Here is a 144,179-nt window from a genome sequence, read left to right as displayed (position 1 = left end):
TCAATTACAATTTTTCTCTTCATTAGAAATTCAATGTTATGAAAAATCATTTAACAATTGATATAATTAGGCAATTAATGTATGGATCCTTTAACTAAATAAAATAATTCATTTGTTGGTATTGTTGTATTTCATTAATACACATACTGTCCAGGAAACTTCATAATATAGCTTTCTTCAACAGGATTTGAAGACAAGCTCTGTGTTGATATACTAAGAGCTCTACTTTGAAGTGGAGTGCTAAGTGAATCCAGTACAGTTAGTACTTTGGAATTGAATTCTAGTGTTCTGGCACTTGCATCATCAGCAATTTCACTAAAACTTGAAACAAAATAATTGGCATCTTTACCTCTCTCCTTTACAACTCTTGATGATTTTTCTGACACAACATCTTTCAGCATTTGAAATGTTATCCTCTCCTTTGGTGTTAATGGTTGAATTCCAGGAGGGTTTGCATCAAGTTCACTGTTGATATTGGATACCACCGATTCATTTTCAAACTGATCATTTAAAACCCCTTTTAGGGGTTGGTGTTTGTACGGTGTCTTCAGTAATCTACCATTATCTGCCATCACAGGAAAAGCCTCTGTAATGTTTGAAATATCAAACAGAAGATGTTTAGGAATGCTGTTGGCTGAAATCACAAGGGAATTGGCTGCAGGTTTCAAAGCTCTTTCTGGAGTCAAAAAGTCAGCTTCCTTCTCTCTCAGATGGATGATGAGTGAAATATAATCTTTGAGAACCTGATTTCCTGTCAGCTGAGCAACCACACTGAGATAACCTGCCACAAGTGCATGAAGTGCACAACGTATCATACTTGGTAACACCAAGTCATCATCTAATGCAACTTTCTGCAATCCAAATGTCATCTGTACCACACTGGAAATCAGTTCAAGGTCATCTGCAACCTCTGTAGTAATAACACCCATGGTTAAATAGATGGCTAGAATATTATCTACTGAATTTGAAAGCATGCAGGCACTTTCAAACAAATACCACAGTATTTCATCCTTGTTCTTTCTGAAGAAAAGGAGTTCCTGTTTTGAGCACTGTTCAGTGGTTAAGTCAATCTTCTTGCTTCTTTTCAGGATGCCATTTGCACCAAGTTTGTGAATGTTTTCATGACGATCAAACAGTGTGTAAAGAATCTCATGAGCCAGTCTTCTCACAGTTGGGTCTTCAACAATGGTTGCTTGAAGTAGAGATTCCAGAAATGTTGGAGAAAAGGTAGTTGCCAGGGAGATGGAGTTGAAGCTCTGTGCAACACTAAGAAGACATTGGAGAAGCATTTTCTGTAGCGCACTATCCCCTTCTGCAATATTGGCATGCTTGTGATTTTCTCTTTTGACATACTGCTTACTTTCATGTCTTCTATCTGGCAAGGGAAATTTTCCCATTATGAACATCATTATATCGGTTTTCTGAAAGTCAGGCAGGACTGCAGCAAATGCTCCAACAGTACTGACCAAAGACTCTTCAAATTCTCTCTCATCATCATCATCATCATCACCATGGCTGTGAGAGTCAACAGAGGACCGTAAGTGACGAAGAAGGGTGTTGAAAACTTCCAGCACTGCTGGACCTATGGAACTGTTGCTTGCAATTTTAACACAAGCTGCTAAAACTTGCACAATACTGGCTTTCACTTTTGCCTTGTCTCTAATGTGATTATCCAGATGTGACAGAAGATTCTCAATGACGATGTAGTTAAACTGATTTTGTACTGAGTACAAAATGATCTTGAAAACTTTGAGTGCAAACTCATTGGGTACCCAAAGCTCGCTCTTATCAAAGTGAGTTAACACTGGATTCACAATTGATTTAATATTTCCATAACTTGCTCTGTTAATTAATTCTCTGAGGCATGATTCTGCTAAAGAAGCTGGATCCTCTTCAGTGGTGGAGGCCTGAAACTGTTGCTCACTTGAACTTTTGCCCTTACTGCTCTCTTCCATCACGAACAACAAAGACGGAACAATCTTAGTCATATGAGTATCATCCATGATGTTGGCTTGAAGGTCATCCGACACAGTTTTCCGTACAACGCCTTGTAATCCCTTTAACCCAGCCAAACGAATCCTGAAGCAATCTCGTTCATTTCCAGAGCTAAACCAGCACATCGAACTAAATTTAGAGACGAAAAAATCGTAGCGTCGATGATAGGATGGGGTGTCTTCCTCAATATTTGCAAACTTTACGAAGGAGGTGCTACCAAGAACTTGTAGTTGGGCCTCTGGGCTCTCAAGTAGTTTCTGTACCATTTTCAGAAAACTTTCTACGAATAAGTTTAAATTAGGGGCATGACAAGCCAATAGAAGTTGATCAAGGGCTTCCACGGTGATAAAAACGAACCCCAACCTTCTACGTTCCACGTCATTGTTTAATTTCTTGGCCAAATAGGAACCAATTCTATCCAATTTTTCAGGCGAAGAAAGGGCGTAAAATATTAGCTTGTCCATGTTTGCTTTCACTAAGCCTTGACGTGGGTCAGCTGGATATATATTATCAACTAATCGCTTATACCGTGGTCGTAAATTACCAACACAGGAACAAATGTGAGAGCTCGCCATTCTCGTATCTTTTTACTTAAAGTGTCCCTCAAGTACCCTTAATACGCAGGCGCTACAACAGAGGCACCCGTTTCTCCTTGCGGGGAAAGTGGGGGAGGGTTCGGCTAAACGTGACGTAGGCCAATACTTGAACAATGTCCCGTCGTTCAAAGGGTCGCTGATATGGGGTGACAAAGTGAGTCACAAAAGGCTTGGGATCGAGAAGTTTACATGGCGGAAGATGACAGTAATGGACTACTTTTGCAGCGAAAGCGATTAGATTTCTTCACAAGCGAGATGAATCTACAAATAGCATTTTTTTCCATTTAAGGTGCCTAAAGTGACTCACGTTGCTAACAGTTTGATGAGTAAGTGTCAAACAAGGAAGATGAACGCTGAAAAAGGGGACAATGAGGAGTCCAGGTAAGGCTATTAAAATGTTCCTGGATCGAGGGGGCAATTTTGTAATGAGGGAAACACTCTGGATTTTGATAGATGTTCAACTTTTTTATATGTTTGCATGATGATTAAATTTGCGATTAGTTCAATACTATACTCTTTTGATTGCAAAATGCAACTGAATTGACTGATGTACATCTTTACGATGCCATGTCGAACAATATTAGTAAGAGAACTCGTCACTATTGATTGCCTCAGCCCAACATACTGACGGTGAAACTGATAACAAATTGTAAAATGTGGTAGCATTTAAAAACGACCAAATAAAGACATAATTCCAAAAAATTGAACCTAGTATGCATATTGAAAGTATCTTGTTGAAGTTTTTTTACAGGAAAAATATCTAGAGGCCCGGGTATTTTATCCACTCAATGTGTTAAATTTCATACATTATTAGGCTGATACGTTGGTGTACTGCAATTCAATTTCTACATGATATGCGTTCAGAGTGCCTGTCATTAAATAGAAATCTTAAAAACCGATGAAGTTTGCCAACTAGATTGATAGATCACTGAAATTTAAATGGTGGATTTAGCTAAAGCTTGCTGTTGCAGAGGTCCTTGCAACTGACTCCCAGTTAACCTTGCACTCCACATAATACTAAAGAGAAGAGTTATTATTGGTGTTGCAAAATACAGTTGAAACTCTGAAATATATACAAGGATGATCAGAAAACATTCACAAAAATAGTAACACCTTAAATTGATATTCTGATTTAAATTGTCAAGAAAACAAAACAGGTATGTGCATTGTGTGCTTCAATTTATAAGAGGCTGGCTATTATTTTTTAGTTTAAGTTTTCAGAAAATAAATCAATCATGGAAGTCACCTGCTTAAACAAAATGGCTGTTAGTAGAGCTTGAATACAGACACATTTCTATACAGATTGTGTACTTAACCTTGCAAAAGGCAATAGTAGGGTTAATATTATAGAAAAGGTTTTGAATTTCATAATTCTAACCCAGTTCATATAAGAGTGGCTCCAGGTGGTATTCACTTTGTATTTACAAGTTAGTCTTAAGTTTCAGTTATCACTTAATTTATTGATTGTGCTGTATTTATAAGATTTGGACCAAAAATTGTTTGCAATTTTCATCTCTTAAATTTTATGTTACAAAGTGGACCAGTTGGAACAATTAAGAAGACTTTGGGGAAGGTAATGGTGGATCTTGAGTTTGCTTCTGTCATCTTAAAGGGGAGAGGGAGGGAGGAACTCACCAGAACTAAGCTACCAATATGTAGTCCACTGTCTTCATCAGAAAATACTAAGTTCATAATCAACATTGAATTTCAGGCTTTCATTATTCTCTCTAACCAAAAGTAATGGTCACAACTTTTGACCAAATATTACTTAACACTGTAAATTACTGTTACAAACCTCTCTTGAGATAGTTTAATTACAGAGCTGAGTAGCCAGCACCATTATTTCAGCATCTTGTGAAAAGGTTTGATAAGAGAGACTCAGTTTTGCTTGTATATTAAACTGACTTGATATTTATTATTTTCATATCTATAGGTAACCTCTGAAGGCTTGATTGAGCTCCCTCCAGGTACATTGTGAGTGTAGGTTAATTTATTATAAAATACTTCGCTGCATAGTATTTTTAAAGGTATTGGATGTCAAATGCACCAGTCTTTGTCAATGATGAAAACAAGTGGCCTTCTGTTGTTGCTTCTGTCTATTAGAATGGATCCTGATCACCTCAACAGCCCATTTATTGAGTTAAAATGGTGAAAGATAGCTGATCCCCATAAGGAAAGAAAAGAGCTCAATCTCAAATTCAAGTGTCTATGATATATCTTAATATCTAAGGGCCCCCAATAAATGAAGTGTTAAAAGTAATCCTATAATACTTTAAAATATACTTTAATGGTAATCTGTTGATGCGCTATAGTTGGCACAGTCTCTAAAAAGACTATAGATATCTTTATGAAACTGTATCTCCTAACATTATATTAACACAGTGGTGAACTTTGTGTGATGCACAAAGAGTCTAGATTTAATAATTTAGTCCATGTTGTTAAGTTTAAAAAAAATTTTGCAATTTTTTTTCCAGAAAATGTGCAAATTTCACCCAAAGTAAATATACCTACCTTCCTTTGGATTTAACTGTTCAAGATTGGTCTTTTTGTACTTTAATGTTGTAGAGCCTGGTGCTGTTAAAATTGAGTGTCAAGGTATTTCAAGGCCTAGTTCCAGCACAGCTGTCAGAGTTGGGAGTGCAGGACGTGTAGAGAGGAGCCTTCAACTTGCAAGGAAAAAGGAATTAGCAGATGAGATTCCAACAAGATGTAATAGCGCTGGAGCTGAGATGATTTCTCTGGGTAATGTTGCTCGAAGCTGATTTGAAATATGTAAATACCGTAATCAATAATATTGTTATGTCCTCAGTCTCAGGGGCTTTACCAAGTAGGCAAGGAAAAGCTGCTCCTCAAAGTACATTTTGCTTTTAGAATGCCACGGTTATGATGGAATTTTTATCTATCTGATCTAAAATGTCTTGAAAGGTTATTTATGATCATGGTAGTTTGCATAAAGGGATACTAAAATCCATTTACTGCTTTCAATTGCCTTTTTTTCATTTCATATCCTAATTTTTTATGGTATGCAAATAAACAAAGTGATAACAAACTCAACTAACTTTGCAGTCAGATACAAATGATGGGACAGATTACAATGCTATCCACACAAGAATGTTTCCAATGTAACCCACTAGGTTCCAGACCTCCCAAATGGGGTTCCACTTTCTAATTGATATTTGATATTTGTGAGTAATGCTTTCTCTACATAATGATACAAGCTTTGAGAGGTTTTGGGTCTGCCTCTTAGCCTGGTTTAAATTTCCCTCAATTAAAATCACAAAAATATTGAAATTAGGCCTAAGAGGACTGGAAAACAATTGCATTATCAAGTGAGGGAACTTTTGTCACATGGCAAGGTGTAATGCATATATAACTGTTAGTTGACCAGGTGTGAATAGTCTTCTCTTGTTAATTTGCTTTAACTGATGTCATCAGGTCCCATATTTGCATAGCTTACCTGATTCTTTTTACAAATATAAAAGCTCATTTCTGTATCACCCTTAAAATTTTAAAGGGGTGAAAATTTGACTATGGTAGCTTTGAAAGCATTTTGTTCATTTTTATGGGCACCAATTAATCAACTAAAACCAAATCATGTGAATAGTCAACATGGAATCTTACTACATGTATATTCATCATGCAATGTAAAATTAAATATATTGGGTGTCAGCCTTTTGTTGAAACAAAAAAACAATTATGCCTTGTTAAAATGTGACAACTTCTCTAGTTTATCTAATTTATGATGTCTGGCTGTCTCCTATACAGTTCGCCTGATGAAAGACAAAATTATATTCAAATGTTTTTTTCTTTAAATGAAGAGAAATTATCAGATATTATCATTCTAGAAAACATATTGGTTTAGTATAATCATGTTCTATGTTTAAAAAAAGATGGGTGATTTCATGATTTCAGGTTTTTCAAGTACCTAGCTTGAGTTTTTTTACTTGATTGCTACCAAGGTTTTTGGCTTTTTTGGGGGTGTATATGTCAAATATGAAAACTTCCACTTTCTTCATGTTTTTCAGTCCTCTCAGTTTCATGTAACTATTTGTAGGATACTTTTGGTATTTAATAGTCAGGGGTTATGGCAGGCTTGTATATATATCAGTGTATATATTCTTGTATGCAATATCTTCCTGTTCCTTTCTCAGACTCTGTCTTTGCTATGAGAAGATTCATTTTATCATTTAACCTTTTTTGATTTGATGGATATCATTGATGTTATTTATTATAAGTAGAATTTATTTTTGTTTGAACTTCATTTGATAATGCCAATTAACTTGATAATTAATGATTTCACGATAATTACAATCATAGTTAACAGTTACTCAGCAAAGTGGAGGTGAATAGTGGTGGATATTTACCAAGCAGCAAAGTGGTGTTGTTGATATCCACCTCTTTCACTAACACAGGTGAATAATTTTTTTAGTATATACCACACAGATGCCAAACAATTAGTGTATTTCTTTCAATATACCAAAAGATGGTTGGAAATTAAACTATTGACGCGCAATTTTGTTTCATCAGCTGCTCAGAGGTGAATAGTACTTGCTATTCATTTCCAAACTAATGAATCAGTAGGTATGAAAAAGTACTATTCACTTGAGTGGTTTTTATTAATAATGAAAGTGATAGGAAAAGAATAGTGATGATAGTAATGATGTCCAAGTGACATGATCACCAGAGCTTGACTCATAGTTTCAATTCCAGCTAAGGTAAAACACAGCAAACAAATACAGGAAATGGAAAACTCCCTAAGACAGGCTGCCAAGGTTTCCAATAATGAAGACAACACTGATAGTGACTCATCATCATCATCATCATCAGAGGAAATTCAGGAGGAAAAAGAGAGAACAGCTAATCAAATCCAAAACAATGAACCTTTAGATGAACTCAAAGCAGAGGTACTGTGAATTTTAATACCACATTATTATTTTTTCTTCAATTGTTAATAAGGTTTTCATTTTTGCTTCAGTTCCTAACTACTGTCATGGATGAAAACTATGAAAAAGCCAAGGAGCTCTGCCAAAAGAGTAAGTCATGGTTCTTTTCGGCTGATGGGATATTATTTAAACAGGCACAGCTTTGTCTTTGGTACAAAAAAGATATGTGCAAGGCAAAGAAAATGCATCCTTCATTATCTACACACAGATACGCTATGTTTAAAAAGAGGCAAACTGCAGTCCTGCTGTAGTGCTGCCTCTTCAAAGAAGTTCGGTTGAAAGTGAGAGATAGAGCGCATTAGGAGTTAGTGATGTAAAACCAAAATAAAACTAATCGCAATCGCCAACATGAGCAAAGGGAAATAAACAGACTTTAACCACCTGAGGCACGGAAAAATGCAACTGACCAAGCCTCAATTGGTTTGGGATACATTTGATTTGTTGAAAACACGGTGAAAGTTTTTCAATACAAAGCGAAGTTAAGGAAAATTAATGCAACACGCTATAACTGGCGACAATTAATTTAAAATTGCTCTAAAGAGTGTAATGATAGTAAATTTTTTGGATGTTGGTTATCAAGATTGCTTAGCAACTGCAGCCTCTATCTGGAACAAACTTGATGGTGTACTTTTCCGTTCTGTTGAAAAATCGAAACTTGACAATGGTGCTGAAACATAACTTATCACCGCTAACCTCTTTAGTATTTAGTATTTACAATATAATATACATGTGTACACATCCCTTTGTTTACATTTTAAAAAATTTCCTCTTTTTACTACTTACTTGTTATGCCTCTTCAGTTCTTCTTCTGGAACCAGATAACAAATTATGCAGTGAATTTCACGCTGTCATCGTGGAAAAAATTAAACAAGGTTTGTTGCTAAAGCTAATACCTCTGTGTCACGAACTGCAGATAGTGAAATACTCTTTAACTGGGAGCCACGAGGTGTAGGTGATCAGCGGTTGAACTGTAAACAAAATACATATGTGGACGAGACTGATTAGGGTACAGATTCAGTGATAATGTCTTAACAGGACCCTTGTTATTACTATTCTTCTCTGTCAACCCTAAAATGCCAACGTAAATTGTTCTAGTTGTATATAATACTGACCACTTTTCACATCGCCAAGAGTGAAACAGTTTCAATTCAATACACCGTAATTATGCGATTTAGTACCCGGGGCACCTATTTGCTTTTGGTACCTCGAGGAAGGGCGAAACAGGGCGCTTACAAGAGATAGGGTGCCTATTTCTTCTTTTAAAGGCAACGGAATGTGCGAAAAAGAACTTTGATGTTTATTTGAGAAGGATTGAGAAAACTGGAAAACGGACTTCTTGTCTCTGGATCTGTCCTGGCTAGAACAAAAAGCCAAGCAGTCGCCGCATAATTTTAAGACGAAATCATTCGTTTGATGGAACTGTGCAGTCATGGACGTAATAGTTGAGAAACTGAGGCGGAGATAACTGTTTTTCTACTGAGGCTGTAAGTGAGCAATGAAACGAAAATGAACCACAGTTGATCGCAATATACATGTACATGAACGCTAACAGTGCTATCACTGAAACAGAATAGGGCGCTTACTGGAGTATGGGCACTTATTAGTGTGAGGGTGCTTACTCAATAGGGGCGCTTATTAACCAGAACGAATTCGAAGGGGGTGCTTATTAGAGAGGGGACGCTTTTTGAAACGAGTGCGCTTAATCGTATCATTATGGTACCGTAGTACAGGATAACACGACGTATCTCTTATCTCTAATATTTGAATATACAGAATTAGAATTGCCTAGTAGTTATTACCTTGTTTATTTTGTAACTAAACCTACTACTATGTGGAGTGGAGAGATAAATAAAATACAAATGCATAAGCGTTCACAGTAAGGAAACGAAACACAGGACAAACTTTATTTACCGGAGTATGAAGAATATTTACAACTAGTAAAGTGTAACCTGTTTTTTCCCAAGTAATGTTACAATCGCGGATGCAGGGAACATCAGATTTTTTTAAAATTTTCATTTTAGATGCAGTTAGTACTGAAGATAGCGAGGATGAAGATGAGAGTGATGAGGAAGATGATAATGATGAAAAAAGTGGTGATTCAGATGATGATGGCGAAGAGAGCAATGACTCAGATGATGATGACTCAGATGATGATGATGATGATGATGATGATGGAGATGATGAAGAAAGTGATTCTGGTGATGACTACTCAACACCATCAGGTCCCATTAACCTAATCATGGGTGGTTTGCCAATCAAACCCCACAATAGGTGACAATTATGGTGTGGTTTGGATGGTCAAAAAGTTAAGTTTGACAAGGACCAAACGAAAAACTCGGTTATTAATTCTGAAGTATTCTGCCTTTTTTGTTTGTTTGTTTTCCTTTTTTTTCCAACAGAATATCAAAAACTGCTTTATTTTCACAACTTGTTGTAAAGGGAATTTTTCTCGTTTTATATATACATTCAAACAGTCAATAAAGTATGTTAAAACATGCTTATTTGTGGATTGGAATCCTAGTTTAAATCATGCCCAATAGGTAGTAATTACAATTTGTGTAGAAGTTCCTTTTCGCCAAATAAGTATCCCTGGGCTGTTGAATACCGGGCCAGCGAAAGTATTCAACTCCTGATAGTATCTGCTGATTTAGTGGTGTTATCAGTTGGGGAACCAAACTCTTTCTATATTTTCCGATTGCTGTATACACCAGCTTCCTATTGTCAATGAAGTCTATCTTTAATTGAGGTCTCGCACATTTAGTCTGTTGCTAGAAACACAGGCACGCTCATAGTGTCCGTGTCTGAAGCATGGAAGATAATCCCACGTCCGGGCTCATCTCACAAGAATATAAGCTTTTGTTCCCCTCACAAGCGATGAAGCAATTCCAAGGCGAAAATTCCTGTCTTAAGTTTAATTCAGGAAGAACCCTTGCAAAGTTTAAACGAGCTTGTACAGCTCAAGCGCATTATTTTGTGGCCCTTGATTAAAGTAGCAGTATCCAATTTTTTTTTTTCTTTTATTAGACTTTCTCCCCAATATTTCCCACAGTTTACCACCTTCCTTAACTTAAGGTCAGGAAGTCTACTTTAACAAATCCAGGTAGCAGCATTTTTTGTTCGTTTTACCTATATGCCCATGGAAGATTTTCCCTATGGATCCTGACGTACTCTAATACCCTATTGTCGCCGTATACTGGACATGTGTCACCATGGACCTAGTAAAACGGGTAAGCTTGCCACGAGTCTTTTAAAGCTCAGTGGTTGAGCGTCCGAAGTATTCATCGAGAGGTGGTGGGTTCCACTCCTACTGGGAGCACCTAGAGTTTTTTTCCCCGAGTATGCCTTTGTCACTCATATTATGTGGGGAGTTTGTCACCGCGGTTCAGCTCCTATAAGGAGCACTCGGTTTCTTTTTGTTTTTTTCTTTAAATCTCTGAGTATGCCTGTCAGTCACTGAGCAACATCTTCCTGCACTTTAATCACCAGGCTTAAAATTTATCATCTTCTCAAACGTCATTAATTCGCAGAAACGCCAAGTATCGACATACCTATCCTCGCACTGAGCAGGCAGTTTATCACCATGAACTTGGTTAGACGGCTTTGCTTGCCACGAGTCTCCTATAGCTCAATAGTGGAGCGTCTGAAGTACTCGGAGTATGTTTTCCCTGAGTATGCCTGTGTCATTCGCTGAATAACATCTTCCTCCACTCCAATTTTACTGTTAAACCAGCAAGTTCAGTATATCTGTGGTTTGATTAAGATGAAGAAAACTCCATTTTTGCTGGTTTTTGTTGGAGTTTGCATCTTTGCCAGTGGTGACGGTTTTTTATATTGTAAGATAACCAGTCACCCCATCTAAAGTTTCGCTATTCTTGTGAAATTAAGGGATGGAATCTACATAGCCAAGTCATAAGAGAAATTGTGACTTGTAGTGTGAATTAACAAGAGTAACGGCCCATCTTTCCGTTAACAAACCGCCCCTTTGAAAGACTGCCTTGGTTGGATTTCCAGAAGTAGAGGATTTTACCACGGCTAACACTTCATGATTGTACTCGTCGCTAGCGAGTTTATGAATGACATTTCAACTGCAGCAACGGTGCTTCAGCCCGCTTTCCCATTAAAACTTAAATGGACAGTGGACTGCTCATCGCCTTATTCAGGAAATCCTGATTTTCGTTTACTTTCGACACTCTAAACTAATGAAGCCTTCGCGACCTTTAAAACTAATTACGTCTACGACGACCTCATCAGTTGATATAGCCGGAATCCCAGTACACTCAGATGGTGTTATCTCAGTGTATAAATGTATGCTACCAACGCCTCGTTTAACCTCTTAAATCTTGTGATGCTTTCACAAGGATTGAGCAAGAGGGTTTTTAGGATCCCGAGGGCGGAGTATAAATTGCCATGGGCACATCTTTTTCAAACAGTGGAAATTTGCCCAAGAAAACCCTTTTATCAACGACGTGGATCAACCGTCGAATAAACTCACGTTTGAAAGTCGGACCTGGACTGTAGGGGTGGGAAGTGAGCTCATTGCTCTTCCAACAATATACACCAGTCATAATTTTCCAAAACCAACGAACCAACAACAGTGTTGCATAAAGTTAAAAGGGATTACCCGTAACCTCATTCCTCGTAGAAGACTGGGCTGGGCGAATGTAGTCGGAATCTTCACGACATAAGTAGTCGGTAGTTCGTTTGGAGTCGTTTTTCGGGCTCATCAACCCAAAGAACACTACTTCTTAACTGCCTACATCGTGTTTCTTTTATTACCTTGCTAAAACACATTTCTTTTCTTTTCGCTTAATATGACCTGATACAAATTAAACAAATCCTCTCGTGCTTATATAGTTGAGAGGAAATCAACACGCCAAGGTCCACGAACAAGCGACACACTAGAACAAGGGATAATTTACTTTTTAACGCTAAGTTTAAGCGTTGCACTGTTTACAATTAAACAACGCTCAACAGTTATAATCCATTTTTAAGGTAAAGTGTAAGTTGCAAGCTTTGTCACAATAACTCTTCTCCAGTTAGTATCAGTGGTGAAAGAGTCTCACATCAGTGAGAGCCATTGTCATGTTATGTTCATCAGCTGCCTTGACGCAAATATCGTCAGCTACAGATCCTGCTGGGCTCGCTATGAATTCCACGCCACTCTGCAAGCGAACGTCATTAAAAGCTGTAACCCACATATTCCATGCATTATTTAAAACAATAATAAAGCTTAATTCTTCTTTTGGTCACGAATACTCTTAAGATAATATTTCTAGCACTGAAGACCATGATATATTGTTATATCCATGCCCACAAGATGGGTTCGTCCACGATTAAACACATGTTGTGAAGTGAACACTTGGCTACTCCTTAAGCGGTATTTGAAGTGCCAAATATCTCGTCAATCCCTTAAGAGTTACTGCATGTGTTTAAGTTGCTCAAAAATACATTTGACTCCCATTAGCTTACTCATTCATCACTACTCTTATCGAAAAATCCTTTACAGAATGAAAAAATTGATATTTATGATAATTCAGGGAAATGAAATAACAAATCGTTCTCATGTAGAATTTCTCGCCATGGAATAGACATCTTAACCTCTACATGAAACGCGCTGGTGGCTGAGTTCTTTTATTGCTGGTATCTCTTGCTTTTATTTCATTTTATGATTTCGTCTCGTTCCAGTTCCTTTCATTTCATATTATGATTTCGTCTCGTTCCAGTTCCTTTCATTTCATATCACTTCACTTCATTTGAAAAGGATAAAAACAGACTCAGGGAACTGGAAAATGGAAATGGGACAGAGTTGAAGAAGATTGTAACAAGAATAATAAATAAGAGCACCTACCAGGTGGGCTCTATCAATGTTGTCCCTAAATGGAAAGAAAGCATCTGAACTTAAGGAGACGCCCTTAAGGGTAGCAATCCACTCTTGTCTGTCAGCCTGAAGATATCAATCAATCAGAGTCAACAGTGATGCACAGTCCTAGATTTCTATATACTCATAACGAACCTCGTCTCCAGGTTCCGTATTTCACGCGAAACTGCTTCAAATGATGAAGGCAGGAGAGAATCAAGTCGCCCACTTCGATAAGTGTCTTCAACATCTTCGATCAATTTTTAAGCAACCTTACAAGGTAGGACTAAGAGTCTTTGCAAGCCTCTTAAAATTTCACCCTACCCTAACAAAAGTCTTGTCTAAAATTTGCCAATACCTGGAAAAGTTCAAAACTGTTTTAAAAAATAAACAATAATAACAAAGAAAAAAATCTTGGTTTTCAACCCATATTTCAAAGTTTTTTTTTCTGTGACCTACCGTAGTGAGAAGTGCTGGTGGAGTTTCAAACATCCTTTCCCATGTTTCTTTGTCAGTATCCTGTAGTGGGTCGAGTCAAAACAAGGAAAGTATGGCTGAGGTGAATCAAATGGCAGGCTTTCGTGATTACCTTTATGTTCCCTTTAACTCTTGGTTCTGACGTCATAATATACAATCTAGATTAACCCTTCATGTAATACTTAAGCAAGGATAAACACTCTCGCATCGCTTCTGAGAAGAAGAGACTTGTACCTGCCCAACTGTACCATTGACATAAACGTCAATGGCATTTGACATCTCAGCTCTTTTAACTCCCTAAAAACAAAGAAATGAAAAATCAGTACAATAATATAGGCCACAGAGAAACCTGTGTGAAACAGATTCTTGCCTAAGTTACTGTTTTTCTCCCATATTCTCCGCAAATTGAACTTGTACTCAACGGACGCCCCCATCTAAAAGAGGAGGATGCTCTAGAAGCCCTTTGTGAGAGTGCTACAGACCTCTTTCATGAATGGCGGGCCTAATTGTTTTTCGTCCACACTCATTTAAATTAACCTTTCTAGTCCCGACGACGTGTTTACAGACCACGAAATTCTCACTTGAGAATTTCATGGCGAGGCCAAGAGGGTTTATTTGCATGCACATAAAATAGTGATAACCGTAGCGAACATTATGAAGGCAGTTCAATTGTCTAGCTCAATAAGAGTCCAAACAGAACCCTTAGAGGTGAGGAAATGACGACTACGATTTTGTTACGCCCCGAGCACGGGGTACTAAATAAGACTCAAAATGGTGGCGTCTTCACGCAATGTTTGAGCACATTCGACGAAAACTTTCGAATGGCAAGATTACTCCTTGGAATCACAACACTCGTCTGTCACTTGGAATTATTGTAAAGTCAATCCATGGAACTCAATAAGAAAGTAATGAATGATCTGAGCTTGTCTTCCCATTGTGATAAAGGGAATTTATGGCAAGCCTTGGTCATTCATTTATATGCTTATATCTGTAATTGATACACTACCACTGATGTCATACAAATTTATCCTATTTTGAATGTGAATATTAGTTTCTCCTCTGCAGGTAAATTCTTGTGAATGATTACATTTCATTGTTCTACATCAAAGCATACTAAATTATGTAAAATTAGAAAAGTATACATCAATTTTCACCTTTTTAAAAACCATATCAAGAACTCTTGGATGTTGACGCAGCCACCTATAGAAAGAGAATCAAAAAATGGAAAACAAAGTAAAAGCCAACACTTTTACACAATACATCTCCTTTCAAGTGTAATTTTTTTGCAAGCAGTTGTTTCTTAGGGTGCTTATTCTGATGATAAGCAATGCATTACTGCATAGCAAAGTTATTGTTTTTGAAATAAACACACCAATTGTGTCAAAAATGAACAGCTTTACCAGATAGAACCTTGAGAAATAAAGAGAACTGAAGTCATCTAGTTGACAATAATTGTACATGTGTATTAATCATACCAGTTGTTTGCTTTGTCTCCTGCCAACCTGGTACAGTGGATGCGAGACTGCTGTCCCGCACCAATGCCAATAACCTAAAACAATAATCATTACCAAATACAGAATATCAGAATAGGAGCCACACACAATGTAGGAGGCCACAGTGTAAGGAGACTCAAAAGTATGCATGCCAGTCAGCTTATTCCTTGAAGGCCTTGAAAATGAAAGTAAGTTTGAATACTCTAATATTTAATTTTTGGCTTGTACAAGATGTATGATCACATTTGGAGAGCCAAATTTTAATGTACAAAATTAGTACTAGCACAAAAAAATAAAGTCAGTTCTCATACAAAGGGAACAAACAGAATTGTGACTCCCTATCCATGGCCAATGATCCTTTCCAAAACCCTCAAATTAAAAAATCTGTCCCAAACTATGTGAGTTCTAGAAACATTTAGGGGCTCTGTAAAACGGTGATACAAGTAGAAACACGTTTCCATGTTTCTTCACAGCGCAGCACATCACTATTGCTTCATTAGACAATTTCCACACAGATCGGGCCAGTTATTTACACAACTCCTGACCCAAACCACGGTTTTACACTACCAGTGGGCCTTAGGGATTCTCATTAGGAGGGTTGATTTAGTTATATAAAAATACTGCCATTAATAGCTTTGGGGAATCTTGAGACTGCATTACATTATTGAGACTATGTTCAGATAAAAGGTTTGGCTATACTGAAGTTGGCTTCAAATGCAATTTTGTCTTAATGGCTAACTTTCGTTTAAATAACCTGGCCATTAAGTCTGAGTTAGACTAATTTTAAATGAAAGAAGGAAGAAAGACTTGCCAACAAATACTCCCATTATAGCAGTTTGTCAGAAGTAAGAATGTTTCCTATAACTGGAGTACAGTTTTGGGTTATACTGGGTGCTTTTATTGTAAAATTTATGATTGGATTTAACAAAACAAATCTTGAGACACAGTCTATTTACTTAACTACTTCATCCATGTTTAAGTCATATCTTGGTTAATTGCCTCATTAATTGTGCATGAGTTAAAGTACCTATCATCATACCTGACCATCCCTGGCATAACAAACTGAATTAGACTGTGTGTACTTCAAGGCAATACTGGCCACAATTAGGTCTCGTAAAGCAGTCTCAGGTAACTAACACATAAACACAACTTTTCATCATTTTTTAGCTAAAAAAAGAAATGGTAAAACTCAAAGATTCCTGTTGATCTTATTCTTAGTGATCAGTCAAAGGAAGGTTCTACATGTTTTCTTTCAGTACAATGGGGCTTAAGTTCTTAGGGTAGACCAGCTTAACAATGAACCAACACATGGTTTCCTTAGATCTAGAGTATGTTAATACAGTAAACTGTTAAATTAAATGTAAAGAATCAATCACTGTTAAGTTATTTAAATAAGGAGAATGTACTGGTACATGATTGTGTAAGTTTGTTTCTCTCTGACTTACATCTTGCCTCTTGGTTTTAATGTTTCTAAAGACGTTCTCATCAATCTTGGCATTATTTCTTAGTTGTTCAAGTTGAAGTCCATATATGGTTCTGGTCTCTAGTTCTTGGGGCTGGAATGCAGGATCCATCTGAAAGAAACAAGTAGCATTGCTTTCTCCCTTAGGGTTACTCACAGAAATAAAACGCAGTCTACAATCGCATGTGCCAACTGTTGTATAGTTGTAGAGAACAGAGTTTTTACTATGGTCAATTGACAGGCTGGGAACAAGGCAGAAAATTAATAGAGTAGATTAAAGTATTTTAATGCATTTAAAACATGCTCCAGAGATTATAAACTGAGAAGTTTAAAATCTCTTGATACTCAATAAATGTATTTTTATGAAAAACTTTGCCGCTTCCTATGCCCTGTGTACCTAGTGCAACATACAGTACCGCTCACATATACATCAACTGCACAGACGAATTTCATACACTCTGATGCAGGGTAGTCAGATGCGTATATATGATTTTTTGCGCGCACGGTTGAAAAAAATGCGCAATTCATGTTCCTTTGTTATTCAGTGCTATAAGTTTCATTTGTATTTCATGTATACACCTACTTATTTCAAGGCTGAAAGTGTACAGTTTTGTCATCATCATTGTCAGGTGAAAAAAAAAAAAAAAAAAAAAGGAGTTTTTCAGAAGATATTTCATTCATACTTCAAGCACACAGTATTTCCCTCCTTTTTTCTTCTTTAATACATCTAGTGCATCTGGCTCATACCCTGGGGCAATGATACCATCTGAGACCTACAGAAAGGATCACAAATCAACTTACACACATACAAACCCATAGTAACTGAAGAAACAATTCCTTTTTCATCCACCTTTTTATCCTTGACCATGAATGAAAATGCTATATTTTTTGGGAAAGGCTTCTGTTGATTCTAAAGTAACTGCACCAACTTGGCAGACATTTTCAAATACTTATAATTTTTTATGAGCTATTCCAAGATTTTTTTTTTGATGAACAAAGTACATTTATCACATATAATTCAATATGAAAGATTAACAACAACAAATTTCTATTTTAAATCTTTACTCAGTTTGTAATTTGTCACTGAAATAAACGTACCTCTCAGAAGACATACTTGATCATTTCTAGAGTTACAACCTCCTTTAAAGTTAAAAAGTACCATTTTCCACTTTTCTGTAAACCCTTTGTTCAAAAGTGACATCTGTGCCACATATCCCACTTATTCTAAATACTAAAGAACATCCCCTGTTTACATTCTCTTGATTGAAACTCACTTCTCTAGATATAATTTTTGCTGTAGGGAGATCACAGATGTCAGAAAGCGCCACCCAGTCACCAAAGGATGACATCCTGTCTGCCCCTCTGGCTCTGGCATAAGCTGTGGCTAGTAGTGTCAAGCTGTCAATCATATCTTCCACCATGCAAAGCTTTGCCTGCTCTGTTGTAAGTTTCACCCCAACAGCTGCCCCAGCTGGGCTTACATGTTTAAATGATGCTGCAGCTGGCAAGTTCAGAGATTGGCGTAATTCCTGTATATGATTAGATTGTAAATAAGTAATAACCTATTATTAACACAGCATCAACTTCCATAGTTTAATAGACCACAATATCCACAATGGTTTAGAAGAAGCCATTTACAAACTCAAAGATTCTCATATATATGGAGATTTTCACCTCTTCTAAAGGCTAAAGAACTCTTTCATTCTAGAGAGATAGACCCTAGAGATAATAAAGCTGATGAGAAATAACTAATTGATCATTTATAACCTTTGTTGTCAGTTACATCATTCAGGCGCTGACACACAGCTGAATATTCCTGGTTGGAGAAACTTACTTGGACCAGTTGCCATGAATTTAGAGCATCACAGAGGTTTATAAACCCAGGAGAGCCATTGAGGACATTGACTGGAAGTTTGGTCTCTGAGGTGAACAGCTGTGCTGGTTTTTGATGAGGGTTCATTCCATAACGCAAAGGAATGTGTGACACTCCAGTACCATACTGTTTTCTGAAGTAGTCTGAAATGGCTTTATCATAATTTGCAGTGTGGCTGAAAGCCTAAAGGTACAAATAACAATGATGTAGAGTCTGCCTAAGAAAAATTCATCTCCAATACTGTTCTGTAAATTTTCATAACTCTATAAATTCCATGACTTTTACAAAACTATGAAAGTTATCAAATATATCCCATAGATTTACTGTTAGGAGATCAGTTATATCCCATATATATTCCATGAAAAGGTGATGCATAAAATTGGGCCATAGCACTAATGGTAAATACAGCTGAGATACAAGTACATTTAACTCCTTACTGAAGCCAAATACAACAGACAACAAGAGAAATTAGAGTTTTAAATAAAGGAGAACACAGGCTGTACAAACTCAAGTGGAACTGAATGAATTTAAGCCAATGCATGGGAATAAATTTACCCTTAAATTTTGTTGTTTGTACAAATTCCCAATGTAAGTGATGATACTTCTTATTTGTGATGTGCCCAATGCTCCTGTTTGTTTGTTTCTGGGGTGTCATTTAGAAGCCATGTTGAGCAGTTATTTTGTGTACTGTCTCCACGATTCTCTTACCTTTAAGGCAAGCATTTTCCTTGTGCTTGGCAAGGTGTCATGGTAATCACTTGAGGTTAATTCGTCCACTACCCTGTGAATAAGGTGATAACCAATAACCAAAAAAAAAAAAGGATAGACTTATCCTGTCATCCTGTCTTTACATCCTCACAAAAAACTGCCAACCAATAAAAAAAGTAGAGACAGATTATCTTAAAGATTCACCTTTTAAAGCAAAGGGTGTAACAATACCATAGCCAGTGGCAAAGGTAGTTGAAACATTCAATGATTACCTTCTTAATTTCATTTGGTAGAACAAGAGGTTAGACAGACATGAGAGCACTACCTCAAACTCACTCAGTAAAACAATTCAAATTGTTCACACTATCTTCTGCTGATGAAGAAGAATATTTCCAAAAGACAGCACCCCTCAATAAGGGTCGTTTCATGCAATACAATTAAAAAATGTTCCCCCGTGAACATTCACATTTCTCATGGAGTGAAGAAAGGAAGAATGCCCACTCACTATTTATAAGACGACTTTGGTTGTGTTTCATGCTATCTAAAACTTGTCCCTCAATATCACTTTTCAAATTTTGAGACTAATGGTTTTAAGGGCTTATTTTAAGAAAAATTTTGTGTTTAGTTTCAAAATTCAATACACAGTAATTGACAGAGTCAACTGTAGCCTCATTTACCTATTATAGTCAGCAGGATCACAAACGACTGTGACACGAGCATGATTTTTAGCAGCAGCTCTTAAAAGAGTAACACCACCTAAACACAAAATAATAACTATTTAATAATTTATATTACAGCTGTGCGCTGGTTAATTTCCTTATGAAAAAAATTTCAAGCTTCAAACACTACAAAACTTTGTCATAGCAAAAGTGACGTTTAACTTTTGGATTCAGGGTGAAGTCTGTAACTAGAATCATTGGTATTCTTCTCTATTACTATTGTTGCCACAATATTTCTTTCTTACTTTTACTTTGCTAATGAAATTAATGAGGGTTGTTGAATAGAGTCTAATAGGTGTTTGTGGGTCTCTAGTAACCTTACCGGAAGTTCATGCCTAATCATTTTTTCCCATTTCAAGAGGAGAAACCTTTTTGTTCTGTATTATAAGTCAGGTATGTGTGAACCTGTTTACAAGCTCCTATTCGGGGTAAGACAAAGAGGTGATATGAGGAAAGTAAAGAATAGCATAAATGTTGTAAGTTGTCATGTCCTGATCCCAAATTTAAAAGTTAGGAAAAAAGAAAAATATCAATGCAACTCTTCTGGTTGAAAAAATTGGTCCTGATAGTGAATCTCAACCCTTAACCAAACTGTTTGTGACTGAGTGATGGACTCACTCTTTACAAAATTATAAATATGTTATAATTTTAAGATATCACATACCAATGTCAATCTCCTCCACTGCATCTTCCACAGTACATTCTTCCTTTGCCACAGTGTTTACAAAAGGATACAAATTACACACCACAAGTCTGAAAAAACATGAACGCACCATAAAATTATCTATGGTTGCTAAAACCAGTGAAGCAGTTGATTTGACTTCTTAAAATGATAGTTACATCATGTCAATGTAAGAAATCACTTTGACACAAGCCAAACTAGGGAGCCTTTAAACTCCTAACTCAAGTCACCTTTAAAACTTATCAAGCACTGGTGGTGAAAGACTCAGTAACGTTCTAGCCACACAGCCCTTGTCACGTACTGTTGGCTAGCAAGGAAGTAGAACATACGATGTTAACTATTAATAGTAGTTCTAACTGTCAGATGTATACAGATTGTTTTCCCATATTTCTGTGGCATGTACATATATTTATTCGCATTGTTTGTATTTGTCTAGTTTTGTCACTGTAATCATAAAAATTAAGAGAATGAATGTAAAATTAATTTCAGTGAAACATACAGTTAAGTTTAATTTAACAAACCTGATATACTCATAACTTTGCTTTTCCATGTCTGATTTGTCTCCTTCAGTTACTCTAGCAAGAATCCCTAAGACAAAGCAAACCATTCAAGGTAACATGTATATCTTTTTTGTGTGTGTAATGTGAAGTCAGAAATTAAACTTGTTTTTTGTATCATTACCAGAGTTATACCTCCAAATTATAATCCAAATAATATAGTTTATGGGATAAAGGGTGGCAAGCCTGCTGTAACAACAAGCTTGCTCAAAGAAAAGGATCAGTATAATGTTGAAGCAGTTCTTAGAGTGAAGCAGAACAGCACTTTGATAAAATAATCTCCTTTTAAACTATGGGTAATTTATTTTCCAGTTATTATTTTTAAACACCATACTTATGTGTGTTGGGACAATAAAAGGGCAGATACACATAGTCTTAACTAATCAAATACTTTGGAGCATTCAGTAAACAATCACCCATTTGAAAATGTCCAGTATACCTCCATGTATAGCAGGATGGAGGGTTTTAACCCTACCCCCTAACATCTCAGGAGCACCTGTCACATCTGACACATCCCTGTCAGAGAAAAAATTACATATATATATGACCAACTAGCCCACATGGTCTTTAATGCTCAATTTTTAGTCCTCATTAATAGAATTTTTGCTTGCGGATCTTGGAAAATACCTACAAAGAGTCTTTCTGCCTTATTTTGAGGCAGAGAAGGCTTTTCACAAATGGCACATTTCGAGATCTTAACTTCAAACTGGATTTTGGACTTGATAAGAAGTTAGGATGACCAAATCCACAAATGAGGCAGAAAATACCTTTGGCTGGAATTTCACAAGATGCAGAACATCTGTTAGTAAGAACCACAAATCACCCATAACAGACCAATTGAATGGGGGTAACAGAGCACACCAGCCATCTGTATGGACCCAAGTGATTCCCATACAGATTATTATCAATCTTTTATATCCCCTATGGGACAAAGGTTACAACAATATTTTTCCATTTAACCCTGTTTAGTGTAGCAATTTGTTGTGCAACACCCCATGTGAGTTCTACTCTACCTCATTGAGCGCAACTGACTGTTTGGAATAAGTATCAAGATGCTACCACTCTCTACACTGGACTGTTATGACTTTGCATGCATTAATAATATCACAATTAAGACCTCTTGATGATATTTTCTGTAGTTTTTAGAGAGATACACCTATAGCTGAAAGCTTTTGAAACTGTCACCTAAACAAACACACTCTTAAAACCTGTGACTATGGCTAAAGAAATTTTGTATTGGTTTATCATTGTGTACTATTACATAATAGTCAGTCAGCAATGCATCATTCAACAAAATAAAATAACATGTTGCAAGAAACTGCACATACACTGTACCTGACAGCAATACCAGCAGCACGGATTTTATTTGCTGTTCCTCCAGATGCAATTAATTTAAATCCTAATCCATCAAGCTTTTTGGCAAACTCTACAAGTCCTTGCTTATCAGAAACACTCAGAATTGCTAAACAAAGAACAAGAAAAACATGATCTACAGTTTAATTGTTCACTGAATTACTAAGATAATCAGTTTGTCATAGTGTAGTTTGATTGTCCAGGTGAGTGTTAAGTCCTGAGAACAACAGTTACTGTTGTCAGTAGAGGTGACTGACATTTTGACAACTTGAATGGAAGTCATCATCAGAGTCAAGGGCAGATTGGAGCTCAGTGACACAGTTTGGATTCAGCTGTCCTTAGTTTCAATGAAAAACTAGATACTAAGAGCTGTGAATTTCCATGCATTTACTAGAAAAACCAGCCAAAACAGGTCATGATTGAGAGGTGAATACTTCAAGATTTCTCCACTACTAACTGACAACATAACAGTCAGAACTGGAAAAGTTATTATCACCTACAATGGCTTGACAGACACACCATTTACATGCATGTGATTTCATTACCTACAATGCATCTTCTCAAAATGAACAAAAAAAATTGATGCTACTGATGCCATTATTTTTTTCTTACAGAGTAGAAAAAACAACTAGAAGCCAGCTAGTTGCTACATATTTCTTAATTAAGTCCATTTTAAAAATCTTTAAGTTGTCCACCTCTGTTTGCTATCCATGTAGTTTGTATGTTTGAAAAGGGGATAGCCTCTTTGAATTGACATTCAATAGATATGATTCCACTTTTGTAGTGATTCAGCTAGTATCCAACTGTGATTATCGGCCATATAATCTTAGACAGATCTTTTCAGTCAGAAGTAACAAATGATTGACAGAAATCATTCAACAATCTGCACAGGAATGATGGCTAAGTCCATGGCTCTTCATAGTATCACCAACCAGAGAAGTTACAAGAACACAGAAAATGGAAACCAAATTGGATCTCACATCTTAGAGCAACTTTCTTCCCGATAAAACTTCAGCATTTTGAAACCATAGTTATATATCATTGAGAATTTGAGAGCAGTAACCTGAAATTTGTGTTCCACCATCAACCTATGGTAAACTGTGTAATAACTTCAATTTATATTCTTCTTGTTCTTTTTCCAATTTGCTTATTTCTTCTAGAACAATGTAGAATCCCTCCGAATTTCTGGAATTGCTGATTTTTTCCCCTGCCTTGCTCATGACGTGATAAAATGCAAAGCGTAACATATTTCACCTTTTGGTATCAGTCAGGGTTTCCCCTGGTAAATTTGTTTAAAAGCAGAAATAATTTGGACAAACGAGAAAAGAGGTTCTATGATGACCTTGCACCTGTACTCAAACTTACCTAACTCTCCACATTCACGTGCCGCCATCTTGATTGAACCACGTGGACGAACAATTTTTGTTTCCAGGGACGGTTTCCGGTTTTCAAAGACCGCCATTTCGCCATTTCTGAAAGACGACCGAGAAAGCCCTGGGAATGAAGTTGTAAACAAACTTAGCATCCATATTTGGTCTAAACAATCGTTACTGTTGTTTTTATTGGCCTCGCTAAGTTTGTATGGCACTGCACTTAACTACCCCTATGTTAATGAATATGCTGTATTTACAAGATTAAAAGTTCCTGCCGAATTATGAATACGGTATGAATCAAAATTTCTCACAGGTAGTAGTTAGGTCTGTTCAGCGTTTGTTATTCCATGTTCTGCGTGCGTACAACTTCCATTTTCACTGTAATTTTCTACTGTGGTAGTTATCAGGAAAGTTGTGTCCCTTTAGGTTTCCCTGTAGATTCTATGCTACCTTGGGTCTGTACAGTATAGGTCACATAGGACGTCAAAATGCGGAAAGAACATCAATTACACTGTGCCACTTTTTTGTTCTTACCACATTCTGACTTTGATCTATCACTGAACAGACGCACGTTCAAAATTCTTTTGTTCCAAGGTACAGCTAGTTCAAAATTGAGACTTTATACTACAGATCGCATATTAAATGCAGACTAGGTACCAAAGGCAGACTGCAGACGAGGACCAAAATATTGATAGCACATTGTAGACAGGGTACAAAATGCAGACTGCACATTGCAGACCAGTATAAAATAAAGACAGCACGTTTCAGACTGGGTACAAAATGCAGACTGTGGATTGCAGTCTGGGTACAAAGTGTAGGAATAATCAAAATTTTTTAATTTTTATTTGCATAACTTGTGTTATGTGTATTGTCAATTGCATTCTTTTGGAGTTTTTTTTCCTAATGTCCTTAAATGTACTTCTCAAACAAAGTTTTAAAGTTTAAGTTCTTGAACTTTCTTTAAGCCTTCACAGTTGTGTACAGGTGCTTTGATTCATATTAAATTCATATTCGTTCATATTAAAAAAAAAAAACAGTATAATTTGGAGTTGAATTTTTTAAGTGTCATCTTGTTACAAAGATATGCTTGAAATAGTGGTTAAAACAAGCATATTCTAATGACTCAAGAAAATTTGTCAACAAATGCAAATTGTCATGGAAGACAAATGGCTAGTTATTAAATGTCACCACTTCTAAGGTAAATTAAAAATGAAATACTGTTTGTTATCAGCCTGCATTTTGTACCTACAGTAAAGCTCAAAGATAAGAGGGGCCAAAATATGCAAAACTTAGAGGAGTAAGGTCCAAGACCAGATACATACTGATCTTGACAGCTGAGCGTACCTTGTATCTATCCTCAGAAGAGTGTATGTATTTAGTATGTATAAGATAGCCTAAAACTATTCCCTATATTATCAGGATTTGTTGGTAAAATTTTTAATGCAGTTGGTTCGTTTTTCAGGGAAAAGTCATGGAAATTTAAAAAACCTGATTGTGGCAATCATGCCACAGATTGTTCACGGACAATAGACAATTCTTGGCCTTGATGCTTGTTATCATGCAAAAACTAAATCTACTAGTTGTTAGTAGTAATGCTCCAGTTTATCTTGACACCCATTGAGGCACTGTCTTTTTGTAAACCAAGGCATGTTTGCATTGCAATAGCTATTTTTGGATGAGAGAAGAGAGGATTTAGAGCCCTCTTTGACCCATTGCCTCTCTGTATTTATATCTGTGTGACTTGCACTGGAACTTATCAATTAGAACTTAAGTCATGTTTTTTTCTAGTTTTGTTTTTTAATCACAATTTATCCTGTCATTCTTATACCTTCATATAGCATTCTTCAAGATTTTTTTATTTCTTTATTTTTTCACCATATTAGAGAGTAGAAAGTGAGCTCCTCAGCCTCAGTGGATCTTACCGGAATCCTTACGGTGAGTCACATGACAGAACCTATGTAACACTACGTGTTCCAGGCTGACAAGTTATTCTGCTGATTCATTTCTCTGTAGTTCTATTTTTCTATCTATTGTAATCTTGTAATCTGATCCAGATCTCCCTTAATCTCTGTCCCAGTGCCTTCAATAAAACTTGAAGTAGGTGGCTACCTCAGTAAAGCACCCCCTGGAAAATAATATTGTCAGCCCATTAGTTCCATTTAGAATATTAACTGGCTTCAAACAAAGTATGTTTAAAGTCAACCAAAAGAACTATAAAATATCTCAATGTGTTCATTTAAAAGCTTCCAAAAAGTCAGAAAGATCCAGAAGGATGGTAATTGTCCAACATCACATAATACTAAACACTTTCATTAAGGAGTCTACAAAAACAATACAAAATAATATCTTGTGTGTATCAAATTTCCATACGCATATGTTCTCAAATTTTGATGATAGAGTCTAATCCTTTCTTCACCTTGCCAAGCCAGATTCTATTGTTTTCTTTTTACAAGTACACCAAACTTTGACTCACAGTTGCTTAACCCTTTAACTCCTAGATCAAATTTGTAATTCTCCTTACTGTCAACCATACAATTCTTAGAATGTTATTTCAGAGAATTTGGTATTGGATCAACTAATTATCCCCAAATTGATATTTTTCTTTTTTCTCATCATTCATCGGGTTAATATTGCATTGAAAGGAGAAATTCTGTCTTGGTCACTCATGGGAGTTAAAGGGTTACAGTATTTACATTTTAATGCCATGATCTTTGATGACAGTGTCTTCTTCTGCTTTTTATTCGAAACAAATCCTTATTTGATATATTTTTGTTCTGTAAATTTGTCTTGAATGTGGTAAAGTAACCCAACAATTCACGACAGAATACCCACTAGAACTCTGGTCAGTACAGCATCTTATTGAAAGCACCACTGTCCATGGTCACAGTAATCCTTCCTTAAGTCTATGAAAAAGTGTATGCAAAAATTAAAACAGTTATTTCTGCACACATCTACGTTTAAACATTTAAAATTGTTTTCTGGCTTAGAATTAGTTCATTTCATGTAAAAATAGGATGAAGGTTTGGAAAATGCTGCCAGAGGCAGACCTTCCAGATGGCAGGCATCATTATTAGGTATATTGTGTCAGTGTAAAAAGAAAATCTTCTTTTCAGTAATTTCATTAAATGTAATCACAGTTTTATTGGCAGAACATGGCTAAAAAATGATGTGTCATTTTTTTCCTTACTGGATGAGCGGTCAGAGTGCTCCAAACTAGTTTGTTTGTCGCATTTTAGTCATGATAGCCATGGCTTTTATGTGAACTGTTGAACTTCTAAGGGTGGTTTTGTCACAGAAATACAGTGTACCAAGCAATTTGAAGAAAGGGAGCTATTTATGTTCTTTTGACTTTCTATATTTAAAATTTCCTATAAAAGGGTAAAAAAATTCATTGTAAATTTTAAGGTGCTATAGTGGAGAAAAAGTGCTCCTGAAAACTGACCCTGAAAGACCTGAACATTGCTGACTCCTGAAACACACCATTGACTGACACAGCATCAGCTACTACCTACAGCTGACTATGAAGGCTGATTTTTTAATGTACCACCTTCCTCTCAACAAGTTAGGGGCACTTTACACTGATGACCAATATGAGTGTTAACTATGGACAGTTCTTTAGAAAATGGGGGCATTTCCCCCATAACTGCACAGTTTCTCACAGAAAAATTAAGCAATTAATTTTTAAGCAACAGGACTTCATGAAAATAATTCAACCACCATAAATATTATTTCCACTCCCTTTGTGGAATCAACCAGTTACTGTGACCAACCCCTTTCCTTTTCAGAACTACCTTCCCCAGCACTAGAGTTTTATCCATTGTCAGTTGAGTAGTACTTTGGTTGCAGCCCTGTACAATATTGTTAAACAAAGAATATCATATTAATGGCTTTGGTACCATTTCAATGCAGTGTCCTTGTACTATTAGTGCTTCACACAATCTTTGCGTCTCATACTATTTAAACCTACACTGTGCATCCTATGTAGATCATGGAAGGAGTGAGGATGACAGTCCAAAGACAGTAAGTTACCAGTTGAACACAATTCTTTTTACTGAGTGGAAGTTTCTTCTTAAAATCAATAAGCTTAGGTTAGGGTTTCTTGAAATGCAATTAAAGACTAGCAACATGAAGAAGAACCAATTGTTCCAGTGTTCTCATGACATCATTGTCAAGCTTGGGTGTATGTTTGACCTTTCAATCTTGGAATTTTGAAATGTTTTCAGAATAAAAGTCAGCAACATAAATGAATGAGGATGAATTTTGGGTGTGGGAGATATTTTCCTGAAGTGACCACTTTTTCCTGCACTAAGGTTGGTCCCCTAATGGAGAGTTCAAAGTATTTCAACAAATCCAATTAAATATTTTTAATCAGATTTATAACTTTTGTCTTTAATTTTTTAACTATGATCCATACAAAACTTTTTATTCCAAAACATTTTTTTTTTGGATAAAAAAACATTTTGGTATTATCTCAAGTCAGCTTCTGTAGAAAGAGAATTGATCAAGTGACACAGCAATTAAGAAAGCTTAAGGATCTAGAGGAAAGAGAATTAAGAAAGAGTCATGCAAATTACTCTCTGTACAAGAGCTGTCTAACCACACTTTATTTTGCACTTGATAAGTGTTTCACCTTACTGACAGTATACCTTAAGAATGGCACCGTGATAACCCCATAATAAGTTGGTCTCCTATGCTAGTTTCACTTGCTTGAACATAGTTGAATGGTTGAAATTTCTGAAACTTTGATGTATACCCTAAACACTGGCATGCACACCACATCTTTTAGACCAAAATTTTGGTAGCAAATCAGGAATGCAGCTTTAATCTCTGACAACATCTGGACAATGTGCTTCAAAATAGCATTTATTACAACTGCTTAACAAAAATTTATGTTTGTATGTACAGCACACTTAAATAAGAACTTCATAAAGATATACAAGAATAGAAATTGATCATTGCTTATTCAAATAGGATGGCTCCTAAAAGAGCTGGTTTTGTTCATAACCATTTGCTTTTATTTCTTGCTCTTGGGTGGCTTTGGACCTTCACTAATAGTCACTGCATGTGCTTAAAAAATGTCACCATCCAGTTGTCTTGGATGAGTAGATTTCCATCTCAGGCAAATAAATTTCTCTGCCCACTTGTCCACTGTGAAAGTACCCCAGGAAATCAACCATTTGATTGAGTAACAAAGCAAGTGCCAAAATTTTAAATCATAATGGATCTCAAACATCAAAAGGTTGCATGATTTAAATAGTTATATATCATTCACTGAGAGTAATGGTACTCATGTTTATTTCAATTATCTGTGCTAATTAACAATGTGCTAAATTTTGTTCTGCAAAAATAATTACCTAGTAGACAGAACATGTCATGTTTTGTAGCATTGTTAAAGCTCAGCTCAGCAGAATAAACCCAATTGTTATAATTTATATTCACCAAGAAAGTAAACCAATTTGGAGAAATTTGAAAAAAAGTCTTGTTTCTGAATTTCATTAGGTTTTAAGACATATTCTATTTTCTTCTGATGAGAAAAAACCTCTCTCCCCTAAAGGAAATGACTTTCTTATAAAATCTGGCTATTTCTTTGTTGTTCCTGCAATTGAAAGGTCCTTTGTCATATTTGGCAAAATGGTTTCCTAGCACATGTCCAACATTTTCTGGTAACCGAATTTCTTTGTGTTTTTATCAAAACAAATTAGAATGGTTTGCAAACAGTAAAAGTATTTTCAATTTAGATAATCTTAGTGAATTCACGCACATGTACATTTGTTGAGGCAACCAAAATGAGGCAAATTTCTGAGACTCTTCTTGTGATATCTTTTGATTTCTTTGCAAAAGCTTTTTTCTCAAAATTTGAGTTGCCTAACTGGGGGTGCAGCTAATCTGACAGTGTGGCTTATAGATTTGTGTTTTCATTATTTTTTCTTCTGAAAGGCAGGTGTGATGGCTGATTGGGGGGCAATCAACCGTAGGCTTATGCATCATGGTTATCAACCTGTCATGGTGTTTCCATCAGGTCAATTGCAAGAAAGTCATGGAGGTAATGTTATATTTCCCATACCAATATATGCATATGCATCAGTACTGTACACTGTGACCACAAAAGTAAACTTCAGACTTTGACACTAACTTATTTTTAATTTACCCTCTAGGGAACCAGGTCCCTAGTTTTAATTGCCCAAGTGTTGTAACAGCTGTCTTTTTTATTAGTAGTATTATTACCCATCACCTCATAAACATACTATCTCAAAAAATTGTTGAGGTCTGTTATGTTAACTCATTTCTACCTTTAAAGCTTGCCATTGATTTTGGAAACAGCAGTTTCTAACATTTCTTCAACTTCTGCCTCCATAGCAGCTGTTGCTTTAGAGGAGCTTTCATCCAAGAACTTACAGAACACTTTGGACAAGTTGATGACTGAGAGTGACCGAAGGCAGTCAATGGTGCAGGAGCTAATCAGCTCTTCAACCAGAATTCAGTAAGTATTTTGAATTATCATTTTTCACATAACTCTTGATGTTTTATTTGACTAGTTAAGTATAGCCTTTAATTGACAGATACATGTACTGTAACTGACTTTTTTTATTCCTGACTGTGCATAAGAAATATGGATACTTAAATTATAAATCTTTACCAAATCCATGAAATATAAATGTCCAGTTTGTCAAGTTTAGTAACCCTTTACACCCTGACATATTTTCCTTACTATACACGTCTTCTTTCTTATGTTACTGACAAGTAAATAATAGTCAAAAGCTACATAAGTTGGTGATCATTTTGTTTATTTCCTTGACCTTTGATGTCTGGGTAATACTATAAGGAGAAATTTTATGCTAGTCACTCTTACAGGTAGAAAGGTTGGGTATGTTTACAAGCTTATCTCTCCTGTATTTTTAAATCAATTGAAGGAGAGATGCTGATGAAGAAAGGGAAAGGGTTTATCGTCATGAAATGGAGGTGTGTATAGAATTGTGGTACTATCCACACAACTCAAACCTGGAAATTTATGATGTTCAAAAGCTGCAATTGGCACATTTCCAAGATGCATTCCCTCAATAATTCACTTACACAAGGCTTTGTGTTGTTGTATTTTCTGATTGTCAGCATCCATCCTTTTGTGATTCCTTCAGTTTATGCTGCTGTACAAGAAAGTCTTCTCCAATTTGGTAGAAAACCTTGATGATGGATTTAAATAAACATTGCACCCAGGGAATTTTTAGTTCCATAAAACATTCTTTTTACCTAGTACCCAAATTTTCAGATTCACAAGGTTACTTATTACCTGACAATCTCCCCTTCTTGGTGTTTAACTATTATTGTCTAAGTTAGTGATGAACAATAACTGTGTAAATTGGATACTAATGAGAGTCCCATGAACCTGGACTAACATTGGTTTGACCACAAAAATAGTTTACATCTAATTCTCTTGCTGGGAGTCACACATGGTTTGGTAAAAAGTGCAATTTGCTCAAATTGACACTCCCAACACAGGAAACAAACCTTGATACCTCACTACTTTGTGACCTTTGGGGTAATTATGATTATTATTAATTTTTATTATTATTTCTGTAATTTTTATTTTAGAGCAAACTGGGATTAGAATTAGTTATTTATATATTCCTCATAGATCAGGGATCTAAAAAGAAAACTGGAAGAAGAAAAGCTTAAAGTTCAGGTTAGGTATAACTATATGATTACTTCAAATGTAAATACTTAAAAATGCAAGTGTGGAATAATTTCAGCACATGCATACCAATTTTTATCCCCATAGACCAGAGATGAGGATAAGCACAAAAAAATATTGCAATACTTGTTTGATGAACATTGCATCTACTTTTATGATCATGACAGTGAAATATTATGCTTAAAAGAGCTCAGTGTACAACTTCAGTTCACCCTTTTCATGTTATCCAGCATAATCATGATATAGTTGACTAAGATACCATTAACCCCTGATAACTTGAACCCTGGATTTCCATTATACATCTGTTAAAACATGACAAATCAAAGCAAGCAGTGTACTGCAGTTGAAAACATTAAATTTAGTTTGAACCAGCTAATTTGTAATCTGTGTTCTCTTTTGCGCAAATGTGTCTGTCCAGTTCAGTTTTCATTGGTGTGGCGACATTTCACAATAGCAGCTGTATCTTCATAAATAGTGGCTGCTTAAGTCAATCTTCAATATATGTAAGTCTCTGATGTCTCTCGAAGTGCAGTGTATGAATAGAAAAGCAATATACAACTTTTTTCCTTTATCTCCACTCCTTTGTTTTCAACTCCTGACAACTGGAACCTTTTTCAAGGTTTGACTTTAGTTATAATTCACTGATTTGGAATTTTCAAAAAACTGATTTAAGCTTATAATAAAACTTTTCTAACCTCAAGGAAATGGAGGGAGTTCGATTAATGGAACTTCAACGTCATGGAAAAGAAGTACAAGAACTAAAAAGAACAAAAACTGAACTTGTGGCTTTGCAGATGCAGCTACAACAGAAAGTTGCTCAAAGGGAGGAGGAAATCACAATTCTTCGGCACACATGTCAAGGTCTTGACAATGTGGTATGTAAATTAGTTGATCTCATATAGCACTTTCATTCCAGGATGTCCCTTTTAAAAGAGGTGTTTCCTTTCAGTTAAGATTCTAGTGGTGAACAGTGAGTTTTTTCCCCTTCTTCACTGTGTTTAAATATGTGAAGGTTGCCAAGGGTTCAAGGTTGTGAATTTTTTTTTTAAGAAATTTTTTTTCCTCCGGTTTTAATTGGATAGTGCCATTGCTTTTTAGGACGTTAAAAGACTTGACATAGAAAATGATGTTAGGGGACACTCCTGGAAACAGTCAGCAGAGAAGAGAACTGCACCAGATCAAAAGTTAGGAAGTAGCTAGTTCTTAGAAAATATTTGTCTCCTGCATATAAACAGTTTAATATTAATAATTGCACACATGGTTCATAACCATACAAACAAACAGCATATAAATATTATTGACAGAGGTAGTCCTGAAAACTAATTTGGCCAAATTTGGACAGTTTGCGAGAGAGTTAATTTCAGAGATGTATATATTCAACCATTTTATCTATGTAGACCATTTTAAGTGGATGAACTAATCAATTCCCCTCGGACCATTTTAAGCAGTTGGACCATTTTATCTAATAGATCATTTTAAACAATAGGATCATTTAACAAGTTGGACCATTTCCTCTAGTTACACCATTTTTACCAGGTGGAGCAGTTTATCTAGTTGGACCATTTTAATCGGTAGACCCATTTTTGCTGGTTTATCCATTTTAAGTGGTTGTATTATTGTGACCAGTTGGACCATTTAGTTGGATCAGTTTGACCTAATTAGACCTTTTCTACCAGTTAGATCATTTTATCTTATGAGACCAGTTTTTCTAATCAGACCATTTTAACCAGTTGGACCACTTTATCTCATTAGATCATTTTAACCAAATGAACCATCATAACCAGTTGCATCATTTTATCTAGTTAGATCATGTAATGCAGTTGGGTCATTTCATTTAGGTACCCCACTTTCATCTTTTGGACAATTTTAACAAGTTGTATCAGTTAAGCTAGTTAGACCATTTTAAATGCATATGGTTGAAACATGCAAAAGCTGTTGGTCATACACTTCACCAAGTGTGTAAGAGAAATATGACCATTGGAATTAAATTTTGGTCCGTTCTGTTCGATTACAAAGAGATTTTGTCTGCAGATGAATGAGAGTGGCTCAGTTGAAAAATTATAGCTCTGCAAATTTTATTCAAGCAAATTTACTTTCTCTTGAAAAACTTTTATGACCATAATGAAGACTTTCAAAAGCCAAAAAAGTGTCTAAAGGGGGTAAGTTTCTAGAGAAACTGTGGTGCTGCGTCGGCAGGAGGGTATATCAGCTGAGGGTAATTTAGTGTTATCAACTAAGTTGGTAACACAAATTGGCCACCATAAAGAGCTAAATAGCTGACATTTCAAGCATTAACCCTTCTTCATGGCAATGGAATTGCTCTGACAAAGGGCTAACACTCAAAAAGTCAGCTTTTAAACTCTTTACAGTGGCTAATCTATGTTATCAACTCAGTTGATAATACTAAATTACCAAAAAATGTAGTCTTTGTCAATGAGTGACCATCCTTGACAAAGGGTGGTTGTTTGAGAGAGGAATCAAAACAATAAGTCAAATAATAGATGGATCCACCATTACTCTTTATTACTTTATCAGCTCTAATAGAATAAATTCTAACCTGCAAGATAAATTGTTTCTGATATAACAAAATATACAATATGCTGCTTAGTTATTAATTTTCACACATTGTCAAGGTGGAAACTTAGAAAGATAGTATTAAAAAATTGTGTATTAGACTTGGCAATCAGGGCCCACCCAATTTTGAATGTAGCAACTTCTTGGCAAATTATGCCAGAAGCCATGCTCAATAATGCTGCATGCCCTTGATATTTTGGGTATGCTGACATTCAGACAAAAACAAAAAGAGACCTCATTGCACTCGAGTCACAGTTTTAATGGTTGCCTCAGTCTATTAGCAGTAATAACTGAAAGATTTTATTACTTATCTGCATCAACACCTAAAACAATAACAGCTAAAAATAAAGCATTCAGACACTTATTAAAGAAAAAGAAAGGGGACCTTTGAGAACGCTATCTTTCAGGTTTTCGGATGTAATTGACAGCTATGAATTAAAGATCTTTGAAATGCAGCAGGAACTTAAAAAGTTGAAAAAAGAAATGGATAGTAAGACTCTGTCTCATGTTGGAAGTCAAAGCCCTACTGAAAGTGAGTTGACTGCAGGAAGTGAAGTACCTCCATCATATGTAGACATCAATACTTCAACCAGTAAAGATAGAAAGACTGAACGTAAAATACAGAAAGAAGAAAAGGTACAGGTGAGTCAAGTGGAAAATGAATGATTCTCTCCTTCTTTATGGCTTTGGTTATACCTTTATTAACCTTTTTGTTACCTTCCCAACCCAGATATTGCACATTAAATGTATAATGCTTCCAAGTAACAAGGAATGATGGAAAGAGGAGTTCACAATTTTTTTCTCTGCTATAACCTTACAAACCAAGCTTTTCAACAGACAAGAAACTAGGCAAATTCTTTCTAAAACTATAGAGTGTAGAGTAAGGGCCAATATTAACTATTATTGGCAAAACAATAGCTGGCTGACTGGATTTCCCCTTGCCCTCTCTATGATCTGACACAGAATACCAACTAACTAAGATAAATACATACTCTAAAGGCCAATAAGAACTGATCAATAATATTAACTGAAGATTATCATGAAAATGAAGAGGTTTTATCTCACTTTTCCCATTTACCCAATAATAGAGATTTTTGCATGCTATGAATTTACAGAACTGCCAATTTTCTCTCTGTTGTTAAATAAAATTATTTGACCACTGCTTATTCATACATGTATACTGCATCTCTGGCACTAGCCAATTCAAGTTTTTAAGTCAAGTGAAAAGCTAACATTGTACTCATCTGAAGTTATCAACAAGTTAATTAAAATTAACAAGTGTTCTAAGTGTGCAATCCCAATGGAATGGCAGGGATGATGGTCATAGGTTTTCCTTTCCTTTACTTTGATTGGGCAATGCTTACCTCCTTTAAAATATCTAGAACATTTCATCCCCTTTTCTGTCTGCCTCCAGCTGACTGTTTCTTTTTGTACACCAAAAATAGAGCAGGTGCTGGTAGTTGGGATTCAAATGACAAAAACGTAGGAACATGATTCCCTTAGTGGAGGCAAACAACCCTTTAATTTCTGCCATATTGTAAGATTTTTTCCAGTTGCCAGTTGGTTCTGGGAACTTTGCAACAATATTTACTTATTTAGGTTCACTGGAATCATTGCAAACTGAAACTGTAGAATTTTAGGCTCAAAGACTAATGATACAGTTAGCACCCCCATATAAAACCAGGAGTGAGTTAAGAACCTACAGCCTCTAATATAGTCTCTGACATGTTCATGATAGTATTCTCCCAATGGCAAATCTTGGTAATGCAACTGTTATACACTGTGGTACCAATTTTATCTGTGTTCATTAGATAAAAAGTAATCACAGCAGCTTCTAACATCATAACTTATCCAAATTTGCACCAAACTGCAAACAACAGTTTTCTGGGGTTCATAACAACATCTCTAAGTGGTTACTCATGTGAACTTGAAAGGGCAAACACATGATCTGTCAATCCAGGTGTTTGTTCATCTCTGAATTTGAATATTTTGTGACCATTCACCATAATTCCAAAAGTATAGCAAAAATATAACACATTGCTGAGAGCAGTGAAAGTGTTTCTCTTAAGGTGAGTGTGATTGTAAGAATGTTCCAACCTCTTTTACACACAAATTTTCCATGGATGATTATCTATAAGTGATGGTAATGAAAAATTTCAAGTGATGGATTTGACAGAAGGATGAGATGAGAGATGGTTATCAAGATTCATTAGTATTATTTTGGGAATAATAGAGAACAGCTTTATGTCCACAGGTATACTTAATTATTCTTACTCTGACATTTACCCCTGATTTTTATATTTATGATTTGGTACTTGAATATCATAGTGAACTCACTGTTGCTTATTTTGAGTGTGTTTTTGGGTCAGTCTACAGAGAAGCAGCTCAAAGAGTGTAAGATGTTGATCAAACTTCTTGAGAGTGAAAACACCCAACTCAAACTTGAGCTGGAATCCAGGTCATTTACAATTGTTGTAATTTTTACAAAGAAATAGGGTGTTTCTAAGTGTGTTTGGTTTCTTCAATAACTTTCTTATAATAATTGATTCCTTTACATAAATGCTTCTAATTGATGAATTTGAACAATAAAAAGGTAATTTTGGTCAAGGTGTCCATTACTTCACCAATGAGAAAAAGTATACACAAAGTGAAACACTGAAACATTAAAAAGGGAAAAATGTCATGTTTGTTTGATTCCCCTGTCATTCTCTATTCCAATTCCATTATGATGATTATTATTTTATATATGTTTTGTTATGTTGGGATTAATTTTTCTTGGTTTGGTACCAGATTGTGACATTATATTTGGGGCACTGTGATACTTTAACCTTGAATCAACAAAATCATGGTGTTGCTCCAAAATTTTACTGTAATATTGGCTGGGCTGGAAATGTTAATTGGTATAGGGGAGATTAGTGTATCCAAAATTGTTTGATAGCAATTTTATTGCTTGCTATATGCCTCATCTTTTTAATTCTCTAGACCTAAATTCAGTGATTGGAAGAAAGTGCAAAAATACAATAAACAGCTCGAAAGACTTCTAGCTCAAAATAACCTGAGGTATCTATCAACTCAAGTTAAATTTTATTTTTCATGTATTCAGATATATTTTTTATCCTAATGACCAGTGGATAGGCATTTGCTACAACTAAATGAAAAGTTCCCTCTTATTGTGACCATGACAAGTTTGAATCTTTGGTACATGAAATAAATATTAACCTCATTCTCTCCTTACCTTCATCCTTTTTTTTTTTTTTTTTTTTTTTTTTAGAAATCAAAACTTGCAGACTAAGCCAACTGCAAATTGGGAGCTGCAAATTGGGTTTTTTTCAGGCCCTATTTTTACTAGTGCTTAAATTGTGTTTATTACATAACTACAAAGGTTGTTTTCATATTCATATCTTGAACCACAGTTCACATAAATGATTTTCATATATTAACAGCCATCTCATAATTCACTTTTTAATTACTGTTAGTTTCTGTACAGTTCTCAATTTTTATTCTGGATCCAATGAGATGTTTCTGAATTATTTTACCTTTTTACTCTCAGAGCGAATTGATAGTTATGTGTTAGTTTCTGTACTACATTATGCTATTGTAAAGATTAATATACATATTAATTTTTCCTCTAGTCCACCTCACAAAAAACACAAGGATGGAAGGTCTAAAATGGATGATGTGACTTCTTTGAAAAAAAGATACAGCAAACATGTAAGCTTAGCAAGACTGAAATGGTATAATGTGATAAAATATACTGGTACTTAGTTGATTAATATGTCTGTTGACCTGTTCTTGTGGTTGGTGCAATATCCTAATCAATAACACCCATTTCACTCCACAGCTTATACTAGGTTAACCATGATCATGATGATATAGTTTTGTTTAAATTTTTTGGAAAATAGTTTGTGCATCTATTTTCTAATTCAATGTTAGTATCATGCTTAATTTAAGTTTTAACAAAATCAATTTATCAAAGTTCTGAGGTAAATGTAGTTTTTCAGGTTCAAATGTGTGCATGAAATGAAAAGTTCAAACTTTGATGTGATCCTGAGGTTTTAGGAGGTTACAGTGTTAAGTGAACAAACAAGAGAACAGAAATGCTTAAAAACTAATGAAAAAAGAAATTATACAGATTGTTTTCATCTGAATTCTTTGAAGCAGTTTCGTCAGTAACTATGATCATCCTAAGAGTTACTCCAACCAAGACAGTTGTGTAGTAATAAGAAAAGAATGATGGTACAAAAAGACCGAGTTGAAATTTTGGCATCAACAGAATGCCTTATCATCACAGGGTACCCAATAGCTCTGGATGTATTTTTAAATGTTTGTTGAATTTGCTATTTCCATTGAAATGAGTGTCATTCAAGACTGGCAAAGTGAATAACACATCTCTGTTTATTTTCTGGTTTGCCATTAACTTTTCTTTTTGGTAAGAATGAAATCTTACAAGATATGTTTTATCTAAAGGAAGAACTGAGTTGTTTGCACAAATGCATGAAGATAAAAAAAAGATAGATGAGGTTTTGATACAATCATCACTGAAATTGAAAAAAAAAGCAGGCCAAATACAGAATCATATGTTAGTCCACGCATTTTATTTATTCTTAATGAGTCTGAGTCTAAAAAATTAGTAAAATTTCATTTGCTAAACAAAGAATTCCATGATTTCAAGTTTAGCTAAGGGAATGCTATTATCAAGAAAGCTTTTATGATGGAAGGCTAATCAAAAGGTCCAAAAATATTCCACGAGTGTGTAGTTTTGCTTCACAGCCCCATAGAATTATTATCAATACTGTAATAAGCAAAAGGTGAGATAATTGATTTCTTGTACTATGGAATGGAAGACAGGTAGGCATAATAGGCAAGACCTTCAAAAAGAGCACAGCCAACGCTTTTTTTATGATAACAGATAACAGACTAATTGTGTTTAAACTTTATGTTATCTGCATCAAACCAAGTGTATCTAGAAAGAAAAAATTGAAACAATTGGATTGCGGTTATAACACTCAAAAATCTAAAATAACTACATGGGATGCCTTTGGCACCACATTAAAAATTTGCATGTGTCAGCATAATTAGGTATGGAAATTTAAGCAACAAGCTTGTACTTCTCGCTGAAGTTAAGCTCTATTGGCTGAGGTAACTACTTGGATGGGTGACTGGGCATCATATCCTGTGTTGTTGAAGTATTTTTGCTTGTCTTTGTTTTTATTTGATTAGTCAGAATAACATTTATTATTTTCCCCATAAAGCCACTGAGAGTGACTGTAGATATGACCAATGCATCCCAAAGTAAACCTCCAAGCATCTTGTTCTCATTAGAATGCCTTAAAACTCCATTGCTTGCATTGAGAGTAGAAATAATGTATTGTCATTTCTGCTATTACTGATCTTTTACGCTATCGTTAAAGGTAGAAGATCTTGATTTTATGCCCATTGATGCATGCCGAAAACATTTGAAGGTAAGACTCTTAAAAAGGTATTGTATAGAGAATGTTCCTTTGGCTGTTTAGCTTTTTTTGTTTGATTATGTGGCTTTTTTTTTCTCCTTTATTAGGAAGTGTGTTCTGGGCTAAGAGTCACTGACCTCAGAGATATTACAGAGAAAATAAACTTGCTGAATATCATTGCAGAGAATCATTTACCCATGGAAAAGGTTTGTTTACTTAATGAGTGCTGTACACAACTCACAACTAGGTGTTAACTTTCTCAAAGTATTTTTTTTTTCAGATTACTTAATATTTTGTGAGGCGTGTTAATTAGCTACCTTCTCTTAGACATTTGGTTTCTTACAAATTTGACCTCATAGGGTTATGTATCATTGTAAATGGAACTAAGCTTGCCTGCCCTGTAAAAACTGAACCATAATATGTTGTATGATCAACTTCTATGTTCATGTTGTGAATAACACAACACCCCCTGTGGGAAGGGGAAGGAGGTACCTAAAAGAGAGGTGTACCACCCAGTTCACTTAAAATCTTAACCCTATTGTTTTATAAGTAAACTTGCCACTTTTCACACCCCTTTTAAAACTTGGCTACTTAGATCTATTTCCAGACATGGCTTCTGAAAGTTGTATCATACATGGTTTAGGAATCCACTTTGCTTTGTTCTATGGGGCAATTAACTTCCTTAGAGACAATCTCTGGTTTGCAAAACTTTTGATAATTTTCCACTCCTACCTCACCCAAACAGATTAAATGAGGCCATGAAAAGATGGGAAAAGATCTTGTTTTTTTAAGGAATTGTTCTCAAGAATATAAGAAAATCTAAACCAAAGAAACTTTGCCTAAAGCTGCATGCTCTTATATTTTTTAACACACCTGTCAACTAAAGAGAGTGTGCCAGTTATTTAAGTTATTTTGAAATTTTTATTCTAGATCATGCAAGACATCATGGATATTATTAACTCAAAGGATACCCCTAACTTATCAGTTGAAATTCTGCACCAAAATGGTGCTTCACATAAATCCCACTGTGAAAAGGCATGGCAGTGTATTGTTCCAACTCTGAACCTCTGGCTTACACAACTTACAGGACTTCAAGTAAGCTATTAAAAATTCTACACAATTGCTTTCCAATCTATTTGTGAGAGTTTAGAGCTTAAATGAAGAGGTTTTTTTTCTGCATCATACAATGATGCCAATAATAATATTGTTCTCATGGTTTTGATTTAAAAGAACTTTATGGTCATGAAACATGACTTTGAAAGATGACATTATGGCATGCATGCATGGTTTTATAGATATTATAGCTAATGATAGATGCATTTCCAGTACACATTTTGTGGGAAAATGTCAACAGCTTACTTTAAACCCCTCTTTCCCTTAAAATTCTTGACAAGGAACAATTTACTTTAAGGCCTCTGAGGTCTAAACAGAACCCAAAACATCCCTTACAAGCTTCATGCTGTTCAGAGATCTAAACACACAAAGACAACAAAAAGGGATGTATTTTTTTGCAACCAAAAAAGAAAAATAACAGGTCACTTAAAGTTGTGCACCTCCACTGATCAGATTGCATTATTTTAAACACAGTACAAGGGCTCTATAACTTAAAAGCAAGACCTCTGCATGACCTTGGGTGTCAAATTTTGCATCCAAGCGTCATATCATAGAAATGTTTTTCATTTGGCATCATACTTGTAAACCTGACAGAGTTTTTGATGGGACAAAACACTTGCAGACTTTCCTGCAACATTGAAAAAATCCCTCTCTATTTGAATGCATAGAAAGTTATTTGCAATGGAGAAGGTGATAGGCAACAATAAAAATTCAGTCAATGTTATCATGCTAAATAATAGAGCAACATTTTGAAACTGACTACCATCTTCTGACAGCTGTTGTGATCTCTTATTGTATTTTTAGGATCTTCAGGGACCAATCAATCAACTGTCATTTAACTTGATGCCATGGAAATCAAACACATTGTTTGAGGAGGACGATACCAGACCTTTAACAGTACAGAGAATCAAAGAGGCACTTGAGTTTCTTTGCCTTGAAACTAGAGTCAGCCCAAGTGAGATACAGACTCACACTGCAGAAGAAATATCACTGGATCATCTAAAAAGCATTGTTGCTCACTTTCAGAAGCTGTTTGACTTAAACACTGTCAGTGGAGTATTTACACGAATGAATGAGCTCTATATGCGGCTTGGAGAAACATGCAATGCAATGAATAATATGCGAGAATTTCTTGGCTTAGGTGAGATTATTTACCAAAGAATTCTGTGAAATGTAATCTCCAAATTTAAATTTTGAAGATCTGCTAGATTCGTGTTATCCAGTTAGATTAAACTGAATGCCATTGAGGTGTGGCCTCTCTTTGATAACTATAAAATGGTCCAGATTATGGCCATTCCAAGTTATAAAATTCTTTTAAATAGAACAGCATGTTGCTGCTTTTAAGATTTGTTACCCTAGAATTGATATATTATTATGACTATTATTATTATTATTATTATTATTATTATTATTATTATTGTTATTGTTGTTGTTGTTGCTACGTCATGTAGTTTTTGGTAGGTATGACCCTTTGATTCTCCTGTTTGGGTTGAATGCACACCATTGCAAACATTGGATTAGGTTAAGGGAAATATTTTGATTTGTCATTGGAAAGCATGCAAAGGCAAGTAACTGTTCCTCAAGGCTGACAATTCACAACATTTGGTAGAATGTTTCCATATGGCAGTGCTCTCTTGCATCAACTAGTAAACTGTTACAGGCCAGTTTTAACAGACATTTTCTTTTTACTCTAGATCCAACTTGCAAAACTTCTGATGTAGTGAATGCAGTTTCTAAACTCAGTAAAGCTAGACATCTCTTGAAAGTCGAGGACCTTCCTAAGTAAGCCAAGGCCATTTATATTCCTTCCTTGTATTCATTTGTTATGCAGTTCTTCATATGAATATATCAGAGTTGGTGGTAAAAGATCTACTAGAAGTCAAAGATGTAGCAAAAACAAATTTTGAAAAGCTGATGTTGATTGATGCATTGATAAGCTGTCCATCCCCATCCACCTCATCCTGAGTCAATGAGTATTTTAATTATGACCACTGCTCTTTCTCTTTCCTTTCTTCTTTTAATGTGCTCCTCACCGTGCACCTTTTTGTGCTCTGCTCACATCATCACGTATGGCCTTCACCCAAGGGTTTTTTTAAAAAGTTTCAATTTACTGCATGCTAAGGGTTATATAAGCAGTGCCTCCTTTTCAGTGAAGTCCATTGCACAAGTTAAAAGAAAACAGAGAAATCAGTGAAAAAAATGCCACTCAAGAGCCCTTGGAGTGACATTGATGCACTGTGGAAGCTCCATGATTAAGGTGCTTGAAGAGTAGGGACTACAGACTAGGTCCAAGAGGTTGACCTTGCACCGCTGAGTGGTTTTCAGGTGTCAAATTTCAATCTCAATCAGGCATAACCAATGAGATATCTCACCTTAATTACCAGTCAATCTTCATGTCATTGCAACACGAGTGATATCGGAAAATTAAACCATTTCAAATTTCGAGGTGCACAATAAACTGGAGTTCTGTTAAATGTTTCAGTAAGATCAGTCTCACAGACAAAACTCCTAAGAAGATAATTAAGTAGGTTGGTCAAGGAACCAGCATGGAATAACTTTTGCCATGTGTATGCTTGTAATTTGTTTCAGAAATAGCATTCATACAGTCTTCATCCTTTTCTGATAACTTTACCCCTGGAAGGCCAAGTTCACTGAGTTTGCCAACTTGTTCTACCACAGTGCTGCTAAGCTGTGAAATTAGAAGAACACATGCTTTAAGATGAAAAAAAGTTTTGCAAAAGAGCCTTACCTGGTAGGTAAGGCTCTTTCACAAGCAGGCTGGCAAAATTGTGAGAACAAACTTGCCAGTGATAAGAGCATCTAGCACCTCAGATGCTATAGATGCTCTAGTTTAAGCAAATGTCAGACTTTGCCAAAAAGGAAAGACAGCTAGTAGTCAATATTTTATTTGCTTATTCATTTGACACATCTCACTATATTGTTTTATCATGTTCAATTTGTGCCATTTAACCAAAGGAAGGAGATTGCTTTCAGGAAAAAAAAATTTTTGTGGGCCCATTTCTAGATGTATTAATCTTCCTGACTGTTCATTTTTTTAAAACTTGGTTTGAGGATTTCCTCCACTGTTTCAAACTAAAAGTTTCAAGAATTTACCTCTAAAATTGGCCCTGGCTTCCTCTTAGAATCTAGGAGGTTATGAATGCAAGAAGAGAGGGAGATACGGAAAGAGCAGTATTCATTTGAAAAATGCTTATTGACTGAGTTTAAGGTTGGTCTGAGCAGGAAAATACTTAGCCCGATACCAAGACATAATTACGAGCACCGCAAGGTTCATACATCGTGACCTAGAGGTAAATATTCCCCCATTTAGCCCAACCTCACTCTGTCTGATAAGATGATGCAAACCAAAATCTATTTGCATACAAAAACCTATAATAAGCTTTGGCAGTTTATCAATCATCGTCAGATAAATTTGTATCTTAAGTGGCATGACTCCTGCTTGCTGCAGGGACCAACATGTCTAGTACAACCTTGGTGAGCTTAGTTCTTTATTCGAGATGTAAGGAACTCTCTTCAACATAATTAATTATCGAAGATACAAAACCCATCTTTCTTACTTGTCAAAGACTTAAATACATGCGTGCAACTGAGATCAAAATAGCCTGTGCCAAGTTCTTGGTAAGTACAAAAGAGCAAAAAAAGCAGGCATGTAATTAAAAAGGGCAAGGTTTGGGTAACAGCTGCTGTTTGTAATTCTTCTGCCCCAACTGAGAGCTTAAAAGTAGGCTATGATTTAAGGCAAATTAATTTTCTCCCAAAAAATTCTAATCCTGATAAAATCTAATTGGACAACTTGTCTGTTTTCTACAATTTGCTCAGCCACAGTGCAGTACCTGTTTTAGTTGCAATAAAATAGCTACTTCCAAGAGTCAGCTATTTAATCATTGATTTGGAAACCTTGACTACTTGATCACATTATGTATTTTTGTCCATCATTAGCATTATGAAACGCTTGGATCAGTATGATGAGTTCTACCCAGTTTTCCAATCAATGATTTCTGAGTTGAAAAAGCTGTTGAGTGAGTAACTGTTTTGTGAGAAATTGTACCAGAATGTAGAATAATCTGTCTGTACAAATGTAAATAATTATGTATCCTTATTTGGTTCTTTTTTGTATTTGTTTAAATTTTTTTATTTTATTTTATAGTTATAGTTTTCTTGATTTTCTACTACATAAACTGGGGGGACACCAATTTGCTGTTTATGTCATGCAGATTAAAATATATGAATTTGAAAGAGTTTTGTAATTTTAGTTTGAAAATGTTGTTTTTTCCTTTTGCACTATCTGTTTCTTAATTATGGTGGCAACTTACTGAAGGTTTTGAACCCCTTACTGTATTCAGAAGCATTTTTGTGGGAAAATGGGAAGATTATAAGGTTGGTAGGTTCTTTAGCTTCAGTAAAATTACCCCATTTAATGTTTTAAAGCCCATAAGAATGTTATTTGTGAGTCATGTACAAATGCTTTTGCTTTACCATTGCAGGAGTTCAAGACATGGATGAAATTGTCACAGCTGTAACAGCACTCATCAAGTTTCCACCCTATTGACTTTGCTAAGTTTTCCTTACAACCCTTTTACATTTAAAAAAAATTATATCACCAAGCAGATAATGAAGTGCCTTGTTCCCCACAGTACCCTATTCTAATTCTGTAGTGTTCATTTTCACTCAATAACCTATTTAGGCCAGGACCCAAATGGCCCAGACACAATATACTTTCTCTTAGTTTTAAGGTGACAGACTATGTCAATTGTATCACATCATAACAATTTGAAAACTTTCTTATTAAACCACAGATTTTTTACCTTTTCATTGCATATTTGAAGTCAGCTATAACCTCTCTAACTCCCTTGTTGTCTTTCCATCTACTTGGCCTGTGTTTCTAGTGTCCTTTTGGGCACCACATGAAAAGCAAGACAAAAGACAGGAAGCAGAGCTTTTAGTGAAGAAAATTCTCTCCTTCCTTCAGCAGCTGAAAATTCCTAAAAATAGCCAGCTACGAGGGCTAGCTCCTTCCTGCTTACCAGTTGTTTCATGGTCTTTGGTAGCCACAGTCATTTGGTTCCCAGTCATTATGTATCCAGCTAGGACAATTCCTACCCAGTGACTTGCATAATTTCATACCCGTACTAATAGAGTATTTTTCCATGCAGTTTCTTTAAAGCAAGATGAATACCATTTAATTGTCTGCTTTAAGTGAGTTTTGTTTATGTAGCACCCATTTTTGACATGCTACTACCAAATGTAAGGCCTGGAACCAAAAGTGGGATATACCAACTGAATTGTTCATTTATCTTTGCCTGAATGTAGCGAAGCGTAATGAAACAAAAGATAAATGGTTTCTTGAATTCCCAAGCACGAGTGCATTTGTCGGCAGTGTGTTTTAAGTGCCGGCGTGAGATTATGGGAAAGAAGTGTGATATGTAAACTAGCAAGTATATATTCGCTGAACAGTAAACAAGTTTCATTGTGGATTTTTACAAGCGGACAGTTAAATTTTGTTCTTCTTTATTGTTTGGGTGGAATCCTGTAGTCCATCTTCTCGTAACGATTTTTGGTTGTGCTTTCCTGATGATTGACAGTCATTATAAGTGGTTTTGTTTATTCAATTTACTTTGGCCGCATCGAACGTGTAGAGTTTGTTTAATTTTTTGGTGTCTAAACAGTGTAAACAGTTGTTTTTGTCTTGTGATTAGTTGGTTAGTTCAATAAATGGGCTAAGAATTGTCTGCTTATCCCGCACTGCATTTCTGGTTGTCAGTTTTTTGGGTGCGGGGAATTCAAGAATGGAAAATGCTTTATCTAAAGGCTTGGACCAAAATACAAAGGTTATATTTGCACAAGTGAAGAAGAATCAAAGCAGTGGCCTCTTTTGACATAGACAATGCTTGACCCTTGGAAACACAAGTCTCCTGGACTTCTGACTGGTGACTGGATTTTTTTGGATGAAATTAAGATACTTTAAAACTTTGACAAGGAAAATTGTTTTGGAGTTACATTTTGTAGTAATGTAAAACAATGGGAATATGAAAGCAATGAGTGCATCTACTGTACGAAGATCCTTGTTTCATTCAACAGAATCAAGCTTCAAAACATTGTAGTTTTGCTAGCAACTAACTTGCTAAAGACTGACATTTTGACTCCTTTTTCAGGTCATGCTTCAACTTATTAGCAGTTGAGAGACTTGATTCCATCTACATTTCTTTCTGTCTAGGTAACTGGCACCATGTCTGTTTCTAATTGCAACTGTAACTGCCACTGTCAATGTCTCTCTCTATCTCTGTCACCATCACCACCACTGTTTATGTCACTGTCATGGCCTTTGTCACAGTCCCTGTCATTATAAGTGTTTCTGTCTCCATCTATGTCCATGCATCTGTCAGTGTCTCTGTCACTTTCAATGTCACTCTCTCTACTTGTCACGGATGCTTTTCCTGTCACTGTCACTTTATTTTGACTGTTTTTGTTCCTGCCAGTGTCTCCATCTCTGTCACTTTTACTGTCGCTATCATTGTTTCTGTCACAGTTACCATCACTGTCACTCTGTTTCTGTCATTGTAATTGAATTATTATTTCCGCATGCTGTCTCTGTTATTGTCACTATCAATGTCTCTGTCTCACTTTCACTATCACTGTCTCATACTGTTACTATTCCCATCTGTTTCAAAGCAAATGTAACTGGCTGTCACTTTCAACATCCTGGTGACTGCTAGTATCATTGTCCTTATATCACTGTCACTGTCTCTTTAATGTCTGTCTCTGCCAGTATCGGCTTGTCACTGTCACAATCCCTTTATACTCACAATCACCATCACTGTAATTGTAACTGCCTCTGTCACTGTCATTATACTAACACTGTAGCTGTCATAGTCCCTCTCACTGTCACTGTCTCTCTTACTGTCATTGTCACCACTGTCACTGATTGTGTTACTGTCCCTACCACTGTCTCCATTACTGTAACTCCCACGGTCTCAATGCTAACTGTATGCTAACTCGCTGTAACTGTATCTTAGTTACTGTCTCTGTCACTGTTACTAACTGACTAAATCACTGACACTGTTGACATCGCTGATGTTCCTGTCACTTTCAGTGCCACTGTTACAATGTTATTGTGACTGCTAGTGTCCCAGTCACTCTCACTGTCACTGTCTCTTTCTCTGTCAGTGCCTCTGCCACTGTCACTGTGTTTGTCTCTGTTTCTATGGGCTACTGCCACAGACACTAACTGTTTCTCTTTTTGTCACTTTAACTCCCCTGTCACTCACACTGTCATTACATTGTCACTTTCGCTACCAATCTCCCTGTTCCTGTCTCTGTTAATTTCATTGTCTCTGTCAGTGTCCCTAACTCTCTCACTATCACTATATTTATCTCTCTCTTTCTTGCAGTCGCTTTTAATGTCTTTCTTATTGTTACTGTCACTATCAATGTCATTTTTGCCTCTTCATCTTTCTCTGTGTTATATATGCTTTGTTAAGCCCTGTGTTGCTGTCTCTATTAATGCAGTGGTTACTGTTTCCGTCATTATCTCTATTACTGTCCCTATCACTTTCTTTTTTTCCATCTCAGACACTGCTACAGTCACTTTTAATGTCTCTGTCACAGTAAATCTTACCAATTCTATCCCTGTGATTGTCTGCTACTGTTACTGTCATTTTCCTTTCCTGTCACTGTTTCTTTCACTATCACACACTGTCAATGTATTTTTATTTAGACTACATTTGTCTCCACAGGTTACTCTCATGGTAACTGTCAATTCATTAAGATTGTTCTGTCACCATACTGTCACTGTCACTGTCACTATCATTTTCACTTTCTCTCTCCCTGTCAATGTTACTTTCTTCAGCACTGTTACTGTAAATGTGTCTATTTTTCATTCATTGGCAGTTCCATTATTTCTTTCTCTGTCACCGTCACTGTCAATGTCCCAGTGTCACTTGGTGTCATTTTCCCTTTTGCTCTCTTTGCTACAGTCTTTTCACTCTGTACTGTCAATGTCACTGTCTCTGTCAATATCAGTGTCACTGTTTCTATCTGTCACTTTTAACATCAATGTTAATATTGATGTCACAGAAGAATTAAGGTTCCTGTAGAAGATTTCTGTCCCTGTGTCTGTCTCTGTTTTTGTCACTGTCTCTAGCACTGTCACTTACATTGCAACAATCTCTTTGGCACAGCTTCTTCATTGTTACTGTCTCTTCTTGTTACAGTCAATGTCACTGTTCCTAACACTTCACTGTCACTGCATTTGTGGCTGTCTATGTTCCTGTCTTAATCACTGTCTTTCTCGTTGTCCTTGTCATTACTGGTCTCATTTTCATTGGCTCCTTTGCTGTCTTTGTTACTGTTGCTGTCTTTGTCCCTGTAACTGTCTCTGTCCTCATGACTGTCTATGTGTCCTTCTCTGTCACTGTCACTGTCTCTGTCACTTTCAATGCAGCATTTTCTATCTTTGTTATGGTTGCTTCGTTGACACTGTCCCCACCACTTTCACTGTCAGTGTAACGATATCGATGTTATCGTTCTATTTACTTCCGGTCCGCATCTACGTCATAACTACCATGGCAACAAAACTTTAGAGACCATGCTTTCCGTTTTAGTAGAGTTGAGTTGGTCGGACATCGATTAAATAGACCTGTGTGTGTCCTGTTCTTCCTATAAACAACGCCACATGGTGTCAGTGATTTGGGATTCTTCCTACAGAATCGTCGCTGAAATACTTGAGTGCATTTTCAAGCCAAACTCAGTGAATCTAGCTCCAGATGACCGAATCAGGCTCGTCGAGCGTAGCTTCAACAAGCACGCAGCCAGCAACTCCTCAATTTATCCAGTCCTCTATTCCTTTACCGTCGAAACTAGACTTCAAGGGGAACTTAGCTGTGAATTGGAAGAAATTTAAGCGGCTTTGGACAAACTACGAGATCGCCTCACGGCTCAGTACGCAAAGCAGTAATCTTCGAACAGCCACATTGTTGACATGTATTGGCCCAGATATCCTGGAGATTTACGATGGTTTGCCCTTCGGAAATGAAGAGGAGAAAACCGACATCGACAAAGTAATAGAGCTTCTAGACGCCTTTTTCATCGGTGAGACGAATGAAATATACGAAGCCTATCTGTTCAATCAGAGAGTACAAGAGGTCGGTGAGTCATTTGATGTTTTCCTTACAGCTTTACGTTCGTTAGCTAAAACGTGCAATTTTGGCATCATGCAAGAGCGAATGATTAGAGACAGAGTTGTGGTAGGAATTAGAGATAACGCCACCCGAAAAAAGCTGCTAGCTGAGAACAAACTAACTCTTAACAAGTGTATTGATATTTGCCGTGCGAGTGAAACCACATCCAAACAACTTAAGGAGATGTCCCATGCGGAGGAGGTTAGCGCCGTTGCCACAGGCCACCCAAAATCGAAGATAGGTTTTCGCCATAATAAAGTACGAAATCTCAGTAAAGTCCAACGCCCCGTCCCCAACAAAGTAACAGAACCAGTTAGATGTAAGTTCTGCCACAGAACTCATCCTTTAAAAAAGGAACTCTGTCCAGCATGGCAGCACAAGTGTGATAACTGTGGTCGAATGAACCACTTCTCAGTGGCTTGCAGAAGTCAGAAAGCTAACAAAAAGCAAACTAAGAAGTTAGTTCACAATGTAGAACAAGAAGTTCAGGAGTTTAATGACGAAGATTCTGATGATTACTTATTCAGTGTAGAATCTGTGAGCGTCCTTTATGCAAAAAACAGTCCAAAGAAGATTTATGCTAACATGCGCTTGAGGGATGAAACAGTGAAATTCCAGTTAGACTGTGGAGCAACAGTCAATATCCTCCCAGCAGATATTTATCAGAAGGTATTTAACGATCCGCGAATGGAACGCCTTCAGCCTACTCAAACTACCCTTGTCATGTTCAACAAATCAGAGCTGAAACCTCTAGGATGTACTAAGGTCGAGACCTTCAACCCCAAGAATGGACAGTGTTTCCTCACGGAATACACCGTCGTTCCAACAGGTCACACAGCACTCCTTGGTGCTGAATCAGTGCAGCAGTTTGGCCTCATAGAGATTAACACCGATAACATCATGTCTCTCTCGAATGAGATTCCCACACAGCCGGATCTCGTGAGCAAATTCGGAGATGTCTTCTCAGGAGAAGGAAAGCTCAAAGGAAAGCTTCACCTCGAGATTGATAAGTCTGTAACCCCTGTGGCACTGCCAGTGAGGAAAGTCCCCTTTGCAGTAAAAGAGCCTTTAAAACAGGATCTAGAACGCTTAGTTAAGATAGGCATCTTGCAACCAGTAGATGTTCCAACAGACTGGATTTCCTCAATGGTGGTCATTAAGAAGAGCAATGGAAAGATAAGGTTATGTATTGACCCAAAACCTCTGAATAAAGCACTCAGGAGAAATCATTTTCCCCTTCCAGTGATCGATGATCTACTACCGCTGCTTACGAATGCTAAAGTCTTCAGTGTCGTCGACGCGAAGAATGGGTTTTGGCATGTGCAGCTAGACGATGAAAGCAGTCTTCTGACCACATTTGGTACCCCCTGGGGAAGGTTCCGCTGGACGCGGATGCCCTTCGGCATATCACCCGCTCCGGAAGAGTTTCAGAGGAGATTGGAATACGCCCTGGAAGGTCTTGATGGAATTAAGCCAATATTTGATGATATCCTTGTTTTTGGTGTCGGAGAAACAGAAGCTGAAGCACTTTCTGACCATGATGCAAAGCTGACAGCATTGTTAGAACGCTGCCGCGCTACTGGCATTAAGTTAAACAAAGAGAAGCTTAAGCTCCGTCGCAAAGAAGTGAAGTTTATGGGACATGTTATATGTCAAGATGGTCTTAAGCCAGACCCAGACAAGGTACAAGGTATCAAAGAGATGCCAACCCCGACAAGCAAACAAGATCTCAAGAGACTTCTCGGCATGGTAAATTACCTCCAGAAGTTTGCTCCTAACCTGTCAGAAGTTACATCCCCAATGAGAGACCTTTTGAAAGAAGGGAACCAGTTCCGTTGGGATGAGCAAGTACAAGGTTGTAGTTTCAAGCGAGTTAAGGAGATACTCTCAGCTGCCCCTGTCCTCAAGTATTTTAACCCCAAAGACGACGTGGAATTGCAGTGTGATGCATCAGACCGAGGACTTGGTGCATGTCTAATGCAAGGAGGCCAGCCCGTGGCTTATGTATCTCGTTCCATGACAGAAACAGAAGTGAACTATGCCCAGATAGAGAAAGAGATGCTTGCAATACTTTTCGGAGTAGAACGTTTTGAGCAGTTTGTATATGGTCGACCTGTCAAGATCCAAACTGACCACAAACCCTTGGAGAGCATCTTCCGTAAAAGTCTACTCAGTGCGCCTAAACGTCTCCAGCGAATGTTGCTAAGATTGCAGAAGTTTGACCTTCAAGTGTCTTACAAAAAAGGGACTGAAATGTATCTGGCAGATACACTGAGCAGAGCATACAGAGTGCGCAAGAGCACAAAAGAAGATGTAGCAGAAGATGTTATGTACATAGAGGACATGAGAGGAGACACTGAAAGAGAGCTAGAGCACATCAATATGATACAATACTTGCCAGTATCGGAACCAACGCTGATTGCCATTCAGCAAGCAACAGAATCCGATCCTACCCTGAGAGAGCTGAAGAGAACAATCAGGCAAGGTTGGCCAGCTACCAAAGCTGGGGTATCAGCAAACATCAGTGGTTACTTTACATTTCGGGACGAACTGTCTTTACAGAATGGACTGGTGTTCAAAGGTGAAAGACTAGTTATCCCTATGAGCGTGAAAGCTGACATGTTGGCTAAGATCCACCGGAGCCACATCGGCATCCAAGGCTGTCTCAGAAGAGCAAGAGAAGTAGTTTACTGGCCTGGGATGAACAAAGATGTCGAAGGTTATGTAGCAAAGTGTGCCGTCTGCAACAGCCAGCCTGTCGAGCAAGGAAAAGAGCCAATGATTTGTCACGAACTGCCTAGTAGACCCTGGGAGAAAATCGCAGTTGATCTTTTTGATCTGAACGGTGTAGATTTCATGGTGACCGTTGACTACTATTCAAGCTTCTTTGAAGTCGACAGAATGACAAGCAAGACAGCAGACGAAGTTGTGAAGAAGTTGAAAGCCCATCTTGCCCGCCATGGAATTCCCGACCAGCTTGTATCGGATAATGGACAGCCCTTTTCTTCCGCAAAGTTCCAACAGTTCGCAGACACTTATGGTTTTGAACATATAACAAGCTCTCCAACATATCCTCAGTCCAACGGCAAAGTCGAGAACACGGTGAAGACAGCAAAACATCTGCTAGAGAAAGCCGTCAAGTCCGAACAAGACCCATATCTTGCCCTGCTGGACTGGAGAAATACTCCCACAGAAACACTCAACTCGTCACCTGTTCAGCGATTATTCGGTAGAAGAACAAAGACTCCACTCCCAACCTCAAACCAATTGCTCAAGCCGAAGCTACCAGAGGAGGTTGATCAGAAGTTGAAGCTACAAAAGGCTAAACAATCCCTGTACTACAATCAAGGCGCCAAAGAACTGAAGGAACTGCGCCCAGGAGACACAGTGCGATTGCAGCCACTAAAATCCCACTTGGGAAAGAAGAAGGATTGGACCCAAGCAAGAGTCGAAGGCAAAGTCGACATAAGGTCCTATCAAGTCAGAACAGAAGATGGAAGAATTTATAGGAGGAACCGCAGACACCTGAGACATACACGTGAAGTGATGCCACACAGTGAAGATGGGATGAGATTATCCCCAAAAGCAACACCAATTTCTACTACTGCAAATTCTGGTAATGAAATACCATCGGTACCACCTTCCATACCAAGTACTGCAGTCAGTAAGGACCAATCAGACACAGTACCTTTGCAGAACACGGACAAGCCACATCCGGAATATCCACCTCAGTCTGCAGCAGATAAGCAGGAGATTTCCCCATCGGTGACCACCACTCGATCTGGACGAATTGTGCGACCACCCACACGTTACCAGTGATTGGGGTTATCGAAAGAACAAAAAAAAAGGACATGACAAACTCTTAATTTTCTTTTTTTTTTTTGTAGTTTATTTTAAACTAGGATTGAGACATTCAGTTACGTTTACATTTTTTTTGTTTCCTGAAGAAAGGGAGATGTAACGATATCGATGTTATCGTTCTATTTACTTCTGGTCCGCATCTACGTCATAACTACCATGGCAACAAAACTTTAGAGACCATGCTTTCCGTTTTAGTAGAGTTGAGTTGGTCGGACATCGATTAAATAGACCTGTGTGTGTCTTGTTCTTCCTATAAACAACGCCACAGTCAGTATCAGTGTCACTACTACTGTTACTTTCACTACTGCTTAAGTAGTGTTCATTATGGTGAAGTCACTTTCATATTCATTTCTTTATCCGAAGTTCAAATATATGATTTTCATACAGGCATTGATTCGTCACTTCACAAGCTTATTACAAACCAACATACTGTCATAACCAGCTCCCAGTTGGCTTGTTTGCTCAGTTGGTAGAGCATTGCAGTAGTATTGCAGAGGTCATGGGTTCGAATTATGAGGTTTTTTCCAGCCTTATTTTCACTATTGCTTTCAATTTCGAAGATTGCTTACATATTCATTTTAATTTCAGTGTCGTTGTTTCTCCCACAGACATTGTCATTGATACTGTATCTGTCCCTGTCACAGTTAATATTGCTGTCACTTTTGACACTTCTACTGACAGCGTAGCTTTCTCTGTTCATGAGACTGACTGTCTCTGACTGACAGAACTAGAAAGGCGTTCAGTATCTTGGGATGTAACAGTAAAAGATCTTGAGCAAAGATTCAAAGCATTTTTTTGGCGGAACAGCCCACTTGCCAGAGGCAAGGGAAGAAGGGGGTTGTAAGAACACTCCTTTTTAGAAGGGTTGTTTTCGCTGAGTGGATGGTTCTCTCGGGAGCTTACTTTCTTAATAATTCTACGGTCTTAATTACTTAAAAGGTACTTAGAATAGATCTAACAAAACAAGTTTAGATTACTTTATTGGGGAGTCATATATTGGATCAAACTGACTGCTATAGCAGTCAGTTTGCAAATTGTAAGGAAGAAAATCAGCAGCATACTGCTGATTTTCTTCCTTACAATTTGTTCCGTACATTCACATGGAATGTAAGACATCTTTTTCTCTTTGAACCATGTCAAAAACCGTTCGACTAGGCTTACAAAAGAATTGTATTTGTTGTCAACAGAAGAGATTATGGTAGAGTCGTCTGCATATTTGAAAAGGGGCCACAGTACCACTATAAAAGACGTCTAAATCATTGAAAAATATGTGGACCACTTACACTTCCTTGACTGGTTTCCTTATTGACAGCCTTCCAATCACAAAAATAGATGTTACAGGAAATGCGCGGTTGTCTTGGATGCAAGGAGTCGTGGTACTAATAAAAAATGTAGGGGTTCAGCTGTAGCTAAGCTTAGCTGCTTCAGTCTAGCAGATAACATACTACGATTCACAGAATCGAACGCTTTGCTGAAAGCCATTATAAATGAGCGAATTGTCAAGGTACTTATATACATGATGTTGAATAGACAACAAGGCATTTTCGCAGATATCTCCTCGCCTGTAAGGAAACTTAGGGTGAGACTTGGGTTCGTCTCTATGGCCAGAACTATTGTCATTATACATCTACTCACTGAGACATGCGCGGAAATCTCATGTGATAATGTTTTCAAAAAATTATGACATATTAACCCGTCAATCTTCAGTATCAGAACACATTTAATCGTTCGACAGGATCAGCATCAATCTTGTATCTTCTCGCAAGAAAGTCGTGGTGTGCCTTAATCTGCTCTTCTGTCATAACAGTGCGATCATAAATGAGGTCGCATTAATAGGTCACGCTTTCAAGCTGACGGTTGACGATGTTGAGCAGGGCATCTGAGAGGAAAAAGACGTGGCTTATAACATTCCCCGGACCCCACGCCTTCCTGTTGATTGCAAGCTAAATTCCTTCTTTCGTATTTACCAATCTCAATCCACTCCCATGAAGGTCACTGTCTCTCATACTCCTGAGATCGATGAAGAAAGTGAATCTGTTTCTACCATAAACGTCTGCTGTATTCATCGCGCCCTTTTCCTTTTTCAAATCTTCTGAAGACTTCTTCCCACATATCTTTTGTCTCCATTCCTTGACTGTGAACCTTATTTGGGATTCTATTGACAATCGCCTTCTTTTAATGGTTTTTTTCAAATCAAAGAATTCCTTCGGGAGGCAACTCAGTTCCAGGAGGAACATTCTGAAGCTCCTTTCTGACGAAACCACGCTTTGGTCCATCTTTCAGATGGTAGAGAACAGGCTCGCCCTTATTCACAAGTGACTTTTCGATATTGAAGACCTTCAGAGACCAGATTGGATCTGTGGCTCGCCTCTGACCACCTTCAAGCTCACCAGTGGCAAAGAAATATCGCACATTATTTGAGGAGTCGTGTCTCTTTTCCTTCAGGCAAACACACCTTTATTAAATTGTTTAACTCTCTGCGTCAACCGACGTGACTTTGATGGCATTCACAGCTTTCTTTCCAATCAATATTTTCACTTCACCAGTCAAAGTCAACACGACTTCTGGAAGCCTCTTCACCCGTTCAGTTTCTTCACCAATACTATTCTTTTCCTTATCCTTTACCTTCTTTGTTGATGAAAGAGCCAACAATGCCATCTTTGTTAAAAGTGATAAAATTCTTCCTCATTATTTGGAATACATTTGATGTTTCCTTTGTTTTTGCCGCTACACGACCAGACGGAAGGGTTACCGAAATTCTTAACAAATAGATGAGAGTCATAACCAGCCAAGTTGTGAAAGATGACAGGAGTGAACTTCACGATACTTCCCTGTGAAATGGCTGTGGTCCCTAACTTTGTCATTGTCATCGTCAAATAAACGCTTACAGATCCAGCAGTATGTAGCATCGTTGAACTCATGCTTATCTTCATCCTTGAAGATCATCTCCTTGCTAAAGTCGAATTTCTCATAAACCTTCTTGATGTTTTCTTTAATCATTTCAACGAAGATCTGACCAACATCTTCATCCCTGTTGTTTGCTCTGTAGATGATTGGCTCTTGAGAATAAAGCTTATCATCGAAGCAAACCGATGTGAAAGCAGAACCTACGTGGTTTTTGCTTTTGATACTGCTTAGTGAAGCTCTTATCACTACTGAGCTCGCATGTGTCAATCGGGTCTGTTAATGATTCAAATTCAACATAAATTACGAATGGAACTCTCATAAAACGATTGTAATTCTTGAATTTGATATACGGTATTATTCCTTTACTATTTACTTCCGGCATCACGATCAGACGTATTGCTTCATTGTTTGAGCAGTATAGATCGTGAATTGCTAATTTTTCTTTATTTGGAAAGTGACTCAAACATCTTTGAGCAGTATAGATCATGAATTGCTAATTTTTTTCGATTTGGAAAGTGACTCAAACATCTTCGGCAGAAGAACAATGAACCATCGTGCTTTCTGACTTGTTTCGAGAGTAACCTGCTGATGTTTTTGATCAAGCAGTAATGCTGATTACCTTCTTCTTCTATTAAACGAAGATCAATAATCAGTTTTCCTTCCTCTTCTCTGATATTCTTCACACTGATCCTGAGAAGATGGACTTTTGCGCCATCAAGACCAAACACATTCTGGAATCCTCTCAGAGTTTGACTTGAGACGGTTAAGTGCTCATGCTATACACCACTTGAAGCATTAATTATCTTTGTTCTTGATATTTATTGCTGCTTTCTTCTTTTGAATATATTCTGGGAGTTTGATGTAAGAGCTGCCGTTCAACGGTCTGAATTCCGCAAGATAGATGTCGAGAGATATCACTCTTTGAAATCTGCAGTTGCTTCTTCTTTTATTAAAATTCTGAATTCTTGCGTCAAATGTTTGCATGACAACATCGAATACGTGTGATTCATCTGTTGACCTGAGATTTTCGATTACTTCGTAGTGGAAAAATGCATCCTGTAGCTGGACTGAACCATCTTCATTATATCTCACCACCTCACACGAGAGTACCATCCTAACCTTCATTTGACAATTTAAACGCATTATATCGCTATTCTCAACAGTGACGAAAATTCGTATGGCTGCGGTATCATTCCTGGGTGTTATTTTTCGTAACACAGGATTAGGCAAGGAATAAGTTACCTTTTCAAACTTGCTCTCAACAATGTCAAAGCAACCAAGAACGCTTGAGGGTTCCCCATTTTTCATCCTTGTCCAAAAGATCATTGTGGACCAGGTAAGTGTTGAATGAAGTAAATCGGCTGATGAGACTCTTCTCCGCAAATGTTGATCAATCCCGAGGTTAACTTTCTTTTTGTAGAGATTAAGGATTAACATTCCTTCTTTTGAATGATTCATTGTGACTTTAAATCCTCTATCTTCACTTAATATTTTCCCAATGCTCTCACGAGGCTCTCAAGAGTGCATTGAAGGAATCGTTTCAACACTTGCGTTGTCTTGTCTATTGAGGATAGATATTTCTCCTTTTTCCCTCAAATAATACCATGAATTATGGAGAGAACAAGTCAAAAGTCTGATACAGTCTGATTTATCGAGAGGTTCTCTGAAGCGAGCCGTGTGATCATTGGAATCTGCAATCATTGTCAAAACAACCATTTTTATTATAAAAGCAACACAAATGTATGCGTGGCTGAGATCAGATGAGGCGATCAAAATTGCAGATAAAGCAAAAATAAAAGCTTGGAATTATTTCGAAGTACGATATCCAAATACAGACCTGAGAAAGCTCGTGTGCAAGTGTCGTTCGATGATAAAAGACAGGCAGCAGCTAAAGAATACTTAAATCGATTCGACGGAGTTCAGACGAGCGTCTCGAGGTCAGATGGAAGATATTGGGATGATGACATGAAGAAGGCTCTTGGAATTGGAGGTTTCCTCTTGAAATCACTCTAAATCGAATTGGAAAGAAGGAAGTGCCGGCTGTTCTATTTAATGAGAATGCTGTCTGCCGCTTCAACGAGGAGATTGAGATCTTTGTTACCCCAAATCAGTACTTCAATGCAAAATTTAGAGGAATATTCATAGAGATGAAAACTCAGCACAGCTCAGGCGTAGAATCAAAGGATGGCTCGCGGGGCCGAATATCGCAGTATGGTGCGCAACGACAGGCTGTGGAATATCTCTTTAAGTTCTCGATAAGGTTCCAGAACAGATAGAGTCGTTTCTAATGTTTCACATCTACTTCACGGTCAGAAGGATTCTTTCTGAGATGGGTGGAATTCAGAGTGAATCGGCTCTTCCAGGTGACTCAACTTTTAGCCAGATAAATAATAGCTATGACACGCCATCGTGCAAACGAATATGTGCTGAATTCGGAATTTTATCAGACGCGAACTTCTGCTTCAAAGGAGTTGATAATCACGGTGTCTGATCTGTTTTCATTTATGTGACAGATATTGATCCTTGAGCAACTTCAGACACATATCCGAGTTATAACAAGCTCGGTGATGGGGGCGGAGAAGCCCTCAAAGGCAATCTGATCTACTACATAAGGAATGATAATGCGAAAGCTGAGAGGCAATTCGACCTCTTCTTGGCAGACAAGTCAGAAGGTCTAAGGCAAGCTGGGATGGCGAGACTGAATCAGTCGATTGAGGTATTCTTTTATTGCACTCTCGGTGCACAAGTCAATGTAAGATCATCAATCTTAAGTTCATCAGGAAGCGCAAAAGAAGCTCAACGTGAGTTCCTTGTATTGGTTGAGGATGTGATCAGAGAGCCAGAGAAGAGCGTTCAGAGATTTCAGCTCGCCATTGATGAGGCAGAAGTCAGGCTTGATCTTGCAGTCTTACTAGGCACTTGACTTATGCCCTCAAATCTTCCTCTTAACACTCAGAGTACGGTTGGGTTGGGCCTGAAGACGGCAAGTTCTGACATGAAGCTGGAAAACAACAACTCAGTGAATTTGGAGATTGAATCAGTCGGAGTAAGGCACATGAATGGGGGCTCATCAAAGATCAACAAACCGAGATCCGAGGGATGGAGGCCTTTAGCCGGGCCCCAAAAGCCATGTATTTTGATCGAGAAAGCTGATCACTGATCCAGAAGTCTTGAAAATGAAGCCGACCATTAAACCGATGAGACGTAGCATAATTCCTGCGATCTTACTTCCAAGAGTCTTGAGCCCATCTCCAACACTTTTGGCAACAGACTTCAGGCTTCTTGTCAATGTGCTCAAAATCGCTCCAAACGTAGTTCCGACTGCGACTAAGTACAACAGCTGAGACTGTGAAACCGTATATCTTGAAAATGTTTCTCACTCTCTCTCTCTCTCTTAGTGAAGTGCCTTCCTCAAGTTCTCTTTTATTCTTAAGTGCATCAATCCGCTCTTTATTTTCAGTTATCTTTCTCTTGCTCTTTATCTTATAGCTTGCTCTTCACTTTCATAATTGGCAATTCCCCGATACTCCTGAATAGACTTCTGCAGCTCATCAATTTCAATCAATCAAAACCTCTTACTCTGGGCCAAGTGAGGTGTTTATTTGTTTTGGGAGTGATGTATTTAACCTTTGCTTATTCAGACTCTTTTCTTCAGTAAACAAGGGGTATGTCTTCTTGCCTTAGCCAAACATCTTTGCTTGCAACCGAAGTGATGACTCGCGAATAAGAAGTATCACCTTCAATGAAATATGTTTCAGCAGTTTCCGATGCTTTCTCTTGTCCCCTGTTCATTGTCGTCATTGGAATGTCTTCACCTGATAGCCCTGGATTTGAATTAAAGTCTGGTTTAAAAGGTGTTGTTGTATTTCCTACATCTTCATTATCATCATTATCATCGTCATCGTGTTCAAAAAGAGGATCGGTATCTCCAAAATCAGCCATTTTAAATAAAATATCTATTTTGAAATGGAAGTCAGTGAAAAAAACCAAACCAAATTTTGAAAAAAAGACGTCAAATGCCCTCAAGGCTGACTGCTTAGTTCACAGAGTAACATTTAACCCTAATAGGGCATCTCCAGGTGAAGTCCCTAGAGTCCCAGTTCCAAAGCTTGAAGACGGAGCTGTCCTTGTGCTAGGATCTCTTTATCTCATCTTTGACTTGGCAGTTAGTGGTCACGCAAACAATTACATCGTGAACAATGTCGCAAGGGCTCTTGTGGACGGGTTGACTGTGAAATTCGTAGGAGAAATTGTGTAGGACACTGATGGTTAAGATTTATTCAAGCTCTATGACGACCTCTTCTTGACTGAGAATGAAAGGGCGAGCATGTTCAGAGAAGGTATTCAATCTGAAAATCTTTCTGAGATGGAATTCTGGGGATAATAAGACAAGGAGTTGACAAGGAGAATAAGCTCAATGACGTCTATGGGAACAAATATCGGATTCTACTGGATCATGAGATTCTGAAGGATCATGGGGTCTTCTTTCTAAGAGCTCTTTCTGATGAGCTTCTTTACAAGCTCAGGATTGCACCTGTCAGCAATGATGTGATAGGATCTGACGAGACACAGCTCGCCTATGAGTTGACTAACATCCAGCCTGAGTATGAACTCATTCACAGTCAAGAACTTGCTGATGAGGTCTTGTCTAACTACAGTAATGGAAAGAGATTCATGTACGAGTACGTCACTCATCTCAATACAATCTCAGTAGATAACGGAACAGACACGTTCATCAATGAGAGCATCAATGTTCCAGGGAGGTTAATGAAGGGAATTTTTCTTCTTTTTCACGAGCCATATGCCGCCGGTGCGAGAGACAGTGAGATGACATTTAATCCCGTCATCACTGAAACGAAGGTGATTGCCAATGGAATCCCAAATAAGGTTTACAGTCAAGGAATGGAGACAAGAGATATTTGGGAAGAGGTCTTCAAGATTATGAGAGACAATGATCTTCATGGAAGTGGATTGACATTGGTGAATACGAAAAAAGGAGTTTAGCTCGCAATTAACAGGAAGGCCTGGGGTTCAGGGAATGTTATATGCCACATCTTCATCCTCTCAGATTCTCAGCTGAACATCGTCAAGTAGTGAGCTTGAAAGCGTTACCTATTAATGAGATAACTTCTCGTTTATGATCGCATTGTTTTGACAGAAGAGCAAATCGAGGCATACCACGACTTCTTTGCGAGAAAATACAAGATTGATGCTGATCCTGTCGAATGATTAAATTCGCGATGATACTGAAGATTGACAATTTAATACATCATTGTTTTTCAAAAAATTATGATTATTAAGAAATTTCCGCGCTTGTCTCAGTGAGTAGATGTATAATGACAATAGTTCTGACTCAATACAAAACCAAGGATAAAAAGTGTTTTGGGTAAAGCTAGATGCTTCGAGGTGAGGGTACCCCAACGATCAATGCTGGCACTGGAGAAGAAGGAGACGAGATTGGGTCTGGTCGCAACGCGGATTTTGGCAAGCCCATCTGTTGCTGTACCGAAGACAACAACATATTCGTGACGGATGCTTAAATTGGCTCCGCTTAAATAGTACTCAGTAAAGTTCATAGAGAACTTTGGAAAATTATATGGTGCCTTTTGTGCACACTTAAAACAAACCGGATAAAGGCACAGTATCGGGGAAGCCCACCACATGGTAAACAATGTTTTTCCTATAGCAAATCGACCGTCAGCTAGCAACTCAGATGCTGTAACCAAAGGGCCCGAGAGTACCGTAGTAACTGAAACAGTCATTCTGTACAATTGGTGGAGAAAGGGCTACACAATCTGAGTAAATACTTAACAGAGGTCAAATCCAAGTTTAGCATCGATTCTCAAGTCTGCTCAACCTTCCAAGTTTAGTTGCATCATGCGAAATGCTACTTAAAACATCCTTCGCGTTCAGTTCTCGTCTAAACGAGAGACTTTGGGAACACCGCTCACAAATCGCTCAAATGCACATCAGAATAGGATGCATATAACTTCACCCATCGATCCTCGTGTTATCCAGTGCCGGAAAATCTAATCTGTCTAAGAGAAATTCCAAAAATTTTACCGTAACCTACTAAGAAAATGGGTAAAGACAATGAAGTCACCACGGGAAAATGGTTATTAGAGCATAGGAAGGCAATTCAACAGCGAATAGTACGTCAGTGCACCACTAAACACAATGTGGGAACCCCTCCCCAAAATGTGTACGAGAAAGAACTCCCGATTAAAGAGAAAGAGACATTGAACCATTAGAAGTCGGAAAATGTCTTTGACTCTGATCAGCAGACAAGGGATTTAGGTCAAGAGGAAGACGAAGATCTGAAGAGTAAACCCAGCGGACCTAAAGGGCTAAACAAAGTCTATCGCAACGCTATCATGTAAAAAAGGAATATTTAACTACTAACTATTCAAAGTTGCGGATGCAGACTTAAGTTTGAAACAGTAGTAAGCTCTTAAGGGTGGAAAATCATGTGCGAACTTAAAAAATGCTGAGAGGTCTAAAGCATTAGTCTTCTTATTGTCTTATAGCACTCTGTGAGCGAAGAGAACAATCTTCTTGTATGCAGCGTTTGCTATTTAAGGAACTTTAGACGTTCTTCGTAGGACATGTCCTGCCCAATATTATAAAGCACACATTTAGATGCTCTGCGTTGTACTTTCTCTAAGACTTCTAAGATTTTTTTGAGGTGTCGACACCAAACACGAGAACAATTCTCTAGTATTGGACGTAGTAGATTCTTATAAAGTTTCGAAATCAACTCAGAATTATTGGGACCTACTGTTCGTGATATAAATCCGCGCACGCTATTTTCCCTATTGGCGTATTTGTTGGCTTGTAAGCGCTATGAAAGGTTTAGAGTAATGTGAATCCCAAGATCCTTGACTTCAGAAACAGTTTCCAAGTGGTTGCCGCATAGATGATTTTGAGGACTTTTGTAGACACCAAAGAAAACGGAGGTCCATAATGAATAATCCCCCCGTAAAATAACTCGATGGTATCGACTTGTTAAGAAGTATTTTAGCCAAGATAAGTGTGGTCCTCGGATATCATGAGCGTGTATCTTTGACGAGAGCCCAATCGTGAAGCGAAGATAATTGTTGGGACAAGACTTCCTTTCCCAAGAGCCAAATTGCTCAGGAATAAAGACCTTATTAGTTATCAAATACAAATCAGCGAAGTGACACACCTCAAATAACTTGCAGATAAAATGAAATCAGATAAACCAAAACCGGGCCATTGTTGAATTGTAGAAAATCACAACGAAAAGGAACAACTAATTACTGATAGAAGGAGGAAACGAAGGTAGTGATGATCATATCATTGCATGAGATAATAAGAACAGAAAAATCTTCTCAATGCTGTTTAGATCATGAACTAGAATAACACAACTGTATTATGAATATGTTTAAAATTTTTCTAACAGACAATTAGTTTGTCAGTAAACACATCTGCTACACAGAAGTATTTTTTTGCCCTTCATTTATACATGTGTCTCACTTTAACAGCCCTAATAGGGATGATGGAATAGAAATTCTAAAGGCATGAATACCCACGATCACAAAACAAAACAACAGGAGGGTAAGAGCCGTACACTAACCAACCACTGAGTGAACACAGGACCAACACGACGTACTGAGCTAATCAGAGCATTGGAAGACTGATATATCATAGTGGTGCATCATACTTCACAGGATGAAGCGTTCCAGTCACACAATAGCTGTGTTCTTTCGCGATACTTGATCATTTAAGTTAAGGTCAAATTGGGACTTTTCCCTTTTTACATTCACTCAGTGCGAAATTCTGTCCAAGGTACTCGTGTTTAAGAAAGACCGAACCCTTGTGCTTTACGATTAGCTCTGAGTCAACGAGTAATCATAACTGTCTGACTTGCTTACCATGTGTGCGTGTGTATGTCTGTGGGAAATTTTTGTCTTGCTTTAGTGACCTTAGCAATGCTACAACATATTTATTACGAGTTAGTGCAAGTATCTTAGCAGCAGTGAATCTATGGGTTATGAATAACTTTGAGAGTCTGTCCACGAGAGGACCAGGCAGGCGTGACACATGCCATCTCACCGATTTCTCTCAAACTTTCACAGATGATTAAGGTCATAAAGTTATTCAAGAGTCCAAAGTAGTTTGGGCTCCCGGTTAATCCCTGGGGTACAAGGGCTTTCACATCAAATCCCAGGGATAAAACCCCGAAATTAGCCCTAACTTTTGTACTTCCAAAAAAGATCTCTCACACTAATAGAATGCGGTGGATTTTAATCTTATTTTATCCGACAATTGCTTGAACCTTAAGCAATGGAAGGTTCGAAGTTGGATTGATTTGAAGTTATTCTCGCCAGTTGAGAGCATTTCATAATTAACCATGTCACGCGACAATTTTAAGAGACCGAAAATTAGGCTTTTTTAATTGCAAATATCTCCAATGGGCAATGTTACATGTCGATCAACATGTGATCTCAGTAAAACCTAATAATAGTGCTATGTTTCTGATGAAAAAAATTTTTGGCCTCTGTGAAATATTCGTGATCACATTCCTCCGAAGTGCGTGACAGGCAAAGTTAATTTAAGCACTTTGTGACCACAAGCTGCTGGTTGATGAGCTTTTTTAATTGCAAATATCTCCAATGGGCAACGTTACATGTCGATCAACATATGATCACAGTAAAACCCAATCATAGTGCTACGTTTCTGACGAAAAAAATTTTTGGCCTCTGTGAAATATTCGTGATCACATTCCTCCGAAGTGCGTGACAGGCAAAGTTGATTTAGCACTTTGTGACCACAAGCTGCTGGTTGATGAACCGAATCAAATTGTGTAATGGTATATGTGATGCCAAATGTTTTGTTTTTCGGCTCTAAAAATATTAAAAGATGTTTAGTTGCATAGCTAAGGCGTTGAACTAATTGTACTAATTCGTAGATATTGACACAATTCACTGAGAGTTACTAGTAAATCTAATAACACCGATTCGTGTTTATATACTGAAAGCATAGTTAGTTAACTAACTATGCTGAAAGTCAACAGCTGAAAGGAAAGTATGCCGAATATTTTTTGCACAATTTTTTCCTTTCATACTTCTTAAATTTATTTTCAAACATGGAGCGCGCTTAAAGTAATTTCTTTACAGAAGAAAAAACAGCCGTCATGTAAATTTAGGTGTGTGGCGTGACACGTGTTTCTGTTACATGTACTTCAATGCATGAATTCAGAAATAAAACTCACTGAGCTCGAAAAAATAAAAGTCTCTCTTTGACAGGCAATCCATATTCGACTTAAGGTCAAGTTATTTTCGTTTACTGTACTAAAATCTAATTGCATGAGTATTTTTCTGAAATCAGGTTAATCTAAACACCATCGCCATGAAAAGTAAACAAAGATGAAAGAAAGCACGTAGTCAGTTTCCTTGCCACTTTTTGCTTGCATTCATCATAATTTTCTCTATTTCTATTCTACTATGATGTGGCAACTAGAGTGATTTTACTGGACCCGTGAAACTGTAGTAATTGCACTATTAGTTAGTATTCGCCCTACTGCTATTGTTTTCTTTTATTTAGTTTTGACTACTACGCACTTACTGTTAGGTACTATTTCACGGTAAATTATTATCTTCGCGCCATAATCAATCCTTTAAATTACGTTTTCTGGTATTATTTACCAATCTGAGAATGATAAAAAACGGCATTCGAAGATTCATTTTTCGTAAGCAATATTTTCAATTTTGAAAGACTAGAAGTGCTAACAAAGTAACTGAAAGCTTATTACAAAATACTTCAGTTGTTACAAAATTTTACTAAGTAGGGAAAGAGCTGCTCAAGTCTATAAGCTAGATTGAAAGATACCCCGGTTATTTTGATTTTTGCAGTTGATCTTGTTTTGGTAAGTGTTTGTGGAGTATCCCATAATAGTAGTCTTACTCACAATTATTCACGTTAGGACTGGAGCTGGCCTCTTATATGTATTTAATGGACATAAGTGCTAAGCTTATTTCTACGTTTCACTGCAGTTACAATTGAATTCGCATTGCTAGATATGTTATGTGGTAAGGGGTTGCTAGTAGCGTTGTGGTACTCAAATGTAGAGGGTTTTGCTTTCCACTGTTTTGCCAGGCTCCTCGCCAGACATTATAGACAGTACTTTTTACCTCACGATATTTACATGGAAAGAGTATGTGTTTACATTAACCTGATTGAAGGATCTCTACCTCGAAAACAATCATGCAATCAGACTTTACAAAGGTAAAATAAAATAAGTTTATTTAAAGTAGAATGTGGATTAACTTTCAAGAAAGACTTTTATCGTGGTCTGGGAATTTCATCTCTGAATTCATGCTAGTACATGTGACGGGAGCACGTGTCACGCTCTTGCTCTCGATTGGCGGGAATAATTTCAAATCAATCCAACTTTGAACCTTCCATTGCTTAAGTTTCAAACAATTTTTGGATAAAATGAGATTAAAATCCACTGCATTCTATCAGTGTGGGAGATCTTTTTTGAAAGTACAATGTTAGGGCTAATTTCGGGGTTTTATCCCTGGGATTTGATGTGAAAGCCCTTGTACCCCAGGGATTAACCGGGAGCCCAAACTACTTTGGACTCTTGAATAACTTTATGACCTTAATCGTCTGTGAAAGTTTGAGAGAAATCGATGAGATGGCATGTGTCACGCCTGCCTGGTCCTCTCGTGGACAGACTCAAGTAGCCGACCAATTTTGCGGTTTAAGCTACTACGTTTTTATTATACCACATTCTTACCCCAAATAGAAACCAACCGCTGACTCTCATTCCTCGATACCATTCATAAGAAATCCACAAAATATATACTTGTCATTGTAAAAGATGGCGGACCCTCGAGGAAGGAAGCGGAAGAAAGAGAAGCGTGACGAATTCCTCCATATTCAAGCTAAAGGACAGTACTTGAAAATACCGAAAGGTCAGGAGTGGGATGAGAAAGATCCTTCAACAGTTGGAGGTAAGTTGAATATGGTAGCAGTTAGTATTTTCAAAATGATTATCACTTGCTGAGATACAACATGTTAATAGAATGGTAAAACACACTCTCAGACACTTGTCCTGTCTGGTACATCAAGATAGCTTTCATTTTTGACGAGGTACCAAGCACTAATTCTTGCATCTGGAAGATCTGTAGTAACGTAAACTCCAAATTTTGTTCACAAAATTTCCTGAAGAATTGGCCATCGCTCATTTTCCTAGAAAAAAAAACCTTGACCAGTGGGTCGAGGTAAATTTGTGCACCTTATGTTGGAACGATTTCCTCTTCAAAGCACTTTCTTATGTATTGTAAAACTAGAGAAATACAATGTTCAAACTTTTTGGCCCAGCATGGGAATCAATTGGCCATCACGCATAATACAATTGCAAATCATCACAAGTCTCGAGAAAAAAGAGACAAAACAAAAGCAGTGCAAATGCAATGGGTTTACAAAATCTGCTTATGAATGGCTTGTCAAAATAAATTTCATTTTCATTCAGAGCTTTGCCAGAGGAACTCTTTCTCATTGGTCACTTATCTTTGACCTATCAAAAGTGTGCAATGTCTCTCTTTGTCTCATGCAGAAGAAGTAGAATACCAGGTAGTAGAAGGCTTGCTGTATTAAACAAAATTGTGAAGTTTGATCAAATTATCTGTGAAGTTTAGACCCTATATGTAGGGTAGGGAGTCTACCCTGAGTAGGATCCTGTTACCTGACAATTTTTCCCATTAAGTATCTGCATGGTTTTTTGCTTCAATATCCAGCATGCTAATAAGTCCTGATAAAGCATCTGTGGTCTTATCTTTTAAGATGACAGCTTAATTTTTCCTGTGAAGTTTGTCAGTTGAATTTTGGAAGTTGGTTCTTTTAAGTGATATTTCTCAATTATCACCATTTGAAATGCTCAAACTATTTTATATGTTTTTTTATACAACAAAGTGTATCATAATTAAGGGGGGAAAATGTTACTTAATGGGTTTCTTAAATGTATGTATAACAATATTAAACATTTTGTGTAAGGGAGGATTATGAGGTAAATTGGAACAGGCAATTTTATTTCTCTTTAGGAATGATAATAGTCCAGGTAAATAAGTAGTCTATAGGTTTATAGGTGTGTGATTATTATCCCAATATATCTGCTGGATAGCCATTGATTTGTTGGATAGGGCTACCTTCCATTTTAAAAACCGGGCTGTAGTAGGTTTATTCTTTTTTTTTTACTTTGTTATGCAACAAAAACTCAGAATGCCCTTTCTATATCAGATCTTGTTCAGTGTTCAATGCATAGTTACAGTGTATCTATTGAGCCTAGTTTGGAAAAAATAACTTCATAGTCCACTATTTTGAAGGGAATTTCCTGTGCCATGATAAGTATAGGAATAAGCAAATCATTGGGCAAGTTTTTTTGCTAATACAATTTTTGTACAAACCATCCTTATTTCAGTCTTTAATCACAAAATAGGATTTTTTGCCAGGAAAGTTTACCTGCTTTGTCCTTTTCCTCTGTTTCTGGTTTAGGAAAACTTTCATGTTCCATCTCGCCCATTTAATTGCTAACAATAATTTAATATGCCTTAGTTTTTAAGATACAATGTTTATTCGCAAGAATCGAATGTTAGCTCAGTATTTTTACACAAATTATTACCTGACTACACTTGGTTATATTACTTAGGGAAGGAGAAAACAAGAAAATCACCAAGCAGAAGAGATAAAAGACAGCAGGCAAGAGTTCAGAAGAAGGCAAGAAAGGCAGCTTTTTTCTCCAATAAGAAAGGGAAGGTATGTATGATCTTTTTGAGCAAAAGTTGATGTAGATGTTGCTTTTCAACTTCATCCTTTATTCACTTTTTCTGAGTTTACTTCATAACCGCACCACACCAAATTGAAAACAATGACAAAGAAAAATAAATTATTGAACTAATCTGACAAAAGCTTGGCAGATAAAAAGAAACTTGAACTATGCTTTCTAGACTACGAAAATGTTGAGTGGTGGATGCATCAGAAACAAGCCAAAGGAAGGCAGTGATTTAACAGAGAAACCTACAGGGACCAAGCTTTCCATGGTCTCAAAGAAGAAGAGGAAAAGAAAGAGAACTAAGGCATGTTTTATATGTGGCTTTTGGCCTCAGTTGTTTATGAAGGATGTATAACAGTATTAGTTACACCAATGGTTATCCTTTGAATGAGAGTAAAAGAAATCAAACTGCATTAGGCAGCAAATGGTGTTGTGCCTCCTTTGAACAGGCAGGGTATGCAGGGAAATATTTAATGTTGGGGTTTGTTTGATAAGGATCAAGAAGAGGAAATAAAAGCTATCATCATGTCATTAAAGCATATAAAAATGTAAACAGTATGCATTAGGTGTCTGATCATGGTTTTCCTTTGCCCTTTTTAATCCTGGAAACCTTTGTGCTAAATATCTCTATCCTCCTCTTCTTAAAAGAGTAGCATTTCAGAGGTATGCTCCAGCAACCATCCAATTTTTTATCTTTGCCATCTAGAAGTATAATTATGTGAAAATTGAATATTCCACGGTTGTTGAGATTCCATAGAGTAAACTAAGATTTTGAAAATTGTCTTCCAGTGTGCCAAGAATTTAACTATGGATGCTGCAATTGTCAAAACAATTTTTTCAGTTACTGGGCTGCATGTGAAAGACTTTTTAAAAACTGATTAAGAAAAAGGCCCCTGTTTATTACAGAAAAAGAAGCATTATTTGAGTTACAACTCTTTTGTATTGTTACCGGTATCCAGATAAATTGTGAAGCATTAGAAGAAAGGAAATTGAGACTGTGTAGCATGGCATATAATGTATGTGACTGAGTCTTTAAGCAATATGCAAAATAGTGTTGTCCATAGTAGAATTTTTAAAGAAGAAAAAAGGTGGGGTAATATATAGGATTTCAGGTAGTGTCTGGGTTGTAATAACTACTTGGGTTGTTTTTGTTGGCAGAGATGAACATTGTATGTTTCCAGGAGCATGTATATCCTTAAAATTATGTTTCATGATATTTTGTTGCATGTTTTTCCTGAACAAGGAGCTATCAGTCAACAACCACATAGTGACCAGCAGTCTTTTATATTGCTCTAGTAAGAAGCATTCAGATCTTTTCTAACAAAAGATAGTTATATCATCTCTTATACAGGGTAAATTACAATCTAATAGCAAATAACAATACTACACAATGACATGCAAGAGAAGAGGTTATGTGGCCCCTTTTGGAATTTCCAATTGCCGTTTCATTCAATCATTTAGAAGGAATGATGAACATATCTCTAACTTCTGTAATGAACATGTATTTAGCACAGGCATCTAATAATCAATATTAAATGTAATTCCAGAAAGTCACAGAAGAACAAGAATTCCTCAAACTGAGGCTTTTAGCAGAGAACAGGAAAGAGGACAAGGAGATAAAGAGGCTTGAAAAGCTTTTAAAACTTGGCAGTAAAGAGAAAGTTACCTGTAAGAAATTCAAAGCGGATGGTCTTGATTGTATCTTTTTGTTATATACTACAAGTTTTGTAATATGTAGTTCCCCTTTAGTTGTTGGGTGCAGGTTTCAGACCTGACTGGGTTATTTTGTTATGTTCTTAGACAAGAAATTTTACTCTGACTGCTTCTTTCCACCCAGGAGTATAAATTGGTATCAGTAAACCATCAGGAAAGCCTGATAGTGTACTGGGAGGAAACTTGCAATAGCTGACATACATACTCCTAATTCCCTCTAGTTATGGGAATGTCAGTTATTAGTTGTCATGGATGAAGTTAATGGCTATTCAATGCCAGTTTTCAGTTATTTTGATTCAGAAAGCTTGGTGAATTGACTAGTTAGATTATGGGTGAAACCCATTTAAATTATCTTGTATAGGCATGAAGCAAGATTGAATAATCTGATTTTTCTAGAATAAATCTGATAGTCTTCCAAAAGTAAACAATAAGACAGGCTAGTGGTGGTGTCACTTTATTTAATTTACTAACACTGTATGGTTATCTTTCATACTCATTGCCTAACACAGAATAGATAATGAGTTCCATAGCCAATCAGATTGCAGCAATCATGATAGAATGCTAATAGATTTAATGTTGTTATTATCAACTATTGGATGATATTGCTCTGCCAGAGCAGAAGGCTTAGATTGATATCACAAACTGAGGCCTGGATAATTCTGACTATCAAGTTTATCCTCATCCAAAAATAGACAAAGCTGTACAAGTGTAGGGCTATGATGCCGTCTGGCCTTTCATCTCTCAGATACAACCATAACAATGTAGCTCTATGGGATTACATGAGTGGGGCCTGACAGGGCATATTATATTTGACCATAATTATTAACTTTGCCATTTCTTTCCAAACATTTGGATGTGGCTATGTTGTTGTCTTGACATATCTGACACTAGATTTATTAGAAGTTTGTGAGCATCAGCAAAAGGAACATGACATAGAAAGTGGTGAAGGTTTGGAGTCAAGAGATGAAATGTTTTCCAGGGAGGTAATTCTTGACATTTACAAATATTTCAAACTGTCTAGGAGTAATTCTCCAAAAATGTTTTCATTCTTTATTTATATTTTGCATAATCAGGTAAAACATAGTGACATCATGGGCATGGATGGAAATCCTAAACAAAACATGAGTGAAAGTGCACAGCATGACAGTGATGATAGCTATGCTGATTCTCAACTTAATGATGATAATGATGACATTGGTCACAATGTTATTGATGATGATGAATGCAATGATAGTGATTCCAGTTATGGTGATGATATTGAAACCAAACATTACAGTGGAGGTAGTGATGACAGTGGTCATGGCAATAATGATGATGGTGAGGGATGTGAAGAGGGGGATTATAGCACTGATAAGAGAGACTTAATAGAGACATTTGAAAATGACAAAGAGATTTACTTTGAAGAGGAGGACAGTGGCAGTAAAGCTAACAGTTGCAAACAAACAGATGACTTTAAAAAATATGTTCCACCCCATTTGAGAAACAAGAACTTGTCACAGACCCAAAATGAACACTTGCACAGACTATCATGTCAGATTAAAGGTCTACTGAATAGGTGAGAGGTACATTCACAATGTAAATACTCTTAAATTGCCCGCAGTGTGATGTAGTTACTCCAGAAGGCTTTCTAAAATACTTTTTTGTGGAAGACTCGTGAATAGAACACAAAACACAATTTTCAGTTCCACATGCATGCAACTAAGATAGCCATTGTTTCAAATTGTGATCAACTTCATGAGTCAGCTGTATTTTTTTTGTTTACAAATAGTTGTGATTTTGCGTGAACATGAAATAATGTCACTTGATTTGCATTAAATACTTGTTGGAATTTATATATTTTTATTTATGACAGGCTGAATGAGGGAAATATGTCAATTATTAGTAAAGAGATTGAACAAATTTACATGCAAAACAGTCGAAATGGTATGTTAACACTTTTATTTCCTAATGTAACAAGTGCTACTTGGAATTTTCCAAGAAGTAAAAACTGTAATCATATGTACTAACAATATGACAACATGTTAAAAGTAAGGTTAAAGGCCCAAAAAAAGGGGCTTTAAAAGTTCTAACAGTTCTGTGTGACTCTGGTGGCAGATTCCACTTGGAAATGTCTGTAAGTTGCGGTGTTGACCTCAGGTTTTAGTTTCAGTTTTAGAATGTCAGTTCCCCTCAGATCATATCTGGTGTTTTTTATATATAGTAACTTTTTCATGCCTTTAGGAGCTAAAATCGTAATTAATAGCTTTTAAACCTAGACAAACTGTGTTTGCAAGTCTTTGATTAGTCAATGATAGAAAGCCTATCTTATTGCGTAGTTCCTGGTAGTGCGTTTATTTTTCATTAGAAAGAATCAGAGCACACATTTGCTTACTTTTTCCAGTATGGCACTGGCACTATTACTGCAGAAGTGCCAGGTCTCAAAGCAATAGTTTAAATGGGAAGGATGAAAGCAGAATATATGTATTTTTTTGTTTCAAAGGGAGACAAATTTTTTCATATGCTTAAGAATGGCAACTTGCTGAGAGACTTTTCTGCACACTTTGGCTTCATGCTTTTCAAATTTTAGTTTGTCATCTATCATTACTCTAAGCATTTTAAAATCTTTGCTGATGTGAATTTCAGTGTTTCCAAAAAAAAAAAAACAAGGCATGGTTTGGGTCTTTCCCAAGACAATTAATAACTTTGTGGGGTTTATTCTCATAACATTTCTTATTTTAAATTTTCATGGCCTCTTTGTTGGCATAAAATATCTGGGTGTCATCTTCATAGGCAGAAAAACTGCTTTGCTTGATGACCTCTAACCTACCATGTTTTACCTAAATTAACCTCAAATCGATTAAAATAACATTACATTTTGGCATTAGATGATAGAAAAAATAGAGGACTGTCAGGCTAAATGCAAAAATATACAAACACCTGGTTACTCATGTAATAATCTGATATACCCAAAGATGGGTAATTTGTTTTTTTATGAATGCCAAATTAAGGAACATTTTAATCATCAATAAAAAGATTACATTTTTTCAAAAAAACTTGCTGTGAATTGTTTACCAAAGTTTAATTTGTGATAGCTAAAACAATGTCACAAGAAGAGCAAATGTGGCATCAAGTAAACACAATTGTGCTCTACTCTAGCAGGAGACCTCTAAAGACCTACCATAGAAACCTTCTTCCCATGTTCCACACTTCCCTGACCTTGCACACATTGTTGCTACTTGCTAATAAAAATGCTGTGACATAAACCTTGAACTAGGGCAAGAAATTGATTTTGTCATTTTTCTATTTACTAGAGTGTTTACAAAGCTGGCTAAAATATTTCTTTTTTCCTCTTAGATGTTAACAAGATCCTAAGTAATCTTATTCTGGCCTCATGTGTTTCTGTATCCATGATGCCTGACAAACTTTTGATGGAGCATATCATGTTGTTGGCAATTCTTTCAAGTCATGTTGGAATTGATGTAGGTAAGGTTTCTTTTATCTGCCGTGAAACTTCTTGATGAACATTAATATAGGGTGCCTTGGAATTCTGGAACCTATCAGGTGAAATGTGATTTTAAAGGACTAGCATTTTCCCATGGAGCTGCATACTTTTGTGTGTGTGTGTGTGTGTGTGTGTGTGTGTGTTTTTTTTTAACACCAGGGATTCAATAAACATTATCACATCACTTGCTAGTGGTTTACATTGTTGGCTTGATAAGCTTAAAGAGTCTTGGAAGGTCAAATTTGAACATTTGGCTCCTCTGATGAACAAGTACGGTATGTAGAATTGACTTTCCCTGAGCTTCACTTGGGACAAACTAAACTGAGATGAAATTAAGTTCATGTTAAATTTGAATCAGTTGAGTACATCCAACTGAATTTGGATCCACCAACATTCTCTGTGTCTGCTTCAAACAGATAAAACGTGTGAAGATAGAGTGGGGACAAATGTCACTCTTTTCAATATTGAACTTAATAAATAAATTACAAATTGCCTTATTTGAAATCCTGCTGACTGGAAGACACCCTTTTGCTGCCCTGAATTTGGTTTCATGTATTCTGTGTCAACCAAAATTACAATTTAGTCATTGCATGTGGAGTTCAATGTGTGAACTAGGCCCTAGATACTTCCTTAGAGAAAAGCTCCATGTGTAGCTTGTTTTGAATTATTCAAGAAACCAATCGCAAAATTTAAAATGGAGTTTTACATATGACACACAGTCCTCTTTTATTGTTGTTAATGTAGTCACAAACAAGTGTTGATAGGACTAGTTGTGCTTGACCATTAAGACATTTAACTAAGTCATATGTTTTCTGTAGGTGACAATTATTTTCATATTGGTTATTAAATCTTTCTTTTGGTGTTTATTTCAAGCTGCTTTCTTCATTGAGCGACTGGCAGAATTGTTTGATAAACTGCACAAGAGCAACAAAGACAGTTTTGGACAGGGGAAAGAGTGTTATAATGTTATAGCTCTGTTTTCACATCTGTGCAACTTTAAAGTATGTGTACTTTTTGTTAAATAATGTATTTTTGTAATTGCAGTAATGCTTGGGAAAGTGAAAGAACATAAAGCACATCAACAGGCTTGAATTTAATCATTTGTTTAGAAGGTAGAAATCCAGTGTACTAAGGAAAATATGACAAAGGAAATAGACCTCTCTTACTCTTTAGGCACCTCTCTTGGTTGAAAATTCATGTAATAACAAATAGTTTTACTGACAGAGATTAGAAGTGTTGTTACATGAATATATTGCTAAATGTTTTACCTTGCTTTTGTTTGACCATTTGTTCTGCCTTCTTCCATTCCTTCACAGGTTACTCACTGCTGTCTCATTTATGACATCATTCAAAGGCTAGTGAATTCCTTCGGTGAAAGAGATATTGAACTACTTCTACTGCTTCTGAAATGTAAGCAAGAGAATTATGATAAATTACAATAAGAAGGGATTTCTGTTATCCTTTCTCTGATAGAGGTGGTCATCTTTTTCAAATTTGGTGGGACACATTGATTTCTCTTATTGGAAATTTTAAAAGTTGTGTTTGATTAATTTCCCTTTTTGGCTTTTTTTGTCTTAACGTTCATTTAACATGTCTTAAAATCCTACCAAGTTAATATTTTCATGTTCTGGTTATATCCCACTGTAACAGTAGTAAACAGTCACAAATTGAGTACAAATTACGGACTCTATTTTTGGTTGGTATCAGCAAAAGATTAAGTGATATTCTCAAAAAATCTAAAAATAAAAAGGAAGGAGTGACAGTGTTACATGTAGCTTGGTTGATTCATGTCATAATGAACTTTAGGAAAAACTCCAGAATAAATGTAATAAGATTTGTTGATTGCTTATGATCTGACAAATGTACTTCAAGAATTTTTTTTCACATTGCCTTTCGCTATTTTTTAATGAAAGTTAATTTACGGCATTCATATTTTTCTCAATGTTACCCTCAATCATTTGATGGATGGTCCTGATCTTATAGTCTATTATTATTTCATTTTAATAGTAGTTGGAGCAGAAATCAGAAGAGGTGATCCATCAGCATTGAAGGTGATAATTTCAGTACAATTACCCATTCATGTAATCATAACTACCAGTATGTCAATGCCATTAGTGCATATGGAAAGGAATTGAGGAAAGGAACTGTCAGATCACCATTATCATTATCGTCTTAAACCACTGATTTGATTCTGTGTCAATCATGGTCTTCTTGAAAACTATGACCTATATGAGAAGGCAAAAACAACCAAGAAAAATTTCTAAACCTTTACTCAAAGAATTGTAAATTTTCTGCTCTGAGGCAAAAAAGAAGGAATTTCTTGCTTGTACAAGACTGCATAGTAGATTCAACAAGCTTGAATTGTTGTTTATTAGAATTCACAATAAAAAAAAATTGCATAGGTTTGCCTTGAAAATTTTGAAAATTCTCAAATTGTACTATTTTAAAATTAAAATCTATTGAACGATAGTTTTAGGAAACATCAACACTTAAAAATAATATTGACTGTTCGAAAAATGAATCAAAAAGACTTTCACAAATCTTGTATTTACAGACCTGTGTGGTGATTAACTCTGCTTGAATAGTTGTCTACCAGAAGTTACAGCCAGAGAATTGCAAAGCTTTGTGTTGAAAATCTTGAAAATTGTATGATTTAAATTCAGAATCTGCTATTGAACAAAACTTTTGGAAATATCAAGACTTCAAAATAATATTTACCACTACCTAATGTCCCAAAGCTTTAGTTGAAGTCAGAAAAACTCAGTTTTGTTTTTCAGCCATAATTCCCATCGCATTTGGGGTTGAAGTTTCTCAACTCTAAAATTAATTTTGTTGCTTGAAAGAGCTACTTGCTCATTGTTTTTGAAACTAGTAATGGGCTAAAACTCCCTGGGCACTTTCAGCCCAATTGAAATCGCACTTGTCATGTGATGGATGCATAGCGATGGGGTACATAAGGATTTTTACCTAGTAGGTAGCTGCTTAGGAAATAGGTAGGCCTTGCACACATGCTATGTTATAACAACAGTTGGTAAAAAAAGCAGCAGACTTTTTTATCTTGCTTCAGGGTGAGAGTTGAAAAAGTTATACAGTATTTCACCAGTAATAACTAATAATTTGAACAGTAACGACACTATTTTGAGAGATTTTTTTAGAGAGATTTGCTTGAATATGTAAGTCCATCCAACAGACGGGTTATGCAGAGCAGTGAGAGCTTTAGTATTTTATCTTCTATAATGTTATTGGTGTGCCTCAGAAAACTGCATACACCACTCTAACCAATTCCACTCTAACCTGAATTCTAAATTTTAAACTGGGTGCTTGATTGCTGTTGTTCACAAATGACTGTGTTGATATGCAAATTAATAAATTCAATGTTTTTCATTTTTTGCTATTTTCAGTGGGAGTTTATTTATGAACTTTTGATTTTTATCCTTTGTAGGAAATTATACTCCAAATTCAAGCAAAGGCAACTTCCACGCCAATCTTGTCTAGTGAGTAAGTAATTGCAACCCTGTTCCTTTAAACAGTAAACTGACAAAATAATGTTAATTCCAACTGCAAGCAAATTGTGTCAGGCAGGCTTACATCTGTCAGGGCACATCTTTAACGTCTCTGATATTGTGTGATTTGTAATGTGTAGTAGCAAAAATAAATGTGCAGCTTTGAAAAGAGTCTTTGACTTTCAAATGAACGGAAAATGGTACAAATGAAGGAACAAAATACTGATTGATTTTTGTTTATAAGGTTTTGCTATCATGGATAAATAATAACTTGCACAAGTTACATGATGCACTGTGTAGGCCATCATAACTTTGGATTCATCCCTTAACCCTTTAACTCCCATGAGTGACCAAGACAGAATTTCTCCTCACAATATCCATGCATTATCAAGCAGACAAGTGATGAGAATAAAGAGAAATATCAATTAGGGGAATAGTAGTTGATCCAATAACAAATTCTTGGAACTAAATTCATAGGAATTGTATGGCAGTCATTAAGGAGAATTGCAAATGAGATCTTGGGAGTTCAAGGGTTAATGAACTGAAAAAATTCAGGGTCAAGCAAAGAAATGTTTTGGAAGTCGGTCATATTCAGCCATTACTAATGAGCTAATTTGGCATTAGGTTCTCCATCTAATCAGTTTTATATGGGTATGTATCTTGTGATTTTAAATTGTTATTGGACATAAACATAGTGCAAATCTCAATGGCCAAATGAGCGACATGTGCATTAAAGGGCAAACTGTCAGCAAGCACTCTCCATGTTGTCCCTGGATCCTTCCTTGCTAAAACAAAGAGCTAAGAAATTGCTGCAAAATTAAGAAAAGATTGTGAAGGAACCGTGCACCCACATGGACAGAATAGTTGAGAGACTGATACTAAGGTGACTGTTTTTGTAATGGGGTTATAAGTGAGCAACTAAGCAAAGATGAACTATGGTTGGTCTCGATGTACATGTACTGTAACACCGAAACAGAATAGGGGCCCTTATCTGAATGTGGACACTTATTGCAATGAGGGTGCTTACTCAATTGGGCTGCTTATTAGAATAGGGGCACTGTTGTGGTGCAATCTAACCAACAGAAAGTACACTGTACCTTAATAAACTCAACTACTTTATTAAACAACTTGTGATATTCTTAGGGTTATTAACAAAAACAAATTTTGGGGGGGGGAGCACTTATTTATAGGAGGGTGCTGAATCAAATCTTTATGGTACCTATAAATTGTTCTCTACAACTGAATTTAGCAAAGTAGGTCTTCATGTTATGGGTTAGTAAAAGAATGACTTGTATATATTTTTTGGTGGCTTTTTGCCTTATTAATACATTTAAGTTTAGTCAGCTTTGATGTTCAGATACCTGTCAGGTTATGTTACCTTGCAAATGAAGTGGATCTGTGAGATCATTGTAAAACAAGTAACTTGATGACAGACCTTTTACTCCATCACAAACCACTAGCCTTGTATTCAGTCCTATTTTGAGAGCATGTGACCATTGGTGTTTTATAGCACAGTCAAACCCTTGAATAGATAGATAAATGAATATTCCCTACTGCTGACTATGTGTGGCTACCCACACAAAAATTAGCTCAGCTTTAACAATCCAGGCTGAATTGAAATATGGGTAATTCTGGTATAAGTGTGAATTGTAAGTGAGGTTTTTACCAAATATGTGCCAGTTTTACAATAAATGAACAAACCTAAGTTTCAGACTTGGCCTGGTATCAATACCTGTTTAAAGTACATCAGTACTTTATATTAAGAGGATGTTTGGAGACAAATATCAAGCCCAAATGAGTGGAGAACGAGAACAACATATGTTGATTTCCAAAGCTAATAAGTTGTTCTGTGATATAATAAACTAGTCATATGTGCCTACATGTGCTTGGCCTGTTTAGCTGATCAATTTTCATTTTCTAGTTCCAGAGTTTGCTTCATGTTGGAAATAATTGCCAAGCTACGCAACAACAATTTAAGAAAGATACCAGGCTATGATTCTTCACAAATAGAACACCTTAGAAAAACTCTTCATTCATTAATCAGAGAGTCAGGTATTATTTGTAATTTTTTATGAGTTTTGGAGTACCAAAAATAAATGAGGTGAAAAGCTTAATTAAAGAATTGTAGAAAACAATTTAAAAGTTAATGTGAACTCAAAGGGGTACAAAATTCATTATGAACCTTGGGAATACAGAAGTGTGATGCATTTTTTTTAATTTGAAAGACCAAATAATGGTTCTTACAGGTCAATGAATTTCCAGGCATAATCAGAGAATTATAGAAAATAAAACTTATGGTAAAACATGTTTAAAGGAGTAGTTTTGTACTTTACAACAATTATTTAAGAGCTGCAACTTATGTGAGGAAACCCAAGACAACATAAATTGCAATACAGGGTTCCCATGTTATTGCAAGTTCACTGTGTTAGCAAATATATTAAAATTACTCTTTGGTAATCTCTTGATTGAAAGTAATGCTGTATGTGACATTCCACCTTTCAGCCAATCTTACAATTCCTTACAAATCTAACAGATATGTGAAATGCTCCCCTGTAACACTTACTCAAAACATTGTTAGTTACAACAACTTGTAAGCAAATCAACTTTGATGTGGATTTCTTCTATTTAAGGATGTTTAGTCTCCAATCAGCTCAAAGTTAGTCTACAAGACTTGCTGAACATCAAATTGAAAGGTGAGTAATAAAGAATGACCACAATATTACAAAGAAACTACATGCATGCCATGAGCTAACATATGAAATAAAGATTTTGGTTTTCCTTTTCTTGTATGTTTCATGCAAAACATATAATAATCTTTGCTGATTTTCATTTTCTCATCAATTACATTTTGAGATCACATAGTACACTTATGACATGTTTTCTCTCATTATAAAGTTCTATTCAAAATGTCTGAAATGACCTCATTTCAATAAATGAACTGATGCCATTTATTCTATTCCTTGCAATGACTGTGACAACGAATACATCAGGCAGACCAAACATCAGTTTGGTACACGTTTGAAAGAGCATCAAAAAGCTGGTTTTTTTTTGCAAAAAAGAAAATTCAGCTTTACTGGAGCACACATGCCTAATCAACCATACAGTTGGGTGGGATAAGTCTAAAATTATCACCACTAATTGGAGTTACCACCAGTGCCTTTGTTTGGAAGCTTGGCATATGAACTCCACCCACACTCCTTTAAATCATGATGATGCCGGTTTACTTCCTAATGCCTATTTACACCTCGTCAGAAAAAAATAGAAAAAAAAAGGCAGCTAATTAGTGATCATATAAAAGGACCTCTTGTTGCAACATTTAGTTCACCCCTGATGAAGGCACTAGACAGGAGTGTCAAAACGTTGGGTCTATGAATTGTAACTTCTTCAATTACATTCATCAAATCTGTAAACCAGAGTAGCATTAAACCATGTCTGATTGTCCACCTGGTTGCCATGTGAACTTTAATACATTCTGTTTCAACTAATTGTTAACTCTGTAGCTATTACCTACATTGCACAATTCACTTTGTATTGGTGAAGTAAACACTAAAAAGGATCCTTTAGGTATCTACTTGATACAGGAATTACTATATTTTCAACTCAGTGTTCTAAACCTTTTTGGAAGAAAATATAAACAAAAATTTTTAACTATAGTGCAACGATATAGAAGAGCAGACACCTTGAAGCAGTGCTCTCAATGAGACTCGGCACCCACCAGAGCTCTGGTGGGTATTCTGTTGGCAATCGCTGGGTATACTTTGCCATGTTCAAGTCAAATTTTCAGAACAAATAGATAAATAGATAAATAACATAGAAAGTAATTATAGTCAATTTAGTATTGGAGGCCATGTATTCACCTCATTTATTTTTCAAATTCTGTGGTCTTTGATTGTTAGATTCATTCTTTCACCAGTGGTTTTCTTTTTCTGCTTGTTAAGTGTGTTCTACATAAATTCATTATAAGGGAGGTAGGAGTACAAATCATCTTAAAATACATATTGAAGTGCATTGAGTATACACTGACTCAAAATAATTTGCAAGCAACTTTGTGCTTAACTAAAATTATCAATATTTTTGGACAAACAACAGTTCTCAACTCCTAGTTCAAAAACAAACTTGAAAATCAAATTTATCAAAGTAGTGTGTTTGCTGATAACAAGCATCAATCAAATTCAGAACTTTTAAGGAAAGGTGTTTTAGAAGTTTGTATGGAGAACACTTAATCTAGGCTTAACTACAAAGAGAGGAACAAAAACAGCTATTGAACACCTAGCATCTAACCTTTATTAAAAAATAAGAGCTGCATTTGCTGTGAAAAGCAAAGAACTTCGTATGGTTACTGGTTTGCTAGAACATAGCCAAATAGGTGACTTTTCATTATTGTGTCTACTGCTTTGAAAAGCAGTAGGCACTATAGTCATCAAAAAAGCTGAGCACCTAAGTTAACAATAGAATCACTCCATAACTAATGAATCTGATGAGTGAACAATAGATAAAAAACCAATAAACAAATTCAGAAAGTTTCACTTGGACACAACAACCTTCCAACCAATCTTCATTTCTGTTGTGTAATGCTTGTATTTAGAAATGCCAGTGATGGATGGTGTTGGCATGGCCAACTTTAAAAAATATCAAGCATATTTTCTGTTAGACCTGGAGCTCCAAATGGAAAAGAACAATGCTACAGAATACTCTGCTTGGAAGAAATTGATACCAAAGTCCTAAAAGTGATAGAATAAGCTTTCAAGTCAACAACCCTTTGATTCACTAAAGTGATGCGAATTATGGCCCAAAGGTAGATCCAAAGTGAGGCCTAGATTTGGCAAATCATGCTATAAGTACCTGGTAAAAAGTTAAATTCCACCATGTGCTTCTCCAAATATGATACAGTTCCCTGCAAAGACCTCCTTTTCTTGACTTACAGCTACAAATAAAATACTTTTGAAAGCTATAGTATGAAACATCTGCTTCATCCATGAATGTAAGGCCTTTCAAGGTGTGGAAGTAGCCCAATCTACAAGAATAAAAGAATTACCTTTAAATTGCTTATTATGATTACCTAGCATAAAAAGGTTTTCTTTTTGTGCCTTAATGCATCATTTATATCTTCATTGTCTCATGTCTGGTCTCACAGTGCATTTGCAACCTTTCATTTATTTGGTAATTTAGTGTTAACATCTGAGTTGAAAATGTAAATTGGCCTCTGTAAAGAGTTCGATATGTCAGCTTTTTTACTCTTTACGGTGGCCAATTAGTCTCTTAATGTAACCTAAAGACGCCCTAGAACCAACAAAACAAAAAAGTATAATTTACAAGATCGCATGTGAATGATGCAATGTGTATCTTGGTGAAACAGGGGGATCAATGCAAAGAGGATAAAAGAACATGACAGAGACAAACGGTTTGCTTGTGCTCAGACCTCTGCGGTTTCAGAGTATGCTAACAAAACAGGGCATATTCTCCTATTTGGAGCAAGGTTAGGTTTACAGATCGTGATCCTCATTGGTACACATGTAGGTCAGCCGATCAATGTGGACCTGTGAGGGAACACCATCAAACAACCAGAATAATAACAAGGATCCAAATGCACCAACAGCAGCAAACCAATATCCTTCAAATATTTTGCAACATGCATGAAAAAATGTTTACAAACAGCTTACTGTTCTACATGGGATGTTTTCTTTTGAGTGTTCTCTGGTATGACTTTGTGAACAAACAAATATTTCCTGTCATCTGTAACAACCATAAATTGCTCTCTCATCTTAAATTGGATTTTAATCAAAAACTTACCATAGTGCATGTGAGGTTTGAAAATTGTAGTGTCCCTCAGTTTTGGCTGGGGAATATTTATAAATGTGATGGGTTTAGACCTATCATGTGCAAGCAAAAAAATTTGATGGATCATAGTCAAGAAAACACCCCCAGTGATATTCCCTAATTTTGAAACTCAATATCATTATACAATAAGTCTTGGTTTAAGATTAATTTAAGGTGAGAGTGTCTTTTGTGGTTGTTAAAAAGAAGGGAACATATTTTTTTGTTCATAAAATCTTAGCAAAGAACAATGAAAATTGAACATTCCATGTAGTTTTAGGTCAACTTTTTGTAGACACTTTTTCTGTTATTTGAAAAAATATCTGAAGGATAATAAACAAAATGGCTTCCATTTGGCATGGAAATATACTTTTTCATTGACAGTTTAAAGAGGAGATTACTCTGTGGAAGTTGCGGAGTTGGTTGCACACTTGCCATCAATGTTAAACAACCACTTTAAACCTGATAGCTTTTTCTTATATGTATGGTGTGTCATAGAAGCTTTCAAACAAACTAATGAAGTGAGACCCAAAACATCTTGAGATCTTTTAGAGGTTTACCTCAATTAACAAGTTTTTTCATACATGACATTTCCAGGAAAGAAATTGAGTTTCCAAGAACATATGGACTTAAATTCCAGTAATCAGTTACTGTATTTCCTTTTTGCGTGAAACTTGGGGAGCAGGTTTCCATGTCAGCAAATTGAAGAATTTGAAAAGAAATAAAAGGATCAGTTAAACAATTGTTAGAAAGAAAATGAAAATTTAATGATTATTTACAGAAGTTCAACACTGAAAACTTCATTTAGAGCGACTTTATTCTGAATGGGTCTAAATGCCCCCAATTTTACCCCCTGGTGGGTGTTTTACCTAGGTAACCACCTACTTCAAATCTTATTGAAAGCACTGCCTTGAAGGGATATGTGGAAACTTGGGCCTGAAAGTTAATTTGAATGTTCTTTGTTTAAAAGGCCGCTGGTGGACTGTAGGGTATGCATTGCCCCAGACACCTCAAAGTAACTCCATGGAAGTGTCTACTTCTAAACTCCAAAACACCAAGCTGTTAGAACTGGCAAGAAAACAACGCATGAACACTGATGTCCGAAAGAATGTTTTTCTTATTATGATGACAAGTGAGGTGAATAGAAAACTTGAACTTGATTACTTTTGCACTTGCAGAAAGAGAATTTGTTTTGGTGCTTCCCTATGCTATTGTTTTGTGTTTTGTTTGTCTGTTTTGTTCTTTATGGTATGTGTTTAACAATATCCACACTTTCTGTTTGGAAATCGTCATTATTTTATTCTATCATTATTTCTTTAAAAAAATATCTGATATTACCACTTCAACCTTACTACAGAGAACGTTCTGCCATTTTTTCCAGGATTACATTGATGCATTTGAAAAGTTGATTCGATTGAACTTAAAAGATGTTCAAACTAGGGAAGTAATCCATGTTCTTATTGACTGCTGCATTCAGGTACATGAGTAAATCATAATTATGATAAGTGTTGTTTTAACCCTAGTGCCCTGGTTGTTAATTCATAATGATGTGCTTTACTCTTTCCTTTCAACTCTTGATGTTTTACAGGAGAAAATGTACAATCCTTACTACGCCTACCTTGGTCAAAAATTCTGTGAAAACAGCAGAAGTTACCAGGTACATTATCTCTTGAGGCTTTCACTCCTTTTTATGAAAAGAAGTAAGAAAATTATCAACGAAAGTTTTTAGCATAGGTGGCATTCCATTGCAGTGAATCAAATGATACTTGCCACTTTACATTTCCAGTTTAGTCTGAAAAATACCATGGACAATAGTTGGGTTTGATGATAACTCACTTTCTCCATAATCTACCTTCTAAATGTTTTGCCGCAGAAAATATCATGTCAAGCTGTGAGCAGTGAATAAGCAACAAACAGCACTTTTTTTGCTCAGTCTCATTACAGAGCACACCCCATTTAATGATCCTATTTTTGACTTCTAGCATTTTGTTTGTTCACACTTGCCTGAATCTTTACATCACTATAGAAACTCTAATCAAAAAAGGAAATAACATCCTTAAATTGATTTTTATTGAAAATGGAATTGACCACAGTCAGCCAAAATTTCACTGATGTACTTGTCAACATGTGATATGGGTTGATAAAGCCACAACTTTGCTTAGCAGCCACTCACTATCTGAGATAAGGATAGGCTGTTTATAGCAACATTCACATGCCCTGAGTACATTGCAGACTTCTCAACTGCTAAGTAAGGGAGGAGACACAATCATTGTGAGAATGAGACACACGAACCTGTACTATTGGAAAGTAACCCTGTTTGACTGACAATTTTACAGTTTAATGCATTCTGTTTGTTCAATATTACAAAGTCAAATGTATTTTCAATTTTTTTAATATATTTGCATTCAAAGTATTTTTACAAACAACTACCAAAACAATACATTTTAGTTAACATAGAAAGCTAATTTGAGTAAAGTTTCGTTTCTTTGTGATTTGAACTTTTTTTCAGGTTACTTTTCAGTACTCTTTTTGGGACAAGTTTAAACTACTAAGCAGCTTAGCACCCCATTGTCTTGAAAACCTGTTACATCTTATGTGTCACCTCTTTGCTACAAGAGCATTGTCTCTATCCATTCTCAAGGTACTCATGAGCAGCCTTCATCTTGAGCAAATTAAATCAATAGTTTTAGTGACTGATAATAATTCTCTGACTTTAATTAGTTGATGACTGTCAAAAAAACCAAACGACATGATACTTTTGTAACCTCAAGGGTAATTCTTGCCTCATGAAATAGGGCAGGTAAAGTCATGTTCATTTAAGTCTTGTTTTTCTTCAACTCTCATTTCCACCCTATATTAATTTTAGGAACCTGAGTTTGCATAAATTTTGCCTAACCCTTTTTGACAACTGAGAAAAGAAAAAGCTCTAGTTTCAGGATGGAGATCCACCAGGCATCATAGGCATCTCCCTTCACGAACAGTGTCACTAATATTGTCCAGGTTGCAAATTTTATCCATCTGACTATGCCTTAATTTTTTGCAAGAAGAAATGAATGCCAGTTTACATCAATGTTATTTAAAACATAGTAAAAAGAGGAACTGTTTTTTACAGTTTCAAAAATGCCTGGGATTTCTGAAAAATTGAAAGGAGCTAACGTTATCATGATTTCTGTTTGATAGGTTGTCAACTTTATGGTTCTTGAGAAGACTTCTGTTCAGTTTTTCACTGATCTTTTTCATCACCTTCTCTCAACTTATTCTAAAGATGTAACAAGGTGAGATTTTTCTGTATACTTTTAGGTCTTTAACTACTAGGAGTGATTACCGGTAAGATGTACCTTGCAAACAGGTAATAAGAATATGCAAACTTTATCAGGTAGAAGTTGTTATCTTGATCTAATACCATATTCTTGCAACTAATTTACAAGGGAATGTGTAGGAGCCAGTAGGGAGAGTTATCAATCAGATCTTGGGAGTTAAAGGTTTAAGTGCTCAATGATGAATCAAAGTTAGTTAGCTTTTAAATCCTCTTTACAAGTTGGGAAATGATTATTGTGGTTCCACTCCCTAGGAGTCCCTTTTTTGTAAACGTTTTCCATTAACAATACTCTTGTCAACTGTCCTGTGAAGGTACATTGCAATCAAGCATTCTGAACCTAATTCCGATTAATGTTTCCTGGCTCTACACAACATTCAGTGTTATCAAGACAGAAAGTGAACTAAGCTTTAGCTTAAGTAGGGCTGTAGATTTATACAATGGGATTGACTACTGTATCAGTATTAGGTATATTGTACCCTCCCATCTTGCTTGGTATGTATTCCCTTATTTTGTATACAAGATACAATTTAGTTTACTGATGAGTACCAAAGGAAAACTTGAACATGAATTAACAGATATGAGGGATTTCATGTCACTCTATGCACTCCCTTGTATGACCTTTCCAATTGTAATGTCTTATTTCTCTCTTCACAGATATATATTTGAAAGAATCTCAATGAAGAAAGAGCTAGCATTCCTTTGTCAAAACATTCGAATTTTTCTTCAACATTTTGTGGGAGCAAAAAAATCCAGTATCTTAGAAAAACGACTTAACCTGGTGGATGGTATTCTCGCAGCTTCACACAAAACCAAACTTTAGATCTCTTATTATTGTCATTAATATCATGAGCAATTTCACCATGATTACATAATTACAATTTACATAACTTATATTATTTCTATCATTACTGAATAAACAATTAAACTTTATCTCTTGATGACTTCATTTAGGGGGTGTTTAAAAAGTAATTTCTGCTTGTTAACACACAATTTTCCTGAGACGACAACTTTAAGGTAGAATAGGGGGAAAAATGAAATTTATGCTTGTACCACAATTAGAGAGACAGAAAACTGTATTTGCAGAAGATACTAGACTCAAATGTGTACCTTATTCACATTTTCATAACAAAATTCAGACATCATTTGTAGTGCATTCTCTTACACCTGTTCCAATAGCCACTCCATCCATGTGCCAGACGTAACTAATAAATGTGACAGAAGAGAGGTGTTTGAATCAGATTAGTTCAGCATTGTCACATAGTTGATGTTGTAAACCTCTCATGGGATCATGTGGTCTGATCATCCGGATAAGGGTAGAAGAACTGTTGAAAACAGTGGTGACTGGTGTTTCAACAACCATGGGGGATGTCATAGTAGTAAAGTGTTATAAGTCTGGTTCAGGAAACTGCTCTGTCAGTTTTGTAAAGTTTCTGTTAGCTGTGAGGCTCAATTTGTCAAAAGTCGTTCACAATTTATCAGTTTGTTGAGAAAAAAAGTCGTGAACAGGTCATCTTTGTGGTGCCACTGGTTGTTTACGTCTGTTGAGGAAAGTCTGTTCTAATCAGCTTTTCAGAGTCAGAGTCCCAGTTACGCCAATTGGACCATTTTATCTAGTTAGACCATCTCAAGCTGTTAGACCATTTCAAGTTGTGTCGTGTAGTTACCTTACCTTAATCAATTGGACCATTTTAACCAGTTAGGCCGTTTAACAAGTTAGACAATCATAACAAGTTGTGTTGACTATTTTCACCAATAGCATATTAACCAGTTTTACCATTTTAACCAGCTGGATCATTTAAACCAGTTGAACTATTTTCTCTAGTTGGACCATTTCAACTGGTCGAACCTGTTTAATCAGTTGGACCCTTTTAACAAGTTAGAACATTTTAACTTGCTAGAACACTTTAACCAGTTTGGCCATTTTAACCATTTGGATCATTTATACCAGTTGAACCATTTTCTCTAGTTAGACCATTTCAACTGGTCGAACTATTTTAACCAGTTGGACCATTCTGTGAAGTTGGATCATTCTATCTAGTTAAACTATTTGAACTAGTTATACCATTCTATGTAGTTAGACCAGTTAGCCAGGTTGACCATTTTACAGATTTGACCTGTTCAATTGGTTGGATCCTTTTTAATTAGACCATTTCAACAGGTTGGACATTTTTTAGTTTGACCGTGTTAACAAGTTGGATTACTTTAACCATTTGGACTATTTCCTTTATTTACAGCATCTCTACCAGTTAGATTAGTTTATTTAGTTAGACCATTTGCAACCAGTTGGATAATTTAATGCAGCTAAATCATTTTAACTGGTTGGGACGTTTTGCTTGTTTGACCATCTTAACCTGTTGGATCATTTTAACCAGGTGGAGCACTTTTCTGGTTCTCTCCATTTTTAATAAGCTAGACCATTTTAGCTGTTCTATCCAGATAAATCGTTTTTACCGGATCGACCATTTTAACCAGTTGGACAATTTTTTTTGTCTGATTAGATTATTTCTACCAGGTGGGTCAGTTTCTTTAGTTAGACTTTCTTAATCAGTGAGACCATTGAATCTTACTTGATCGTTTTAACCCATTGGACTGTTTGGACTATTTGGACCAGGTGGGCCATTATGTAGCTAGAGTATTTGTACCACTTGGACCAAAATGAAAATTCTGTATTGTTAGACCGTTTTCACTTGATTACCATATGACCAAATTAAGGCCATAGTAGGACCATTGTAACACTCACTAGATGGACCAGTTCATCTAGTTAGACCCTTTTACTCAGTTGGACAATTTTACCTTGTTAGGACCATTTCTACCACTAGGAAGAACAATCCTCTGGTTTGACTATTTTAACTCATGAGATCAGTTTAACCTGTTGGATTTTCCTAACCGCTTAGATCCTCGTCACTGGTGTAACCACTCACTGGCTGGACCATTTAGATGTACTTGCAAGTAGTGTCAAAAGTAGTTCACACATCATGTTTAAAGAGTCTATTCATTCGTAGGGAAACACTCCTGTTTCCACCGTACTTTAAGACATTGACAAAACCCCCTTCCCATTCAGTGTTGCTTGTACATAGCTAAAAGTTCACAAGAGAATCGTGATACAGCATTTGTTTTTGGGTAAGGGGCCAAACAGGTCAAATTAACAACGGCAAAAGAGATAACATAGAAGTAATAGGTCGAAAAGGTCAATGTGTCACGAATTTTGTCGCCGATTGGCTGAATGACAATATCAAATTTTCTTGAATATGAAGTTTTAAGGAGACGTCTGTTGTAATGTTATTTCAATTACTTCATGTATACTTTCGACTAATTCATTTCTAATATGGGTACCATTTAGTACACGCTAATAAGGATCGAGTCTATAGTTATCTTGTGACGTTACAGTCGAGTTGTAAGGCTCAAAACCTTTCAGCAACATTTTTTTCAGGGGACAATCCCTGCACGAGCCGGTGCACTTGTGACACAGACAAAAGTAACGGAGAGGTTTGGCCTTTTGCAATCCACTGTTCATATGATTTTAAAGAAGGTAAAAAGAAAACAAATTTGTCATGCACCACGAAAAGCTGCCTGCCGACCAAGAAAGCTGAACAAGCGCCAAGAAGGACTCCTTACCTTTTTTCTAGTTAGACCATTTTGATATATTGTTTGGATCCTGTTGAACCAGTTAGACAAAATTAATTGATTGAATGCTTTTAACTGGTTTAACCAATGTATCCTGTTATACCATTTTAACCGATTCGACCATTTTAAACAATTAGACCATCGCCACCCATGGACCACGTTAACCGGTTGATTTTTTTCTTAAACCTCTTCGACCACTTTTCTAGTTGCACCAGAATAACCGCTAGACCATTTTATTTAGTTAGAGCATTTTTAACAAAATGGCTCATTTTAGCCAATTAGTCCATTTAATAAGTTGGAACACTTTTTCCATTGAGGCCATTTTATTTAGTGGGACAATTTAATCTACTTACCCCACTATAACCAATTGGATCATTTGAACAAGTTGAAACATTCGATCCAGTTAGATTAATCGAAGCATTTCGATCATTTAACCAGTTGGACCACGCATTTTAACCCATTGACCCACTTTAACCAGCTGGGCCATTTTGTCTTGTAACGCCATTTTAAGCAGTAGAACCATTTTATCTCCTTTCCCCCCTTTTAAATGATTGAACCTTTTAAATAGGCTTAAACATTTTATCATGTTAGATCAATTTGAGCCATTTGACCAATTTATCTACGTAGATCATCATAACCAGTTGGATCTTCTTAATCGGTTGGATCCTTTTTCAGAATTTGATCATTTTCCCGGTTTGACCAGTTATACCAGTTGGACCATCTTATGTAACTAAGCCATTTGTACCAACATGACCACTCTAAATAGTAAGACTATTTTCTCTAGTTGGAAGACTTCAATCGGTTGGACTTTTTCCCGTACCTAGACCATTTTAACCGGTTGGACCAATTTCTCTGGTTAGATCATTTTTACCAGTTCGACTAGTGTATCTAGTTAGGCCATTTTGATCGGTTGGACTTTTTCATCTGGCAATACCACTTTAACCTTTGGACCATTTAAACGGTTCGCTTACTTTAGCTATCGGCCTATTGTTCTAGAAAGACCACTTTGGGTGGTTTGACCAGTTTATATCTCTTAAGATCATCATAGGAAAGATCGTGGCCAAGGCAAAGAGCAGCTGGGTGAAAAAGTCCTAGCGGGCAAAGGACGTTCTCGAAGGCGTTGTGTCAGGGCCGAAAATTTCTTGCTGTGAGAAATTGAAGATGGTAACGTCTCTTTGGATATAATGTGAAGACTGGCGGTGAAGCACTAGAGTGGAAACGTCATTTTAAAAAAAAAGTGTTTAGTGCCTTGGCATTCTCATAGACTGTCATCTCAATTTGAAAGAACAATTCCATCAAATTTCCAAAAAAATATCAGGGATATTAGCGTCCTATCTAAGATTAGACATTTTGTTTACATGAAAACACTAGTTCAATTATGCCATGCCATTATTCTTCCTCTTCTCTCCTATGGCTGTATATTTTAGGGCAACACTTATGACCATAACATTAAACCACTTTCAATAATACAGAGGAAAGCAATCCGTCTAATTACTTTTTCCAATTTTGATGCACATATAAGTCCTTTGTTTGCTAAGCCTAACCTTCTCAAACTTCAAGATCACATTAAGCTTCAAACTCTCTTTTTTATACATTAATTTAATACTGGCAAACTACCAGAGATCTTTGATTCGTTTTTTGTTAAAACATCTTGTAAACATAATGTAAATACTCGCTTTGCATCTAGATATACTTTCTATCTTCCAAAAATTCGAGCAAATTATGGCAAATTAAATATTCGATTTAATGGACCTAAATTATGGAATGAACTCGATGAAAGATTCAAGTGTTGTACTTGACTGATATTTTATATTTATTTATTTTGTTTTGTCTTGTTCTGTATATTTACTTTTGTACCAGATTGATGATATTTTTAATTATCATAATTGCGGTCACCCGACTAGTTTAGCTTTTTAGTTATTTTGGGTGTCTCACTACTGTATGTACTGTATATTTTTTATTTATAATTATATTTTTATAAATTCTTCTAGTTGTTTACAGTAGTAGAAGTAAACTGTTGTTGTTGTTGATGTTGAACTCCAGTTGAAAGGTTGACCGTATAGGTGATGATGACTTTAGCTCATCAGTCAAACGAGAAAAAAGACACCTCTTTTTCATTATTGATCCGGTAGTCGTCTTCACTTCACCGTCATCAATAAGGTGGATATTGGTCAAGTCCAGATTCATAAAAACGCAACGAACGAATTGGGCCACTCTACAGCCACATGACCAAAAAAGCTCGGTCAGTGACCAATTGATTTCATGGCAAACAGATAAAACCAAAGTGTGAACACAAATATCAGCATACTGTGGTGAGAAATACGGAGAAAGAAACTGGCATAAGCCGAAATACGATCTTATGGACGTTTATTGACCTTTCGTATGATTCAACATCCATCTTCAGTTGGTGCGTGATAATAAATACAATTGGATCCAACATAATGACCAGACCGCTGCACCAGTATCGCAGAGGTTATGGGTTCAAATCCCGTACGGGCCTGAATTTTTTTTTCAGGCCTTATTTCAACTACTGGTTCAGTAGTGTTCATAACAACGAGGATCGATTCTATATTCGTTTCTTTAACCGCAGTGCACATATATGATTTTCATATATTTATAGCCATTATTCACTACTTGGAAGGTTTCTTTGGATCCAACATGATGACCAGCTCCCAGTTGGCTTGTCAGCTCCTTCCTTTGTCCTCTTACTTGTTTATCTGGTGTACACCGGCAACTTGCCACATCGATTATGTCCTCAACTCTTTCTTGTAGGTAACCTTTACAGTAACGCACTGAGCATTGATACTGGTCGTTCCATTGGTGGCACATGCGGATGCATCCAAACTACGGTAAAAGTATGAAGATTTTTTTAGAGGAAACGGTTTTAGTTGAGAACCGAAAGCATGTCATGTATTTGATAAGAAAAACTGCTTCCTCGATTCGAGGCAATAATGCATCCCTTTTTCTCTGATAATCTTCACATCAACTTTGAGCCTTACTCCGGAAGCATGCGACGAACAAATATATCATTTTCAGCGCGATCTCTTTTCATACTGGTTGGGATACATCGGCGGCATAAGATTCAGCTTTTTATCGTTCCTTTTTCCTTTTCTTGCTTTTTGTTGTAGCCTTTTGTTCTGTTTTGAATTGTTACGTTTTGTTATTTCTTTCTTAATTTTTTTTTTTCATCATAAACCACATCGTTTGAAGTATGTGATTTCTTCAGAGGTTTCTCGCATATTCATACCAGCAGTTAACCAGCTATTGGTGGATATTTACCTCGCTGCTTGGCAGCCCAGTGAATATCCGACGCTAGCCACCGAGGTAAATAATTGTTTTAATATATATGCTGTGGTTTAATTTTATCTTGGTTCAAATTTTATTTTCCTTTGTTTCAAACTCACTATTATACATTACAATACCCAAAAACAAAAGAAAAGAAAATTTGAACCAAGGATAAAATTGAATCACAAAATCTGCTAAAACAGTGAGATAACATAGCAAAAAAAGATCATTTAATTCATTTATTGCTGCAACGATTATAATATTTTCGGGCGCAGATCCCGCGCGAGTCGTTCGGAAGTGAATACCAGGTAATATTAGGAGTTTGCGTAACCAATCAGTCCCGGCCTTCGACGCTATCCACTGTTTTTACTTTTTCAAAGACGACTGCCAGAGGAGTGCATCTGCATAATCTTTGCTCGTTGAAGCGAATTGACAACGATAGGCCAAGTCAGCCAAATGGAGCGTCAAATTCTAGTAACACCGGGCTTGAAATCGTCCACCTGAATATAGGATCGCTCAAAAATCGCGCTCACTTGTCAGAGCTATGACTTCTTGCTTCAGAAGGGAAAACCGATATCATCACAATCTTTGAAACTTGGCTAAACACTACCGTCACAACCTTGGAGTTACAAATTGATGGATACAAGTTATACAGATTGGACCGTCTTCACAAAAGGGGCGGGAGAGTCTGCACCTACATTCGGAAAGAACTTAAAGCCACTATTCTGAAAGAGCTCTCCTATATACCCGAGCGAAATCTCTATCAGTTATGGTTAAGTATCTATCAAAAGAAATTAAAATTGATGGTGATCCGCATCACGTATCGCCTAGAAGACTACCCCTTCAGCTCCTTTGATGAGGTCCTTAAACCCAACTACATCCAAGCCTTACTGCTCAAAAAGCCTATCTTAATTTCAGGTGATTTGAATGGTCTCATTTGAATCTGCTCTGAATTTAAAGCATTGGAGAAACTTTACTCCGAAATGAACTTGATACAACTCCTTGAAAAGCCAACTAGGATCACAGAAAAACACTGAATCGTTGCTTGACGTGATCCTAGTTAAGCCCAACACGCTTGTGCGGGACAGTGGGGTTTTACATTGGCCCATTAGCGACCATTCAATCGTCTTCGTGAAACTCAAAGTTAAGACGCCAAAACCTCCCCCCAGTTTGTAAATGTCCGCAACTATAAGAACTATAGCCCTAACCTCTTTATGGCAGACCTAGCTGACAAGGCCGATGACCTTCTAACAATTTTTGATGCTAGTGACGTGGACACCAAACTCAATACATTTAATGATACTCTACAGTCCGTTCTAGACATCCATGCTTCCATGAAATCCATCAAGATTTTAAGCAGACCCCGTCGTTTTGTCAGCAAGGATATCAAGGATCTCATGAAATCTAGAGATGGTCTCCTCAAACGATTTCATTAAACACGGGACGCCGTTGACCGAGCTAATCTTAAAGAATCGCTCCACTTTGTTAAGAAAACCCTACTTGAAACTGAGAGAAACCACACCTTCGAAGTGGTGAGATTGCATCAGAAAAATCCCGGTTCTCTGGAAGATAATGAATCGCGCTCTCCCTTTCAAAATCAAGGCGAGGCAAATTTGTTCAAAAGATCTGAAATCCGTAGCAAACGAATTCAACCAGTTTTTTGCAGCTGTCGGTAGAAATGCCGCAGAGGCCTCCGTGCGTCTGGCCAAGAAAAACAACATAGCGATTCCCGAGGAGATCAGTGTCAACCTCACTCCCATCGACGAGCCTTTTAATCTCAGGACCGTGACACGTGAGGATGTACGGCAAGTTACATTGTCTCTGCCACTTAACAAAGCACCTAGTCCTGATATAATGAATACACGCATAAGCAATGACTTCCTACCCTTCATCCTAGGCCCTCTGACTGAGATCATAAATTGTTCCATTCTTACTAGTTCATTTCTAAATAAGTAGAAAGAAGCAGAGATAATACCTATCCTTAAAGACGGAGATCATGAAGATCTCTTTTAACTGTTAACAGACTGTTGACAGTCGTGTCTAAGGTTTGCGAGAAAATCGCTCTCAGTCAATTCACTACTTACCTCCTTAACAACAACAGGTTAACAGCCTGGCAGAGAGGTAACAAAAAGGCCCACTCCACTGAGACTCTGAACATCTACCTCACAGACTGCATCTTAGAAGCTATGGATAGGAAGAAGCTCACCGTTCTCGTCCTGTTATACCTCTCAAAAGCTTTTGACAGCATTCGACATCAAAAGCTGCTTCTTAAACTCTCCAAAGAAGGAAAATCACCTTCAACCGTTATTTGGTTCAAGAGCTATCTATCAGGGCACTCTCAATCCGTCCGAATTGATTCCACTCTTTCGGACCCCCTGCCAATAACACACGGAGTCCCAAAAGGTGCAGTCCTTTCACCATTGTTTTTCTGCATCTGCCTCAACGATCTGCCCTCGGCTCCTGGTACTTGCAGCCTGGAGTCATACGTGGATGACTCGCAAGTATTCCTGTCATTCCCGCTGGCAGAGGTTGATTCGGCGATTGAGAAGCTTGGACAACACCTGCGCAACGTGGCCCAATGGTGCTGTGCAAACAACTTAATGATAAATCCAAGCAAGGCCGAGCTGCTCTTTATCGGAACTAAGCAGTTGATGAGTAGGATACCAGGAGCTCCGCAAGTGTCCTTCCTTGGTTAGATATTACAACTACCTACTCCAGCCAGGGACTTGGGAGTCATTCTGGACCCTCACTTAACTTACGACCACACAAGTAGTCTTGTCCTGCTTTTCTAAACTATATCAGACAAATGGTGTTAAGAATAGCTTTAACAAAGAAACTTTAAAATAACTAATAGCATCATTAGTTTTTAGTTAAATGTTACATTGTTCCACCGTGTAGTCAAAGACATCAGCTGGAAATATCAGTAAGCTACAGTCAATCCAAAACTTTGTCAGCAAGGTAGCTACGAACTCTAAGAAATTCGACCACGTAACTCCTTTGCTTCGCCAGTTGAACTGGTTACCCGTGGAGCAATTACAACTATATAAGAACGTGATAATGACATACAAATGTTTGAATGACCTTGCTCCACAATACCTGAGTGATAAATTCATTAAGCGCTCTAGTATTCATGCTCGTTACACGCGCAAAAGGGACTCGTTTCAGATACCGATTTGTAAAACTGCCACAGGCCAACGTACTTTTACCTATAGAGCAACTAGCTTATGGAACAGTTTGGTAATGACGTTAAGAATCGTACCTCCTTGTAATCTTTCATGATCGCCACGAGGGAGCACCTCCACACGGTATGTAAGTACGAACCTTCAGAGCTTGTTTAGTTGTAAATAGTTATTATATTTTATTATTATTATTATCATTATTATTATTATTATGTTATTACTTTATGTCTTCATACAATTGTAAACGGATTTTGAAAAACCTTTTGAGGAACATCTTAAAGTTTAAATGTTAAATGCTTTAGTATATACTAAACACACTTATCAGTCTCTGGTTCTAGAAACTTCGACGCTGATTCCTCTAATCGATCGACTCGGAAAATACAGAGAATATCATACAAGCTACCCTGAACTCACTTAAGTATATATCTGGTATAAAGTTATATTAAATAGCCTGTAAGATGTTCTCATTTATACCTTCTACCGTGCTTAAATATGGTTGATCTGAATTTGGAGGTGCTACTGTGAGGTCACTGTGTTCATCACCCTCTATCTCACTTGACCTCATGACTGACTGTCAATCAAAAGCAGTTTATATTAGGAAAACGGGAAGCAAGAAAAGAATGAGTATGTGGTGTTATATGGCACAAACATATATATAACCTCTGACACTCAACAGATACAGAGCATGCACTGAAACTTTACCAAAACTTCACTGACACCTGATCAGTATTCAATAACACTGGGTCAGCCGCCATGTCTGTCGACTATCGCTCGATTTTTACCTACCTTCTTTGAGGGAGGTGAACAGACGCCTGGCTAAGAGTCTTAGTCGGACTATGATTACGATCCTCTCGGAAATGCAATTTAACAGTCGGCTGAGGTATCCCACTTGAAAACTTTCGCAGAGTTTGTGAGATTTGTTCCTGACTTCACACAATGGAGTGGCACCATACACTTTAATTATGATATTTTGTTCAAGAAGGAAAAGGCATCCCGACAGTCTTAGTTTCGAATAAATGTTATTATGATTCCTTAAACCCTACGTAAACAACAAATAGTCTGAATTCACTTACATTCTCCGCACTGGTTTACACCACTAGATCGGCACGAAAAGAAGACATGTAGACCTAAAATCGACGAAATGGATATTTAGCATTTTAAAACTCTTTTGCTAAATCTAAGATCCTTTGATCTTGGCCATTTTCATGATATTCAAATCACTTCACCTCATAATCGCGCGGATTCCCCTGTACAACAGTGACAGCAACACCTATAGAGACTGAATCGTGGTAAAAATTTCTATTCCTAGAACAGGCAATCTTCAGTACTGACAGCATGGGCCACGGCTATTATTTCGACTTGGTGCGGTTGTTGTGCTCTGTTTTCTTGCTGAGTTTTCCCTCATTTCTGTCATTTTGTCGGTGTTTCAACTAAATGGAATTTCAATTCCTATTTTCTTTGCCCACTAGGTACCTTTTTAACACAAAAACTTTTATTGCTTTTATTCAGTATTATTATTTTAAGGATCTCACTATTTAAATGACTGCATCTCATCTTCTTTTTTATTCATTAACGATTCTGAAACGCATTAAAGGTGTTATTTTTAGCTCTTGCAATAACGCCTGTCATCAAAAATTAATTAGCACCGTATGTTTTTGGCCTTGAAAGTTAAATGCAGTTTTGGGCAAGGACACAGCATTTTAAGGTTTTTTTTCCTACTAGTCAAACGAGTGTGGTGACTCAAAAACTGTTCCTATTCAACGGCTCTTCTGTTAGTACTAACAAACCGAAGCCGTTTAAAGCCAGTTAAAATGAACTAATTTGCTTGAGATTAAATAGACTCAGCTGATTGGTTGCGCCATGAAAGATATTTGTATGATCAACACTACCTTTGTCAATAAGGCTGCTTGAGTGGACGCCGACGAATGCAGATGAAAGTAACGTCAAGAAACAGCCCACCATAATTTCAAACAAGACGTCCGAAAGCTAAGGTAAGCGCGGTCATCATCCAATGTGATACTTTGGTCGCCTAAGTTATCGTCTGGGATATCTTTAAGGCCAAAAAATCTTTTATCGCACTTTGTTTGCGACCTAACACTCAAAAAATTTATTCATGGCTAAGCCAGATTCAATTCCAGCGTTAATTGAAGATTTTTTCTTCATGCGTCTCAAAAGGGGAAATTGCCCGATGCTTTATCAAGTGATGCCAACACAATGTTTTTTGCCCGCTTAATAAAAAGTATTCAAAAGCCAAAGCCTGTTTAGCTCATCAGTAACGCACGAACACATTTTTGTTGAAGGCAGCTCTCTGCTTCAAGGTCAAAATGCGAATAAGTGCAGATATCTAGTCGCGTTCTTGTTTTCCTTCCCAAATCTAAACTGCTGAAAGTAATTTTTAACACAGCTTGACTTCTCCAGTTTGATGTATGTATGCATGCATAAACACCACATTTCGTTCGCTCGTTACTTCGTATGTAGTCTACGGAATATAAATAAACATACATGGCAACGACCAAAATACCCTAAAATACGATTTCTTTGTTCGCCAGAATGTAATCGAATAGAATTCTGATCAGCACGTTTTGATGCCATGAATGGTTATGATTTAAACAAATAGTTTTTGTGGGGTACATTTTGAACGCAGCCGGTAATGTATACTGTGAATACACTATTCAGACTGTCTCTTGTATTTGGAAAAGAGGAGTAAAATTTACATAACAGTGAAAACACTACCTAAAATCCATTTAGACAAAAATATTAGAAGGGCTTCTCATTGGTTTTCATCATCAGGGAAAATTTAGCTTCGCATTTTTAATTCGCTTTTGTGTTCGAATTAAAAAGGTTAAAGCGATTTTTAAGTCCTGACGTATTTATCAGTATGTAATTATGGTTTTTTTTACATTCGTCAATTCCTAAAATATATTATCTTCATGTCAAAAGAAGCAAAAGAAATGTAACGAAAAATGAAATTCCTCCAGAATTCCTGATATCTGTTTTGTTGTTATTGATACGCAGTAAACCTAAATCTGTTATTGCTGTTTTAATGACATTTTTTTTTTCTTTAATTCGGACATAAGGATTTAGCGCCAGAATTGAAGGATTAACAATAAAAAGCAACATCATTTGCCGAACAATATTGAATGTTCTCTACTGTGCCTCGCAGAGTTCTTGAGTGTCGTCATAAAGTAATTTAATTGACCGGTTTCCCAATGCGACTCAAGCCTCAGTTCACAGGCCTCTTAACACAATTTTAGTGCACAAAACTCATTTCCGGAATAGCAGCACTAGATTTGTTGCCATCTTTTTTTATTTTACTCTGGACTGCATCAACCTCTGATATACGGGCCTTTCCCTGGCATAAACTAATGTCAGACCAGCTTGAAGCTTTCCCTCTCTCACTTTGTTGTGTATCTCCTCAACCTTGGTTTTTTTTATCTACATGAAATATACGATCCTCGTTAAACATCAAAATCGTTATGAAAGGGGCACCAACTTAACATTTGACACCATCAGTCAAGTGATAGATACTTTCTAATATCTAAAAGTGATTCTTGATAAGTGATTTAAGACGTGACAGTTTTTGGCATTTTATCATAATTAGTATATTGATATTTCTAGAGCATATTTAATACATTTGTGAAGCATAAGAACTATGTCCACAATGATCCCTACTTATGAGAACTTTAACAATCGCGTAACATATATATGAAACCTTTTTAGCTGACATGAAAGTTTTTACTCCACCCCAAGTTACGAGTTAACCCAGGTTGAATCCCCACGACGGTTAATCCTCTTGCAGTCAAATGGTTTTTGGGCGTTTACCTGAAAAAAGGCAACGAACCCAGGTCAGCCCTCCTCGACGAGTGACCGTTGTTGAAACTTGTTGACCGGGCTTAGAGGGGCGAAATCTCATCAATTCCTTTCTGGTAAACTGAGTCCCAAGAACTCAGTCATCCATGTTTTCTTTGTTTTCATTTTTGTGTCTGTTTTTTTTGTTCATCACGATCCCATCATTCCTAGAGAAAATCATAGGACCATTATTTTCCTTTAGTCATTCTCGTTACCTTTTTAATTTTCTCGTGACCTTTACAATCGGAAGAAAGGCAGACCCACGTCAGACTCGAGGCTAACTGCATGGCCACGGAGTATGACTTTCTAAGTTTGCGTTTATAAAAAGTTTATACTTTTAAAAGTCTTTTAGGATGATGTATCCCGAGGTTGTAAATCAATCCAAGGTCGCGAATAGAACTGAGTCTTCTAAGGACGTGTCTTGCAAACAACAATGTCAACAATTCGCTCAGAGCTCCCCTAGTCTTGCAATGCACCTGCTGGAGTTTTCCTCTTTCTTTTATGCCGTGTGAAAACTGTAGCTCGTTGGTAAAATCACTGGGAGTACACATGGGAACGAATTTTCGCCGTCGTTGTTTTCAAGACACATCCTTAAAAGGCCTTTTTTCTACCAAACAATGTCACTCACGCGCCCCATGCTCTCATGGACAAGGTGTGTTTTAACATTTTTGCCAGAAAAGACAAGCCAAAACACAAAAATTGTTTAGTCTTTGAACGGAAAATCGCTTATTCAGTGGTTTAACAAGGTGGGGACAATTTCTTGACGACTGTTGTTATCGAAACAGACCACCTACTATGATATCATGCACCGCCTACGGAAACGCGTGGCATGGATAACTACTAACTCTCTGAAATGCTATTATTTACTTCATTCACTCAAGTGAATAACTCACAATCGTTACATTGTACACATATGACCAATTTCCATTTGTTACACTGAATAAATTTAAAAGAATCGTCAAGAAAATGTCATCCATCTGGTATTTTATCTACTTAAGGTCGGTGGAAAGACAACCGGCTTTGCGTAATATCAACTACAGCATAGTGTTGTAGTTTTCGTGCATGTGGAGAACCAGATCAGGATCTATTAGCAAAGCACACACTGACTTCTTGCTCTGGCAAGATTATTAGGGTAAATTATTTAGATATAGAGGGTGGTTATTTCAAAAATGGCAGCGAAGTTTGGTTTGAAAGGACTTAATGGAAGTTATTTATTTTTCCCACTCTGTATTCTATGGCAAGGTCTGTGCCAGCTTTCTAGCATCATAGACTGAAATCGAAACTACTGATGTTCTACAGCATTGTTTCAAAACGAGAGAGAGAAAAAAATACTGATAAGATCCTCTAGAATTTTTACTTCTTCTTTGAAACGCAGGACGAAAATTTGGATTTCGTTAAATGCGAACTGATGACTAATGAGTGATTTTAATCACTTAGTATCTATCATTTTCAAACAGGAAGCCAGACAAATAACGTTAGTTCCTATGTTAATAAAAGCCTGATATGAGCTTTCACAAGCAGTATGAACAATATTTTTGTTGGGAATGATCTTCTTTTTCCCAACCTTAAAAATCTCAATGTTACAAAAGAATAAGGAACTGTCAAACATCACAGACCTTATCCCCGCCTCCACATATCTTAAGCGTGCCTGCGAATTATATCAATGTACAGAAACCACTCGGCTAGCCTCGCGGACATAGTTTGCACTGCTTTCGCGGCAGTTTCTCTCTGATTTCTCATTAGCACTAAATGAATTAAATCATTACCATGCTGCTCTTTCATCATTTTCTCGTCAGATACGGTGTAGGGAAGTGGCGATGAGCGCTGTCGTGGTTCTGTAGCATTGACATCATGTGATAGTGGGCTTGTTTTGGAGACTTTACTGGGCTTCTTTGGATTGTCTGCTTTAAGTTTCGAGTGAGTCCCTAGACTAGCTGCAGGAAGACACCTTTTTTACTTACCTCATAATTCAACCAATTTGAATTGATTTATATTCAGACAAAGCCAATAATGTGGGAAAACTTTACATGATAATAACCAACTGCTGAAAATTACCATATTAACCAAGGGTACGACGGGTCCTGGCAGTTCACTTTAAAAAACGTCGTGACATGGTTGGTTACTGTGATCTTCAGACCGACCTTATAGCTGAACACCGATATGAACCGCGATATCTTTCCATTCATAAACAAAAATTGTGATTGATAAATCATTTTGACAGATATTATATGGGAAAAATCCAAACTGATCAAAATTCATGCAAATTGATTTATTTTGGTCATCTAAGCGAACATTAATAAAAACAGCTAAGATTCAAAGCATTTCAAGGGCAAAGGAAAAATTGCAATGACACTGTCTATTGAATAGACCCTCATGTCAACTGTCCTGTGGTAGTGCTACCGAGGAGTTTTCAACCAATTCACCCGGGTTTCCTTGTGATCCTCGGAAAAATCTAAGGCCGATATCCCTCAGCTTCAAGCTTGGACATTGTTTGATGTTTTTATCTCTCACCGATTCTTCTGGATGTCCAGACCGACAGTTGACGATCTTCAAATGCGGTCTTCATATTTTTTCAGTTTTTTGTCTTTTCAACTGACGTATATAGCCACTTGCAGTGTCACCTTTTCTGTCTTTCTCTCATGATTCCCATGAGCTGAACAAACTAAACATGCAAGATTTCATTTAAATTTGATACAACTTATGTTCTGGGGAGTTGATTCCGTTCTGATGTAGTCAGTCTTCGGCCATTCACACGGCAAAATCTTACTTAAAGGTGCTAAGTAGCTGAAGAGCACCAAATCATCTCAATGCGAGGCTATTAAAATGTCTAAACAACTATATAATTTCAAGATTTTATTTGTTAAGAAAAGGGTGAGAAAGGGTTGACACCAGTGTAAAGCAAATGAGGAGTCCGGGACAGTAATACAACAGTTTTTGCGAGTAAAACGTTAAAATTCTGCTGCCAGCGACATTCTCAAATTGCTTCTTTTTCAAATGTACAAAAAAAAAACCACAACAACAAAAAAAGACCTCAACTTCGTGGAGGCAGATTACCGTATCTACGAGGTGTTCACAGCACACTCGAACTCGAACTGATCTTCTATCGGTTTTCATTACTTTAATTTCTTTCCGCGTCATCCCATTCTTCGCCATGAAAATAATGCTTAAAACACTAGAGCGTGGAATTACCATGATAAAGCTTTCAATTTGACCAAGTATAAATGTGAGAACCAAACATATTAACGAGAACAACAAGGGAGACTAAGTGTTGCTAAGCAATCCACCAGGTTGCCGGATGAAATTTGGACAAGGTACCTTATGTTCTTTAGATTCAAACAGGCAGCCTCACTCAGTCGCCTTATCAAAGATCAAACTTCCACATCAAAATTCATAAGATCACGCTTTCTTGTTCTCTAATTTCCAAACAATGTCATCTCTTGAGTACAATTCTTATCATCTATTCTCGTCATCGACTATCGACTCAAACCATCTCCTCGTTTGACTGGTCATATATATTTTGCCCTGTCTTTTTGTTGGAAACGTTTATAGCTTTGTGATCACGAAAGAGTACTCAGTTCGCTAATGGCATTGTATGTTATTTGCAAAGGGAGATGAGATGACTAGTCAGTTCTCAAATCACCATAGATGTGCCTCATCTTACAATTAGGGCACAATTTTTTTGAAATGTTCGTAAATTCAAGCCAGTAGAGTGTAAGAATTTCTCGAAAAAGCTCCGTAGAAAGGTTCTTGAAGGCTTAAATTGTATTTGCTCCACGCTTGTTGTTATCCAATCAAATCTTTCCAAACATAACTACATGTAAATTATCGGGTGGTCACGTGAACAAAACAATTCTCTTCTCAGACTCCCTCAGTAACTCTTGTCCTGTCGTTTCAACGAAGGTGCAGCTAAATTCTTCACGATAATTTTGTTGTTGTGAAATAGCCAGAGGAATAGATACGATGTTAAAAACGAAAAGAAAGACTTTCTGACGACACACTTCGACTATTTCACCTTTCTGCCGCGCAGAGCATGAATGATGGTCGAGGACTGTCCACTTGTTTTGGTAGTTCGTGAACCCGAGAAGTTTTAGAATTGGTTGCTACGGTCCTTAGTAATTTTCTCCGCGTAGTGTTAAAAGAATTTTCATGAAAGGGCCCATGTTACCTTTCCGTAAAAAATTAGTTCGGCCGTTGAATCTACTTTTCAATTGGTGATCATGTCAGCGCATACTGACTCTGCTACTTTCAACAGAAGGTCTTCGACACCATCCAGACGAGCTTGGGAAGAAACAGGAGAGAAACCACCGGCAGGCGACTCACAGAACGATCTTAACAAAAATGTAGCGGACGGGAATAAGTCTGTACGTCAAGAAAGAACTGGAAGTGAAGGACAGAAGACAATGTCAAGCATGGAGAGCAACGGATCAACCGAAGTTCGACTTCGGTCTGTGGAAGTTGGTGTCGAGGAAAACGCGAACATCAAAACGAGTAAAGGTGAAATCGCTCAAAAAGATAATACGACGAACGGATTTCCAGACGTGAACGTTAAAAATGGAAAAAAAAATGGTGCAAAAGATCCCGAGGCTTTGAAAGGTGATCATGTATGCGAGGATTCCTGTTGTGGTGACTGGACGTTGTTTACGCGGGTTTTCAAATCGAAGAGATTCGAATCGGAAAAGCTCGAGGGCCTCTATCAACGTTATGTGTTTCGCCTGAACCAAAAGTTTATGAGCTGGCTTATTGGACTGCTACTTATCTTAACATTCATTCTCATAGGTTTACAGTTCGGTATGGAAAATAAGATGCCTCCAGAGACTAATGCCGAAGGCATTACTTTATGTATATTTGCCGTTGCCTACATCTTGCTGGCTTTAATTGTGAATAGAAGTGGTTCCTCACAGAGCAATTTAAATTGGGTATCTTATATTTTACTCGCCATATCTTGTGGATTTGTTCTAGCTTCAGTTGTTTGTCCTCCTTCAAAGGATGTAGAACCAAGCCACCCTAAAAGCCTTTATTCGCCATCAGATGGCGTATGGCTAACAACTTTCTTCGTCTATATGACTTACACCATGTTGCCAGTTAGGATGAGAATCGCCGTCTTCGGTGGCTGCCTTCTTCCTGCGATACATCTCATATCAAGCGCTGCGATGAATAATAAAGATCCAAACCTTTCAAGATTGGTAAGCATGATTTTTGTATCTTTATTGTTTACTTTCTTGTTTGTAATTACGGGTTTCATGATTTGTGGAGTGCCTTGCTATCTAGCAGCTTCCCGAACATGTCTCATTGCCTAAATAATTTATGAGTAATGTTTACATTGCGAGGAAAACTTGATGTTTGAACTTGTGGAAATGTATTTTTTTAAGAGCAGATTTCTATACCACCACGTCTTCATAAAATTTTGTACCAGTACGATTTAGTTCTAACCACATCTTTCCCTTCTATCACATACCGCGGACTTAAAAATTCTTAAACGGATTCCAATTCTCTCGCATTTCTTACTTCAAGTGCAGGTGAAATAGCCACATATTTTAATTACTATAAACAGCTGGTTAAGGTCGTAAAGAACACGCGCCTCTTTTTTCCATTGGTGCGTTCATTGAAATCAAGGTGTTAATCTACTAATAAAAGCGTTTGATTAAAATAAAGGAAATAAAATAAAAACGACCCCAAACGATTCCTTTATGGTTATAGAAGTGGTCAGGATAGAAGGTAATTCAAGCACTGTTATTTTTATTTCTTTGTGTTGTTGAGAATTTGCCTTTGGATTAGCCTTGCTCGCACTTGTAAAGAAACAATATCAAACATTAACCTGAGACTTAAGAATTCTTTTTGATGTTAGGGTTTACCTGTTCACAGGGAAGGTAAAGAACATGTCGGAGCTTTTTTTCACAGTAAGTTATTAGTGAACCAGGCTCATTATCTGGAATACTGATTTCTTACTGTTCCAATATTGCTTTTATTATTATTATTGCTATCTCAATAAGGTGGTGATACTAACTACTTAGTAACTTATAGTAAAGTAATAATGAACACATGAACAGCTTAAATACACTGTAATTTGAGCATGAATAAATAGTTTTATCACAATTGTGTCTAATCTGCCAGATAATTGCCAGCTACCCAAAACTAAGAATGAACAGCATTAAAAAATAAGGACCAAGTATTTTGAGATCAAAGTTTGATTAAAAGAAAGGCAATTATTGTTGCTTAGAAGCAAAAGTTGTCAGACTTTCTTGCCTTTAGGAGACCTGCACAATAGATTCGCTACATTCTAATTATTGTTTTCTGGACTTCAAGGCCAGGAAATTGATGGCATTGTGTTGAAATTCCTGAAAGATGCAAGATTTGAAAACAAAGTTTTTTACTGAACAGTAATTGACAAACAGACCAATAGTTAAGAACAATACATGAGGGTTGAAATAATTCTTCAAATGTGGCAGAGCCTCACCTGATGTCAGCAAGTCCAGTGTTTGTTTCCACTCATAATTGATAGCTTGTTTGGGAATCAAAATATTGATGATTCTAAAGCTAATTTTGTTGCTATCAAGAATTAAACATCCAGAGTTTTCTAAATCAAGTATTCTTTAGTATATTATCCATTTCATTTTGAGCTTCAGAAGGTTTATTTACATTTGGAACAGAAGAGAAAACAAAGGTTTTGAAATTCAGAGCTTAATTAGTGGGGAACCATGCAGCAAAATACAATTGCACACCACAGAGGTTTATACTGTGATGGCTCAATAGGAAAAACATAGGATGAGCAAGTCCTCTTTTATGATCATATATAGTATCAGAAGCATAGGAGTGAAATGCTTCAGATGATAAAACTAAAGGATGTTACAAGGTCACATGTCAATAAATTCATACCCACATGGGAACAGTTAATGTTCTTTTTATCACTTGGAGACATTTTTAAATGCATTTGAAGAGCAAAAGTGCAATGATCAGATATAATTTATTGCAGAAGGGCTGTTTTAACATCAGAATAAAATATATATACAAATGAAAAAAAAAAGACTGCAGGAAAAAAGGGCAGATTACTGATGTTAGATCCTAGAAGTGAAAAGGTTGTAAAAACTTTTAAGGAAAAGTAAAACTGGTCACCATAATAACAGTATTATCTTTGTATAGGAAGATTTAAATGGTACCCTATTAAATGAAATTTTCTGACTTGGTACAATTCATGTACTGAAGTTAACTATTTTTATGGATCAAAATTCTCTTTTGCTTCTGAAAAATGAAAAAAAAAAAAAAAAACTGGCAAGAGTAAATCAGTGATAAGAACTTCAGGACATTTCCTTAGACCAATGGCGTGGTGGATTCACATCCTCCAGATAGGTTTTTTTGAGTGTTGGAAAAAATTTTCTGAAACCCCCTTTATTATTTTTGGCTTGAACATTACCATCAATGTTAACTTATGAGTCTTATTTCAGAGAGGTGAGGTCTCAATGTTTCCAGGCAGTCCTAGAGCTCCAAAAAAAAAAGATAAAACATTCTTGGGAGTTGGACTTTCCAAACATAACTGCATGTTCATTGCTACCTTATGTATTTTTTAAAAAAGTTTACCTGATTAAAATCAGAATCTTACTTGAAAATCTTTTTGTTCACAGCTTGTTGGCAATCTGCTCATATTTGTATGTGCCAATATAACGGGGGTCTTTACGAAGTATCCAACAGAGATTTCACAACGCCGGGCTTTCCTAGAAACTAGGCGATGTATAGAGTCAAGGTTGACCATCATGAAAGAGAACCAGAACCAGGTACTGTTTGATATAATATAATTTAAACTTGAATATTTTTTACTCTGGCAAATGAAAAATGTAACCTGGAAAACCTATGTTATGTGCCCCATGTTATTTGACTGGTTATAACTGATGTGTTTCAACCTGTACATGTGTTATTCCATGTCCACAACCAGTCTCCAGAAAAAAGGGTGTTCTAGGTCAGAGGCGAAGGATATAAATGTGGTGTATTTTACAATATAAAAAATGGAGCTTGGTGTGAGCATTAGTAATGATGTTTTTCATCATTTATTTATTTTTTTTTACTGTATTACTAATTAAAGGGACTGTTGAGAAGTGGGATCTACAACGTGATGCTTTGCTTTAATAGTATTCCCTTTAACTGAGTGTGTACATACAAAATAAGAATTAAAGAAAAAGGTGATATTATTCATGGAAGGAGACAGGCATACTCTGAGAAAGAGAACTTCTATTGCTCCCACCTAGCAGTCAAAACTACAACCTTGGAATTAGCACTTTGGATGCTCTGCCACTGAGCTATAGGAGACTAGTGGCAGGCTATAGATAAACAAGTTTCTATTGAGAGTTTGTTTGACAGAAAAAATGTTTTTAATAGAAAAGGAAATGGGGTTACAGAAAAAAACTTAATAAATTTTTAATTGCTAACAGAGAATATTTTGAAAGCTAAAAAAAAAAAAAAAAAAAAAAATTCAAAAGTTCATCTTAACTCTCCAAAAAGGTTAAGAGTTAAATTCAGGTATTTCAAGAATTAGGCTGACAAAAGGGCCTCATAATATCCCAGTAAAAACAGAATTCAGGGGTCAAAAAACTGGAGAAATATGCCTCTCAGAGGCTGCCTGCTGAAATAAATTCTGCAAAATTGGTGTGTTCACTGATGTGCTCCCCTAGCTCACTATGGAGCAATAACATACCAGGGTAGGTGAACATCAGTAACAGATGAATTCAGATCTAATGTTTTAATTTTTAATTTATCTTCCCTGCTATATTATTAGACTCACAAACATTCCTTTCAATGTAGGAGCGTCTATTGCTTTCTGTTTTACCAAGATTTGTGGCTATGGAAATGAAAGCAGATATAGAAAGTGGGGCATCAGAAACAATGCAGTTCCACAAAATTTACATTCAAAGACACGAAAATGTCAGGTTTGTAACAGTAATGGTTCATTACACAAGTAAGGAAATCAACAGTGTGGAAGTAGGAAACATCACCCTTCATTTCTTTTACAATCACTTATACATTGACTGAGACTTGGTGGGTTTTTTAGTGGTTAAGTCAATGAAAAACTTGTCATCCTTGAGGGATCTCAGCAAAGAGCTTGACCAAACTGGTGTTATGTTGCTCAAAATATTTCATTTTTTGTTTCCTTTGGCTTTCCACAGCAATTTTATATGTTCTTTGCCATGGCTCTTTAGTGAGTAAAACAATTTCTATAGTACACAATATAGAGGCTGTGATTATATGCAGACAATCTCCCTGGCTGTGATTATGTGCAGACCCTCATTTAGAGGGTAACATGGAATTAATTACTACTTTTCTTGCACTTTACCATGTTGCACATGTAAGTCATTCAGGCTAGATCATGTCAAAGTTTAAGAGTGTCAATTCAAGGTGGGGGTTTAAACATGTGCAGCAGTTGCCTCAAGTTTTTTGTTGTCTTTCATTTCAGTATATTGTTTGCTGATATTGAAGGATTCACCATGCTTTCATCTCAGTGCACAGCTCAGAAGTTGGTTCAATATCTCAATGAATTATTTGCCAGCTTTGATATGCTTGCTGTGGTATGAACTTTCCTTTCTTCTGAAATCTTTTTTTAATATCTTAGCAATTCCGCAAATCATTTCTATTTTAGTTATATATTAAGTTATGTGATATTGGATGCATAAATTGTTTTAACTTGAATTCTACCACATTCCTCACATGAATTAAGTTTAGTGAGAAATTAGAAAAGCTTCCAAAAACAATCTTGACTGACAAAATTTAAATGTTACAATGAGTCAATGATTTAAAACATTTCATAAGCTATTGCATAAAGAGGAAGTATGCCATTCTGACTGCCTAACACCTCAATTAATGGAGTAAACATGAGGGATATTCATCAAATTTTGCTACAATAGATCTTTTAATAATTCTTTTTAGTATTCATCAAACTTTTCAGCCATTCAGCCTCAATGCTAGGTCTAAATTTGTTTGCCTATGCTAATCAATATTAAGGCTAGTGCCCTATTATTTGTGAAGGAAGCCAGTCAGCAGTTTAATCACGTTTTTTCCCTTTCCAAGGAAAACCATTGCCTGAGGATCAAAATATTGGGAGACTGCTATTACTGTGTGTCTGGATTACCAGAGGCTCGCCCTGACCATGCTCATTGTTGTATAGAGATGGGCTTAGAAATGATTGATGCCATTGCGTAAGTTCTTTGTTTAGTTTGGTTTCCGTCTTTTGTTGTTAAAGTGCCACTATGATAAAATTTGCATTTGTCCAATCCAAGCTGTGTGAAACAGTATCAAACACAAAGAGACAAATGTTGACTATTTTCAAATATCTCTCTGGCCTCAGAATTAATTAAGTTCTTGAAATGTGCAAACTAGAAAAGTGCTGATATTATAAACTCTACCACACTAAGTCTTCTGGTAAAATACAAAAGCAGATATTTAGGCCAGTTTGCATGATGAATTTTGTTCGTGGTGGTAAGCTTGAACCAAATGTGTTTTATGACTCTCCCTGTTGGTTTAGGATTCCCCAGCCATCTGCTGGTGACACTTGATTGTAGTAATATTCGCTCATGAAGCACACTTCACTCCCGTGCATGATCTGAAGAGTTTAAAAAGTTGTCAAAGATTGGAAAGGGTTTGTACAGCTCAGGAAAGAGTGTTTCTCTTTTGTAACTGGACCCTATCACACTACAAGTGTGCTTGGTGGAGAACCAGTACTTTAAAATTTTTAAGTCCCCCTCCCCTCTTCCAAAACATGCCCCTTCCAGAAATAACTGCCCATCTAATAGAAGCAGCCCTTCATAAATTGCCACAGTAAAGCCCCATGTGAGATAAGCCTTAACATTGAAGGAAACATGGCCTTCAATTGTGAGATCACTGGACGTAAAGGTAAAAGAATGGGGAAAGGGGAGACTTCTTCCTTTTAAAATGGTATTGATTCAGAAACAAGGCCTTTCAGATGTACATGAGTTGGTTAAAGAGAAGCCCTCGGGTCTCAAGTGCAAAGTTAACGGCAAAGCTTTGGTGTAAGAATAATATTGCAATAAGTACATGATGATATATTGAAACTGTTGCTCTGGCCATATAGATCCAATGTGTAGCACCCTCTTTTGATAGTAGTCAGCCTTGTTTCTGTGGTAGTTACTGTAAATACCTTTATTAAAGGGAAATACTCATCAATTTCATGTCACAGGTCATCTTTTTCTGAAACAATTTTGAATTTCAAACATCTTGAAACAATCAGAAAGTAATGGCTTCCAGAAGTAACAGCTGCCTAAAAGTTGGCTGAATTAGAGAGAAACATTGACTGCCGCTTTTTTAATCAAATGATGTTTGACCAAGTCTCAATTGTCCAGCTAGCATATTGTATTCATGATGTTTTTATTATCATTTCTGTTGAGTATTGCTTTTGGTTGTTTTTTAGTATATTAATCAGTCTTCTGACATCTGCATAACACTGTCTCTGTGTGTGATTTCTTTTGGTTAGTCATATCCACCACTAACTCAACATTCTCATTAGATACTAGATTTTCATTAGGAAATGTTTATAGTCTCATCTCAGGTTAATATTAAGAAAGATTTTCCTTATATTGCTATTAAGATGTTTAGTGTAGCTTGTATACTCAGTTATCTAATTTGCATGCACAATGATTCAAGATCTTCAGATACAGATATATGTAAATTTCTTTTATTATATCATCATTCTTCTCATATTTTTATAATTGTCATAATTATTATATTGCACTTATTATTACAGTTATTTTTATTCATTTTATGTAGGAGTGTACGTGAAGCAACTGGTGTCAACTTGAATATGAGAGTTGGCGTTCACATGGGAAAGGTTCACAGTGGGGTGTTGGGACTTGTCAAGTGGCAATATGATGTGTGGTCAGATGACGTAACAACTGCAAATCACATGGAGTCTGGAGGACTGCCAGGGTATTTCTCCTACTTTCTTAATTTGTCAACCCTTTACTCCTTATCATCGTTATGCATTAATTTTCTTTATACTGTTCTCCATACATTTCCTAAGGTGCTAACAAGGAGAATTTGTTTAATAATCAAGAGCTGCTTTAGTTGGTGATCATTTCCTTCATTCTCATGACCTTAATGTGTGATTCAGGGGTGATATTGTAAGGAGAAATTAGACGTCAGTCACTGTTGGGGTTAGGTTAATGCTGAATTATATTATTTCCCACTCTGTAGTTGAATGTACCAAAATCTGAAAGGGAATGGTGGAAGCCAGTTATTTAACTTAACAAGAGTGTTGCATATCCACCAGAGAGTGCTTAATTGAGGTTCACTGTCTTACTCAATGCTCAAATGAGGTCATTTAACAAAAAAAAAAAATGACCAATACTGTCTTTATTTAGGGTAAATTTTTTAGGTCACTGACTATTTTAAACTGAAAATAGTTTTAAAAATCCTTGGAGTGATAGACATGGAACTACTTGTTTTGATCACAAAAAAAACATCCAGCAAAAGGTTTAGCTTCTTAGCTAAATGTTGTCATGGTGATATATTACCAATTTTTTTTTGTTTAATACAGTGTACAAGAGGAAACATTGTCAGCAGCTATTTATTTGGTGGCAATGACAATTATTGTAGATTGAGAATAACACTCATTGCCTGAGAAAAAGAATTCTTTGAATCATATCACAAATTTGATGGAAGCATTTTCCATTCTGAAAAAAATTATTTATATCAAAAAGTATTTACCCAGAGCTCAATGTGAATGGTACATCTGAAATATCTATTTTTTTGCCATTTGGGTTTTTGTATTTAAAAGTAGTTGCATATTTTGGGGCTGCTTATGGTTTTGGTTTGTTTCATCTATTTAGTGTTGCTCCCATTGTTATTTCTTGCCAGACGTGTTCATATAACAGACTCTGTACTGAATTGTTTAAGTGGGGATTATGAGGTTGAAGAAGGGCGAGGACAGGAACGGGATCCTTATCTAAAGCAGTACAATATTGAATCATACCTTATTGTAGCTGAACATCCAAGGGTAAGTCTGTCATACACTTTGTCAGTGTAAGATAGAAACTTTGACTACTTGCAGAATTTTCTAAATTGCTTCCTTTGTGTTATGATAAACAGAGAAGGAGAAAGAGATTTGGAAGGGTAGTTGTAAATGTTCTCAAGTTTAAAACACTGTCAGAAACCTAAAGCTGATTGCTTTTCAAGCAGCTTCATTAGCACTGCATTATGAAAGAGGAAGAACTTATCTTTAATATTAAATTAAAAGACCATTGTGTTTGTAAAATTTGACTAAATTTACATTTTATATTTTAGTCATCTGCTTCATAAACTGTTCTTTTATTGTATTGTATTAATTAGATAAATTTAATCCCAAGAATTGATTGCAAGGATTGTTCTAGTATCCCATAGAATACAAATTACATTTTAAAAAAGTGATAACTGAGTGTTTTGCAGGCATGCAAAAATAATGCTTGTCTACTACATGCTATGGTCTTCGATATGTATGCAAAAAAAAAAAAAAAAAGATGCATTTGTCTGTGTTATTGGTCCCGTAATGGTTGTTGATGTTTGGGGAAAATGCTACTGACTAGGAGAGGTACCGGTGGTTTACTGCTTTTCCAGAATCTTTCACAGCTGCAAAGGATAATCATTCAACATTACTTAGCCATTTACTTTGAGTCTTTAAGTCTATAAAGTCTGTTGGGTAATAAATTAAGGATAGACTTTACAGGTATCCTTTGCCAAAAAAGTTGAAAAACTTTATTTTTAGTTACAAATAATAACAAAAAATTTTTATTTCCTCCCATATGACATACTTTTTTTACCTCAATGGAATGCACTTTCTTGGTCTTGCACTATGTAGAAGGTATGCAAATAAAAATATGTTACTCAGTCACATATATTACACATTTCACATAGTCAAGTTTTGCTCTTACTTGTGACAGATACTAACAAAAAAGCAAGATGAAAATTGTATGCTGTTAAAAAGAGCTAATCTTATGTTCTGTTCAGGAGTAAATTGTTTCCTCTGGATATTGTTAAATTAAAAGTGGTTTACTCAAGAACTGGCAAAGAAAATTATCATAAACTTGAAGTGAAAACTTCAATGTCAGAGTGAGGCTTTGTGTGAATTTTTGGTCAGAAGTTTCACTTGTTTCAATTTTTGTGTATTAATATCCCCTTAATCCAGTTCTCCCAAATGATTTTAAATTGAAGAAATTTAATTTTGATCATTACTAAGTGTAACAAGTATTCACCTAAGATTTGCTTTTAACACCCTCAGCGAAAAAATACTGCCTTAAAAGAAACTAAGCAAGATGATCAAGACAAGAAAATGCAGGCAAGGTAAGTTAAATTTAGTGTCTGTTGGTTTGAGAATAACTGAGCCTCAGAATTTTAATCACAATGGTTGAGATGATTTTTCTCAAAACAATTTTTGTTTCTCTAATTCTTCTGGCAATTTGAGGAGCCAAAAACATTTTGTGGAAGTGCTTCTCAAAATCCAGATACCACAATATCTGATGTAAACTTTATTTTGTTTGACAGGCTAGGTATTACAGCTTCAAATCAGCAAGATCCAGAGGATGAAGTCAATGAATTTCTGGGAAGCTCTATTGATGCCCGCAGCATTGACAAGTAATTTTGTTTCATAATTTTGTTTCATAATTTTGTGTAGAAATTATCATAGTTTTGAACTATTTTGAGTTATTTGACTTTACATGACTTTGTTTTAGGTTGCGCAAAGACTATGTGCGGCCAGTACTTCTCACATTTAAGGATCCAGACAAGGAAGAGCTTGTAAGTACAGAAAAGGCAACTTTTTTTGCATGCAGAAAGGTGTTTGTTACATCTTTACTCAGAATATGAATTTCCCTCAGTCTTTGCCAAAACATCTTAGTCAAAAAAATAATTGAAGCAACCATTTCCTATAAGATTAGAATTTGAACCCATGTGATGGGTTCATGACTTGTTACTTTTGGCATGAAGGTGATGAAGTTAAATACATGATATGACTGTTCAATGGAGACTATTTCTGATACCTTTCCTCAGCAGGCATCTCTGTATGGTTGTGTGATTGAGACTCCCTTTGGTGATTTTGGCAAAAAAAAAATGATTGAATAGGCCATTTCTAAGTTATTGCAGTCTGGTATGAAATTACAGTGTGATGACCAGGCTATGTGCAAAGTTGCTTTCATTAGTACAAAGAATAATGAGCTGTGGTGGTGAAAATGATACTCATATTCAGTGTAGGAGAGTAAAATATTATTTTTCAGAGTTTTTGTTTGACCTCCTTGTGCAACGTAGCTTCAATTGCTTTTATGTCATCATTTAACCATTCTTTTCCTTTGATTGGTAAATTACAAATTTTAATTCTGCAAATTACAGATTTGTAGTTCATTTTGCAAACATATTTCAATTTTTTAAATTTTTTTTTTTCTTTACACAAATTACAGTAAGCACTCACTATAAATCAGCAAGAAAAAATATACATCCAAGTATTCAAAATTCTAGGTACTGGAAATTTGCTGTGACTTGTGTGTAATTTCCCTAACAGCTTTTTGCAGCCTTGGACAGAAGAGGCTAGTTGGATCTGCTTTTTCGCTGCAGCGTTCTTCCATAAAACAAACAGTGTGATCAAACAAATCAAACTACAATTTTATTTCCTTTAATTGCTGCTATCACCTAAGTGTATACTTCTCTCCCACGTACATTTTCACTCTTGTATTGAATTTCAAGAAATTTTCACTCATTTTCACGCCACTGTGACAGCTCTTTATTCTTTACACAGATGAGAAAAACTTCACACTTAGCATAGTTCTATAATGTTGGTACCAGATCACTGAACTGCAGAAACTCAGAATTAGCCCATTACTGTATTTATCTGCAGAGAGGCTGCACCCCAAATGTTTAATTCATATTTGTGGAAATAGTTAGTGAATTGGGATTAGAGATCAAGTAGCTTTTGCAATAATTTTCATTAAGAAAAAAAAGTTTAAGAATATATAAAGCTGGCCTAGAAGAAAGTGTATGACCAAAGTCAAGCTGAAAACAGATGCATAGTTAAGGTCAAACTACATAACAAAATTGGAATCTCCTCAATTCTCAGAAATTTTTCCTGTGCCACTCTCTGTAACAAATAAAGACATTTTTTCTTGTTATGATTGCCACCTTCAAACATTCTTTTAGTCTACTTGATAATGGGATGTTGCCTCTCTGGGATCCTTTCTTGTAGAGTAAGTAATAGGGGTAATTCTAAGGCATGCTGTTTATGATATCCTGGAAGATGCTTTTGGTTTAATGATTTCACAGAAATGCTTTCCAATTTTACTAGCACATAAGGAAAATTGATACCATATAACATAGGAGAAAAACTTGTGTCTGTCAGGTTGCAATGATGTGAATCAAATTGGAAGAAATCGTAGTTTATATATAAGTATGGTTTGGCTTATGAGAGAAATGAATGGAGCTTTGTATTTATTTGAAATGGACAGCAATGTAGGAGGGTATCACATTCATGTTGGCAGCTAAAAACTTTGAATTGGTTATTTCTTGTCAAGTAGTCCAGAAGTGTGACAAGTTTGTGAAAGTGACAAGTTTAATAAGAATAACTTGGCAGGGATGGAAAGGAAAGTGTCAAGCATTCACCATTGGCATTCTGTAGAATTGTGCCTTATTTTATGAAGAGCAGTGCTGAAATTTACTGTCAACTGAGTAGGAAAAGGAAGCGCTCTGTTGGCCCACAATTAGGAATGGCCATTCTTTGAAAGCTGCACTGAACTTCCCTTGGTGGTCTTCCTTACACAAGAATAGTAAACAAAAAGCTTGATGCCCTTATTTCGGCAGAAAGGACCAAGATTATTTGTAGATGTGAATGTAGTATTTTGTTGTGTTTGCTGTGATGATTACTGAGTTGATGCAAAAGCAATATTTGTTAATGTAAAACTCTGAGCTATCATGCATATTAATGAGGTGTAACTTTTGTCCCATTTGTTGAAAACAAAAAACAAAAAAACCTGTGGCCTATCCACTGGTAAATACAGTGCATCTTTCAAAGGTGAACCTTTTGTTCATATGACTATGCTTGCAACATAACAATGCATGTTAATGTTAGCAAGGAAACAAAAATGGTATTTGTAACACTGATTGAGTGGATTCAAAAAGTATCTACAATAGTAGTTGCAAATATTAAAAATGTTCCATTTAGTGTAAAATACTAATATTGGAATACTAATAGTAAAATTAGTTTCAAGGTGCCATGCAAATCTCAGTGCAAAAGTACATTCCCTCTGTTACTGTTAATTACAAGCAGTGGAAAGTGCTTTCATTTTGAACAAGTCAGTGAAACTAACTAAACTCATAAGCCAAAATAAATGATTAAACTAGGCAGGTTGATCTTGTTTCAGTTACTCTTTTTCTCCTGATAGTTTTAAATTGTTATTTTCTGTTATTGCAGTATTCTCAAGAAAAGGATAGAATGTTCAAGTCTTACACTGCATGCATTCTTCTCCTCTTTGTCCTCATAGTTATGGTTCAGATTACAACCCTTCCAAGGTATGTATTCAAATAAATTAAACTGATAAAGTACATATAGGTTACATACATGTAATGTTACCACACATCTTTAAAACTTGTGAAGGAAACGCGAACTTACGATTTACACTGCATTTTTTTGGAATCCAAGTCGTTTAATTTTAGGGAGCCAATTAGATTAAAGCTCTCTTCCATTGCCATTTTTTCACTGTGTATTATGACCTCCTTCCTTGTCACTTTTTGAGAGTAGGTAGTAAATGTCACTTATTACAATTACATTTATACCTGGAAACTGCATTTCTGGGTAATACTTTGAGCTCTCTGAGAAAGTTTACCCACATGAGGTCCATTTTGTACAAAGATGTTGGCATGGCTGAATTGATACAATATTTTTTTTTGTTTTGTTTGTTTGTTTGTTTGTTTTTTTCTCACAGCCCTCACCCTTTTTATAAAGTGTTTTAACTCTTTCACCCCCAGGAGTGACCATTTCTCCTTACAATATATATTAACCCCAAATCATACATTCAGGTCATGAGAATAAAGGACATTGTCACCAACAAGAGAAGCTCTTAGGAGTTGTATAGGGAACTGTATGGAGAATATGCATACTGATGTTAGGGTGGAAAGGGTTTAAGCATGAATTACGGATTAAAATAAGAGACAGTAAGTCTATAGGATCTTTGAAGCTAACAGAGAATGTCTTTTATTAGTCCTTAAATGGGGTAAATCAAAGAGCTTTGGACCTCTGGTTTGCCTGTAAAACAAAATATTTCAGAAATTATCACAAAAAGGACTTGGTCTATGAACATAAATTTGCCTATTTGTAGTCTTTGGATAATCTCAACATATATCGTTGTTGGTTGTTTTTAGTTAATAATTGGGTAGGTATAATTCTAATTAAAAATTTTTTTTCCTATCCTTAGAACATATGTAACTATGGCTGTTTTCATAAGCACATTTCTTGTTGTTGGTGCCCTTTTCCTATTGGTTGTAGCTGAGAAGTGCCAGGTATGTTTAATTAAATTTTAGTCTACAATGTTTTCATAAAAAATCTCATTTCTGGTCCTTGTTTGTAGACATCTTTCCCTTTAATTTACCAGAATATACCAAGTGGTTTGAGGAGCATTTCAGCCAAACTTGCACAGTCTCAAACCAGTTGCAGAGTAGTAGCAACTGTATTGGTTCTGACTTTGTATATTGCTGCCATTGGAAATTTTGTAAGTAATTGAACCCATATTTATAGTTCAATGTTATTCTCAATTAAATCTTTACAAAGCAGTTTTATGTACTAATGTGAAGTACTTCATATGATGATGATAATCTGACCATGTGTTGTCGCTCAAGTGCAATTTTCTTTACCTAATGCCTTACACAACCGACCGTCCATTATAATGTCATTTGTAGTGAACTTTGAATTTTTGCAGTTTGTTTTTCTTTGATTGAGGGGCTCTTTGTTGGCAATACTAAGAGCTAATGTTTATTACAAAATTGGTGTGGTTAGATAGACACCTAACTTCTTAACTTTGAAGACGTAACAGAAGTGGTAAGTTTTGTGTGGTTTCATCACAGTTACAGATAAGATAAAATGAATTGTTATGTCTGTGATGTTCTTCTTCAGTTTGGCTGTGACTTAGGGAGAGAACTGATGGTAGGAAAATCTAGATGCAATGAATCTCATTTGTCTTATGTTGGGCTTCATCCTGATACAAAATTCTGTGACTACCCACAGGTAAGAGGGACAAAATAGCTTACACCACCAAAGATGATGTCTCAAATAAGTTATTAACCTCTGAAATTCATAAAGAACATTAAATAGCGCGTGATATATTGTGTTCATAGTACTATTAAGATGGCTGATAGCTGATTGTTAATAAAAGTGAAACTTGATACTGAAGTTGAGAGAAAGTTGTCTTTTAACTTGAAATAACCTCAGAGTGGTTGAAACTTTTTCAACTTTGTTAAATTGTCTCTTGGAGAAACTTCTTAAATGAAGATTTTACTGGTGAATATTTAAAAATATAATTTTGATACATCCATAATACCTTAGGAATGAATATGATTTGTTAAATTAATTATGTGTTCACTTTAACTACTATTTGTTGTTTTTCTTTTTTCAGTACTTCACATTCAGTGTGATGTTAGTGATGATAGGCTGTGCAGTCTTCCTGCAGCTTAGTACAGTGCACAAGTTTTCAATGTTGGCAGCCATGTCAACTATCTTTATAGTCTTGATAAGAGTTGTCTTTACAGATCTTTTCAACAATCATGATAAGATCCATTATTGTTGGTGAGTACCAGTATAGCAGGAAGTTCTATTGTTTGAATTCATGTTGATCGCAGCATTTGAGGGACACCATGTTAAGCCACACATGTGCACTTACTTACCCTATTAACTTTGAGAACAACAGCAACCATGTTTTCGCTTTGAGAATACAGCGATGGAGCAAAAAATTACTGGTAATGGAGAAAAACTCAGCAAGCCAATGAGTCACACAAAGTAGTTCACTCAAATTGGTTTATTATGTAAATTATGTTGTTTCTTAGCCAAGTACTTAAGGCCTAGCCACTTGAATAGTCAACATGTAAAGTCATGATGTGCCCTGTCCAAGCATACTTGGAGCTTGCATAATGAGGAATTTTGTACACATCTGGACACCGTCTTAATTTCACCTATTTTAATTTCATTGGTGTTTTCACAAAAATCAGAAAATGCTCTCCAAGTGCCAAATTAGCCCATTTGTGCAGTTAAATAGTGAAGACTGTTAGCCCCTCAAAACGTTTTACTGATTAATAGGAATAGCCAACTAAGTTGTTTTTAGAGAATGAAATTATGGTTGCTTGTGAGTATGTCTCAAACAGTGATTTGAGATAATGGTCATTTGCATGTTTGCACCCACATTCCTGGCAAATTGCAATGAATTTGTTGCACTTATGCAGAAATTGTTGGTCAGTTCAAAACAGTGATTTAAGGTATAGTGTAATGAATTTGTTGCACATATACAGAAATCCCTTGTCACTTCAAAGCATTTAGGTTGAAGCAGAAAAAAATTATCAATTACTTTATGACCAAAACTTATTTCAGACTCATTCAAGACCATAGGGCTTTTTCAATCAAAGCACATGCTAATTTCTTGCACGTATAAATCCAGGGAAATTAGTCATATGTGACCCCCTCATTTTACTACCAGAAAATCATGGAGCTTTTGCTCAAAGAGTTTTGAAAGTTCTTTTAATTCAGAGAAAATTGTAAATTGAACTGTGGTTGAAAGCAGTGAAAAAGTAAATGATTCCAATTATTTGAATATTTAAGAAAAAATTCTGTGATGGACAGGGTAGCCAAATTTTTTCCAATTCACTCTTGAAATATTCATACTATTGATGGGATATGTTTTTCCTCAGTTTTTCATTTAAAAGTGATAGATAATGGTCAGTTGGGCATATGGTTGGTATACTGTCAGTAGCATTCTCCAAATTTCAGAAAGTATCTTGAGGACAGTAGGTTCATTGTTAAATTCACATCTGCTGTGAGAACAGAAAAGTTAACAACAGGCAGGATATCCAATCAAATTTTGCCATATTTAAGACTTATTCAAGTTGGTATCTCAGTGGTATCTTCACATGAAACTATGACATAAGTAAGGACACCATACAACTTGAGTTCATCTCACCTTGCTCCTGGTAAGAGTTTTTCTCCACCACTGTTCTGTTTTTCATGTTGTATGTTACTGAAAAGTCCCAAATATGATTTGGCATTAAATCTTTAATTTCAGGTTGTTACCCGAAGATCGAAGATCCACTGATGGATATATCAAGTGGATTGATCTTTCCATAGTAATTGTTGTGATGTTGACAATAGCTTTAACTGCACATGGATACTTGGTAAGGAAACAATGAGTTGCATTTCTCTACTTTTTTTTCTTCCTTTTTTTCATGCCCCCTATATTGTTTTTTTTTCTCTAAACCAACAGCATGAGGAAATATCTAGACTGGACTTCTTGTGGAAACTTCAGGTGAATTACAGGTTTTATGGTATTCATGATAATTATGAACCTAATGACTAAAGTCATTTAAAAATTAGCATCATATTGACACACTCTACAGGCAACCTTTAGAATGATTCATATCAATTTTTTTTCTGTGTTGTTCAAAGTATATATTTTGTATTATCCAGGCTACAGAGGAAAGGGAAGAAATGGAAAAACTCAGAGAGTACAATAAGAAATTGCTGTATAATATCCTGCCTGACCATGTTGCTCAGCATTTCCTTGCACAACAAGCTAAAAAAAATGATGTAAGTTTTTTTTTCAATCATATTATCAGGAATACAAAATATAACATTTACTTTAATGTTATATGACTATGGACAATGAATAATCAACTTGTTTGAGTTGAGTTTCAATATCTTCTTATGCCAAGGACAGGACTTCAAGCCCAATTTTTGAAAAAGTAACCTTTCAACTTCAGTTGTAGAAAGGTTGCCATAGAGAATTTTGCTCACCTTCCCTCTCCCCCCTCTAAACAAAACAAAATAAAAACAAAACAAAACAAAATGAAACCCATATTGATTGGAGGATGTTTCATTTTGGCTTCACGTAACTTATTTGGCGAGCTGAATAGTATGTGATTGTAACACTTTCATTTGTTAATCCCTTGCTGATCAAAAGATTGTAAGAAGGGTCAAGAGAGAGGGAAGGAAGAGACTCTGATAGTTGGAAGCAGAAACGATTCACTAAAATGTTGCTGAGACCAAGTAACAAGTCGTGTGTAATACAACTTCGGTTTATTGCTCAGTTGAGAAACATTTCTTGTTTTGGAGTGAGGTGAGAGGAATGAGAGACCCTCCAAGCATTACAAACTACTAATTTGTACCTTATCTGATTGAAACCAATTTCCTGTGCACTGTACCTTATGTGTTCTTTGTACCAGCCACCAGTTATACCAGTTTGTACCCAAAAGCATCTTAGCAGTTTCAAGCTGTACTTCTGTTCTTAAATTAATTGATATTATGTTTCTGCTTGATTTCAGGAACTTTATTACCAGTCTTGTGATAAGGTCATTGTCATGTTTTCTAGTATCTGTAATTTTTCTGACTTCTACACTGAGCTAGATGCTAATGGTGAAGGAGTTGAGTGTTTACGCCTCCTTAATGAGATACTGGTGGATTTTGATGAGGTGAGTGTTTGATCTCAATAAATTTGCAGATGTGCTGAATTACCAGCTCCTGGTATCAAAGGTCTTTCTTTGTTACTCTTAGTAAATTCTTATGCTGGCAAACATGGCCTACATTTGTTGTTACTAATATAACACCTGCCAGATGTCATGGGCTCTATAAGCTGACCATTCCTTAGCTGTAGAATTTAGAGTGTTCACATGCCAAATTATTACCTTAAAAAAATCAATTCAATATATACTGAAACTTCAAAAATTGATTGAAAGTTATCTGTTTGGTTTATTTCAGCTTCTTTCAGAGCAACGCTTCCAGTGTATAGAGAAGATTAAAACAATTGGTGAAACATACATGGCTGCGGCTGGAATTAAACCTGAATCTCAGGTTAGTATTGGGAATAAGAAGAACATAAATAGGTACAGCTGTATCCTTAATCTGTCAGAAATTTGTCTGTTAATTTTATCTGAACTTCTCCAGTTGTAAGATTTTTAGTGCACAGGAAAGTTATACTTAGAGAGTCCTGTTTTAACAAAGTATTCAGGGGCCAATAACATGCCATGACTTTAACTTCCTTTTGAAAAGCAAAAAAAAAATTTGCTTAAGATCGCCACATAAGTAAATTCAGTTGATGTTCATTGAATTAATGAAGCAAATGAAAGTAACTTTGACTTATTAAAACAAATTTATGTTTTGATATTTATCCCTCTGTGTTTGTAGAAAGGTAGAAAGATTTCTGCAGGTACAGCCTAATATTTAGACCACCCAAAGTGTAAACAGATTCAATGCAAAACTCATTTGGTGAATTTGGGAAAATTGAACTGATGAACTGTGAAGTGTTTTAAAATTTATTTGTTCTTGTGACGCATATTTAAGTGTTTGGGATTGCAGAATTTCAGATGCTTTGTAGTTGGACTGATTTATAAATTTTATCCAAAATTCATGACTAGTTCTTTTCTAGGGAATGTTCGCACACATCATTCCAACTGAACACACCTCCTAATATTTAAGGATCCATTAAAATGTCTTGATTGATATACAGTTTCCAGGCAGGTGGGGACTACAATAAGCTACAAAAGTAGTTGAATTAAAGATTTCAAAAAAATAGAATGATGAAAGAAGAAAACATTAATTTTTCTCTCTTTACCCAAAATATTCTACTTGTTCTTCCTCTCCCCTTTAAGATAAAGTATTAGTCTAAACATTAAAAGACACAAAACTGTGTTGGTAGTAGGGATGAAATGAAGTTAGATCATCTGAGCATAAGAATACTGTATTTCACTGAAATAATTGGTTGTGAGAAACAGATAAGAAGAAAGTTCTTGTCACTAAGTTGATTATGTTGGAAGCACATTAAATAAAATGCAATAAATTATTGATGTTGATGTTATTTCTAATCAGATGATTTTGAGTGCAATTTGGATTAAATAAGCATGAGTAAATTGTTTAAAAGACTAACAAAATCGTGCAAGCCCGAAGTGCGAGTGCAATTTGTGAAAAAATTAACAAGTGCTTATTTATTTCAGATAGCACAAGAAAAATCATGTGATTATGTGTTAATAATAGACATGAAAAAAATATGAGATAGCTTATCATAATTAAGCATAAGCTAAGTGCACACATCAAGTGAAAAAATAATTTATTCAAATCGTACTTTCAGTCAAAACAACCACGTATGATCAAAACAATAATATGCAATGATATCTTCACATCTTTAAGGTGCAAAAAAGTTCAAAGTCCAGCTAAACAGTTCAAAGAATTGTTCAGTCTGTGTCCAAATCACTTTTGATGGAATGGAATTGTTGTTTCTGAGATTTAACCATGTTTATTTTTAATTTTGGTGTTGGATCGCTCAAGCAAAGTGTTAAGCTGGGTTGGTTCATAATTTCCTATTTCCTTGGCAATTCCCTCCTCTAAACACCACTTTTTCCAAACAACAACCAAAAACCAGTGCTTTTTACAGTGTTTTTGTTGTTTGAGCTATCTTTCAGCTGCAGTAGCCTAAAACACTGGCCATTTTTTCGTGCGCAAATTTTCAAATTTTGTTGCAACATCCGAGGCTCACATTTGATAGGCTGTCTGTGAGTTTCTTTGATTAGTGACCAATCAGAATGGCTGATTTGTTACTTTCTTTGCACTGAATTACCTGAAACTGTTTTTATCTTAACCAATCAGAACTGAGTAATTATTTCATGTATATAATTAGCAAAGAAATATCGAGACATTTTTCTGTTTGTTCTTACAGGAGAAATTGGCAACCCTAAGTCACATAGTAACAATGGCTGACTTTGCCATGGCAATGAAAAAGAAACTAGCTGACATAAATTTACATTCCTTCAATGACTTCAAGATGAAAATTGGTAAGTTTAAAGTTGCCATACGGTCAATAGATTCTCCTCTTAGATGTTAAATGGAGATTAATTTTATTTTGTTTTAAACCCCTCCCCTCTTATTGTATTGGTAATTAATATGTGGTAGTTGTCATTTCCAGTTGCATGTTCAGATCTCTTGCTTGCTTGATTTTTTTTTTTTTTTTTAAGCCAACTGTTAAGTTCACAGGTATACAGGAGACTCAAAGTTTCAAAATACCAAGTCTTAATATGCAAATTACATAACTGTAATAGTTATTACTAACATTCATTGCTGACACCACTTATGGAATTATGATACGATATGGTATGGGTAGGACAGAAATTTAAATCCTGCTGCTGTTGAAATTGTCCAATTAGAGATCTACATTCCTGAAAGCGGTCACAAAATACATGCAGTGGAATTGTTTTCCTGACAGCTAGATTGATGATAATATCTTCCATAGAAGCTGACTGTTTACTTTGTGTCTGTTAGAATACTTATTGCAGTTATCCCCTTTGTAATAAGTATAGCTGACTTCAGCTGAAGTCACATACTAAAAGGTTCTAAGATGAAAATATAATAGCAGTTCTTACAGATTCAACCATTCCTATAAGTGGATCCTCTTATCTTTTTTTCTAATATCAGTACCATTCCTACAGTTTCTGCTACCCCCACTTTTGCTGTAACTTTTACAGTCACAATTTACTAGATTGAAATGGACAAACCTTCAGATAAATGTATACCATATGAACTTTTGTTTCTATTTTCTTGCTCTTCAAGGTTTAAATTTTGGTCCTGTTGTGGCTGGAGTGATTGGTGCCCATAAGCCCCAGTATGACATCTGGGGTGATACAGTGAATGTGGCTAGCCGTATGTACAGCACTGGCAAGCCTAAGCATATACAGGTCTGCTACATGTACATTATTTCATTATTGTGTCTAATTGGTTCTGCTAAAATCACAATACTTTGATCTAAGTAAGTAATTTTTGCATGCCATGGAAATATGCAATACAAATTCATAAATTATAATTGGTTATTATATATTCAAAAGTTTACATCATCAGTAGGGTTTTATAATTTCAGCGTCTTGTTTAGAACAAATAGTCTTTGTTTTTGATGTTATGTAAAGATGCTACAACACACAATGTTGTTATGGTATATAGTCAAAGGTAAAATGACTCATATTTAGCAGTAGCACAGACTTGATCAGGTATTTCACTTTTGGGTGAATGCGATGTTTCCTCCTTGAGGAGTGCTTGTAAGGTGTAAAGCACTTTTTCCACTGTTAAATGAACATGATTAGAACAGTCCTTAGTGCCCCAACCCTTATATTCAGTTGAATTGACTTATTTTGATTGTTACAGGTTACACAAAGTGTTTATAATATTCTCTCTACACGTGGTTACACCTTTGAATGTCGGGGCTTAGTGGCAGTTAAAGGAAAAGGCAAAATGGTCACATACTGGATGACTGGCAAAGAAGGAGACCAATCAAATGAGTGATCTCACTAACAATTAATTACCCACCAATCGATTTGTTGTAAAGTAATATTTATCATCAAAGTTATTTGTATGATTAACCTTACAAAGTATCTTTTTGTAACATACATATCCAGAGTCAGTCACTGCTTTTTGTCATATTTAAAGTGTATTAGATTCAAACTTCAACTTGTTTTTCATTCAGATTATTTAAGTTATTTTAGTCACTAATAACATGGGAACAGCATGTCCCTTTTGGGTAGCTGAAAGCATCTCCTTGACCTTCTTTTTCTTGGAAACCCTTTAAACTCAAAGAATTTGGAAGAGTACTGGAGGACTTTACAAACATGTTTTTCATCGGTTTAGTCGTATGAAAATGTGTGTGATCTCAGAAATGTTATCAGAAAGTAACAGCTTTCGTCAGTTTTGGGTAAATATCTGCCCGTTTCAATTTCACTTAGGACGTGGGTAATTTTGAGAATAAGGGTTGTGTGTGTTTTTTAAATGTAATGGTAAAATTTATCATGTACATGCAGTTCAAGATGTTCAACAGCACTTAACACAATATAGACCCCTCTGCCTGTTTGTCTTCATTATTCTCTTCACTTTTTTTTTTACCCTGTGTCGTACGATTTATAGTACACTTCCTTGGCAGATAATGATGTTGACCTCTCTATTTTGATGCTTGTGTACATCATCAATATTACATCAGAGTGCTGAAAATAGACAGGTGGTCACTATAAAAGACTCTAGCACTGTGGCAACAACATTGTCACCATCTAATTGTGTGTTGTTCTGATACAAAATTGTGAAAAGTCAAGAGGAAAAGCAAGTTAGTAACTGCTAAATTAACCTCATTTTCAGGAGAGAAAGTATTCTCAGGTTTCTTGCTGGTTGTCTCGGGTACTTTTTACAAGAACACTTGCATTGCTTTGTATAAAGAAAAGAACTTAATTTATTTTGAATTATATCACTTAATTATTGAGAGTAGAGAGCTTGCTGAAATTTTGGGTGATTTCAGATGGCATAGATGTCATGCAGGAATCTGATACACAAATTCCTTAAAAGAAAGTTAATATATATAGTTAAATTATTAGTATCTGATTCTTATGAGATTTAATTAGGTAACTGAGAAAAAAAAACAAGCCACGAATTTTTGACTTTCCTCCAATATATTTCTTAGCATGTGTTAGGTGGGACGTTCATTTAACAATAGCATGCTGTGTACATTGCACATATGGAAAAAGTCATGCAAATCGCTGAGTCGTCGCGATTTTGCTTCAACCTATTAGACACATGGAAAGTCAGCGCCGCACTAGTAAGAGTAATTTTTTTTGATGGCCGGCTGTTGTTTCCATGTAACTAGCCAACGGGACGTTTCCTTTGGTTGGTTGGTTGGTTTGGTTGTTTCATTAAAGCTACGCAAAGTGCTAAATCAAAGTACTTGTATCTAACTAGTTTCGGGTGTAATTTTAGCCTTAACGAAGTAGAGCAAGTGTGGTTGTCAACATTCGATATCCTTGGACACGACAGCTATTAGTGCATTTTGAAAATCTGCTGCAAATGTGTAGCATGTTGAAAGAGATGAGGTGTTTGTAGGTTAGGTGGTTGTGTTAAATACATCAAGCAAAAATGTAAGCGTAATTTTTAATATTTTAGATGATTAAAAGATATTAGTAGACTTGGCTGGTGGTTGGGAATTTTTAACTAAGTGATTTTAATAGAAATTAAATGAGCTTAAGAAAGTGACCATCGCACTACGTCTATGTAGAAATTCAATGGCTTTGATCTAATATATTGACAAGCAACATTCCCCTTTGTAAATATGTCGTGAAATAAAGTGTTTTTTCGGTCTCACTATGAGTATTATTTTCACTTAACCTGCTGGTTATTTATTGTTATCCTTAGTAATATCTGTGCTATCATCGTTGGATCTTTTCATCACTCAACCAACTTAGGCGAACGGCAGTTTTATTACAAATCTGTGGGCAAAGGCTTCGATATCACCCAATTTAATTATTCTCGTATTGATTTTCAATTCAGTATTGATTAGTTAAGGTCAGGATATCACTCTTGTATCAAATACGGGTTAGATTTCAACATTTCACAATCGTCACTTAAGTAACCAAACTGATGTGACTACCCGCGTTTACTTAAACTGAACTGGGAAAGAGATCGTGCGGCTTCGTCCCAGCTGCTTCATTTACGTACATTTCGATATCGTAAGCTGGTGTTTGTAATTTAGCGGAAATACTGGTTTTTGCAACATAATGAAGAAAACATGAGCACCCTCAGATTGTAGTCAGCTTTTGTCTGAACGTTGAATGTTCAAATGTTATCAAATAATCGTTTGTTAGATATTTGATATTAAAACAGATCTTGGTTGAAGATACTCACTTCACTGTAAGAGTGATTTACAGAGGGGTTCTCCCACCAAATTACAAAGTTTTTAATACTGAGAAATGAACAAGTAATCAGAATTATTTAAAAGAAGCAGTTTACACAGAATGTTATTAAAAGCGGGAATGGTGAATGGGAAAATAAAATGGGGAAATTGAGAATGGGACCTAAATTTTGTCGTCATTTCTTTTTTTGCTTTAGATGCACTGATTATATCGAGGAATGGATATTTTCATAAAACGTTCAGGGAAAAATTCATGGAACGAAATAAGTTGAGGATAAGGAAAGAAGTGAGCTTCGAGGAACAGTTAATTTCCAAGTTATAATATACTAGCATATTTTCGCACAAAATAGAGGCTATTGTGTTCCTTATCCATCATATATTTTGCAATGCGTGTGCAAACATGTTTACGAAGAGCTTGCTGTTTTCTGCGTGGGATGTTTGCAAAAATATTTGAAGGATAATAAACAAATTAGCCTCCATTTAACGCGGAAAATGCTCGTTCGCTCGCTCTTCAAGGACAAGATCACTGGTGTTTGTGAGAAACCTTTGGAAGTTCAGGAGTTGGCTGCACACTCGCCCCCAATATTCATGCAAATTACCAATTGAAACCTAATAGCCTCATTATCTGCTTGGCGCGTCTTAGGCCTGTTTACATGGAGGTAGGGGACCCCAGGTAACTGTAGTAACCCGCCCGTCCATATGTCTTATTTTATCTTGATCATGTTAACATAATAAGTGGAGTGACCTGCCTAGGCGGGTTGCCCGGTCTGCTGGGCAGGGTAACCCTGTTAGCCGGGGCGACAATTTGCCATGTAAACGTCTTATTTAGTATTTCGCCTAGCAGGGCTGGCGTTTATGTTACCAAAAGATCAAATTTATTTTGTTTATTACAATTTGGCAGAGAAAACTGACAGTGGTAAAATATGTAGGAAAAGTATTAATGAGTATGGTGCCAGGGAATGTTTATAAAAGGATCAGAGACCCCATAGGAGATAGACTACCCTTCTAAGATAATAATTACACTACAAAGAAAAGTATATAATTACACTACAATAGAAACGCTAATCTAAAAAATAATTAAATAAATAATATGAAATTACGATAATAAATAGGATTACAATAAAACATAATATGCGGCAGATTTCACTGGCTTCTGGTCAGAATATCCCTGACACTCATGTTAAAAATACCGATACAAGGTGCCTAACGAACTGAGTATGGCAGGGAATTCCACATGTCTACAATCATTTTAAAATAGCTATATTTAAAAGTATTAGTTCTTTAGTGTTCAGTCATCTTTTCTTCGTAGCATGTATTGATCGGATTCTGTGAAAAAACTGGACATAACTGGATAATTTAATGTTTATATACCCATTTAAAGCTTTGTAAAGGAATAAAAGATCGATCAAAAACCTCTTTTATTCTAAGGATAGCAAGTTGAGCGTTTCTCTTCGTTGCTGGTGTTCATCAGTGGTTTTCAGCATAAGTTTAGTTGCTCGACGCTGAATTCGTTCCAACTTCATTACATTTTTTGCTTGATATGGGGACCACACGACAGAGCAAAAACTCTTAGAGTAGAAACATCCTTAAGTCCTCTACAAGTTCTTTTAATAAGTCCCAGGATATTATTGGCCTTTTGGTATCTTATCAATGTGATTGTTCCAAGAGAAATTGCAGTTTGCGACCAGTCCCAGATCACAGAATTCAGATATTAACTCCAGAGTGGGTTGAAACTTAGTAGTAGTAAAATGAGAGTTCTGGGACTAGGTAAATTTATTGAATACCTTCTGTGAACGTGCTCGCCATTTCACTCTCAGTCAAGAAGAGGTCCTCATTAATCTTGAATAGATCATAGCCATCCGTCTCCTGAACGATTTCTTCTGCGAATTTAGTTTTCAGTCGATCAACAAGTGCTCTTGATACATTGTTGACGAGGAAATTGTTTGATTCACCTCTAGCTGTCAAGTCAAAGATGAATGAAAGACATCCCGGCACAAGTACTACATCATCATAAAACCTTGGAGCCGGGACTCTAAGGACTTCACCAGGAAGAACCCTATTAGGATTAAATGTTACTCGTTGAATTATGCTGTCCGCCTTGAGGGCGTTTGACGTCTTTTTTTCAAAACTTGGTTTGGTTTTTTTCACTGACTTCCTTTTAGATAGATTATATTTCAAATGGCAAAAATTTGGAGATATTGATCATACTCTTGACAAAGAAGGAAATGAAAATGATGGAAATGATGAGGACGATGGAAATACATCAGGACACTTTACCTTTAATCCTTATTACAATTCAACTTCCGGTCCCTCATGTGATCAACATAAAATGACAACTATGAATAGGGAAGGAGAGAAAGCACCAGAAGCTGCTGAAACATTTTTCATTGATGGTGATTCACTTGAAAAATGAAGAATAACTATGGTAAACTTACAACTTGAAGGAAAGTTTTCTGAACATGGTAAAAATAGTAGATCACTAAACTTAGTTGTCGGCAAAGATTGATATAGAGATAAAGTTGTTGTTGGTCCTCGAGGAAGGAAAACCCCTTTACTCAATTTAGAAGGGGTTATAAATCCACAACTTTCAAAAGAAAATTTTCAAATTTTTGGTCCATCAAGAGAGGAACTGATTGCTGAGAAAGAGAAAGAAATTAAAGGGAAACAGAGATCAATTCAAGAAATCAAGAGATTGGTGATGATGAGAAAGAAAATCGAGCAACAAGAGAACGAGCGTGAGAAAAGGTGGTTGAGGAAACAAAACAGTTTGATTCACTTTAGAATGAGAGAAGAGAACTTGAAGGCACTTCGCTAAGAGAGAGTGAGAAACATCTTCAAGAAGTGTGGATTCACAGTCTCAGCTGTTGCACTCGCAGTCGGAACAAAGTGGAGTGGTTGTGAGTGCACTGACAAAAGGTCTTAAGTTTGTTGTCAAAGGAGTTGGAAATGGTTTTAAGACTCTTGGAAGTAAGGTCGCGGGAATTCTCCAAGGTCTCATTGGTTCAATAGTCAGCTTCATTTTCAAGACCGCTGGATAAGTGATCAGCTTCCTCGGTGAAAATGCACGGATTCTGATAATGGAAGTTGTTATATTCATGGTTGAGCGCTTTCAGAAGAACAAGCGATGAATCAAGAATGCATATACCATTCCAGCTGAAATCAATTCAACCTTAATGATGTCATGATTTGTTTCACCTATTGGTTGTGGTGTCTTTACCTGAACTTCAGTTGAAGTCTTGTCAATTGGATTTGAAAGGTGAGAGGTCGGTCTTTTGATCTTTGATGATCCCCCATCTATCTGCTTAACTTCGACTGATCCCATCTCCAAATTCACTGATTTGTTGACTCCCAGCAGTTGTCCTCTTCAGGCTGTTATCATACTCCACCGTACTCTAAGTGGATTCCACAATCTTTTACCGCTTCTTTTAGTGAGTCATAGACCTTGCAAAACCCTATTTCATCACTTAATTCAACTTTCCGTCTCTCGTCCAAAGGAAGGCAGCCGAGCATTGCTTTCAATTCCTTGCTTGGAATCTTGTTTCTGTATTATATTCCACAGCCTCTGGCAACCTCCCAAATTCTTTTGTGTATATTGGAATTAAATTCGTTTCCATTTTATTAATATGTACGAAAATTTTAAAATATGATACAAAAAATGTAATATACAAAATGGAGAACATAAATATTCCAGAATTAAGAACTGAGGCAAAACGGCTCGGACTCAAAAGATATCAAGACTTAGAAAGCAGGAATTGATTCAGTTGATCGGCTCCGCTGGCCAACTTCTTGATCAGCCAGTTCCAGAAATTGATGCGCCACTTCTAACGCCATCAAAATATGTCCCTCGCCCTAAGACCCCGAGTTGAAGCCAAAGAAGAAAGAAGAATGGAAATCAGAGAAATCGAGGAGATGCTTAGATTGAGAAGGTCTACTTCAGAGGACGTAGCCAGCGGAACTGAATTTAATGAGTTTGTTAAAAATGACAAAACTCATCAGTTTGAAATTCGCGAGTTGGCAAGTGCGTTAAGCGGTTTCATTAAACAATTTAGAGTCGAAGGAATTGAAGCTTTTGGATGGAGAGAGTTCATGGAAAAAGTCAAACCAGGAGTCGTGAGGATAATGAAAGAGAATCGTCAAATGAAAGTTCTGAAGAATTTTTCGAGTGAGATGGAGAGAGATTCAGAGTTCAGACTTTTGATGAAAGAGGAAGCCACTGGAGATTTCAGAGAGTGATATCACTTCACATCCATCTTGCGGAATACAAACCGTTTAACGGTAGATCTTACATCAAACTCCCAGATTCTTTTCAAAGGAAGAAAGCAGTATTAAATATCAAGAACAAGGATAATAATTGCTTCCAGTGGTGTATAGCAAGAGTACTTAATCCTAACAAGTTACACCCTGAGCGGATTTCAGACTTGAGAGGAAAGACAAACCAAGTGAATTTCACAGGCATTAAGTTCTCAGTAAAATTAAGAGATATTGATAGGTTCGAAAAACAGAACGAGGGCATCGCTGTCATTGTGTTTGGTCTTGATAGGACAAAAGTCTATCCTCTTAGGATCACTGAAAGGAATATCAGAGAAAGGAAGGAAAAAAGGAAAACTAATCATCCGCAAGAGAGAAAAAAAACGAAGCATTGATCTTCTTCTGATAGAAGAGAAAGGTAATCAGTATTACTGCTAGATCAAAAACATTAGCAGGTTACTCTCGAAACAAGTCACAAAGCACAAAGGTTCATTGTTCTTCTGTCAAAGATGTTTGAGTCACTTTCCAAATGAAGAAAAATTAGCAATTCACGATGTATACTTCTCAAACAATGAAGCAGTACGTATCATGATGCCGGAAATAAATGATGAGGGAATAATACCGTATATCAAATTCAAGAATCACAGTCGTTTTATAAGAGTTCATTTGTAATTTACGCTGACTTTGAATTATTTACAGAACCGATTGACACATGCGAGTCGAGGAGTGATTAGAGCTTCACTAATCAGAATCAAAAGCACAAACCATGTGGGCTCGGCTATCAAATCGGTTTCCTTCGATGATAAGCTTTATTCACAAGAGCCAGTCATCTACAGAGCAAACAATGAGGATGACGATGTTGCTCAGATCGTCGTTGAAAACTTGAAGAAAACATCAAGAAGATTTATAAGGAATTTGACTTTGCAAAAGATGTGTCCTTCAAATACAAAGATAGGCGTGAGTTCAAAAAGACAAGGCGATGCTGGATCTGTAAGGGTTCATTTGACAAGGACAAAGTGAGAAACCACTGCCATTTCACAGGGAAGTTTCGTGGAGCAGCTCACTACAAATGCAACGTACAATCCATGAAGCCGAAGTTCACTCCTTTCATCTTTTACAGCTTAGCTAATTATGACTCTCATCTATTTGTTAAGAGTTTGGGTAAGACTGAAGGAAACATCAAATGTATTCCAAAAAATGAGGAAAAGTACATCTGCAGTACGTCTGCAAAGACGTCGCGCGTCACCATGTGTATCACGGCAATCTAATATAATTGGTAGATTTCGATCCCCATTGATCCGGTGAGTTCTGGTTTTACGAGAAGTCTGACTCCAAGTTGTACCCTGGGCGGTCTGTGTTTCTTCATCGTTGGTATCCACACTTCAGAAATTTCGATTCCGTTATCCCTGTTGACGTTATTAGAGTGATTACAAACGAGTACCTTTTTTTCTGCTCCCGCTTACCGCTCTCATATAGATCCCGGTTCCGGCCCTATTCCGCCTCAGTTCTCTTAGGCTCCCACCCCTGTCCCTCTCTACTCTAGTACTGTTTAAATACTACACAAAAACATCATTTAGAAATAATTTTCGGGGACCCAAGTAAGAAATTATACTGCTACAAGTCATTTGTTTGTTTTCCAGTTTGTATAGAGAATGAGACGATCTCCCAGAACGAGACGAACAAGTCATCAAAGTAAAATAAGTAAACCATGTTCTACCATTTTATAACCCTCACCTACCCTAGGAGCCATGTTCTACAATGTTAACCCACAACTACCCTACGTTAGCCATGTTCTACGCATCAAGCCCCATCTACCCCAAGTCAGCCATGTTCTACCACGGTAACCCCTATCTACTCCAAGCTAGCCATGTTCTATCCTGTTAAACCAAATCTACCCCCAAGTTATCCATGTCCTACCCTACACTAGCTCTGTTCAACACCGTTAACCCCCTTTTTACCCTAAGTTAGCCATGTTCTACCCCGTTAACCCCCATCTACCCTTAGCTAACCATGTTCTACCACGTAAACCCACATCTACCCTGGGTTAGCCATTTTCTACCCTGTCAACCCCCATCTACCCTAAGTTACCATTGTTGTACTACGTTCACCTCCATCTACCCTAAGTTCGCCATGTTGTGCCACGTTAACCCCCATCTACCCCAGGTTAGTCATATTGTACCCCGTTCACCCCCATCTACCCTTAGTTAGCCATGTTTCACCACGTTAAACCCCATCTATTCCAAGTTAGCCTTTTTCTGCCACGTTAACCGTCATCTACCCTAAGTGAACTTTGTTCTACAACGTTAACCCACATCTACCCCAACCTGACCCTGTTTTGCCTGGTTAACCCCCATTTACTGAAAGTGAGCCATGTTCTACCCTGTTAACCCACATCTACCCTAAGCTAACCATGATTTACCATGTTAACCCACATCTAACCTAAGCTAACTCTGTTCTTCCCTGTTAACCTCCATCTACCCTAGGTTAGTCGTGCTCTACCATTAAACTAGGTATGTTCTACCACGTTAACCCCCATCTACCCTTATTTAACCATGTTGTACCACGTTAACCCGCAACTACCCTAGGTTAGCCATGTCGTACCACGTTAACCCATATCTACCCTTAGTTAACCATGCTCTACCACGTTAACCCTCATCTACCCTAAGTTAACCATGTTCTACTACGTTAACCATCTCTAGCCTAAGTGAGTCACGTTCTGCCACGTTAGCCTCGTCCACCCTGAGTTAGCCACGTTTAACCACGTTTACCCTTATCTACCCCATTTCAACTTCGTGTTAGCATGTTGACCGGCATATACGTCAAGTTAACCTTGTTCTCCCACGTTTACGTCCACCTACCCCAAGTCAGTCTCGTTTTTGTATGTTCACCCACACATACTCTGAGTTAGGCAAGGTCGTTCACGTTCAACCTCATATATTCTGGGCATGACAACTGATTAGAGTTTCACTATTGATATATAACAATATAATTAATGGTTTCTTGTTTATCGAAGCAGAGAAGGTTTTTGATACCGAGGAGCGTAGAAAGTTCTGCTAAAGAAATATCGGGTTTGACGGCCTTCTCTCAACTGGCTCTATTGGTGGCTAGCAAACAATCAAGCTATATATTTAAATATCAGCGACGAGAGTCTCATTGCATACCACTAAAAAGTAATGTTTGGGATGTTGTCAACAAGATATTCTTCCAACTAGCAAAAACGAAACGCAGTTCATCATTTGATTCGTCATCAGAAGTATAGAGGTATAGACTCCTGGCTAGCTTTAAGCTGTACTTTATTCATGCAGTTCCTATAGACTAAATCCTATCTTCTTCACCCTCTATCTGTCCGTTGCGTCTCCCTTTTCAGTGGAAGATCGCTCGTTTATCGTCAAGTAATTGAAAAATTCTTAGAGTAATCTAATTTAATTTAATGTAATCTAAATAGTAAACTTTGGTCACAGAGCTTGAGAGAAGGATGTATTTGAAAGCGTGACTGTGGTTGATTGACGATAAACCGTTTGAGCTAAACATTTTTTTTCCCGATTAATGGAAAGAAGTCCTAGAACCTACATGGCATTTTCGTTGGACCTCTTATCTTTCAGTTATCAGAACGTTTGCTTTTGGACTTTGCCACGTGTGGTTAGAATTCTTGTACGCGTAGGTTATTTCAAAGGGCGTTCAGTTGCCTTGGATGTTTGGTGGCTCATACTTAAATTTATTTTCTCCGAGACTATAAGCGTGTAACTAATATTAAACAAGAACATGCCGATTATTGAATCCCTTCTTATAATGATTAACACCGATCAGAGAATTTCAATGGTCTTTAGTTGCTAATGGATAGATCCCAGGGGTTGAATTATTAATTGTAGGTAAATGGTGATTACCTCGATATTACAAAAGCCATTCGTATCTTAGACAACCCTGAATCGTAAGTCATTGATCTTGCGTCTTGAATCTTACATTTTATAAAGTTCATGAGCCCATAAAAGCTCCTGGCATCCAAACGAAATACTAAATATCGAAGGGGGCGTTCTTGGTAGTTCCCAAAAGGAGATTCAGAAATAAGAATCTATTTCGATTGTCCTCACTCATCGCTGCACAATTCATTTATTTATTATCTATTTATTTATTTCTAACCCTAACCCTAAGCAATTTCATAGAGACTGAAGATAATGAGAGAGTGGAGAGAGAATTACTGGAGGAAGAAAAAGTGAAAATGTCGCGTTACTCAACGGATTAAGTAGAAATTATTTTCAATCAACGAATCTTTGCACCGGTTGGAAACGACCAGCACCGTACTTTGTTACGTCAACTCAGCAATACATTCATGCCCCTTAGGAAGTGAAGCTAATTTTTTTCGCGAGATATAAAACCCTGTAAAGGCAAAGATTTGATTGAAGGGGAAAACGATTCTAGAATGTGTGCAAATATTTATTAAGAAACATATTTTGGGCTTGGTTACTCCCCAACATTTTGTTGCATGAAAAGATAAAGTAATGAGTGCTTGCTATAATTAGTTATTCATAATAGCTCTAACTACTTTTGTGAGGTTTAAACCACTTTTCAGTTCGCGAACAGATGGGATATCCAATTTAGTGTCGATCTCTGTTAGTAGATGAATTGGTCTATCTATACAAAAAAGGGTAGGTGTGAACAACAATAGGAAACTTGCTCTTTAAATTTCCCGAATGAAAGAGTAGAATTACTAACCTTTGCTCCAAACCTACCAGAGGTAGATCCGAAAAGTTGTTAGTCAGATATGGGAGTATCATCATAAGAGAGCCGATTTAGAAGAGACAAATTGAAGTTAAATCGTAGCATATCTCAGAGTGCTTGCTATTTGTCAGAAACGACCGGCCAAACTGGTCGATTTATGAGTGAATAAGCTCATTTACCCATATTTACCATACCATACGGTACCGCCAGAGAAATGATCGATCTGATTTGCAGTTCTGATTAGTAACGAATTTCCTTTATATAAAAACAAAAACAAAACAAAAACAAAGAAAAGAAAAAAAAAAAGATCTGGCCGGCCAGTTTCGCCTTAGATTAGTCACCTTTAGTTACATAATTTTTTGTGTTAGCTCCTACTTTTAAGTGACTAATTTTCTGAGAGATGATCACTCCAAACCTTTTTCCGGTGCTTTCACTCAGAAATGATAACTATAATAATGAAATCTTGCAACACTTTATCGTAAAACTTTACTTTGTCGTGATACCAGGGGTGTTTCTCTCTCGAGCAAACTAACTACACAAATGCTCGAAGTGGGATTTATGTTATCATTGCGAACCCCATCACCCTTCCCGAGGTTTCTTAGCCAAACTTCTGCGAAATACACCTTAATGCGGTATCGTTTTCCTCTCAAAAAATGATCAATCAATTCCTTTTGTAACTGCGTCATTAATCGAGTTTCTAGTCCCTTAAATTTCAAATAACCTTTAAGTCATAAAAATCATGGCAGATGATAACTTCAAGAGTTTTTAAATTACTCGACGAAAACGAGTGATCTTACGCTGAAAAGAGAGACGCAACGGACAGATAGAGGGTGAAGAGAATAGGATGAAGTCTATGGGAACTGCATGGATAAAGTGCAGCTTAAAACTAAACAGGAGACTATGCTCCTATATTTCTGATGACAAATCAAATGGTGAACTGCAGTTCAAAGAATATCCTGTTGACAATAACCCAGACGTTACTTTTCAGTGTTATGCAATGAGATTCTTATTGCTGATAGTTAAATATAAAGCTTGTCTGTTTGCCAGCCACCAATAGAGCCAGTTGAGAGAAGACCATCAAACCCGTAGACGTGGTAGAACATGGTTAGCCTAGGACTGATGGGGGTTGACGTGGAAGAACATGGTTAACTAAAGGGCAGGTGTGGGTTTACGTGGAAAACATGGTTAACTTAGGGTAGATGGGGGTTGATGTGGTAGAACATGGCCAGCCAGGGATTGATGAGGGTCAACGAAGTAGAACATGGTTGGCTTAAGGTAGATGTGGGTTGACGTGGTCGAATATGGTTACCTGAAAGATTTCTTCAATAACTGAGAATTTTTCTTATTGAAAATTAGGCCCATCGTTTGTTTTTGTAGTGCGCCAACGCACTGTGCGATTTTTTTTTCGGGGATTGTCGATCCTTTTATTTTCATTCATTAAATAAAGTAGACTTTTCTCGTCAGTAAAGGGCTATTGTGTTTGTATAATAAACAAAATAATACATGGTTGTTTGTAGATATGAAATTTCTCTTCTCGTATTCAACTCGACATCTCACTCGTTCGCTGAGCTCACTCGTGAGTGATACTCCAGGAGAAATTCCATATCTACGCGCGCCCATGTATTACTCTCTATAGAATTCTGGTTAACTAAGGGTAGATGTGGATAAGCAGGGTGGACCATGGTTAATTTAGGTTAGATGGGGGTTAACGTGGTAGAGCATGGCTAACTTGAAGTAGATGTGTATTAACGTGGTAGAACATGGTTCACTTAGGGTAGATGGGGGTTAACGGGGTAGAACATGGCTAAGTTGGGATAGATGTGGGTTAACATGGTAGAACAAGGTTAACTTAGGGTAGATGTGGGTTAACGTGGTAGAACATGGCTAACCGCGGGTAGATGGGGGTTAACGTGGTCCAACATGGATAACTTACAGTAGATGGTGGTGAATGAGGTAGAACATGGCTTACGTGAGGTCGATAGAGGTAAACATAGTTGAACATTGTTAACTTATGATAGATGGGTTAAATGTGGGTCAACGTAGTAGAACATGGCTAACGTAGGGTAGATGTGGGTTATCGTGGTAAAACATGGCTAACCTTGGGATAACGGGATAGAACACGGCTAACTTGAGGTAAATGTGGGATAACGTGGTATAACATGGAAAAATTATGGTAGATAGGGGACAGTGGGGTAGAACATGGCTAGCTTAGAGTAGATGGGGATCCGCGTGGTAGAACATGGCTAACCTAGAGTAGATGTGGGTTAACGTAGTAGAACACGGCTAACCTAAGGTAGATGTGGGTTAACGTGGTAAAACATGGCTAATCTTGGGTAGATGGGGGATAACGTGGTGCAATATGGATAACTTAGAGTAGATGGGGGCTAACAGGTTAGAACATAACTAGCTTGGGGTAGATGTGGGTCAACGTGGTAGAACATGGCTAAGCTAAGGTAGATGGGGGTTAACGTGACAGAACAAGGCTAACTTAGGGTACACGAGGTTAACAGGGTAGAACATGATTAACAAAGGGTAGATGGGGGTTAAATGAGGGTAGATGTGGGTTAATGGAGTAGAACATGGTTAACTTGGGGTAGACGAGGGTTAACGTGGTACAACCTGGCTAACCTGGGGTAGATAGGGGTTAACGAAGTAGAACATGACTGACTTACGGTAGATGTGGGTTAACGTGGTAGAACATGGCTAACATAGGGTAGATGGGGTTAACATGGATGAACATGGCTAACATAGGGTAAATGTGGGTGAACGTTGTAGAACAAGGCTAACCTAGGGTAGAAGGGGATTAACGTGGTAGAACATGGCTAATCTAGGATAGATAGGGGTAAACGTAGTACAACATGACTAACTTAAGGTAGATGGAGGTTAACGAGGTAGAACATGGCCAACGTAGGGTATATGAGGGATAACGTGGTAGAACATGGCTAACGTAGGGTATATGGAGGTTAACGTGGTAGAACATGGCTAATTCAGGGAAGATGTGGGTTAACGTGATAGAACATGGTTAACTCGGGGTAGAAGTGGGTTATCGTTGTAAAACAAGTTTAACCAAGACATATTGTGAGCGATACACGAACTCTTTAATATGAATGTTGTCAGCCAATTTGTGGTCTCTATGGCATTTAGCCATGGCGTATATAACCAGTTTTCCAAATCCAGTATGGCAATCTGCACGGTCTGCATGGTCTGCCGTCTGCGTCATGACCGCATTCTAAGACGGAGAGGTACCTTCCACGTGTAATTCCAATTCCAATGCTGGCCACTTAAGTTTCATCATGCGTTCTTCCTGATCATTGTTCCTCAGGTTTTCTCGGAGTGGCCAAGGGCAAGAAAGGAAGGTCTTCTTTGGATATTTTCCAACAAATTATATCCTCAGAGAGGTTAGGATTCCAGACCATGGGTAGTTGGTTAACTAATATCACCAATTTTGGAGTAGAAGGCAACGTAATGTTTTTAACAGATATGAAATCAAGTTTTTGTACGTCTTTATTTGAAATGAATTGGCGAGTCTTTTACTCTGGTGAAGTGAAGTGATATGATATTTTTTCTACTTGACCAGAGAACTTATTAAACCCAGGAAGCTAATTTCATGTAAAACCCGATACTTGCGTTAAGAAAAAGGGATGAAAACATTCCTTACACAATGAAATGCAACTTTCATGCTTCTTAGAAACATAACAGTATCAGGATCACAAAAATTGATCACACAACACTGATGCTGTCTGTACTGCAGACAATATGATTCTGTTCAAATTCCTTACACAAAATTTTTCGTTTTTTTGGCTGTCTTTATCTGTTACCTTGCAGCTTTTTAAGTGCACATGGCTCATTTAGATAGATAGATAGACTGTGTTTTATTAAAATTACATTGCAGATAAAACTGAATTGCGTAACTTCACATTAATCAATTGTACAAACTGTTTCTGCAACACATATTTATGAAACTTGTTGCCGCTCTGTCGGTCTTACAACGATTAAGATTGAAATTCCTTTGTTTCCTAAAATTGTAATTAGCCTGATAACTTTTTGGGATTAAAGAATGAATTTTGTTGTTTTTGTTTTCTAAAACTGATCGGAAAAGTGTCGATGTCAACTGTTCTTGGTGGGTTCTCAAGCTTGGGATGTTTGCTTGATCGAGGGCTTCTTTGTATGATGCTCCAGGGAAGATGCATGCGAGGGCTCTTTTCTGCACTCTCTCCAGATCAACTTGTAGATATTTCGGAAGTGCATGGTGGAACACTGGGCAGGCGTAGTCTAGGCAGGACCTGATGGTTGCGCAATAGATTGCTACAAGATCGATTGTAGGTACTTTAGCCCGCTTAAGTTGAATCAAAAAATAGTGTTTTGAGTTGGATTTCTTTATTATTTCTGTAATATGGTTGTTCCAAGTTAGAGTTGAATTAATATTGAGTCCAAGAAGTTTAACACACTGCACAGATTCAATTAGTTCCCCGTCCACATTGGTTTTTGGAAATTGGGGGTATTGAGGGCTAAAGCTGATCAACAGTTCTTTGGCTTTTGCGCAATTCAATTGAAATAGATTTTCCTCAGACCAGGACTGTACTTGGTCAACTGCACTTTGCGCGTGACTAATCTTTCCTTTCGGGACGGTTTCTGATACCGTCGTATCGTCAACGTATTTCCACAGATTAAAATTGTCGAGCGAAACTGACAAATCGTTTATCATTAAAAAGGAAAAGCCAGGGGCCCAGTTTGGTTCCCTGTGGTACTCCGGCAAGCACTTTGCTCCACTCAGAGAAACAGTCATTGCCAAGTTTAACTCTCTGAGACCTATTTGAAAGGAAGTCAACTATCCAGTTAATAACGCTCTTCGGAATGTCCAGTTGATTCAGTTTTGATAT

At 36.6% G+C, this 144,179-nt stretch overlaps 6 protein-coding genes, 1 long non-coding RNA gene and 1 pseudogene across 26 annotated transcripts in view; 5 read left to right on the top strand and 3 right to left on the bottom strand.

Moving 5' to 3' along the window:
- The window catches only part of LOC113666549 (protein EFR3 homolog B), a 4,102-nt gene extending 1,458 nt beyond the window's left edge, over positions 1 to 2,644 (bottom strand). Inside the window, exon 1 of the mRNA XM_027182343.2 lies at positions 1 to 2,644. This exon is cut by the window's left edge and continues 1,458 nt beyond it. Within this exon, the coding sequence (XP_027038144.2) occupies positions 135 to 2,570 (2,436 nt within the window). The 5' untranslated portion in view covers positions 2,571 to 2,644 and the 3' untranslated portion in view covers positions 1 to 134.
- A 53-nt stretch (positions 2,645 to 2,697) lies between these two features.
- LOC113666539 (uncharacterized) lies at positions 2,698 to 10,031 on the top strand. Its single transcript, XM_027182331.2, has 9 exons — positions 2,698 to 2,796; positions 2,881 to 2,972; positions 4,128 to 4,164; positions 4,525 to 4,558; positions 5,157 to 5,333; positions 7,302 to 7,495; positions 7,567 to 7,624; positions 8,335 to 8,406; positions 9,556 to 10,031. The coding sequence occupies exons 1-9, from the start codon at positions 2,791 to 2,793 to the stop codon at positions 9,807 to 9,809; spliced, it is 924 nt and encodes a 307-aa protein (XP_027038132.2). The 5' UTR covers positions 2,698 to 2,790; the 3' UTR covers positions 9,810 to 10,031.
- Positions 10,032 to 12,279: 2,248 nt separating this feature from the next.
- LOC113666538 (bifunctional purine biosynthesis protein ATIC) lies at positions 12,280 to 24,854 on the bottom strand. Its single transcript, XM_027182330.2, has 19 exons — positions 24,623 to 24,854; positions 24,081 to 24,209; positions 22,698 to 22,824; positions 21,802 to 21,878; positions 21,327 to 21,393; positions 20,788 to 20,876; positions 20,082 to 20,160; positions 19,405 to 19,477; positions 18,658 to 18,879; positions 18,098 to 18,352; positions 17,507 to 17,596; positions 16,807 to 16,935; positions 16,401 to 16,493; positions 15,344 to 15,417; positions 15,023 to 15,068; positions 14,103 to 14,165; positions 13,851 to 13,910; positions 13,383 to 13,478; positions 12,280 to 12,696 (listed from the first exon to the last, which is right to left on the bottom strand). The coding sequence occupies exons 2-19, from the start codon at positions 24,175 to 24,177 to the stop codon at positions 12,577 to 12,579; spliced, it is 1,857 nt and encodes a 618-aa protein (XP_027038131.2). The 5' UTR covers positions 24,178 to 24,209; positions 24,623 to 24,854; the 3' UTR covers positions 12,280 to 12,576.
- Positions 24,221 to 45,742, top strand: LOC113666546 (centrosomal protein of 70 kDa). 19 transcript variants are annotated; one of them, XM_089182529.1, is made up of 21 exons: positions 24,262 to 24,378; positions 25,972 to 26,023; positions 28,074 to 28,108; positions 28,312 to 28,398; positions 30,026 to 30,131; positions 30,446 to 30,569; positions 31,000 to 31,048; positions 31,719 to 31,766; positions 32,477 to 32,650; positions 32,874 to 32,959; positions 34,757 to 34,991; positions 36,719 to 36,807; positions 37,332 to 37,409; positions 37,982 to 38,060; positions 39,761 to 39,811; positions 39,907 to 40,005; positions 40,730 to 40,894; positions 41,717 to 42,053; positions 42,607 to 42,694; positions 44,873 to 44,952; positions 45,418 to 45,742. In XM_089182529.1, the coding sequence occupies exons 4-21, from the start codon at positions 28,336 to 28,338 to the stop codon at positions 45,480 to 45,482; spliced, it is 2,016 nt and encodes a 671-aa protein (XP_089038655.1). In that variant the 5' UTR covers positions 24,262 to 24,378; positions 25,972 to 26,023; positions 28,074 to 28,108; positions 28,312 to 28,335; the 3' UTR covers positions 45,483 to 45,742. The 19 variants fall into 19 exon arrangements, with proteins under 19 accessions (XP_089038652.1, XP_027038141.2, XP_089038667.1 ...); XM_089182526.1 differs by lacking the exon at positions 28,312 to 28,398 and having other exon boundaries at positions 24,221 to 24,378; positions 30,449 to 30,569; XM_027182340.2 differs by lacking the exon at positions 28,312 to 28,398 and having other exon boundaries at positions 24,221 to 24,378.
- A 13,099-nt stretch (positions 45,743 to 58,841) lies between these two features.
- On the top strand, positions 58,842 to 59,933 carry LOC149040067 (uncharacterized; annotated as a pseudogene).
- Positions 59,934 to 67,723: 7,790 nt separating this feature from the next.
- LOC113666544 (nucleolar MIF4G domain-containing protein 1) lies at positions 67,724 to 88,436 on the top strand. 2 transcript variants are annotated; one of them, XM_027182338.2, is made up of 20 exons: positions 67,724 to 67,859; positions 69,554 to 69,660; positions 69,852 to 69,980; positions 71,224 to 71,374; positions 72,281 to 72,372; positions 72,463 to 72,944; positions 73,242 to 73,312; positions 74,723 to 74,851; positions 75,744 to 75,871; positions 76,187 to 76,280; positions 76,878 to 76,921; positions 78,313 to 78,368; positions 80,295 to 80,425; positions 81,004 to 81,066; positions 85,158 to 85,324; positions 85,569 to 85,664; positions 85,776 to 85,844; positions 86,697 to 86,828; positions 87,368 to 87,462; positions 88,161 to 88,436. In XM_027182338.2, exons 1-20 carry the CDS (start codon positions 67,727 to 67,729, stop codon positions 88,324 to 88,326), a joined length of 2,535 nt encoding a protein of 844 aa, XP_027038139.2. In that variant the 5' UTR covers positions 67,724 to 67,726; the 3' UTR covers positions 88,327 to 88,436. The 2 variants fall into 2 exon arrangements, with proteins under 2 accessions (XP_027038139.2, XP_089038584.1); XM_089182458.1 differs by having other exon boundaries at positions 69,852 to 69,984; positions 71,228 to 71,374.
- Positions 88,437 to 98,023: 9,587 nt separating this feature from the next.
- Positions 98,024 to 99,003, bottom strand: LOC149040066 (uncharacterized). Its single transcript, XR_016179773.1, has 3 exons — positions 98,821 to 99,003; positions 98,668 to 98,721; positions 98,024 to 98,165 (listed from the first exon to the last, which is right to left on the bottom strand). It is a non-coding gene; the product is annotated as an uncharacterized LOC149040066 (long non-coding RNA).
- A 6,373-nt stretch (positions 99,004 to 105,376) lies between these two features.
- On the top strand, positions 105,377 to 129,788 carry LOC113666552 (adenylate cyclase type 5). Its single transcript, XM_089182459.1, has 23 exons — positions 105,377 to 106,626; positions 109,060 to 109,209; positions 110,231 to 110,355; positions 110,880 to 110,991; positions 111,491 to 111,618; positions 113,204 to 113,362; positions 114,293 to 114,431; positions 115,689 to 115,750; positions 115,952 to 116,041; positions 116,140 to 116,203; positions 118,860 to 118,957; positions 119,860 to 119,944; positions 120,037 to 120,153; positions 120,555 to 120,665; positions 121,054 to 121,223; positions 122,707 to 122,815; positions 122,905 to 122,946; positions 123,108 to 123,227; positions 123,962 to 124,108; positions 124,395 to 124,487; positions 126,346 to 126,460; positions 127,233 to 127,357; positions 127,818 to 129,788. The coding sequence occupies exons 1-23, from the start codon at positions 105,661 to 105,663 to the stop codon at positions 127,953 to 127,955; spliced, it is 3,465 nt and encodes a 1,154-aa protein (XP_089038585.1). The 5' UTR covers positions 105,377 to 105,660; the 3' UTR covers positions 127,956 to 129,788.
- The last annotated feature ends 14,391 nt before the right edge of the window (positions 129,789 to 144,179 follow it).

Source organism: Pocillopora damicornis, chromosome 9 (assembly GCF_964200805.1).
Source record: "Pocillopora damicornis chromosome 9, jaPocDami1.2, whole genome shotgun sequence".
In the NCBI taxonomy this organism is placed as follows: Eukaryota; Metazoa; Cnidaria; class Anthozoa; order Scleractinia; family Pocilloporidae; genus Pocillopora; species Pocillopora damicornis.
This window is presented reverse-complemented; position numbering and strand designations above follow the sequence as displayed.

Bases quoted from the DNA above. Each gene is read 5' to 3' on its own strand.
- LOC113666539 (XM_027182331.2), top strand. The intron at 2,973-4,127 runs GTAAGGCTATTA...TATGTTACAAAG, and splicing joins GGGGACAATGAGGAGTCCAG to TGGACCAGTTGGAACAATTA. The intron at 8,407-9,555 runs GTTTGTTGCTAA...TTTTCATTTTAG, and splicing joins CGTGGAAAAAATTAAACAAG to ATGCAGTTAGTACTGAAGAT.
- LOC113666538 (XM_027182330.2), bottom strand. From the start codon at position 24,177: ATGGCGGTCTTTGAAAACCGGAAACCGTCCCTGGAAACAAAAATTGTT. The intron at 16,494-16,806 runs GTAAGTCAGAGA...TTTATGTGTTAG, and splicing joins TTAAAACCAAGAGGCAAGAT to TTACCTGAGACTGCTTTACG. The intron at 12,697-13,382 runs GTAGGTGCTCTT...GTTCGCTTGCAG, and splicing joins ACATTGATAGAGCCCACCTG to AGTGGCGTGGAATTCATAGC.
- LOC113666546 (XM_089182522.1), top strand. From the start codon at position 27,992: ATGCAGTGTCCTTGTACTATTAGTGCTTCACACAATCTTTGCGTCTCA. The intron at 30,570-30,999 runs GTAAGTATTTTG...AATCAATTGAAG, and splicing joins AGCTCTTCAACCAGAATTCA to GAGAGATGCTGATGAAGAAA. The intron at 37,410-37,981 runs GTATCTATCAAC...TTTTTCCTCTAG, and splicing joins CTAGCTCAAAATAACCTGAG to TCCACCTCACAAAAAACACA.
- LOC113666544 (XM_027182338.2), top strand. From the start codon at position 67,727: ATGGCGGACCCTCGAGGAAGGAAGCGGAAGAAAGAGAAGCGTGACGAA. The intron at 75,872-76,186 runs GTATGTGTACTT...ATTCCTTCACAG, and splicing joins CACATCTGTGCAACTTTAAA to GTTACTCACTGCTGTCTCAT. The intron at 76,281-76,877 runs GTAAGCAAGAGA...TCATTTTAATAG, and splicing joins ACTTCTACTGCTTCTGAAAT to TAGTTGGAGCAGAAATCAGA.
- LOC113666552 (XM_089182459.1), top strand. From the start codon at position 105,661: ATGTCAGCGCATACTGACTCTGCTACTTTCAACAGAAGGTCTTCGACA. The intron at 113,363-114,292 runs GTATTTCTCCTA...ATTTCTTGCCAG, and splicing joins GAGTCTGGAGGACTGCCAGG to ACGTGTTCATATAACAGACT. The intron at 127,358-127,817 runs GTCTGCTACATG...TGATTGTTACAG, and splicing joins GCAAGCCTAAGCATATACAG to GTTACACAAAGTGTTTATAA.